General features: G+C 40.1%; 1 protein-coding gene and 1 long non-coding RNA gene across 6 annotated transcripts in view; both read left to right on the plus strand.

Moving 5' to 3' along the window:
• Positions 1–2194, plus strand: part of TSHZ3 (teashirt zinc finger homeobox 3) — a 65211-nt gene extending 63017 nt beyond the window's left edge. For all 5 annotated transcript variants that reach the window (XM_068202555.1, XM_068202556.1, XM_068202554.1 and 2 more), the window contains one exon: positions 1–2194. This exon is cut by the window's left edge and continues 2598 nt beyond it. In XM_068202555.1, the coding sequence (XP_068058656.1) occupies positions 1–602 (602 nt within the window). In that variant the 3' untranslated portion in view covers positions 603–2194.
• Positions 2195–40803: 38609 nt separating this feature from the next.
• LOC137481095 (uncharacterized) lies at positions 40804–87274 on the plus strand. The gene is made up of 3 exons (XR_011003319.1): positions 40804–41574; positions 84124–84234; positions 86131–87274. It is a non-coding gene; the product is annotated as an uncharacterized lncRNA (long non-coding RNA).
• The last annotated feature ends 56905 nt before the right edge of the window (positions 87275–144179 follow it).

Consider the following 144179-nt stretch of genomic DNA (forward strand, 5'->3'; position numbering starts at 1 on the left):
CAGAAGAGAGTACACCAGCTCAGAAAAGGAAGGGACGTCAGTCTAACTGGAACCCTCAGCACTTGCTCATATTGCAGGCCCAGTTTGCAGCCAGCTTACGGCAGACTTCAGAGGGGAAATACATCATGTCAGACTTGAGCCCTCAAGAAAGAATGCACATTTCCAGGTTTACGGGACTCTCAATGACCACAATTAGCCACTGGCTGGCCAATGTGAAATACCAGCTCCGAAGGACGGGGGGAACTAAGTTCCTTAAAAATTTGGACACTGGACACCCAGTGTTCTTTTGTAATGACTGTGCTTCACAGATCAGAACTCCTTCAACTTATATCAGTCATCTTGAATCGCATCTGGGTTTCAGGTTAAGAGACTTGTCCAAACTGTCCAGTGAACAGATTAACAATCAGATAGCACAAGCAAAGTCACCGTCTGAAAAACTGGTGACGTCCTCTCCAGAGGAAGATATCGGAACTTCTTATCAGTGCAAACTTTGTAACAGGACTTTTGCAAGCAAGCATGCTGTTAAACTTCATCTTAGTAAAACACATGGGAAGTCACCAGAGGATCATCTTCTGTATGTTTCAGAGTTAGAGAAGCAGTAGCATTTGCTTTTGATTAAAATAACTGTAATTTGCTTTGAGGAAAACTGTCAAAGACGCCTTAAAGCTACTGTTTAGTTCTTGGCACATGTTCTTATTTTAACTCCAGAGTCGCTCTGGGCTGAACTGTTTTGTATAACTGTACAGTGTTTAAATAGAGGTGCATAATCAGCTGTTGTTACTGGTAAAATATGAAGGTTAAAATGCAGTGGTAAGTGTTTGGAACTTTGTGTAAATTGGATTTAGTTGCTGTGCATCCCTCTGATGCATCAAGCTGCATGCATTAACAGACAGTTTAATTAAGCATTTATAACTAATTCTGGTGCACTTTTTCATGTGACCTAAGTGTGCTGGTATTTCTCACCCTATAATCTTTAGCCCTCTGAGTACTTTGAAGCACTTTTGCATTAATTTGGTAAAAAATGTAAGGATATGATTTTTTTTTAGACCCTTACTAGCTTAGTTCTGATTACTAATATGAACCTCCATTTATGCAGAGGTGTCTCACACCTTGAAATTTAAAATTATAATTTTCACATTGAAACATAGATGTATATATTGTATAGATTTCAAAATCTCTTATGGAAAATGTGATTGTGGTTAATGCCATTTTCTTTTTTTTCAGCATTTTTAGCAGCAGCGGGGTTTGTACCTGATAAGCCCCAGGTATAAACTGTACCTATATATAGTGTATATTTCATTTTTTTTTAGATCTAATGGTATTTCCTTTAACAATCAAACATTGTAAATTATGTGATAAAAGATACCACAGATAACATTTATAAAGTATTCAGAAACATTATTCTTAAAGCAAAGTATGTTTTGCTTTGTTTTGCTATACAGTACATCTATATTAAGAGAGGTTCATGTTTAAATTATACATATTTATTAGTGTTGCAATCATTTGTTTGGTTTTTTTGCTTTTGTTTTTGTTTTTTTCTTTTTATTGTCTGAAGAAACAGAAGCCACGGACTGCATTCCTGGCATACATTCTAACTGTTTTGCACAACATGACTTTTAAAGGTATTTATTAGTAAAAAAAATAAAAATAAAATAAAAAGAGAAAATTCAAAATAAACTCAGTGCTCAAAGGGTTAAATCTATTTGAAAAACTTGTACTGTATTTCCTAAACATTGATAAAGCCTTTAAAATGTTTGTACTGTAATACTTTGCTTAAAAAGTTATGAGGCATTCTGTGATATAACCTCTTTTACTTATTTATAAGCGCTCTTGGTTATTATTTCCTATTGTAGAATGCCTTTTTATTTCAATTGGTAACTTTCTGTTTTGTTCTGCCTAATTATTCTCCCAAGATTCCATACTGCAGCTTTATCTTTAGGCATATGAAAGGTAACCCGTGGTTACCAGCACACTAAGTGATTCTGTTCGTCTCCATTTTTGGCAGTTAATTTGCAGAAGTAACTGACAGCTGACACCATATGAGAATCTATGTATAAAATATTGGCATGTAAACAGCACAGACACTGTAATGCACTCTGTGCCCTGTTTTGTTGTTGACAATGAAGCACCATTATATGACTCTTCATATAACCTTTTTTTCTACAGCAGCATTAAAATTGTCTTTTTGCTATAATTTTGTGTTGCGTTCACAATTATGTCTGAAATGTGCTACGACTAACGAGCACATTAAAATTAAATTGTATGCTATCTGTTTATGACTGAAGCTTGAGTAGGTTTCTTCATCTGCCAGGTGCTGGCAGTCAAAAGCTGCACATAAATCACTGGAGTTTTAGTGAACTTTAGCATTTAAAGAGCAGGGTAGCACTTATTCAAAGGCTGCATTAACAGAGTTTTTTTTCCCCAGAAGAGATAAATGAGCGTTATAACTCCCTTTTAAGCATCAGGTAAGGCTGGCTGTGGAGAGGGGGGTTAGCAGCAGTGCATGGCAAAGCAAATAGGTGTTTTGCTGTGAGTTCAGACCCAGGCAGGCACCGCTGCTCACCCGCCTTCCTCCTGAATGCATTGAGCAGAGTCTGCACCAAGGGTGTTCCACAGCTCAGAGGATCCCTTTCCACCTACCCAGCATTTCCAAACGACAGGAGAAGGAACCTGAGACCAGTGACTCCAACTTTGTTGTTTTGAAGTGATTCCTCTTCTGGCCCTCCCTGCTGCCGGACAGCATTCCCTATTCCCGGCAGGTAGAGAGGGGAGAGGAGGTGAATAAACACAGGCCAAAGAAAAGGAAACAATCTGGAGTATTTATAGGATAATGACAGACTTCTGCTGGTGTTGACATCATCCCATCAAAACCTTTGAAAACAATTTGCATCTCCAAACACGTATATTGCTATGCATGTAAGTGATGTCTTTTGCCAGTCAGGTGAATTCTGAGTCCAGACATGGTTACATGGGAACCAAATCCACCATTACAGCACTTCAGCATCCTGAGTGAGAACTACCATCCCAATGTCAATTGTACAGTTTCCTTTCTTTTTTAAAAAATCCACTGTCTTCCAGTCAGCAAGTAATTGTATCTTTGGTTCTCTTTGCCTTTGTCTCTCTTTCCATCTTTCTCTGTAACGTTGAAGGCCAGTACCATATCTCAAAAATGTGTTGGAAGGTTCTGTTCATTCTACAACAAATGCTGCTAGGTGGACTGAGTGAATGGGACCAGGGCTTTGGTTTTTCCCCTCCTCTTTTGGCTCACACTTGTGTCTGATTTTAAGGTCATTTGTGTGTCAATGTTTATGGCCTCAGCTCAAATTCCAGCAATAAAATCACAGCAGTTTTACTGGTTGACTGTACCATCCCAGGAGTCCCTCACTTAGTGAGGAAAGGGAGACTGGCTGGCTGAAGTCTTCCCTGGAGCCTCCCAGGTGCCTGTCCACATTTTTTACAAATACATGATCTCAGTCTAAACCCAGCCAAACTTTTTACCTCTACAGTAGAGAATTCCTCTTTTTGAAAATTATAACAGCTTAAATATAGTATTTGGTTGCAAACCAGAAATTCACACATAAGGAAACTGGCAGATTATTGCATATATTGTCAATCAATGTATTTTTAAGATGCACCATTGACTTATAATAGTAATGCTCAAAGCTCTGTATGCAATACTGTTATCTGGGACACGGAGGGAGTAAAAGCAAGAGACTGCAGAGTCTGCAGGGTTCTTTCCACTCACTCTTAGAATACAGGCAGGGTATCTGATGATCTGATGCAGCCTCCCTGATCTGGTGAAAATCAGTTCCTGGGCCTGACTTACCTGGGTCTGAAAGTGCAATGAGATGTACCAGGTACAAATTCAGGGAATGTCCAGATCTGCCAGCATGGACCAGAAAGGACTTTTTAATGTGCTTCTTAAAATGTGCATGAAACTTTGCAAATGAATGGCTAGTCAGGATCTGACTATCCCAAATTTATTAAAATAAAGTTCAGCTTGCATTTCAGAACCTCCAGGACTGGCATACCAATGTGATTTCACATTATAAAGAATTTAGAGAATCAATGAACTAGAATAATGTTCTTTTCATCCATACACTGGTATGTATATTGGCATGGTAACTATTAGTGCTAACCAAATCACCAACCTAGTTGTGTTAAGATAATTTTTTTCCTATTAGACAAACATGAAGGTATAAATGCAGAATTTTAAAATAAGCATCTGAGTTCTGACTTTTGCTTTGCATTTAGTATTTTATTTAGAAATATGCAGATCAAGTGCAAGAGAAAACAAAATGTCTCAAGAAAGAGGTTAAAAATGAAATTGTGATGGGTGAGAAGAGCTTTAAATCACAGGTGTATAAAGGTGACCCTGGTCTAACCCCACCCAAGTAGTGGCTTGTTGCAGCATACTGTATATCTTCCAGCCATCACATTTACGCAGTATCTTAAAATAACATTTGTGATAAATGTGCAATTTAACTAATTTATGGTGCTATGATGTGCTCAGGGCTACATGCAAGATGAAAATCTTAAATGGAGCTTGAACAGCTCACTTCACAACAAGAAATCAATATGCCAGATCTTAGAGAGCTGTTCACTGGAGTCAACATTTAGAAAAAAAAAATCAGGGAATGTATCTTTAAGTTTTAGTGAGTAGGAAATCTAAAATTAACAGAAATATGACTTTTAAGATAATGTAAGGGAGTGTTTCTGAAACCAAAATCTTTCTAGAATCTTCATTATATTTTATTTTTGTATTAAAATTGAAAGTATATTATTTTAATTATGCAGGTGCTTTTGTGGTAACCACTATGTGCAATTTTTTATCCAAACCAAGGCAGATTAGTGTTATCAGTATGGGAATTATCTGTTGCATTTAAATATGGCTATGTATTTTGCTATATAAAGCTAAGCATGATATGACTCTGCATGTTATGACAGCAAAAAAAAATCTGGCTATACTTTGAGATTTTAAAAAATACTGGCATGTATTGAACGGAAGAACCTTTTTTAATTTTGCAAGTTCTTATTTCAGCTGCAACAGAAAAAAGAAGAATAGTGGTGCAAGTGGAACAGAGATGACTGGTAATAAAGCTAAATTTAATTAATAAATTTTGTATTTTAAAGTACGCCTCCAGAGAGCCTTATATATTTCCTAAAAAAATATCAAATTATTACCATCACTGCTGCCTGCTTTGTTTGGGTAACTTCTTGTTACAATAATATGCCGGAGCTTTGCTAGGTGGTCTGTTACCCACACTGCTCCACAGAGATGAAATACAGGGAATGCTCATAAAACTAGACTTTATCAAGGAAAGTAAAAAAAAAATAAAAATTCAAGATTACCAACTTTTTAAAAGTTACTGGATTGTCCTGTTAGCCAAGGATGAAAATTTCATCCTTTCAAGGGTGAAATAGGACTTAATACTTGATTGGATAGTTACTGTTAGCATGGAAATACAAATGTGTAACTCCCTTGAGTATTACTAGTAAATACATACAATCTCCAGGAAAAAACCCAGTCAGTTCTCTTCTCCTGGGACTCTGTGCCAAGATGTGCCTTCCAGCCCTTGCTTGACCTGCTGTAGGTAAATGAGAGAACGAGAAATAATTACAGAGCTGCCATCTCGGAACATGAAAGTGGCTATGTTGGTCGGGGTGTGGTAACAGTGAATTTTGTTGAGTTTTCAGTAATTATCCTGTAATAATGAAAGGCTTGTATATGTTTAAAACTAGAATATTACAGCCCTCATTGAAGAGTATTTGCATAAGGAGTCAATCTTTTACCAGCGAAGGAAGAAGGAATCAGGGTCATTTACAGAAGCGAGTGGAATTATGTATTAACGCATCGTTATACATGTCTGAAAGCATTGGGATAATCGGTGAGGTTACAATCTGTTTTCAGGCCTTGGTTTGGGGCAATAATTTTAACTAAATGTTCAGCATGAAAAAGATGACTAAGATTTACTAACACGTAGCTCGAGCTGTGTTCATTATCTAGTATGTACACAAATACAGCAGTGGTGTTCCATAAATTCTTTTTTTTTTACATGTAAAAACAGTCTTCCTTTATGCTTCATATCCAGCTTACGTGAGAGTAGCAGTTTGTTTGTTTGTTTTTCATCACCGTATAACAACATATACGTGGGACACATTAACTTCCTCAGCAGCTGTTCCTTGGTTCACTTTGCCTTATTTATAGCTTGAAATGCACTTCTGGTTAAATAATCTTTTAAGAGAATTAAAATCAGATAGACTTTTTGGGATAGATGGGTATGTCCAGACCACTCATCAAGTTCATATATACAACCTTTATTGAAATGAAAATACCCAACTGCAAATTGTACTTCCATAGGTCTGCGCCTATCTTTCACTGTGGGAGTGCTTAAAAAGGAAAATTAAAAATTACAACCCAAAGCAGCTATGCCAAAAAAAGGAATTTTTGAGTAATAATATAACGAGACATTTTCTGTATATCATGCTCCTAAAATTTTTAGCCTGTTTCAAGCAATAAAAAAAGGTTGTCTTAGAGCAAGAAGAAAGGAGTTAAAAATGGCAAGGCCAGCCCTGGCCCCATTCCCTGGCTGGGGGCTGGGGTGGGTGGTGGAGTTCCCAGCTGATAGTGATGTCCTAAAATGATGCTGTGTCCCCACGACACCCACTGGCCTTTCCTGGAGTCACATTAGGGTGAAGAGATGCACTTCTTCCTCTGTACACTTACATTTTGCAAGCAGCTTAGTGCACTTTATAACCAAATAGTGAGCTAATTTTCTGATGACTTACCTCGTGATGCCTGAGGTAAGGACTCTGGTCGCAAGGGAAATGAATTTCAAATGATTTGGCACTGTGGAAAACCCTATATTAGACCTGTCATCCCCATTCCACTCCCTGTGGAGAAGATAGTGTCCATCTTTTTTTTTTTTTTTTAAACATTAAAAATATAAATGAAGAGAGAGTAACTTTTAAACTTCAGTATGAATTAACAATGAAAAATACTTCTCCATTAAGCTTCAACATATCAAATTCATTCTTGCATGGTAAGAAACTGGGGACATGTTTATAGCCATCAGAGCTGTGAGTTAGTGACCTTTCTAGCCAAATGAAATGAAATTACTTGAAAATGGAATTCTTTTTAATTGGCATGTTTGTAGGTGGTGGGGAAGGGAAGGGGGTTTGCTAGAGCGTGTGTGCAGTGCACAGCCCGGGAAGAGCTGTAAAAAAAGCCTGGAGCCTGTGCTCAGCTGTAAACCTGTGCAGAGAGGGAGAATGAGGTAGGTGTGTCAGGAAGCAGAGTCATATTCTTGGCTTTTTTTCTCTCTCTAAACTGGAGGTACAGTCACTGCAGTTCCGCCTCAGTGACCATGAAACCGAGTCGGCAGAAGCTGAAGGACTCCGCTCCTGAAAGCCTCATCAGGACTTGTCATCGCTCTAATGAATATCATTTAAATTGCTTTGTATATTGGTGGAGTTTGGATGTCGATTTAATTTGTGCATGTGTTTGAGTTCTTCTGCTTGGCTAGGCTAACAGAGAGCAACAGCCTAATGAAAAGTGAGTTGGTGACAGTGTGATGAGCCCCAACCCAATCAAATGTGTTTGAAGGGCTGTTTTGACAGGGATCTTAAAAGTAGATCTAGAAAAGAGGAATAGTGCTTCAGTTCAGTACCATTGTTTCAGGCTAAGATTACTGCTTCTTGTACCTCTGAACGGCTGAACATTTTCTGTGTGCACTCTGGCTTGTACTAAAACATGAATCCATCACAGAAGTGTCTTTAGAGGAGGCCAGAAGAATGAGCTCCCCAATTAAACATCTCTAGAAATTACTGGAGTTCAAAAATCGCATTAAAATGAAGTCATTATTGGGGTACACAGGAAGCAAGAACGGGCTTAACTGGGGTTACAGTGTCCATCTCCATCTCTGTGTTGCAGAGGGCAGGCTGGCAGAGCAGCAGCAGATTAACACTGGAGGGCAGGGGCCGGCCAGGCAGGGCCAGCCGTGGACTTCTCCGCATTAATTCCCATTTTCTGTGCCGGGAAGTTGAGCGTGCAATGCTGCAGAGCTGCAGGGAAGGGCAGAGCAGATGGAGAAACCCTGCAAAATGTATCGCAGTGCTCCCTAGGTACTGGGGAGGGGCTGGGGACAAGACAAACTGGCCCGGTGTGGTTCATTCTGGCTGCAGGGAGGGAGGTGGCAGGCACTTCTCTGCCAGAGGCTGTGGCTGGGAAGAGGAGGCTCCCCGAGGGCACAGCCTGGCTCCTACAAGAAGGGCTTGGCCACAGCTCAGCAGGGAAGCCAAATCCTGCAGGTAGCTGGGACACTGCCCTGACCACACACAAACCTACCTGAGTCACCATACCAGCAGCATAGACACAGTCGCACAGGGGCATTTCTAAAGTGGGTAAAACAGCCACATCAGCTCTATAAATGGTATTAATTCTTCCAGTCTCCAGAAAAATGTTCACTTCTTGCCACTTACATATGTTATTGGAAGGTAAGGGAAAAACAGGGTCTTGATTTTATTTTTTTTTTATTTGTCACCGTGAAGACAAATCAATTTCCAAACCAGAGCTGCTGTCAGGAAGGAAGATTGAGACTGGCACTTCTCCATCCTCTCTGAAGGCAGCAGAGCACCCTGACACAGTTGCCTGCACTTCAGAGTGTTTCAAAACAGACTCTGGGATCCTAAGTGCTAACAAAAAACCATAAAAAATGCAATTTTAAAATTTTACATGAAAACAACAACAAAAGACGGTGGGAGAGAAATTGGTTTAGAAGAAAAATCTACAGTCCAGATACTTTTATCTAAGCGATGATTAATACATCAGATAAATTGTTCAGCAATGGTTCATGCAAACAGACCCTCCATAATTCTGCCAAAGTCAGTGAGATCAATGTGCTCTGCTGAGTGATTGTGGCACTGACCACTCAAAAGAAAGCACCGAAGGGCAGCTGTAACTTATGCTGATTTCATACCCCTCATGATTTCAAAATATATGAGATTCTCCAGCTCCCTCTGAACTAAATCCATGTATAACCCCCAGGAGATGCTTGCTCCTGTTTTGGGAGTGAACATGACCCTTTCCTTCTTCATTGGCCCAGATTCTGTAAATGCCATATGCTTCTTTTTTTATGTAATAAATGTTTTAATACAACTGCCACCCCCAGACAGACAAGTTATCATCAATAATTTGAATGACAAACCTTCAGTATGCTCTTAATTTCAATGTAAGATTTGGGCAGGGAAGGAGAACACCCCAAAACCCAAAAGAAAATAAAGAATTATGTGAGAGAAAATATATGTAAGTCTCCAGCAAGAAACTATTATACTAAAAAAAAAAAAAAAAGCATAAATTCAAAGCATGTGTTTGAATATTTAATGTTAAAAATATAAATTAGGTATTGAAGAAGCACAAAGCACCCACTTGTACTTCCTTAATAGGCCTTTTATTAAAGGCTCTAGAAGAGATTCCAAGGAAGGAGAGATCAAAACAGCAGGCTCATCAGCCACGCTATATTAGCAGCTTCTCAGGAAGCACTAACAGCAGGCAGAGCCACACCAACCCACAGGTGCAGGCACATCAGCCTGTGCACAGCTCTGATCCCACAGAAACACCCGGCACATGGAACATCCCTCTGGAGCTGCTTTAAGCCCCTTCTGCTGGGCTCAGCCAGGCCTGGGCACGCTCCCCTCCTTGCCAGCTCTGCTGTCACCTTGTTCTTGCCCTCCTCCCAAAGCCCTGTGGAGGCCCCTTGCTGTGTTTTCCTGCAGAGCTGCTCAGACCTCTCTCCTGTGAGGCTCTTGGAGGGATGACAAATGCCACAAAGCCATCAGAGACACCCAGCCAGACCACTGAGCTCCTGCCCCCCGCCCCCTCTGCTCCACGGGGCTGTTCCCAGGACAGAAACGCTCTGCTGGGCACCCCAGCTGTCCTGAAAAGAGCAGGGAGGGTCTGGTGGCCAAGCAGGGAGATTTTGGAGCTGGTCAGACATGCAGCAACATAACCAAGTACCCAGAAATGAAATACTCTGGAGAATAGCTGAAGCATCTGTGCTACCACTCTTGGCTAACAGAGCCCAGATAGGTGCTGCTTGCCATCTGCTCAGCATCCCAGCTGCAAGCCCTCTCCTGGAGCTGGAGACCACAGTGCTCCAGCAGCCAGAGCATCCCAACATCTGCAGCCCAGGCTCTCTCTTTCATGCACGCTCTGCTCTGTTCTGGAGAGGGCTTTCCACAGGGCTGAGCTGCTCCCTGGCTCTCAGCATACTTTTTTTGTGAACCTGGGCAGTGGGAGGTTCCCCAGCACGACTTGGGCCAGAGCTCACAACCCCTTGTGCCTGCTGAGGAGCTCCAGAGCTCAGCTCACCATGCCTCACCTGCAGGTCAGCAGTAACCAGGGAGCTTGGCACTGTCAGCTGGCAGAAATTCAGGCGCTTACTGAGTTAATAGGAGTTGGTGTAGAGAATATTAGTGCTTCCTTTGGTGGGTGGGTAATTTTTCTAATGTTACTGCCCTCTGGGTTTACCTGATGGTTGCACATGTGTATCTGTTGGGTTTTATAGTCTTCAATGAGGAAGATGCATCCTGTGATTTGTTATCTGTTTGAGTTGTTGGAAGTTTGACTCACAGATCTGTGAAAAAACTCTTACATTCACTTTAATATTCAGACTGAGCTAAAGGCTACTCTCTCTCTGTTAATCTTAGCCTCCTCTACTCACTCCTGTAACTTTGGCTAGCATCTTTTTAACAGTGGCTGCACAGCTCTGCTTTTCCCCCACAGTTTGCTTTTGGTCAGTTCTGTTTTCTTGAAATTGCTCTGCTTTTTTGAGATGTGGACAGAAAAAAAAAAGAGTTTTTAATATAATTTTAAGATGTCTCTGCTCTTTCTTGTATTTCTAAGCCATACGATAAGATTGTCTATACAACAGCTCACAAAAGAAGAAGCTTTTTTATTTGTTGTTGCTTTATTGCTGTTAAGGCAAAGTAGTGGGTTGATGTGGCAAGCAGGTGGCATGACACTAAGTATACATGACAGTATATATGTAATACCATTTTCTTTAAGGAAGCTTGTACGTTATTTCTCATTGTTGAGCTAAAGGTCAGGGTGTCAGGTGACTTCTGCAGCAAGAAAAAAATCTCCAAGCTGCAAAACTTCTGCTGAAGTTGGTGACATTAAGAAAAATGGAGGCAAATTGGAGAGAATCCAGAAGAGATCAACAAGAATGATTAGAGGTTTTGCTAACATGACCTATGAGGAAAAGTTAAAAGTATTGGATTTGTTTAGTCTGGAAACAAGAAGCCTGAGTAGGAACATGATAATAGTCTTTAGCTATGCTTAAAAAAAGTTGTTATAAAAGGGTTGGTGATCAAATGTTCCCTGTGTCTGCCAAAGGCAGGACAAGAGTTAATCAGTTCAGCTTGGCAAGGGGCACGGAGATGAAGTTATCGAGGGGAACACAATTCTAGCTACCAGTTAAGCACAGAGCATCGTGTGGAGGAGGAGGAGTGCAGGCACCTTCACTGAACCCTGCCACGAGCTGACGTGGGTGTTCCTGACCTACTTGTGCTGCAGGATACCAGGAGCTGAACTTGGAGGGCTCCTGTAACCTACAGCCCTGTCTGAACACCTCAGGTGTGCAGCATGGCTGTTGCAGAGTCCTTTTTTCCTCTGCAAACTTGTGTCTGCTTTCCTGCCGTGCGCTGGTAATGACTATTTTATTTTAACTGAGTTTTCATGCCGCTTCTGTCTTCAGACCATCGGGCTTTTCTTGTGCTGCATAGGAGGACAAGCTTCGAGCAGAGGGAGGCACCTGGGTGGCTTGGTGTCATTGTTGCCTTTGCTAACCAGCTCTGAGAGGCAGTGAGCAGCCCCAGGTTTTGCCGTTTCACACCGTGGCTGCCCTCTGTGCCCAGGTGAGTTACACTCCTTGGAGCACTCGTAGGTAGAGTTACTTTAGACACAGCTCTGGGGTTGTTTTGCCAACAGAGGCGTTTTTCAGCGTCAATCATGTGACTGAGCTGCGTGCAGCTGGAAAAAGGGACCCTTCACTCCTCGCTAAGAGCACAAACCTCTCCAGTGTTCCAGAGCAGACCTCAGGTTCCTCAGGTGAGCTCCCCCATTCTCACTTGGGATGCATACATTGTGCAGATAACAGACAGCACCATTTAACCCTATAATATGTAGTACGACATATTCTGCAGTACAGCTGGAGTCCTAGTTACTCCTCAGGGAAGCCTATTATAGCAGCACAATCCCATGTATCAGTAATAAAGTGTTTCAGAGACTCATAGGAATGTTAATAAGTTTGAGATAAATACAGCATGTTAACGTTTGGGCCCTGTTACTAAATTTTACTTTAATTTAGTCCTCACTGCTCTATTTTCATCCATTGCTCACAGTTTCAGTGGGCTTTTCCAAGAAAAGACATGGAGAGCAGGGTTTAAGTGCCAAAAAAGATACTTAAGGCTGCCCAGGATGTCCTGAGGCCTCCAGAATGTCTGCAGGGAGTGGATATATGTGAAAAAGGACACATGGGAGCTCCCTGCCCTGTCAGGGAGCAGCTGAAGCCCAGGTGACAGAGCACCTGATGCCCCTGTACACAGGGCTCCTCTAACACTGAATTTTGGTCTTGCTCCTTAGTGGACAATGTAATTCAGTTGTTACACTTGACTGTAGGCTTGTTCTGTAAGGAAATACCTCCATCTGCTTCTCATACAATTTTTAGAACATTTAGGGTGTTCTGTTTTTAACAAGCTTTGGCCAGAGAACTTAAGAATAGTTTGTGGTGTGTCTAAAAATTAGGGGGGCTGACTTGGGTTTTTGTTTTTTTTTTTCTTCTTCTTTTCTCTCTCTCTTTTTTATTTTTTTTAAATGTATACAGGGCTTGGGAGTTTTCATTTGTCCATAAATATTCCATCTCTCTCCCTTGTCCCCTTCTCCTTCAGTGAAGTGCCTGCAGAGATGCCCTCTGCAGAGTCCTACATCCCAGAGTGGAGAGTTTAGACTCAAGGATGTCTTCAGCAGCAGCGAGTAGTTACATACAGTTACCTTTTCATCACAAATCAGGCCAGCAGCCAAAAGACCATTTATGTGCCCTGTGAGGAAGGGAAAGGCCAGGGACTGGGGAAGAGAAAGATTTGCCTAAAGTAAGTGCAGGCCATAAAGGAGCCTCTAGGTCTGTGCAGGCTCTGGCAGGGTTAATTGCCAGAAACCATTGCTTGTATCGTGGCTAACAGTGGACCAGTTAATAGGGGGGAAAGAAACAACTGAAAGAATTATTTTTCTGGGTTTTTTTTTTTTTAGCTGAAGAATTAAAATTACAGCTAAAGGCCAAAACTCATTATTTGAGTTACTAAATGTCATTCCAAGATTGGTTATTGCTCAATGACTGATGCCTCTGCATACCATGTTTGATTCTATGCACAATAACTGTGGCTCTTGAGCTGTGCCTACAACCATCCTACCTGGGAAACGATGGATTTGCCAGACTTAAGGTCCTTTGAGAGGCTAGCATGGAAGGGCCAAGATGAGAAAATGTATTTACATTGATTCATTTCAATGAAAAATGAAATGAGATGCTGCCTTCTTGCAGTTCCTAAGCTTCTGCCAAGGCTCTCTGTGGTGTAAATAGGTCTGGTTCTGGGGCAGAGCCTGAGCCCTACAGGCTTCCTGCAGCTGCAGATCTGCTTCTCTGGGGTCCTGCCTGTTTTGCTCACCTTACCCACCTCTGTGTGTCCTAACCTGTACCTTTATACTGATCCATATTACTAGTGATATGTTTTATGAAAACACAAACAGTGAATTGTTTTCCTAAAGATATACAGTGCTCTAACATTAAAAATAACACAAACTAATAGGGGTTACAGGAAATTAAATTTATTTAGTTTTGCTCACTTGGGTGTATTGTATATCATGACCCTCCTGCCACTAGCAAACCTACTGTTAAATCCATCAAAATTGATCTATGCTTAGCTATTCATTTTATGTATATTAATTTGAACAGAACATTTATTTGGCTTAAATTTTATTTTCGGTGGTGAAATGTATGTTCCAAATGCAAGCACAGGCGATTTGCTAGGATTTAGTTAGGAGGAATGTGAAATGTTAGTTTACAAAGATAATAACTGAGCTATTAAAGCCAACAACCCCTTTTAAAGCAAACATACCATTAAAATATAGGAACAGTTTATAGTGTAAATAAAATTGAGGATATGGATTATTTAAAGATAAAAATTTTAGGGGTAGCTGTGAGAAAGTTGAATAAAATGTATTTAATTGCACCACTCTTTTTTCTAAAGTGAACTTCAAAAATGCAAATAAAGGATGATACTTTATGGGAAGGGGAGACAACTACACAGACAGTGATGTTAGAAATCCATTTTACTTATGGAGATGTATAATAGTGATTTGACTTTTATTTTCTAATCTGAATCAGATTTCAGGGGAAAAAAATGTGCTTAAACTCCTAAGTGGCAGAATTTATCTTGCTTGTGAATCCATACAGTGGAAAGAGTAGCAAGGCATTTGCTTCTAGATCATTCTCCTTGTCTGAATGACAGATACAATAATTCCCTCTATTAGCCAGATCCATTGTCTTTATTTTGCACAGAAGTACTGTATTGCTGAGGTAGACTTCCACTGCTATGCATATTTTAAGGGTTATTTGGCAACACAAGTAAAGCTAAAAGTAGCCTCTTAATCTAATTAATTGACATTTCTGAATCTTGCTTTCACAACAACACATGGTTTCATGTTCTGGGTTTTAGCACTTGTCAAGCTTTTTTGGAGAATGTTTTGGTCAGAATGACAAGATAATTTGTGACTGAGGCTCCAAGCTAGAGGAGTGTTTAAGGCTATAATGATTTATTATCATCACAGAATAACAAAATTTACAAAGCGTTTCATCAGAATTTTTGAAATAAGTTTGCCACCGTGGTAGAAGCATGCAGGGAGGGGGGGGTCTTCCTACCCAAATGCCAGTGTGACTTATTTGTAATAATCACAATGCTAAATTTGTTTTGGAGCTTTTCTTGACAGACTTGCAGCACGGTTAGAAAGACAAGAGGTGAGGGAATTGTAACAACCAAGAAGGTAAAACTCTGCCTTTTTTTAAACAAACACTCTGTGACCAAAATAAAAATATGAGCTTCATGCAATAAATAATACATACGTGGCCATATTAAACTATCAGTGCTAACATCCTGGCAGGAGAGACTAGAAATAGTCACACCATAAAAAGTTTAAAACACTGAATGTCTGTGCTTTTGATGTTCAGGTATGCATACAAAACTATTTTCCTGAAGGATAAAATAGGTGATGTTACTGAGTGACGGTGCATTAGTGGGGCTGGCATTTGTGGACTTTCAGGCAACTGCTATAAAAAGAAATAATGCAACCACACTAATTTTGACTTCATCTTGATTCTCTGCTGAGTGAACTAAGGATGCCAGACTTTGAGACAAAATGTCTGACTCTGAACGTGCAGCATTTCCACTTATTCTCTGTGCTTCTATAACTTATTATGTAATTAAATACCTTGAAACCCTAGGCATTGGTTAGTTTAGACAAAGTTGTGACTGTTATTTGACTTCAGAGGCCGGGAATAGAAGCCACTTCTCCAATGCCCTAAAGTGATTTTGAGGTTGTTTTGTTTGACTATCAAACACATACCTTTCCAGAGCAAGCTTTTTTAAAGATGCAGTCATAGCTGAGAGATGAGGTGAGGCGTTAACGTGTTTGGCAGCAAAGTGTGTGTAACATTGTTTAGCAATAACAAAGACAATATCACCCAGCATCAGCAAGCCCTGTGTCTCAAAGGATCACGAGGTTGTTTCTCATAGAAATTAGCTGTAATTATTGTATGTATTTATAAGGCACAGGCACTGCAGTATCCATGTGCCCTTTCCAACAGCCAGTACGTGGTGAGCTAATGGAAGGCGACTTCCAAGCTGGCACAGGGAGTGACCCCTTGGGTTCCAGGCATTCTTTTTTTTTTTTTTTTTTTTTTTTTTTTTCTTCTCTTTTTTCTTTTTTCTTTTCACAGAACTACTCAGGCACTTGCATTTAGTGAGTTGGAATGTAAAAAGATGTGTCTCGCATCTCCTACGAGAGCTTGCCAGATTCAGGCTCTGATGGATTTCTGGCAAGAGTCAGTTCCGGAGCTGAGGACCCACCACAGAGAATATCTATTTATTTAAGCTATTTATAGCATTTCTAAAGAACTCCTCACTGTATTATCTCAGCATGTCACAGAAATTAAAGGTACACCATGAATTAAAGGTGTACCAGTGGCATCCAGCACTGCCTGCCAGAAGGTCCTGCAGGGCTTCAGGGGGATCGTACCTGGGGCTGAATGTGGTGGTGTGGCTGGGGACAGGCAAAGGTGTGTGGTCACACTGTGCCATGTGGGGCTGCAGCAGGAACAAGCTCAGAAGGCAGATGGGTCTGTTCTCCACCAGTCAGAGCTTCTGCAGGGTTCAACAGTCTGTTCAAAATGGAGTTTATTGTCATAGTGGGGCCTATTAATTAAACATATGGTAATCACTGAATTAAATCTGGATAGATGATGAATGGATGCAGTCTTCTAGCAGATGAGTAAGGATGAGAGACCTAAGGTGACAATCCTGCTGCAGGCAGCACAAAGAAAATTATTGTAGGCAGTGCCATACCAAGCTGCCCCATAAATTTTGCCGTGTGCTTCCTGTTGTTTCTGAGTTTCTTGCTTGTGCAGGGAGACCTTGTGCTCACCTGATCTGGAGTTCAATCCCAAACAGAAGAAGCTGTGCCTGCATGCAGGCTCAATGAGAAGCAAATAGGTGGCTGGAAGTTCTCCACCTTGCCGTCTGTAGGCGTTGCAGTCACACTGTGTGCATCTCGAGGAACACTCATAGATCTGTGATTCCTATAGATATGAAAGATACTCTGCTGAACATGGGATTTGCAGCATTTCTCCAGTGGGAAACCTTACACAGCCACGGCAACAGAAGGTTAAGTTATTTGGCCATAGTTACAGAGCTGTCTCCTCCTTTTTTCCTGCTGCCATTAAAGTCAGCTGTGTACTCTGATTAAGATGTGAAAGCAGTTGATTAGTCTGAGGATCAGGAAGCTTGTTTAGCTTCTGTTCATTGTCACAAGAAGGCAATCACACCTCTCCCCTTCCCCTCTGCACCCCAAAGCAGTTCATGCCATGGCCAGCAGCATGGGGGTTTCTCTGTACCTGAGCACTAATTCAATTGCTGGACTTGCCACTGAACTACCTTCCCAGTGATTTTTCCCAGAAAGGAAGTTCAGAGACCAGGTCATAATTGGTAGACTCATTAGTATTAAATTATGTGGGTTTTATTAGGGGCCAGACATTCACTTGTTTAAATGGAGCTGGCATTTTAATGCCTCTCTGAGGGCATATAATAGGTACTGCAGAGACAATACATACAGACTTTTATTGGCACTGACCAAACTCTCAGGTGTCTGGGGCACCTGCTTGTGTTCGCGTTTAAGGCTTGTGCAGTGGGTTGGTTCTGACAGTTTGGAAGCAGAATAGGAGAACTGAGACAACACCCCCTTTTTACCCCCTCTCCTTTCTTGCTTTTGCCTCTGAAAGACTGAGAGCCTCTTTCAGGAAGCAGTGTGACTGTGTGTGGCTTCCCAGGTAAGGAGAACAATGGCTAAAAATAATCACTATTTATAGGGAATGTATTATGATGTTAGAAAAGTCATGTGGCATTTTAGCTTGGTCATATTACTTGGGATACAGCTGCTTCATATCACCATGAAACTGCATTGCAGCATGGTAGAGCTGTGGCTGGCTGGAAACACTGCATGAAGCATCAATAGAAACAAAGAAATATGCATTTAATGGAACTTGGGGTCACTAAAAGCTCTCAATTATTATATGTTTTATTATATGTTTTAGCATAAACTTCCTACATGAAAAACACCTCTTGCACCCCACATCCTTTGAAAACTGTGTTCTCAATGCGTATGAAATATGCCTAAATTATCCAGTGACACCTGTTGTTTTTATTAAAATAAACTGATTATGAATCAATAAAACCTTTGCCAATGACTGATCTGTTCCTTTCCAAGGTTTTATTGATACTTTTTCTCAGAGTTTCTGTATATCCATTTGGCTTAACATTGGATATTTTATGATCAATTTTTTTTTTAGCAATGTATTTATCTGTTCAAAATCTTGGAGCATTTGACAGTGCATATTTAAGTTCAAGGAAAAAAAAGGAAAGGTGGAAATAAACAGATTGCTCCATAGGGGGTTCCCAGGAGCTGAGAGATATGTTGTGCACCTTAGACTGATCCAATCACACTTGGATTAGCTGGAGAATTGCTGTGTGGTTAACTAACATGCTGGGTGATATGGGAAAGCAGTCTCTCAGAGTGTAATTAAATGATAAGTTCACATTCAAGGGACAATGGTAAGTTACTGAGACTGTCATATACAATGCCAAAAATAGGCTGTCTCATGATGAATACCCTTATTAACAGCTACACTGCTCTGTGCTCATAGTATATGGCTGGGGACTTGGTCCTGTTTGTTAAAGATCTCCCAATAGATTTTAAACGAGATTCATATGAAAGATGACTACATCTGAAAAGCAAATACTACATACTTTTAGCCCATACTGGTATGGCTGTTAATCATGTGTAAATAGTAAAATCTGATGTGGGTTCACACCTTTATATAATGTTACCAAAACTATTTATTAACAGAATACAACAAGAACTTTGTTAATACCAGGAGAAGGTATCTGAGAATTTGTGTTTGTAACAAACATCTTTCAAGGAGCATGTTAGTGGCGTTGGAAGATGACAACTCCACCATTTTCAAGTTCTGTCTAGGAAGTGTCAGCAGGGATTGTTCATTTTTTGAATTTGTAATGCATCAGTTTACTGTTATCTTTTCCTCTGCCAATACAAACCCCCTAGTTCAGCAGTCTCCTCAGTCACTGTGAGATGAAATGAGTGTTGCAGCAGGCCCAGGACTGCTCAGTGAATCAGAGGCAGGGAAATGAGTATTCCCCCAGGCTCAAGGGGAGTGAGGTGGTCTCATGAACAGTACAGGCTGCTTGTGTTTAAGGCATGAAGCTCTGACTTTCTCTACAGTCAACCCCAAACCTCTCTGCGTTGTGCTAATGGGAAAGTGTTCCAGGCAATAATCTAACTGCACCGGGGGGGGTGCACCAGCTTCCAGTTTCAGGTAGATTGACATTGACTGTACTACAGCCTTGTTTATTTAAATAACAGAACCCTGTCTGCTCAAATAAATCAATATCAGTCTTTGAGTGTTCTAAATGGTGTTAATTTTGATATTAATGTTGCATTAGGGTTTCACATGAAGTTTACAGAAGCAGCTGAAAAGTTAGATTTGGGTATTTCTGTGGTGTTTGGACAGACAACAGTGTTTTACTACCAAAAGAATAGCTTCTTTACCCTTTCCAGGAACTTTTACTGGATGGTGCAGTGGGCATTTGGGCCCCTATGGAGAGGCCTGAGGGCTGCCAGGGAATTGAAGCCCAGAAGTCTTCACACCTGCCTGCTTTTATTCTTCTTTTCTTTGTCCTCAAACCCTGCTATAGATGATCTGTTGTACATTGTTCTTGTTCCTTAGGTAGGTTCCTTTTCCTGCCACACAACTTCAAATGGGGGCTGTAAGTGGTGGATGAACAGTGAGGGGCTGTGGTGGGCACACCAGGGGCCAGGCTCTGTGCCAAGGTCTGGCAGTGCCTGGAGTCTCCAAGGTCTTGTGGCTGGTTTGAGGCAGGGCCGATGTCCCTGTGCTGCCTCAGAGCTGGGAGTCCTGTTGGAATGTGAGGGGTCTCAAGGAGTCCTTGCTGAGGCACAAGGGTCTCCTTGAAGGTGGATGTGTCCATCAGCTTCAGCATGCTGCTTTGCTTTAGGCATGTGCATCCCACTCCTCGAGGCCAGGGTAACAGGGAGAGCTTTAAATTAGCTTTTCTTTTAATTAAAATGAAGGCATGTATCCACTGCAGCTGGGTGTGCATCTTCTCTGTGGTGTGGAGCTGCTGGAGCATCCTCAGCTTGCCTGCTGCTATTTACACCTAGAAAGGAGCTTGTGAAGCTGAGGCTGAGCAGCTGCCACTACTGCAGGTTTCCTTCCTTCCTTCCTTCCTTCCTTGTAAGTGGAATTTTATTGTGCCCTAGACATAAAAGGGCTTCCAGTGAGTCCTTTGTACTCTGCAGGTCATGGTATCCCTGTCAGACTCCTGAGGGCTTTAGGAGGTGCTGGGGTGGCACTGGTGACTGACAGTGCCACTCTGTGCTGAAGGCCACTTATCTTCTATAAATGAAGCATAGCAAGAGTTGTGTGTGGGAAAAAAGCTCATTAATACAGCTTCCAGCCCCACCTGCCTGGGGCCCAGATCCCGCGTTTCATGGTGTGAAGAGGTGCAGGGTACCAGTGCTGTGCTTCCAGCCATGGAACAGAGCAGATCAGATCAGCTGGGATACAGTTAAAAGGCTGAGATAATATGTGGAACAGGCCATAGGAATGCTAATAGTTCTGTCTGCATGGTTTATTAAAATTTGCATCATTTTCCATCTTATCTGAAGAACAGTTCTCCCAGCTGCACAAATAAGGTGGCATTCCCTCAGTGCTGACTCACTGGGGGAGTAGTGCAGACCCTGCAGAACCAGAAGCATCTTTAGCAGCAATGTAAGGCTTGGGCTCTGTACATGCTGCCCACGTACCCTTCCTGGAGCAGTTTCTGGAATGGCAGTGAGCAAAAGCCTCATATTTGCTTCAGAGCTTTGCTTATGTTCGAATTCTAGCTGTTTGTGAGGTTTTGTCCTTACAAAGTGCTTCTTCTGGGGATTGTGGCATTTACATGCCAATGGCTCATGTTGGTTACAAAGAGGAAAATTATATTTACTTTCTTGTTGAGTGTGGGTCAAGCTGATAAGGTTCCTAGTTTACAAAACCCCATAGTTAGGAGGATTTCTAACTGTAAGGCCTTTCTCTGTGCTTAATCTCTTAATAGATGAATTGCATTGAGTTTGCATTACTGTATCAGGAGTTAAATAATTTCTCACTGACAAAGAGTTGTAAAAAGATAGGAGGGGAAAAATAAAAGTTTAATAGCTGAAAATCTCTAAACTTAGTAGATGTGGGCATCCTAATTACACTGAAATTTGACTGAAATATAGCTGTGTTGCTGTGTGTGAAATGAGCCTGATTTTGCACTTCTCTTAATATATATGAAAAGATGGTAAAAGAAGGTGTTCTTGCAAAAATGCTTTCTGTGTGATTTATGACACAGAGTTTAAGTCCAAGGTGTTAGTCTGTTTTCTTTTTTCATGTTGCATTTTGAGGTCACAAGTGTCTCAACTGATAGATGAAATATTCTAGTTCTACTTTTTGGAAGAACTTGCTGCAATGCCAGGGCTAAGGAATTGCCATACTTGGGGAAGATGAAGAGCTGTTTGGTTTTCAAACCACACACAAAGTAGTTTTTGCTTTTCTACAGGCTTTCTATTTTGAGCATGCTCAGTGGCAATAAATTTGTGTTGCCATCTTTAACATCCATGTAGGTTTTGCAAGCCAGCAGGAAGTTATTAATCCATCTTTCACTATTAAGATGACAGTGATGTTTAGGTCCAGAGCTCAAGTTGAATGTGCATCACAATTGGATGCTGCTGGATAACAGTCCCAGAAGCTTTGTTATGATATGTGATGGATCTATAAGACAATTGTTTCAGGGCACTTTTGTGTATATTGTTAATATGATGCATGATGACATGACCAATTATAGTAAGCTAATGTTCAAACAGCATGTCACAACCTGTGTATCAATGTATTGGATCTCTTCTCTCAACAAACAAATGAAACTGAGCAATATGAGATGAAGAATCATTGACCTCGTAAAAGGTCAAAATCCTTTTGTATTGACCTCTCTACTGCAATATAATTATCAGGGTATTGTTTTAATCTGTGAGAAAGAGAATTAACTTCTGTCATGAAATGTGTGATTTGTTTTGTCAGAAAAAAGCTTGTCATAAATTTCCACGTGGAAAAATTGTGGCACAACCTTTGCCAGGGGTTTAGAGATATTTCCAAATTCCTGTATTCAGGCAGCTGTGCTCCCAAAATGGATGTTTGGGCTCAGGTGAAGAGAAGCCACAGCCTTGCTCCTTTCTGCTCAGGCTAGGCTGGGAAAACTGGCAACAGAAATTTTCCCTTGGGTTGTGGATGTGGAAACTTCCCTTGTTTCTCAAGTAAAAGGGAAAGTTGAGTATGAGCAGTTTCCCTCTTGTCATCTGGAATGTGTCAGAGGGGCACCAGCCCCTGAACATATTTTGACATCTCTCAGCACTGAGCTGTGCATTTTGAGGCCTGTCTGATCTTAATTGGCAGATGTGGTGAGCAGTGACTCCTCTTTGTATAAAGGCTCTCCTTGCCACACTCACCTGGACTTGGAAAAGGATCTTGTTTGTTTGGCTTTTGCATGTGTGGTGTAGATGAAGGAAACTGGGGGCCGCTCTCAAAGAAAATGCTCATATACAGAATCAAAACACTTTGGAGTACTACACATCTGTTCCTGCAAGAGTCCAATGCAGTGTGCAGGGCCAGCAGTTCAGCAGGATGTGACTACAATAAAATGATCTTCCCGCTTTAGAATACTTTTGGGTCAGTGTGGTCATTCTGGATACTTTTATATGGAGGATTTGTGAACCTACAGTTCTGTTGTGTGAGCAGAAACAGTTATGAGGTAACATAAGTTGAGAGGTAACCTTTCAGCAGAATGGTTTGAGTTAAAATAAAAGAATTGAAAAAGAGTACAATGACCAAAAAAATCTATAAAAATGCAATTGCGCTAATATAATTTTATCACTTATTTAAAAATTTAGTCGACCCAAAAGACTACCAAGTGTGAAATTAAGGAACAGCTCCTCTACTTTTATGGAAATCACTCTTCTTCACTTGTCTAATAGCCTGATTTTGTCAGATCATTTATTTCCATGGTTTTAAAATGAGCTTGACAGACAGAATTTTATAACACCACTTTACTGCAAATAAGAACATCATTTTCGCTTATTAAAACTGAAGCTTAGAGAAAGCATTAAAATTAACAGTTCACTCTGCTTTAACCTTTTGAATGCTACTCTGACTTTACACTCCAGACTATGTGTAAGGAAGGACTCAGTGGCTGCTGGGAACGTAGCTGGAGCAGAGCTCCTAAAGGACAGGCAGGCGAGGAGCCGCTCTGGCCATACCTGCAGTCTGCTCACACTTGCCTTGATAGCTCTGTCTATGCAAACATTTAAAACACCACTGACAGAAATTAATACTTGCTCCAGTCAAGGTGACTTTGGGCATCAGAACTGTGCAGTGAGGAGAGGTGGAAAGTGACTACGGCACAGCAAATATGGTCTGAGATTACAGACATGTTGCTGCATACAGCAAACACCATAAAATGCAGCTTATTCTCCTAACAGATGTTTTACTTTTCGTGTGATTTTTCCTTTCTGAGCAATGAAAACTTTGACTGATCTTGGAGGTCACTGACAGATGATGAATTCTCTACTCCATAGTTGGCAGTAACTCAAACATCAAGGCAATGGTGGTGGGACACATCCTCCTCCAGCTTGGCTCATCTCCAGAGAGGAAAGTCATCTTCCCAGCTACAGCTGGGCCTTATCCACATGGGGGGGTATTTGGTAATGACAGTTTGGAACAGGTTTTCCCATGCATGTCTGTGCAGCCTTGTTTTCCTTTCAGTCGCACGCCTGGAGTTACTCATTGCCATCAGTTCTTGCCCCAGTGTTGTGTCCTTTTTAAAGCTGATGCAGTGAAGGAGGGGGAGTCCCAGGCCAGGCAGCGTTGCTGTGGCTCAGGCTGCTCCCCATTAGCCAAGTTATCCTTTTCCTAACTGTGCTTATTCCTCAAAGTTAATGGTGGAGATAAAATTAGATTTTCTTTTTACATTGTCAACTTTTCAGTAGATAACAAGGGCAGATCCCTTCCAGGATCTCCAGTGGAAAAACTGATTCAGAATGTGGCAAGACATTTGCACCCTTTCTTTGCCAGCTCATACAACCTAAAAAATTAAGGCAGTAGTGAAAGAGAGAAGTGTGTTTGCCAGATGAGCTGAACTTGTCTCTCCCTTCAAAGGCTTCTGTATTTGGCCCTCTGACTCCCCTTGGACTCTGTCCCCTGCAGGTTAGCAGGGGACATCCATCTTTTCTCCAGCCCCAGCAAGTTTTCCTAAAGTTTCACAGCACTCAGGACTGAGAGTGAAAGTCTTTGTGTTTAAATAAAAAAGGAGAATGAATGGGAGAGGTTTTTCTTCTTGTTTTGACCCTAGGGTTAATTCATCTTTTATCCAACTCTCATTTTCTTCTTGCCACTATCTTAACATAAGATTTTGGTAGGCTTTAATTCCCACCCTCAAATATTCTGCAATGTGAAGATTGTTTCCATCAGTGCATTGTTGTTGCTTTTCACTGGGTTTCATTTCAATAATTAAAAGATCGCTATACAAGCTAATAATGGTGTGTTTGAGCCCCTCTAGATGTAAGAATAGTGTTGTCAACATTACTATTGTCACAGCCTTTTGGTCTTGTTGTAGCTCGTAACAGTGAGAGAACATGCTATAGATGAAGAACATAGAGCTCACAAATTTCTCCACCACCATTTGTTGCAAGTCCAGATTTAGTTCAAGTTCTAATTGCTGTATCCTTTTGGTGTGATTAAACCATCATTCCTTGCCTTTAAGGATCAATCCTTTGGACTGGAGTTTGAGAATCAAATTGCCTCTGTGCCCTGAAGTCTGAGAATCAAATGAAGAAGTTTACTACATGGAGACTTGAAATTTTAGTTGAACTAAGCTTAAAAAATGACCAGAGAACTTTTTACTGTGATAGGGAATTAATCTCCCATTTCTACAAGAAATGTTGTACAGGAAAGGCTACACATAATGGAACCAAGGTATGGTTGTGTTATTGGAAAAGGAACAGCCTGGTATCATCTTCCTAAATGAAAAAAAGCCCCTCCTCATCCTGCACTGAAATAGAAGTTCTTGGTCCAGGAATGCCCAGCAGTTGAAGTTTACAATTAATCTACAAAATTGAGATAAGGGGAACAAATTTCTGTTAGAAATCCTTTGGCTGTAAGTATGGAAATAAATAAATATTTGAATGACAACCCCCTCTAATCAGGCACCTACAAAGGACCATTAATATAAGGTTAAGCTGTGTTGTGAACCAATGGCCAATTAGCCATCCAGCCAGTCATGCCTGAGAGGTACCAACTTCTGAGCTGGTGTTTTCCAAGGTATCAAAAGAAATACAGCAACTGGAATAACAAGTGAAGCTGAGGTGTTGGAATAGGTTGCAGGGCAGGAAAGTTTTTAATCATATGACATGGTCTTGCAAAAGAAAGCTCAGGAGCAGGAATTGTGAGTGTAAACTCTTAACATTTCTTCTTGGATTTGAAGTAACAACTGGAAAGCTGTATATTTTTCATCTCAAAACAAGTGCTCTCGTGTTTCTGGCCTCCCTAGAAAGCATTAGATCTGAGATTTTAAATTAAGTCATGCAAACTTGAAGGGCACTTAGGAAGCATCAAGACCATCCTCTTGCCCTGGGGTGGTGTAACTGATCACTGCTCTGTCATTCCCAGCAGATGCTTGTCTCATTTTTGTTTAAAAACACAATTTTTGGAAGCAGCACAAATATGTCCAGGAAATCTCTTCCTTTGCTTTGCTGTTTTTGCCACACAACAATTCTCTCTTGATATCCAGTCTGACTCTGCTTGTAATTTAAACCTTTTATTTTTTGTTCTTTTCATTGTACTTAGGGAAGCTTTGAATCCACTCCTCTTTTCTGCCTTTAATATAACTGCAAATTGTTATCAGGCTAACATACCTCATTCTTTTTTTCACTGACTTAATAATGCTGATTAATTAACCTGTTAGGTTATGGCTTCTTGATTTATCATTGCATCTATATTTTTTGCACTTGGATCACAGCCTTGTGGAAGAAAGGTGACTCAAACTGGCGTCACCTGATGTCTTCCAAATGTATAAAGCAGAAGAATTTCCTAATTTCTTCATTCATGTGTTACAGAATATATGTGTTTTTGTGCATCTGAGTGTGGCATTAAACATTCTCTATGGTGCCCAAACATTTTCAGACCTTTTGTCATTTTTCTGGCCATTCCTGTAGGTCAACATACTTGCAGAGCATTCTGGTTTTATCTCTTCAAGGAGTTTTACAAATCTGCCGTTTTATCATTCGGGTCACTGAGAGTGCTAAATAGTACCTGATCTAGACCACCTCTTTGATGCCTTTTTTTTGTTTTCATAGTGAACCATTGATAATTGTTCTCAAGATATGGATTTCAACCAGTTTTGCAACCACTGTATTGTATTTTCATCAGCATCCAGGGGGATATTGCATTGGAAATCAGGAACATGTGATAACTATTTAGATGTGCTTGAGTGTTCAATGAGTATAGATGTATTAATATGCATTTGGATTTTTTGACTGTTCAGTGAATGGATGCACATTTTTACTGGTGCAGCTGGTGCTTTTTAAAAGTGATGCATAGAAATTCACTTACTAATGAAAATTGCTAAGATATCATAAAGTAAAGAGATGGGTTATTTGGTTCAGAAAACCAAAACTGGCACTGAATCTAATTACCAAAGAGGAAGGTATGCTGCCGTGAATTTGATTGAGATTTTATGTAAATCCTGTCCAGCTAGTCCACTCCAGCGTTTAATTTACAAGTCTAATGGACAATAAGGATGTGCACTCTGCAGATTGTGGGTAAGCAGCAAAGCAGCTGCTCTGGTGAGCTACTAACTCAAGTGAATGATAGACATCTTACAATTTCTGCTGTGGGTTTTGTCTAGAGTACCTGGCAGTGGGGATGATCAGAATACAGCGACCCAAAGCTTTGATTCATGGCATTAACTTTTGTGTAGAACAGGGCTCTGAATCCTACAGGCCTGTCCTACTTAACAGCACCTATTGTCAAAAAACCACTATAAAAATAAGAGTAATAGTTGATGGGCACCAATCATTTGTCTTTAGGCACTTAGGAGTTTCCCAGGCTTTAAAGTAGCCTGTGGTCTGTTTCCAAATTCAGTTCATGAATCTAAGGTCTCTGCAGGTTGTAGTTCATTCAGGAGTTGAAGTGACATGAGGGTTTGTGTGCTGGAGCCAGTCCAGCAGACAGCACAATGAACTCCTCTGCTTTCCATGTGGTTATTCTTTCTGTTGCTCCCAAACCAAGGCATGAACAAGATGTTTTTTACTCTTTGGTGACATTTCCTGGGGTAGGGGAAGAATCTCACCTGTAACATGAGGTTATTCTCATATGATCAGAGCTCCAAACAGTCTCAGCTCTGATTTTGCCCTCACAATCTGAGTACCTCACAGCCAACTCCTTGAACTACTCAGCTAAGAAAAGCTGGCTCTTGCAGTAGGAAACGTGTACTTACTAAAGGAAAGGCTTAGTGTAAAGGATGTAACTATAATTTATGCCATAAGCTCTCCACATGTTTTTATGCACAGCTAGAAACCTCTTTGGCTTTTGCAAGCTTTCTTCCATTTCAGAATTAGCAGAATAAATTTCAGCTCCGTGCCCTCTCCCTAACCTGAGTCAGTTTAAACTCAGGGAATTTTATATATAAAATAAGCCTCTGAAGGTGACATTTGACTCTGTATTCTCTGTAACATAGTTTATAATGTTGTATCATATGAGTTTACTTAGAAGTTGTAAGAAAAAAACAGGGAAAAAATATGAGATTTATTAGAGCTTCAGAGAGCGGTCAGGGCACAGTCTCCTGGGTTTTGAACTGTTTAAACTCCACCAGCTTCAGTGGATTCTGCTGATTTGGATCCTGCAAGTGGCTGGGCTTAGATTGCACTAGTGATGTTAAGGCATATTCAGGCAAACCCTTTATTCATCAGTTCTGTGATGAGCACTTCATGCATAGCATCTTCTTTATCATTCCTCCCCATAATTCGATGTTAACATTTTCCCTTTCCTTGGTCTTTAAGATGTAAATAATCATCTGATTAAATATCTCTTGAGAAGATTATGCTATGGATAGAGGACTGTCACTGCACCCCTTACAATCAATGTTTCACTTGTTTATGTGATATATGTACACCTGTGAGTAGTTGCCATTACCCTTGATTGCAGCGTGGGTGACTCCTAGCTTAAAACACAACCATGCAAAAATCTGTCTTTTTTAAACAGTGTCTTTTTGCAAATGTGAAAGCAAGGAAATGCCCTGACTGTAGATAAAGCAGCATTAATGCTGAGAAAAAAAAAATATTGTAACAGGAGCATAGCAGTCACTAAAACAGCTTTGCTCCCTCCATTGCTGCTATCATGAGCACTGTGCCTTATACAGAACATTTCTTAGCAGGAGAAAAAAGCTTGATTTCTTCCTAGAAATAAAATTCCCACAATGTCTAATGCTAGGAACACACTGTGGTTGGGTGAGGTATGAGATACCTTTGCTTATCGTCTTACCTGGAAAATTTATTCACATTTGCTCCTAGAAATGCTGCATGTGGGTTAACACTGAGCCAGGGAGCTGTACAGAGCAGAACAAAAAAGAGGCAATGTATCAAACACAGGGAAGTTTCCTACTAATGTAATGCAGGGAATAGCATTAGGTCCAGTGTTATTTAACATCCTCGTTAATGATCTGAAAGAGGAGAGTAAACAGCTGGTTAATGAAATTCACAGATGATACTAAATTGGAGACATTATAAATATCACTGAGGGCAGCGAAATAATAGAAAGGGAACTGAGATCAGAAACATGCCAAGGAAATAAGGAAAGGAGTGTCAGCTGGGACAAATATAAGGTAATTCCCAGGGGGAAAATAGGAACAGCTCTGCTGCAGGGGACAGGAAGCAGGACAAGCAGGACCAGGCTGATTTCAAATGCATCCCAATTCTGCAGCGTGGCACAAATCCCAGCAATCCACAGCACCCTTGCACTTCAAATACAGCCCAGCCTTAGTGACCAGCTCCTCTGCACCACAGAGTGGGGAAAAGGCTGGAGGATAACCACTGGGACTGCTCTCCTCTGGGAAATCCTCTCCTGGCTGTTACACTGGCTTTTAGACTGCTTTGTGTTGCCACAGAGAGGCAAAACAGCTTTAGCAGGCTGAGAACTGGACCTGAAGGATAAAGGAGGATTATTGAAGATAGCACAAAGAAAGGCAGATCAGGTAGAGAAGACAGTAGGAGTGTTAAAAAAAAAGTTAAAAATTGAAATTTCAGCCTGGATGTCAAGGGAAAATCTCCTAACTAATCTGCAGAATAGTCTTCTGAGGAAAGAAGTGGAAGCTCTGTCATTTAGGAGTTTTAAACACAGAATGAGGGAAACACTGGGAAGCACACCAGAGGAAACAGGCAAGAGTAGGCAGGGTGTGGGCTACCTGTGTGTCCAGCTGATCTTCTTAGTCTTATCAAACCAAGATAAACATCTCTCCAATCTTACACTATCACAGAGTGCTTCACACAAATGTGTTGATTCGGGAGAATGTCTGTACATCTCAGTCACAGAGGCATTTTTACCAAAATACCTTTGCTGCACTATACTGAGATTTATTCAGTGAACTTATAAGTTTTCTTATCTGTGTCTGAATGGATGTCAATCACGCTGAAGACTGAAAAGCAGGAAGAGCATTAAAGCTCTCCTTTGCCCTATGTAGCTCTCTTTTTCAGCATGTGCATGTTCTTAGCTCTGTGCTGAGAACATTAAAACTGGTTAGCATGGATGTAAAAAATTTTACTACTGTAATTACAGCAAAAGGCTACCTGTCAAGAAAATAAATGCAAGTAATCAAACATAGCTGTGAATCTGGCTTTGGACTGGGAGAGCCATTCAACCATGCTGTAAGGAGGTAGAGCTCCCAGTGACGTCAGGGGCTGATGCCAGAGCACAACTGGGCTGTGAACCAAAGCCACCACATCAGAACCAAATATTCTGGAATTTAACTACAGCTGTCAGGCTGTACAGCAAAGGGAATTTAGGCCTCCATGTTGTCATGTTCCTCTCTGAGTATTTCCAAGTGAATTTAGAAAGGTAGGTTTATCTACATATATATATATATAAATATTATAATTATATTTATATATATGTATATATGTATATTTATAGGTATATATCAGAATGTAGGAAGATTTTTGAAATGGTGATGAGGAAATGTGAGTTATCTAACAATACAGAGAACATGGAAAATGCTAAATGCAAATCTGAGCAAGAAAGGTACCTCCCTCTACACAGTCTCACTTTGAGATGGCTTACCTAGACCTTCCAGAATCTGACTGGAGAAACTATAGATATAAAATCACAAATGAAACTTGGGTGGTTTCTTTTGTCACCCCTGCTAGAGCCATTCACTTGATTATAGCTGCAGCAAATATAGTCTATATGTGCATGTAGGCATTATCATTTTTCACCTGCCTGTGAGCTTACTGGAATTTGTAGTAACTAAATGACCTGTACCACCAAGAAGAAGCCTGATGTAGACCTTGATGATGAAAACTAAAGCACTGTCATTCCCCTCTTTGGCTTTGGATTAGATCCTAATTTTATTTGTTAAGTTCTAGGGATTCAATCCTCTGTAACTATTTCTTCTACTCCAAAAATCTGACAGAAAATCATATGCAATAGTTTCAGAAAACTGTCAATTTAATAATAATCTTGTAATAAAATAATATCTTGTTCTTATATTCCATTTTCATCTATAGATTTGAGTGCTTTAAGGATATAGTCTCCATTTTACAAATGGTAAACTGAATTTTTGAACACTGTGAGTAGTGTATTTGTCATTAGGAGAACACAGTACAAACTCTTAGTTTCTCACATGCTATTTTATTAAAAGGAACCATTCAAAATTAACAAAGAGCATCAGTTCATTTGTATAATTTTAACATTCCCTGAAGAAGTACACTTCCCATCTTGGATATTTATCTGGGTAGATGAGAGAGAGCAATGAGAGGTTCAGTATTTACCCCACAGTACCCCAAAATACCAGTTTTTCGAGGTCCCAGCACACTGCTGCTGCGATCAGACCCTTTGTACAGGGGTGGAACCTCCTAGACGAGGCAGGAAGAGGTAATCTAAAGACATTTTTGTGTTTAGAACCTCAGAGTTAAGTAAATACCTTAATTCCTTAGACGTTAGGAACCCAAATGTCTGGAAGGATTTAGGTCTTGGTGATTTGGTGTTAGAAGTGAGGGTGAAATAATAGTCATGATTTCTAACCCTGTGCTCCAGCAAGCATGTATTATGGAATCATTGCAGTTGTGTTAAAGAGAACTTCACCCAGAATCAGTGTTGCTGATAGCCTCTATTAGAGCTACCTGGATAAAGAAAATCCCCTTCAGATCAGTGGGGTTCTCCAGCCTGCTCATAGCTCCTGAAGATTTATGGAGTTGAGCTTTGAGAGGGAACTTCTACGATGGTTGGATGCTGGCACTGTCCCCCACAGTCTGACAGGATACCTGGCTTTTTTCAGGGGATTCCAGATAGTTACTCTGAATGTTGCTTTTTGAATGAAACCTGCTTTTAGTAATTTCTAAAAAAATATTGCCAAAACATTACCAAGATATGTGGCTCTTATTGAAAATGGACTGTTTCATTTCTGTTCTGCTGCATTTTATGTTTATGCCATCTGACAATTCTGTCTGTGCCCAGTATCCCATCTGAGTCCTTGATAGGTATTCATGATCAACTGCTGCCCAAGTTTCTGAAATGTTTAAATGCCCTGCTGGTTCTGTAAGGGCTTTTGGAGCCCAGCAAAGAGTGAGGCATTTGCAGAAGTCTCCTTCACTCTTATACTTTCCTATTTTCCTACTCAGTTTTGAATACTTGAAAGCACCTGGGCTGGAATGGTGCAAATAAATGACATCTGATCCTAAAAGCTGGAAAACATTAAATTCACTTGAGAGGAACAAATTTCCTGCAGTGTTCAGGGGAACTCCTCATGGTATTCAATAGAAGTCCCCATAACTCCTGGAGTTGTTGGCGGCACTCAAACTATTTTCCTGTAGTTGGGGGTTGAGATCAGGGTTACTCGAAGCTTTTTGAACTGAGAAATGATTTTGACAGGGTAGTCAAAATGTTCCATCTCGAAACCTTGGGCTTATTACTGAGAAATAAAGAATTTCTTCGTCCCATTTTTTTTTTTTGTTTCTTTGCCCTGCTGCTAAGTCTGATCAGTTGGTTCCCTATGACCTCTCAGAAATGTCTTGCCTTTCATGTGTGCAGGGAGCTGTTTGCAAAGCAGTCCTGCACCAAACAATTTTACTTTTTGTGGTCTATATTGCAGTAAACCTATTTATAAATCAGAATTTTAACTTAAAGTAGGATTTTATGACTAAATCATTATTGTATAGCTTCAGAATAGTAAATCAGTCACTTGTATCCTAAGTGGAAAGTGAAGATTTATAAATCAAAGCATTTTATTCAGGAATTTCTCAGAGTGATTTGTAAATCTGCTGTAGAATTTGTAAATCCAGATTGGGGTATGTAAATCCATTTCATGACTTATAAAGCAGTTGAATGTTTTAGCTAAATCTAATGTTTAAAATAATGATTTCTGAATCAAAACTTTCTGCTAAAGATTTACTGGTGAGTTTTATAAATCAGAGGCAAGATATATAACTCAAACTGTGAGAAGTTCAGATTTATAAATCCAACTTGTAAATCAACAGAAAAAACATCATGTTTTACACTAAATAATATTTTACAAATGGCACCTCATACATCATGCAATTGCCACAAATCTTCTGCATGGGAGTCAGGGTACGTAATGTGTGACTGAATCAAAAAGAAAAACTGTGGGAGAGGCAGCACAGTGGGTTAAATGCTGGGCTCGAGCCCTCCAAGGTGTGGCTTGTGGTACCTGCCAGCCAGGACCAGTGGTGTCGACCTAGTCAGGAGTGGACATTTGTCCAAATCAATACATGATGGCATAATTCATTACCTTGGCAATTGCAGCAGAGGGGAGGCCCCACACAGGAGTAACAGGGGTGATGTAGATCATGATTGAAAAGCATTGGCAGAGTTGTGTAGGGAACCTCATGCAGCACCTGTCTGCAGTGCACCTGTTATAGCAGGCTGTCCCTTCTAAAGGAGCCAAAATCCACACAGGAAAAAAAAAAAAGCCCTTAAACCCCCTCAAACCCAAAAGACTTAACCCCATAATCTTACAGACTAATGAAATTACTAGATGAGGAAAAAAAAAATAAAAGTGATATTCTAGGTGTATGCAGATATCATTAGAAGGATTTAGGAAAAATCCTCAATTTTCACTTTATAATTTTCAAAGCAATTTTTATTCCCACAGCAGAGCTTAGGTCCAGGGGCAAATATTAGAGAATAAGTTTGGTCTACAGCTTCTGTAGGAGCTTCACATCTGGGTGAAGCTGGAAATTCTAATGCTGATTTGGAGGTGGTGGGTTTGCATTTCACCAGCTGTGGAAAACTGTTTTTTTTTTTTCCCCCTTACCACTTATTTATGCCCAAAAATGTGCCTTGGATGGGCAGCTACCATCCACGTTTCTTCCACCTGCATTGCTCACATGATGAGGGGTTGATGTCCCACATCTGCCTCTTCTGGAGTCTTTTGAGCAGGATAGGCAGGGCTGGGGTGGCCTCCAGGAGCTCAGGCACTCCGGCCAGGGTGCTGCAGCAGGTCTCCATGGACACTGGGCTCTTCTGCCTTCTTTAGAGGGCAAATGCACTTGGAAAGGAAGAGCTGAGGGTTGGTATCCAAGTCAGAAAACTACTTGTTACAGAAAAAATGATAGAGGGAGAAGGTATAGCTGTCCTTGATTCTGACAGTGGTTTTCACCTGGGAACAGGTTCCTGTCACCCACCTGTGAGTGAAAAATATCTTGTGTCTCAAAATATTTTTTTAGAATTCAGCTGTTGGGAGGTTAAAAAATTAACCAGGAATATCATGCTGAGAACTGTAGATGAGTGCTACTAATTTTGATAACAGAATCCTTAATTGGCTATTTTTTCAGAATTCAGTTCAAGAATACAAGGAGCTCTGTATATTCCCTAATGGGAACATTGAGTTAAAATAGATTTGAAATTGAGAGTATATTTTTGGTAACTTGGGGGTAAAAGAAAAAAAGAGGGTGCTGTAATTATCCCTAAAACAACAAAATTCAATAGACACAAAGAAAGTTAAAAGAAAGGCAAACATGTTAAAGTGGGGAAATACCTAATTAAGCCAAGTAAACAACCTTCACTGTGCCCTGTAGTGATGTCATACAGTAATTATATAGTGATACATTTCATTGGCCACTGGAACTGCATTTTGATCCTTTGAATTGTATATTTCTGCCTTGCTGTGCAGCACCAGTACATGTCAGGGAGCTAAGGATGTGCTGGGGGAGGAGGGATGTGGAGGGTGGCTTTGGGGGAAGCAGCAGGCAGGAGCGAGGGCATGAAGGGAGGAGGAAGAGTCATTTAGGGACAAAGGAGTCTAAGGGACAATTGTGCATAACAGAGCAAAACCAGGGCTGGGCAAGCTGGCTTTTTGAGGCTTTTTTGACGTTTTCAGCAGCAGAGAGGAGCTGGGCTTTTGGATTTTTTTAAAGCCAGACTGCAGAGTGAGTGAGCAGCACTGCTAAAGTGACCATGGGCCTGTGACTGGGGTAGGAATGTCTCAAAAAGGTTTTTGTTCACTAGGCAAGATTTCTGCAGAGCTGCATCAAGAGACATCATAGTCACTTTTTCTGATTTGTTTCTTCCTATGTCTTTGCTTCAGAGCCATCATCTGTTCGGCTGCAGCATCCCATGGAGCCAAAGCTGCCTTCCAAGGGGTCATGCAGCTACACAGACTTTGTCTGGTGGCCAAGTCTTCCACAGTCAGAACCCTGCAGCATGAATCAGAGGTTTCCTATGCTTCCACTTGTTACGATTATTAAGACTGTACCATCAAATTGAGGCACTGAGTGGACATTCCCAGAGCCTGTTACACAATTGAATAGGACAACCTTTGCTAGATTCCTCAGTAACTAGAGCCTCAATGCAGTCCACAGCAAACTGTAACTGCCTGGAATATTTTGAGAGTTTTTAATGCTGCTGTTAAAGCCTTTGAACCAGTGGAAGGTAGATAGTGTGTTAAAATGCTAAAATATTTTAAATTGTTGTTGTTGTTAATCAAAGCATTCCTGGACAAATCATTCCAAGTTATAAACTGGGATAGGATATGGTGCAGTTTTCAAACATGACAGAAAGGTGATCCCTCACATTTAAGTGCTTAAGCTTATCTAGAAAGCCTTCAATTGCATTTTTTAGTTTCCTATCTCCCTTTGGATTTACAGTCCAGTGGAGATATAACCTTTTTCCCCCCATTCCAATACTCGCGTTTCTTTAATAACAAAGTTCTCTTGCAATTTTTCTCTTGTAAATGCTAGACAAATGTTTTTGTTTTATCTTCTCATATTCCAAATAGGCGTTGAGTGAGTTGCAGTCAGTCCCTCAGAGAAAAAGCTCTGACTGAATTTCTTCGTTGGGAAACAATGTAAAACTGTGTGGGCCTGCAACTGACCTGGCAGTTGTCTAAATACATTAGGATAAACTGCTTTAAAAGGCAAGGTTGTGTCTGATTCCTCTGAAGTGGTTGCAGTTTCCTCAGCCAACCTTCCCTGTTCTCCAGCAAGGTCTGGAATCCAGGGGCAATGCTCAGAAAAATCTGGGCTTTATTCCAGGAGGAGTAACAAAGAAGCAGGAACTTAAGTGGTTTTGAATGCAGAGAGACCTATTCAAAGACATTTCAAATATTTTTCTACTATTTGTCATGGATTTTTGTCTTATCAAATTTTGGTTCTCAACAGGAGACAAAGTTGAGTGGCAATAAAGTCATATCCCTTAAGCTGTATGGCAATACTTGGGAAGCCTTGTGTTGAAGGTGGAGCTGTCTTATGCCATGATGTGGAATTTCTGATAACACTAACCTCACCAGCTCATTCAGAGAGTGAAATCTGAGCTAGATATGGCAGTAGGGAAGGCGAGGATGGGTCACACTGGTGAATGCAAGCATTATCAGGAAGTCCAACTGATGATCCTAATGCAAAACTAAACACCTCAGCAGGCTGTGCTTCAGTGGCTGCAATCACCAGAAAAACCTAAGAATATTTCCCTTGCACTAAAACTCACATCTCAGGAAGCCCAAGTGCAGTTGTATGGTTGCCTGATTTACAGGAACATTTACCAGAGCTAATTACAGTTTTCATACTCTGGTGATTTGCTTCCAAATCACAGAAACTGGTTTAAGAATTTCATCACCCCCTCTTCTTCTGGAGGTGTATTCTGAAAATTAGAAATAAAAATACTGAGGTAAAAAAGATATAGAAGTAAATTAGATGACAAAGATGCATAAAAGTTTCTTTCCAGTTGTATGGAAATGTAATGTCATATTAATACCCACATCTTCTGGTTATACATGGTGACATTGCTATTCATATAAGGAACTGAAATTTCTCTATGAAAATATATAATGCTACTCCAGCCTTGCACATAGGAGAATGCATCATGTAATTTGCAAGCATCATATCCACTTTAGTCTAATCCATGGTTACTCAGAGGTTGAGTGTTAAGACTGGATATTCAAGCCCAAAACACTGGATTTTAAATAGGACTTTTGGTCACCTTGCAGCTCAGAATTCCCAGCAGTGGCAACACCATGAGAATGAGCTATCACACCATGGTGTCCATGCCAGAAGGAGCAGGAAGCCCTTCCTCTTGGGTCCCCATCACTGACACCTTCAGCATGATGACAGGCCAATATGTTTGTGGTGCAGAGCTCAGCTGTCCCAACATGGAAGTGGCACAGGAGAGGGGACCACCATGCAGGGTATAAAGAAGGGAAAATCTACAGAAACTGCTCTCTGTCTTGCTCCAGAAGAAGTCATGTCATCTTGTAGCACGGCAGCCAAAGCTTATGGCAGGAGACTGTGTCACTTTTCCAGCTCTGCATTGCTGCCCTCATGTCCTGTTGCAGCCCTGGATGCAGCTTTGCTGTTTGCATGATGTCACCAGCACTGGCACAGAGAGGGCTGTGAAGTCTGATTTCTTTCCCAATCTCTAGAATATAATGATACAGAGTCTGCTGAAGTACCAGCTCACATTTCCCAGCTGTGGTTGGTGGTAATACTGATGCTAATGATGAGCAGTAATAAGCAGTACTGATACTTAAACTCTTGCTAACATCTTTAGTCATCTTCCTGACCTTTTCCCCTTTCCTGGCTTGCAATATTCATTTAAAAGGAATATATCATTATATAATCATGGAAGATGACTTTCCTTGTGTTTGCACTTTTTCATGCTATAAGAGAACCAAATTTTTTCCTTCTTTTCTTTTGGCAGTAAATGGATTTGCAAACTTTTTATATCAGAGATTTAATAAAAAATTATTCATCATCTGCTTGAAGCTTTTGAGTGCAAGCACTTCTCATCAAGTCTTTCTTCATTTGTAACAAACATAACTCATAAACTTTGTCTGACAGGGGAAAGTAGTTTTTCTTCTGCTAGTAACTCTTATATTTCAGTTTCAGAAAAAAAGAGAAAAAAAAACCTGGAAAAACAAGGAACTCTAAATGCTTCCATTCATTTTGCAACCATTTCTTCATCCAAATTTTAGGAATGATTTCTACCTTGTAAGCTCTGGCTTTCAAACTAATAATTCAAGAGAAAGACACAGCTCTTCCTCAGAGAGCAATGGCTGGTAAAGTGCTGTATGGGTTTCTAATGCCATTACCCTCAGAGGTAAAGGGGAAAGTCTGGTTATTCTGGGTTGCATTCTCCTAATGTGTGTCTTCTGTCTTTGCTTGACAACTTAAATGTCCCTAGCTCCCATTGCAGGGTGATTTTTAACATAAGTACCTGCCTTGATCCATGTAGTGTGTTCCTTGCTGCTTGAGAGGCAGGAGTTAACCTGGGTGTACAGAGACAGAGGCTTGAGTACAATCCACACATCGAATATAGCCCAGAAAGCAGTGCAGCACAACACCAAAGGGTGTGCTATTCTACCAGGGAGGAAAAAAACACTACTGTTTTGTGAGATTGACATAAGACTGGCCCACAAAGCCATCTGCTTCAGGAAAAAGGTTTTTGTGTTAAAATTTTTGGGTAAGTACATAAGAGTGTATGATGTCATTTTGGCTGAAAAGTCAGCAGAGGAAGCTTTTTTTAGTTTAAGAAACAATCTTGTGTTTTTTAAGGTTTTGGGATGAATGCCCACGGGATATCTTGGTTATTGATGAAAGGTAAAACGATTGCTAAAGCAAACAGAGCAAATGATGCCTCTTGTGTTCTCCACCAGAGAAAAACAGCAGGATGCAAAGGGAGGGTTCTGTTCCTTTCCTGGCATTTTCAACATGTTTTTGTATCCAAGGACCCTGGAAGACCCCAAACTTCTCTCTCAGCTAGTCAGAGCTGTTTCAGGCTGACATAAACTCTGGATGTATTTTACTTGTTAAAATATGCAGGGCAGGGTCCCACACTAAACAAGTTTCTCCATCTTTTTCTTACCCTTTTCCAAGCATTTCCTTCCATGTATCATATGTAAAACTTGCAGCTAATTTGTCCAAGGAAAGGAGTGCTTTAGGAGGCATTGCCTGTGGTTGGACTCATCCCAGGCAAGGCAGGAAGTGTGCAGGTGCTCTCCTGGCATGATTTACACATGCCCTGGGATCACGTACCAGGTTGGAGGGATCTGTAGGGCTGGGAGGCCCAATCCCTTGTTCCACACGGGCCATAGTGAAAACCAGAGCTGGTGGCTGAGGATTTGTTTTTCTGCCTATGCAGACATAAAATAAAATCTCCATGGATGGAGCTTCTGCATCCTTTTTAGGAAAACTGTCCCTGAGTGTAAATAGTCTTGCTGTGACTTTTTTTTTCCTTTTAGCCCAGTTGGATTTCCTCTTCTGCAACTTGTGATTTTCTGTGACCCTTGCTTCTTGTTCTTTTGCTGAGACAAATCCCTCCTATAACCTTGCCCTAGATGGTATAAAACAGCAGTTAAATTACCCCAAAACTCTCCTTCTCCAGGGTAAACCAATTTAGTACCCTCAAATTCTCCTCTCATGTCTCCAGTCTACTGGACTCTCCATTACAACTGAACTACATCTATAGCTATAAAATGAGTAATTTTTTCATTAAGATGACTGGCCTGTGGGATACTTGCAGCTCTGAGTAAATACACAACCATGTTTTTCTCTTTCATAAAATTACCCAAAAGCATTTGTGTAATAAGGATGCTAAAATTATCTTGATTATCCTTGTTTATATCAATTCTCATCAGACACGATAAATATTAATGTAAGAATGAGTGTTAAGTAAATTGAGATGATCACAAAACAGCACTTTAAACCAGCATTATCATCCAGTGGATCACCCTGTCTACAAAGGATGGCAATAAAATGTATCAGTTGACCTCATAATTTGCTTTCATTTGTCTGTATTCCTTATGAAACTTGAAAACTGATATGAAATGTGGAATCAAGGCTTTGATTTATTAAGGTAGAATGGGTTCAACAAGTGCTATAAAGACCACTTGATTCTGATAGTTAAATTTTGTTTGTGTGAGACTCTCCAGGACAGCATGTGGCACTCTGATAACAATGTGTGTTTTTTGATTTTAACAAGACATTCAGGGAAAATTGAGATGAGGGAAACTGACAATTAGAAGGTGTTTAATGTTAAAAAAATCCAACAAACCAACAAACCCAAAAGGAGGTTGTACAGAATTACAGCAGTAGGAGCTGCCTGAGTAACATCAGCTGATCTGGCAAGACCTTTCTTAGGAAAGAAAGGGAGCTTGGGAATTTAAGGGAGGTGGTGAATGAATGTGGATGCGTCTGCCAGCTCCATGAACTGACCCTTAGTGACACAGCTGCTGAGGCTCAAGTAAGGGCTATGTGTGTGCACTGTAGTTGAGTTTTTTTGCTGTTTGTTTTGTTGTTAGGTATTTGGTGTTTTTAAAATTTCCTTCCTTGCACGTGGATTGTATGCAGTGAGGTTAAACCCCGTGTTTTGGTTGTTTAACTGTGCTCTGAGAGGTGCCTCACTGGATCCCTTGGGAGGATGAGTCTAAACTAGAGGCTATTGCAGAGAGTCCCAGGGCTTTGGGGTGCAGAGAGGGACGGGGCAGCTGCAGCCTTGGTGCTGAATTTCAGGGTAACCTCGAGTGCCCACTGAACTGGCTGTTCTGCTAACAAAGGGATCTCCAAACATGGATCTGGAGCTGGTGTGCAAGAAAGGTGCCAGTTGTTAGACAGCACTTTGGCAGGGCCTTTAAGGCTGTGTGTGCTGCAACTCACCATTGCAGTGCTGAGTGCTGCAGCGCTGAGTGCTGTGGATGCACGGCTGGCACCAGCAGCTCGTGGCATCTTTCTGCTTGCACAAACACAAATTCCTGCACAAATGCAACAGACAAGAAGCTTTAGTGTTTCTTTCATGTGCTTTTTTTTTTTTTTTTTTTTTTTTTTTCACTTCCTTGCAATCACTGATAGGTTTTCTGGGCCATGCCCAGATGATTAACTGCAGTTTAGCTCAAGGCTTCATAAAATGTGGCTTTCAAATGAGTTAGTGATAGATGAGTTACACCAGAGTGCTGTATGCAGAGCTAGGAATGACAGCTCTTGCTACTACTTAGGATCGTATTAAAAAGAGAGCTGGAAATTTCTAATTTAGGGCGATTTAATTTAAGAGATTGTGTTTATTGCCCTGGCTGTGGGAAGCATGTTTCTTATTCCATCATCCTCTATCCATCAGGCTGCTTCCCCTTTAAGTTGGTAGCCAAACTGCTGATTGATAATGAGGGAGGGCAGGTGCTATTGTGTGAAACCAGGCAAACAAGTGCTGCTGAGATGAGGGTCCTGGGGATCCTCCAAGAGCAGCCAGAGCTTCCCAGGGGTGCTGTGCTCCTGAGCTTCTTGTGTGTGACACCAGGAGCCTGGACTTGGTGATTCACACTACAGGTAGTGTGGAAAACACTTTTAAAATGAATTATTTTAATGAACATTGAGTATTGCCTGATTTTTTTGTTTGCTTATGTGGTTCTCTTCCTTAATCCCTGCCCTGACTGGTGATAATGTTTCTGTATAGCAATGAGTAGCGTGGACATGTTGGAAAAGTTGATAACTGCCTGTATATGCTGTGGGGTGGATAGGATATGAAACCCTTCTAACTTTGAAAGCAAAAGATGATCATTGTAGTAGGTGAAGGAATGGCAGAACTCTTTATGCATGAAGAAAAACCAGAAGGATTTGAATTTCCCCATGTCAGAAGTTTGATAATAATTGTACTTAAAAAAAAAATCCTCATTGGATGTATTCAGGCTTGTTGGGCTTTGTTATAGTCTTTTTTTTTTGAAATATGCAAATTGTGATAATGTTAGTATCAGCCAAAGTGTTGCTGAAAGTTTGTGGATTTATGATCATGAGGCACTGAACACCTGTTCTATGAATGATAGGAGGACTCCCTATGGTCTGATACTGGATTAACTTGGTCAAAATTTTGTAGAAAAATTGTTCAAGTGAGGATTCAAAATTATTTGTTAGTTAGTGACTTCAAAGCACTTGATGTCTTTTTCTACCTTAGACTGTAAAAACAAGACCAGTTATGCTGTTAACTGGACTTTGAAAATGCAAATAATTATGTAATTAAGAATGTGCTTCAGTCTTATTACACTACCCATAAAATTTCACAATCTTAAAAACAACATGTTTTAAAATATTTTACTAAATATAATTCATGTAACTGAATTTTATAGCCTACCAAGTTGTGCAATTAAATAGTACATGACTATTTCTTACAATTAAAGATTGCAAGGATCTTCCTACATACAATATGATATATTTAACAACTTTTTATGCTAAATAGTTGATATAGTTAATGTTGTAGTCACTTAATTCAATTTTAATTAGCCAAACACTAGTTTGAAAATGTGAGCTTTTCATTAACTGACATTGCTCATATTTTTGCTGCTTGTTTTCCCTGTAGTTCTTTCAAATTATGTATGTATAATATGTTAACGTTCATGAAATGCATTTATCATTGAAGGCAATGCCAAAATTGGTTCAGAGTGAAGAGAAATATACTTGTGTGGTTTTGACAAGTGTAGCTTGAGCCTGAGATGATTTAAAAAAAATAAAAAACAATCTCTAAGCATTAACTGAGTACCTCTCCTGCAGAAAACTCATCTGTTTTGGTTTTATCTTTCATAAAGATAAAACCAAAGATGGCCTTTTGACAATCACAGGTGTCCAGGCTGAGATTCTGTCACTGAGTAACCTTGAAATACATAGAAACCAGGAAAACTCTGTGGAAAGGGATTTACACCCTGGGCATGGATTCAGGAGAAGTATTTCAAGAGGGACGGTTTCTAAAGGACTTCTATAATTTATTGTTTGATTCTGAATTATGAAACTGGGAAAAGGTGATATTAATTTGACTTTGTTATAATACTTGCTTTGCACTGTTAATCCTACTATCTATATAGCTGGGGAAAAGATACCAGCTGGTTATAGGCTAGAAATTACCATATTAATGTTTTATTTGTGTGGGAATATAGTTGTGTTAATTAATGTTTTGATGTGGTTACCAGCACTTAGTGGTCTCTGAACGTCCCCTGCTGACTTAGGGAAATTAGAAATATTCAGGTATGAACGTGGTGGGGCCAGTTATACCATCTCTGCCCCAGTACTCAGGGGGAAATCCCACTTTATGAAGGGTGGTGGTGGTGGTGTGGACTTGTGCCATCAGGGAGAAACCTTCTGGTGAATGGTAGCTGGGGAAAAGGAAAAGTGGGAGGTGTTTAGCAGAAAGAGGGGATTTCAGCTGATGTGCAGCTTGGCTCCAGCCAGGGCTGGCCGTCTCTCAGCACTGATGAGAATTACCTCACTTAAGGAGAAGACTTCTAAGTGCCTGTCTTGCTGCAGAAGTGGGTTTACAACTCACTGTCTAAAAGATACTTCTTTTTGTTAAGTCCCAATTGGTTCAAATTTTTGTTTCTTAAAACTGCTGGAGCTTTTGTTTGGTTTTTTTTTGTTTTTTTGTTTTTTTTTTTTTTTTTTTTAATGCCAAGATTGGAGTAGGGACAGAAGCCCCCAAAATACAATGAAGGGATATGTATGAAGAATGTGGAATGTTAGTTTTGATGCTGCAACTTATACTTTTTGCTTTACTTTATCTTCCTTCCTTCCTATATAATATTTTAATCCAATGGACAGACATTGTGTTTTTGCCATTGATATGGCAAAACTCCAGTTCTCAGTCTGCAGATCTGAAAGAGTTAAATGTACCAGCACTCTGTAACCTAGATAAAAAATATGCATTTTAATTTCTAATAAAAAAATCAAACAGGTATGAATAGCAATAAAATTACTCAAAATGTTTAAATTGAAGGAAAACAATTGAAAATGGATTTAGAAATATAATGTTTAGTTAAGCAAGCTATAATGTTCTGTTATTTTAATCAGTATTGTGAAGCAATTTAAACTATGCTGGAAGAGAATTCTTATGTTTTAACATATAATTCTCTCCTTCCCCCAAACAGTCACCAAAAATTCCTTAATGTTTCAGTCATATTCTATGGTCCTTGGCAATAGCAGCCTCTTTGTGCAGAGGTTTTCAGTTTTTTGTTCTGTTTGCTGGCTGGCCCTAGCACAGCCAGCCCTCGACAGAGCAGCCAGATGGACCTCCAGGCTATCACATGAACAAACAAGATGCTTTACATAAGACCTGGAACAACAAATAAACTAAAAATCCACTACCAGAATTAGCATCTAGAGAGAGATGTGGCGTGTTTAGCTGTACAGGAGGAGTCTTGATTCAGCATTTCCTTCGTCCCTGCCTGCCTTGGCAGGGTAATTGGGGTGCACTGCTGTGCAGGGAGCAAAGGCTGAAGCCTTGGCTCTGCTGCTGTGCAGATACCTGGAGAAAGATCAAGACGTGAGGCAGGAAGAAGAGGATTGGCAATTTCTTGAGTCCCCTCCAGCCCTGGTTCTCTGATAACAGCTGACAGCTCAGTGCTGACACTCTCTTCTGCATAACCAAAACTTTGGGATGTTTAAGCATTTGTGAATTGGTTCAGAGGGACACTTTGCTTTAGATGCTTATCTGGAAAATATGTAGGCATGTTTCCAGCCATAATTCTGATTTTTTGTGATTTTTTTTGATTCTTTCACCTGCAGTGAGTGAAGTAGGTCTTGCCAGTTGTCTGTGCAGCTTCTTCATGGGAGACTTTAACAAAACTTGTCTCTTTGTCCTCCACCTTTTTCCACATCAGCTTGTAGGCTTGACACTACTGGCTCTACCTCTCTGAGGACAGTGCAAAACGCCTGATTTTTTAGCACAAATGTTTGCACTCTTCCCTCGACAGCAGAGAAGAAGTATTTGCTCATGTGGATTTAGAGGTTTATCTCTCGCTCTCTCTCAGAGAGCCTCAGGTCTTGGAGGAGCCGGGGTGTCTGTGCTCAGCCAGTCTGGGGACAAAGCTCTGGCGTGGGCACTGGGTCTGTCTTGCCCACGGGCCCTTCTGGAGGAGCTGCTGTGTGTGCCAGGTTGTGTCCAGCAGCTGAGTGCGTGCTGAGGGCCAGGACGCCGCGCTGGCCCGGAGGGACCGCTGTGCACAGCGCTCTCCCCTCCATGGCCTCCTCCTCCTCCTCCCTCCATATGGGACTGTGGGCAAAGGAGTCTCCCATGCTGACCCCAGCTTTACCTCACAATTGTTTCTGTCTGTTCATTTAAATTCCTAAAGAAGTGCAGAGAAAAGAGAAGATGCTGCTCTGTGTCTGTGGAGCACCAGCCTAGCAGCCCTTGGCTTTGCTCGGATCCTGTGGTACAGCTCCAAAGGGATTCCTCAGGAGAGAAGCCACATTGGTGATAAATCACCCTGCCTGAGGCTGCTGAAGAAGGAAAGAGGGGGAGAAAGGAAACACTTTGCCCTGCCTTTTCTTTTCAGGGTGGCTGCTTATGTGGGATGAGAGCATGAGAGCTGTGGGTTGCACAGGGACGTTTGTCCCCTTAATCATCCAATTCTCCTAAGAGGGAACTTGGCACCGCGGACACTTCCAGGCACACCAGCGCAAACAGCGCGCACGGGGACACCTTGGTGTTCTGTGTGCAGGCCCTGCCACTTCTAAGCAAGCTTTTTTGCTATTTAGAATGTGTTTATTAAAAAGATTTGGGCTTTAGAATAGGTACTAAATCTCTGCAATGTGCTGAATTCCCATTCTGTGAGACTCCAGTGCAAGTGCTGAACTGAGGGGAGGCGGGTGAACTTAAATTAACCCAGGAGAGGAGGGTGAATGCTGCTTTCAAGCAGCAGATGCTGCAGCACCAAATAAGCATATTGCACAATAAATAGCAGTCATGGCTTTAATTAGGAATTCAATTGAAGTTGGAAACCACTTGCCTACAGTAAAATTGTCCTATTTAACATTTCTATCAACATATTTTTTTATCATTGGCATTGTTGCTTTTAATTTAACTTTCAATTTTAACTTTCAGTGTAATACATAAAATCTTTTTTAAACACTGCATTAATAGTTCTTTCCCATGCATCTATCTTGATCTTGTATTTAAATCACAGACACTGAACAAATCAGGGCAAAAAAATAGACACATCTTTCAACTAACTGTCCAAAACCTGGAATACCTGTGCTTTTGGATCACTAGATCTATTTGGAGCTCCAGAAATGTGTGCTTAGCACACACACTCATACAAAATGCTCTCTCTGAAAGTTCTGATCTGGTGAATTGGAAAGCAGTTGAAAGGTGACAACCTGTCAATATGTGACTCAGAATTAGAAGAATACAGGCTTCACTTCCAAACAGCAAACACAGGCTAACTTTAGGTATTGAGCTTCCTAAAATGTAAGAGTTCAAGGAGTAAAAACTGTGCTTGCTTTGTTACACCAGTGTGCTTGTAGTTCATCTACTGCAACTGTAATTGCTGGTTAGCTTAGAGGATTAGCTGTTAATTGTGCTGGCAGGCTGGAGAATCTTTCTGCATTTTTAGTTGGGGATCTGTGCATGATAGGTGATTCCTGGTGCCCTTAGAGGTGCTTTGTAACGATGGTGTTGTGTGTGAGATGGGGTAGATGATCTGCTAGTGGGACTCTCTGGATCTGTCCATGGAAATGTTGAAGTGGGAAGGACTAAGCAAAGTCCCCTCCATGCACCTCCCACTCCCAAAACTGCAATGTACTTGCTGACAAATAAATACATATCAATTATGTAAATATACCTCTAAAAAAATCATAAAGCCTTTACGATCAGAATAGTGCCACAGTTTTGAAATGTGGAAATATTACAAGGAAGAACTTCTGAAGCACTTGCAGACAAAAAAGGCAAACAATCTTATGAAATCAGTCAATCTTCCCCGTACAGAAGAGACTAACTTCTGCTAGCCCCAAGTTCCATGTTATTTCACTCAGGGGAATTCTTTCCTGGTACAAGACCTGATTTGTAGTAATCCTGGGAATGTAAGCAAGAGACACCAATCCAACTTTTGTGATAATTTAATACCTACAATAATGCCTTTATCCTCCCATCAGATGTGGGCAGTCTGTATCGTAACAGAGGGAAGAGGAAAAACAAACCAAACCCACTAAACTCTGCAAAGCAGAGTTTTGCTCTACCCCAAATCTCTGGGGGTGGTCAAGCAGAAACTGTGCAGAGTAGGGGCTGTAGCTGGGCCTTGCTAGCTGGGTGGAGGTTTCAGACTGATAAAAGTATGCTAAGTTGTAGACATTCATTTATTCTTACTCAGGTTAGGAAATATCTTTTTAAAGCCTAGATTACACAAGCAATGTTTGTGCTAAGCTGAAATTCAACCAACATGGAGCTGGATGTAAACTGTTCAAAACTGCCCTGGGAAAAAGGATATATTAGAAAATATATTAATATATATATATATATATATATATGTAGTAATGCTGAAGAACCTACCTGATAGTGTAACTTCAAATATTGTTGAAAATATAGATTAAGATAAAAAGAAGCAGCAAATAGTTCTTTCTGGTCTAATGAACTCTGAATTTTTTTACTAACTTATGGGGAGTTAGACTTCAGGAGGCAGCTTCTCTGTCCATTGACATACAATGTTCCTCAAGCTTTCTTAAACTCTAATACAGCTTGAATTCACTTGTCAGAAGTGGAGAAAGTGGTGGCTTTCCAAATCTGTGTAGTATCAAGCAATGAGTCATAATCAATAAACTATTCCCAGAACTATAGTTAGGAAGGGAATAAAAACAAAGGGAAATCACACAGGAATTAAGGAAATAACTTTAAAAAGAACTTTAGCTGACAGGATATTGGCTACTGATACTGTATCCACTAATTTGAGTAAATAATGTGTGGAGTTTGGTTTGGTTTAAGTAAGTATAAATGAATTTGCAGTGGATGGAAGCTTTGAATTTAGTGTTTTTTTTGTTTTTTTTTTTTTTTTCCATTTGAGATTTACCTTTTGGGGTGATTAATTTTTTTTTCAATTTTTTTTGAAAACACAAAATTCTGATTTCATGTTCTGTCAAAGGAATGTTTTCCAGAGAAACTGTTCTCTTTCTCTTTCTGTTCTCTTTCTGTAGAAAAAAAAAATGATGACATTTATGAAGAAGTAGTTTCTGGAGGGGTTTCTGAGCCTCATTTTTTGAATTTTTTGCAAGGTACTTTGAGATTTAGGTACTGCAATGTATTTGTTTTTTTAGTGACTGCGGTTTTTTTGCATAACTGGAAGTGATTTCTCTGCAGTGCATATGCACAGACAGAGAGGTAGCTGTGGTCAGATTGTGAACGGTGAGAAACCTGTCCAGAGTATGGGACAAATCCTGTTAAAATATAAATGATATATGTAATCTTGCAAACAAAACCAAATCAAATTCAATTCTTGAATGACATCTGTCATACAGGTTAGAATCAGTGGATATCACCTTTTCCAGTTCCTTTCTGTGGGTGATTTTGAATTTTGTCATTTTAAAAATCTCAAGGAGAGTGCCTTGGATGTGATCACTTTATACCCTCCATATTCCATTCTAAGTATGACCAGGATTAATATAACATATGCAAACTAAATCCAGGCTATTGCATTTACCAACACTGAATTTTTATGAAGATAGGGCAGGTCTTTGATAATCCTCCCTGGCTTTTATTTGCTTTCCTTTTTAATATTTCAATGAAAAAAAAATTGTTACCATTTGTTATTTTGCAATTTATTTTTGTAAAAGTCTATTTGTGTTGTGTTTGGCCAGAGAGTTACTGTAACTTGCTCCAAATTGCTGTCCTTCTGGAGCAATCCATGGAAATGTGTTGCTATTGTGTTAGTACCAAACTATTTCATATCTAGAAGACTGAAATCACAGGGACAAATGTAATATTTTTCTTTGCTCGACTTCTGTCTAATGAGCTCTGTTGTTGGGCAATTGGAGATCTTCATTCTAGCCCTCTTTCTTGCTAGTTCCTGTGTGACTGAGTGCATGAATTCTTAATATTCCCATTTCCCCATCTGTAAAATAGGAATTTTTATACTTTCCAGCTCTATAAAATTTATAATGCAATTAATAGGATATTGACAGAGCAGTCTGAGACCTCAGGTGGTAGGCACTATATGTAAACATTTTGACAGTTTTATTATTTCTTCCAGCTTAAAAATAGAAAGGTTTAGGAATTACGTTTGGAAGAGGCCAAGAGTTTTGTGGCTGTTGCCAATAGAGGTATTTGGACCATCTCTCTTCCTATTTCAAAAAAGTTGCCTTGACTTGCAACTACTTAAAATATAGTCCTCTTTCACATAATCTTTTCAGCATGCTTTTTTTTTGTTTTTGTAATAGAAAAGTCATTATTTCTTGGAGAAACAAAATAAAAGTGAAAATAATTCTGTGGGCTTTAGACTTAATATTTCTGTAATTTTGACCTATTAAAGTTCAGTGCAATGCCTTGTATTTGTTAGGAATAACAGTGGCTAGCCCAAAGGATCAGAACTAAGAATAATATTTCTCACTATTCTTTTCAGCTGACCTTTTCTTTAGCTGTGAGCTAAGGTCATTTTCACTCTTGGCTGGGCTTCCTTGACAGCTAAGATGGCTTCTTCATGAAGATACTGAGATAAACTGGGGCCATGCATTCATTCACATTGCTAAAACCACTTCATCAAATACTGTTTCTATATAAAATACTCCCCATCTAATCAAGAAAACATCAAAATCCTGCAAAGTGCCCTTGTTAATCCTGTCACTTACCACCTAGACCATTTTTCAAGATGATTTAATTAGCAAAGTAAAAGAACGTGCTATTCTTCCAGCATTATTCACACAAGTTAAAATGTACGCTTTGCTTTAAGATATAAATAACTTGCATAAACTAGTAGAAAATACATGCAAATGTAACACTGACATTTAAAAGCAAAGATATATCGTACAGTCAGACGTGTTCTGATTTTCTGCCAATATCACCAGAGCCCCAAAGCCACAGTGAGAGGTCTACCTTTGCTAATTTTCAACCAGATTTGGAGTGAAAAAGATCTGCTAGTGGAAAGAGCCACACACAGCAAAAATGCAGTTAGGTCTTTATTTTTACCAGCTCCAAAATGGCTTTCTGATACCAAGAACTCTAAATGTTCCAGAGAAAAGGAAAAAGCTAGAGGAGATAAATACATGCCAAAAATAAGAAGTGCAGGTGTTGTGTGCTCTATGCATATATGCTAACCCATAAAAATTGGCTTAGCAAAGGCAAACCAAAAATAGCAGCAAGAACCCATGATGCTACTCTAGATTAACCCTAGAAGCAATTCCCCCTCTTCAATAAAGTGTAGACTTACTGGAGGTAATTGTCAGCATATTCTTTATTACTGCTTCATAGTTATAATATCAGAGTGCTCCTAAGGTATAATTAAAGATTTACCTAGATTTATGGGACTTTATCATCACCAACAGGGTTAAAGAATGCCAGGGAGACCCATTGTGTGAGGGTTTTGCTCAGCAGTTTCCACAGCAGTGAGGGTATTGTGGAATTACTTCAGTGCTTTAGAAAAGCTTGACTGCTTGGCACTAATGTAAGGGGCATTATTAGAGAGGGGACGGTATCTGTGTGTTAGGCCAACTGTGCACCTTTCCTTTTCTGGAAAGGAGAAAAGTGGGAAAAAAAAAAAAGGAATCAGAAGCCAATAGAGGGGGATGGATGTACTCTGAAGAGTGGAAATTAAGTAGGAAGTAACAGTTGTCATTTATAACGATGACAATAATGATATGCTGGAAAGTTGTCAGTGTCCACACAGCCCTCTCCATTTCCTTAATACTGATATCCTTGGTGATGGATCTGTGCTCTCCCACCTGAATTCTACACAGCCCACACTTTTAAATGTTAACTAAACAGTGCTGAATGTTGGAGGCTTCCAGATGTTACAATATTTATTACATAACTGTTCACTGAATGTATTTAGCAAGCATAGATGATAGGATGAGCCTGGAAATCCTGGAAGGGATAGAAACAATCTGTGGTGGTATTTTAAGACAATATGATACCTTACCTTCCAGTTTACTATGTACAGGATCAAGTTGCAAAGCCAAACCTGACTTTGATTAGTACTTTATTCTTCAGAGGGTATCTGAGGAGGAGAGATCAGAAATCACTGTTAAGGGCTCACAGTTTGACTTTCTCTTAGCTGCATTTAAGCATATTAAAAAGTGATAAGACATTGGAATAGAAACATGGTTCCTATACTAATGGCAAATTCTTTGATGATGAATTGTATCTGAATTTGCCTATGGTTCCATAGATAGATCTTGTTAGAAATTGCTCACTTCTCCCATATTCACAGTCTGTGTTGCAGTGGGAGTTTATAGAGGGCAAAGGATGAAATTTGTAGCTGAGTTAAATATAATACTCAGTTCTGCACCTGGTCTGGAAACACTAATTGGTTATCTTGCCCTCTAATATTAGTCTTTTGCAGTGTGAATCTTTGATCCTTTGGGCAAACATTTCAGTTTCTGTTTGCTAAGGAAAGGTTTCATTCTGTGCATACAGTATATGGGTGCCTACTTCTTATCACACTCACTGCAAGAGTGTGGAAAAGCTAATATTCGTGGCACATAAATTGCTTCTCTTATTGCAACTTTCACATCCTGTTCCTTCCTTCTTTGCAAATTCAGAGTTGAAGCTGTAATGGAAATTTCAGTAATGTGAAAAGGATCTAAGGTAGAAAAATAATATCTTCTATGGGATGGATTGCCATTTTGAAAAAATGAGATAAAGGGAGTCTAAAGAAAATATAAAACAATACGATTGTTATTTTGTGCTGCTTTCCTAGAAACAACTTACCTTTAAAACTGCTTGAACTAAAGAACCTGTAGGACTTTGACAGGAGTCTGCTGACTCTTGTAAGACCATTGCAGTCTCACATGTAAACACTCGACTTTTAGAAAATGCTGGAAGTTTAAGCTACTCATTCAAACTGTACTTTGTTGGTGTTGCCTGGCACATATGTGTTTTTTCTAGCTCCTTGATCATGTAATATTTTTTTTCCTGTGGGATTTTGCCCCACCCCACTTCTAGACAGCAGCATGAACTGTTTTCTGGACATAAACTCAGGCACAATATCAGGTAATTGTCTACAAGGCAGCTATTCTTGCCTTAGTGGCTCTAACTGTTGAAAGTTATCAATATCACTTGTTACTGCAAGGAGAGAAAAGACATGGCTAAAGCATGTGAATAAATAATATGCCAGAAAACTCAATCACAAATCCTTCTGCTCAGCATGGAACATACAAGGCCTGAATAGCAGAATTCCTAAGCTCTTCCAGTAGTGGATCAAGTTGATCAGGCAGTGATTACATATGCAGATCTGGAAGCTGGAGCATGTGGCCAGGAGACAAGAGGCTTTGACTTATGCCCCAGACTTATTCAAGGGCTTTGCTGCTTTGCAAAGTGGGATAAGTAGCATTGTCCATCTCCCTGTGGAGAAACACCATTAGTAATTTTGAGGCACGCAGATACTAGATGTCAAAGCAATTCAGCATTCCTTGGAGCAAATGCATCAGAGGCAGAATGTGAAATGGAGAGCTGAAAAGGTATTCTGGGAATAGCTCCTCTTTCCCTGAGTTGTGGTGCCCCCCATATACTGCATGAGGCAGGGCTTGTGTGGAGAACAGTAATAATATAATTAAAGACAGTTTGTTACACTTAAAAAGAAAGCAGATTTGAAGTCATATGGACCACCTAATTTTAGTATTTCCTGTCTTGTAAGTGCTTAACTTTCATAAAATAAATCACAATCTCTCAATGGTCTTAGTGTAATTTCCTGGGATTTTTTTTTTTGTTGTTGTTATTGTTCGAGAAGGAGGGAATGAAAAGAAATTCTATTTTGTGCAGCCTTAACAGCTCCCATCAGGCATATGATTTGACTCTGATTTCTCAGGACAGATTTAAACTATTTGAATGACATGACTTTTTAAGTTACTGGCAGCAGGAAAAGGTTCTTGTCTTGGAAAGGGTGGGCTGTGGCAGCTCTGCACTGAGCCAGGGAACCCAGGCCAGATTGTGTATGCAAGCTCATGCTCTCTTGGCTCTGTGTACCTCCCAGTGCTAGAGGAAACTCCTCTGCTGGTGGGGACACAGAGGTGGAGGATGTGTGAGAAAATCCTATTAAATACAGGCTTTGTTCCCCTGCAGGACATGTGTGTATTACTGCTCTATTGGCTGAGGGGTGATTTGGCCTCTTAAAATGTTCATTTTCCAGCAGAACTGGGAATTCTGTGAAAATCCTGTAGAGAGTCAAGAGCAGGAAGGAAACTATTTGTAGGAGGGAGGGAATTAAGTGCAAGCTGCAACCAGTTTTTTCCCCCTGCACTAAAGAAATAGTGGAAAAACTTCCTTAGTTTCAGCAATTGCTCCATGTCATACTTTGAAAACTGAATGGAAATAAAGGGTTTGTAAGAATGTTTCTAAAGTCAAAGGAAAAAAAAGAGTATTTTAAAATGCAAGGTGGAAACTGAAGGGGCGTTCCTAACTGCCTTTGATAGAAAAATTCACAATTGTGTCTAAGGTAGAAGTCTGCATTTTTAGAGTTTAAACTCAAACCAACAGCTTGTTCTTTTATTTCTAATTTCATGTGGATTTTTTCAAGATTTTCAAAGTGTGTTAAGAAGATTTCTCAGTCCTAAATGTGTTCATTCTTATACAAAAATGATTTTGACCTGTGTTACTAAGGAAGCAGAAGGCAGAAAGGCTTAGACTCTTAAATGTATCCTGGTCCATAATTTTCACTGATTTAACAGATGGTAAGATTTCAGTAGAGGTTATAAACCTGTAGACTTTGACTCCTACAGACTTTCTGCATGCTGTGGTTCCTGCACTATAAAACCTTGGCTGCAAGGTACTATTTAGTATGCCCAGTGATGGGAAGTCCTTTTAGAGGAAAATCTGGAAGAATAAGGCCTGAGAAGCTTATTTCATAATTTTTTTCCTTGTTTGTTTTTTAATAGCATTGTATTAGGTAACTTGATGTCTTTGGGCTTGCAACAGTCCCTGGCTTTGTTTCTTGTGTCCTGTGTTGTTATATTAATCTTTTCATGTTAATATGGCTTACTATTATGAGATATGTTGGTGTGGCCTACCAAATGCTGTCAGAAGGTCTGTTCTGTGCTCAGCAATAAATGGTTCATATGATATAATGACTTGAAATCCACATGAGAAGTACCTTCTAACACTTACAGGTATTCTCTTAGCAATAAAATGCCTTAAAAATCAAGTATACATCAAAACTTAAGCCATGTCATTTCCCTGAGCAAACAGAACTCAACAGCTCTCCAGAAGGGAACAGTGACTTCCATCAAGTAATACATTTGTATATTAAGACTTTTTTTTTGGTAGTATAATCAAGCTAAACTAAAACTGGACACCTCTTAGCCTAATTTCTTCTGGAAACAAAACATGTACAGTCACACAGCCTGTTTGGTTCTGTGGGGTCTTCCATGCTTAAATATCTGGGACACTGGGGTTCAAAAGCCAACAGATGGATACTGACTTTAGGGTATTCATTTCCCATGAGCTCCAGGTAATCAGACAGGAAGAGTCTCATAGTCCTCACCAGAGGGAAAAATTTTAGATGGTATTCATAACTTATTATAGAGCAGAGCATCTACGTGGGAAGTCCTGCTAAATATCCCAGCAAAGGAAGGGCCTGGGATGGGCCTTGTGTCTTCACAGATTTCATAGTTAAGACTCCAAGACACAGTTCTACTGGAAACAGTGTTCTGGAGCTATTTGCTCACTTTGAATTGTGAAATTACCGTTTTCTGTGACCTGTCCAGTGAATGCTACTGGACATATGGTTGACATTGCACATTTCTCTGTGTCTGTGTGTTTCATAATGATATGATGTTCTTGTCTCTCTGATGTCTAAATCATCATTTTCCCAAGTTGAAAAGTTGTTTTTTTTCTTTTTTTCAGGAGTTACCTGCTACAGCAGTGTTTCCATGAAGGGATCCTAAGAAAGGTGTTTCTGAAGCAGAATACTGGGTTGCTAACAAAGTGACTTTTCAACCACCTGCTAACTGTTACGAACTAGCTCCCAGGGATCCTGGATTCAGAGATGCCATGTGCTTCCCTGTGGTCTGTTTGCACACCAATGGGAATTCATGTTTGAAGAGGAAACCTTTTTTCTGACAGCTCATGACTGAGAGTGGCTGATGGGGAAGGACAGCTGAAGGCAGTTTAGGTTCTTCAAAAATGACCTTGTAATGAGGATGTGGTGTAGGAGGCAGAAGTGGCCTCCAGAACCTGGAATGGAAGGATGAGGGTGAGATGAGATCAGCAAGAAGATTTAGGGACATCATGGCCTGGACAGAGCTGGGGCACAGGAAACAATTTTAGCGACTGTATAAAAAAATGTTTGTGATAATTAAAACTCTACTGTCATCCACAGGAGGAACAGTAAAACATGAGGGCTTGGGCAAGCAGGACTAGGCTACTGCTGAAATATTCCATTCCTTAAATGCTGATAAGTGTTTTTAATTCTGTTCCAGCCAGGTTAGTTATAAGCTCAGTGATATCCAGCTGTATAGGAACACGTGGCCAGTCCTGTCATCTCTCACCTTAATGAGCACTGAAAGCCAATAACTAGAAATTCTACCCAGTGCTCAGCATAGCAGTTCATTATATGAGTTCTACATATAGTTAAATTAACAGCTTAGTTGACAAGAAGGTGACATAGCTCAACTTATTTTTTAAATTGCTTAGCTTTATCACTCTATTGAACAGATTGTTCAAGTATTTATAGAATACTGTGCTATAGCCAATGTGATCTGCAATTAAGGCAAAAATGGTCAAGTAAAATGACATGATCAAGCAGCTCAAAATGAATTGACCTCTGATTGCCATCAAACAACCAGGGGTTGAGCCTTGAACCACAAAATTGCCGTCTTTAATTCTTTAAGGAAATTGGGTGCTGAGACTGAAATATGTTTTGACTGAAACTTTAGGAAAGGGAAAAAAAGTGATGTTATCAGACCAGGAACTTTGTTACTTTCCATTGTGGTTTAACATGTTGCTCAGTTTCAGTGAGATGACCTTTTGGAGAAAGCTGTAAACCTTACAGAAATTACAGTTGTTGAAGTACTAAAGCCACAGACCTTGCCACCTTGAAGAGGTCACATTCCTGAAATGTACAGAGTTTAAATTTTGGTTTAAAGGGAGAAAGTATTTAATGGAAAAATAATGGAAATTCATGGAAAACTGTCTGATTGAATGGTCTAAGACTTTGCTTCTAGGACTTTTGGTCTTCCAATACTTTCATTTCAGCCCTGAAGGAATGTGGAAGTTGTCTCCTTCTGTCCAGACCTGACTCAGAGAACATGATTTCAAAAAAAAAAAAAAAAAAACACCCAAAAACAAAACTAAAAACCCCCACATTAACCAAACAAAAAGCAAACAAATTTATTTAGCAGAACGATAGAACAATTTTTGTATATTTTCATTTTATGTGGAGCTAAACAATCTCTTGCTTTTGGAACCACAGGTGAAAAGAAAAGTATGAAATAAATGAATATGAAAGAATAAGGCCCAGGATCAGCAAACTCAAATACTTCAGGTTCTACTAAACCTCTATGAAAACACTTTTAGAACTATGATCAAAACATCTAAAGTGGCTTGTTTTTCCTTTCCTCTCAGGAAACTTGCTTAAATCTACAGTGTGATTTTCGTTTGTTTGGCTTTTTTCTTCCAACTTCCCTTTCACACAGGTGCTTTATTTGGAAAAGGAACTCTTCATTAACAGTTATTTAATTGACTCTGGTACGCAATTGTGTAGGGGAGAGTCTTGTCCATCATCACCTTTGGCAAACTTGTTGGTTCTTGGAAGGAGAGCTGGAAAAGTAGTATAGAGCTAGAGGAAAAAAGTAGAGATTAAAGAATGCACGTTCAGAGGAACCTTTGAACAGCAGAAAAAGGAAAATTTTCCCAGAGAAATCCTCAACCAAGTGACTTAGCTGCCACTGATACCACTTGTAACACTTAGGCTAGAGAGCTCCTGGCAGAGGAGGTTTTGTATCACTGGAATTAGCTGGACATTGTGGTTGGAATGCTCTCACCCTCTAGAACAGCTTTCACAACACAGTCATGTCTATATTCTGTTCTCAGGTATGTTGATGCAGAAAATTCCTGTAATTTAGAAAACAGCTTTAAATGTTTCTGTTGCTAAGATGGTCAAATATTCCCTCAGTTTGAAAAACACCTGGGCATTATTGTCCAAGACTTGATTTAAAGAATTAACAATACATCATGTTTCAGATTGAAAGCTCAGCTGTTTCAAGCAAACTACTCCACAAGCTGCATTGTTTTAATTCATTTGGAGGTTCATCAGGCTTTTTTTTATTCTTAGTTTAGTTTAATAGTTCTTGAAAAAGAGGTCTAGTACTGCTAGCACTTCCCTCTAACACAGCAGACTATGTCTTGTTTCCCAATAACTACAGATTCTGATGTTGCCAGGAAATATTTCCAGCAGATTTTGTAAGAGAGGGTGTCCACTGGAGATGGGAAACAAAGATACAGGAATATCTGACATCAGTCTTGGCCAGAGCATCTGGTTCTGTTTGTAACTGGCTGCTGCTGGATAGAGCAGAATTCATCAGCACAAGATGAAATGCTGCAGAGCAGGATTTGGACAGCGTGTGGTCCTTGCTGCTGTACTCCAAATCATCTTCAGCTCACGTCCCCATGCTTGTCTCAATGCCCTTCTTTCCAGTGCTCTTCTTTGCAGTGGTATTTTGAGGTGGAATGTGAGGAAGAAGAGTTGTTACACACATTCTTCTACTGTTCACAGCAGAATAGCAGAATTTCCCATTGGGTCTCTTGGTTTGCAGCTCAAGCTAATAGCACTGCATGAATCCCCGCAGCTCTCCTCACTGATTACCCCTGCCTGGCATCCAGGAGCCTTTGAAAGGCTTTTTTGTGTTGCTTTTTGACAGGGGAAATTTGTGAGAGGGAGAATTTTTTGCTGCCAGGGGTGGCAGGGCAAATTTAGCTTAGCAGTTCACCTTAATTGAGTCGGCTGGTGCCTGCCATGCACTAAAACTTCAAATTTGATCTGGTCAGCATGGTTGCATAGGTGGTTTGAAGTTGGATTTATCCAGCAATGGAAACTGTCTCCACCAATGAAAGGAACAGTCTGTGAGCCTAGTGGTCTGTGACAGCCTGGAACTCCAAATTGAAATGGGTGTGTTGGCAAGGGATGAGCAGCTGTTCCTTACAGCAGTTAATTCTACTCCTGCTGTCCCCCTCTTTCTCCACACAGTGATAGACAAGTCTACAGAAGGAGCAGAAAGCAATACAGGTCTTCCCCACTGCTCATCCCCTCCCTTTTTTTTTTTTTTTTTTTTTTTTTTTTTTTTTTTTTTTTTTGACCTGGTAAGCCATCCTCCCCCTTTTTTATTTTTGTGGCCAGTCAAGTTTGCAAAGCCAGCCATCCCGACTCACTGTAAAAGCAAGATAAAAATTTTAGAAGTGCAAGTTCAATGCTGCAATGTGATTTAACTGTACCTGTCTAAACCTCCTAAGCTTGACATGTCAGTATCAGAATGTGACATGACCTCATCAGAATGATGTGTGAAGCCTGGGGCGCTTCAGGAGAGCTGTTTAACCACACTAGAACATTTACTCTTAAAAAATGCTCTTTAATATTTTTAGGTTCTGATATCCCTGATCTAGTTCAAGGCCTGTGTGTTGCTGTTTACTAAACAGGTAATCAAGAAGAATCCAGCCAGAGAAACAGTGGGATTGGTGTAGGGGTGTTTTAAATGAGGCAGGAAGGAGACTCAGGAAAGGTAGGCTTTGCACGTGTTCATCCATGCTCTGGATGCTCAGGGCTGCTGGGAAAGAGTTAGTGTGCATTCACACTCAGTTTGCTTGTCAGTCCCATCTGGGAAGGCCTGGAAATCTGAGCCTCACCACCAATCACTCTTATTTTTCCTCTTTACCACTTCTTTTCAAGCAGGGGAACAGAGCTTTCCCCCCTCCCATTTTCCCTTGTTTTCATCTGTGTGACAGAAATCCTGAGCAATCAAGCCCCCCAAAGGGGGCATTATGTGCCAGGCCCCACAGCCTGGGGATGGCCCTCTCCTTGGATGTCCAGCCTTGCTGGGAATGGTGTCACACAAGAAATTCAGAAGTGAGCTCTGTCATCAGGAGATTGTCGCAGCTAAATTTTATTGCCTAAAGACAAGATGTTTCATTTCTGAGACAATTTGTCTTTGCTTAACCCTAAATGTTTTTTAAGACCTTTCCACAAGATTTGATGGCCAATATCATGTCAAAGAGGGGATTTTTTTCATTTGCTTCTCTTCTCCCCTAAGGTCTCCTTCATTAACTTCAGCTGCCACAGCAGAGGGTGGGAGAAATGCTTTTGTGTTTGGGCTAGAAAATGATAATTTTTCAAGACTGTTTTAAAACATCAGATGGGAACAGAAGTTCACAAAAGTATTTCTGCTTTTTTCTTTTTTTTTTTTTTTTTAACAAACTGTTTCATAGCATATGTACCACTTAATATGGCATATGTTAACTTCAGTGTTTTAATTGATTAGCAAAGTAAATAGACGGATATAATGGGAATAATCTGTCAGCAGCATCATGAGGCTCCAGCAAGGTGAATTCTTTCTTAAGAATGTAGTTTGGGGGTTTTTGTTGCCTGTGATTTAAAAGAATTTTGGTACATTGTCTACTGTATATTTCGCTTTCACCCCTGCAAGCTGTACTGTCTGACAGCATGCAAATGAGAGATGGCTGTACATACAGAGGGAGGGAAAGAAAGGGATTAAGTGGACTGCTAAATACACAGTGTGGAATATTGTCAATGTTCCCTGGTGACCTTGGGATCAGACCTTGGCCGAGAAGAAAATGGACTGTAATTAATAACTCAAAGTTCCAGGCAGCAGGGCCTTTGTTTCTCCAGGTAGGAGAAGGAAACCATTTAATGCTGTTAACAAAAAATCTGAAGAGAACTCTGTTAAGGGGCATGTTGGAAAAGCTGACTCCCATGAGCTTTTCTGCAGGCTTTTCCTGGCTGCTTTGTCTTAGCAGAGGTTTTGCTCCTGGATAGACTCGTGGAAAGTGAAGGTACCAAAGCACTAAGACTATAGCAAGGATTGAGAACTATTACTTACCCACTTGCATAAGCTGAATTTCAGTTTATTAAATGTCGTTGTCCTGTGAACTATTGGGTAATAAAATGCAGCCTGTGGCATGAGTGTCTTTCTCAGTACTTAAGTTGGTCCTATGAACCTACCTACAATCTCTAACTTCATATTAGATTTTCAGCCTTGTTTTACTGTATTCTGATTTTTATTGGAAAAATTCAGCTCGGACAGCACTGGCAAATGCTCCATTCCAGCTCTAAGCAATCCCGTTTCTGTAGGCAAGCTTGCAGACTTCTAGCTGCTCTGCAGGTGGGCCTCTCAAACCTGGGCATAACTCTTAAAACACAACTGTTATTCTTAGTTACTGCTCTATGGACAGCTTTCCTGAGAGACGCAGTCCAAACAACTTGTCTAAAATCAATCATTCTATCTAGAGTATTGAAAAACATCTATGACAGATTATTTTAGATGCAGTAGGTAAGCACAGTTGTTTTTTAACTTGTACATGGGATGTAATTTTTTCCACAGTTTTGATAACCTCCATGCACATGGCAGTTAAAAGCTGAAAAACATTTCTTTGGTTAAAGCATATCAGCAAAATACAAAAGCATACATTGAGTGGGACAAAGGCTTTGGGGACCAGGACTTCTTGCTGCTGTTCTCTGCATGCAGCTGACCTTGTCTGTACTCTATAATGGAAGTTACTTCATCATCCAGCCTTGGGCCTCTCCTGAGCAAATGCTGCCAATCACACTGAATTGTGCCCAAAGCCTCACCAGCCATGTCGTGCTGTTCACTGCTCACTGTGGATCAAATGAGACCACCAACCCTTAACCCCAACAGAACGGAGAATTTGTTTAGTTTCAGAGAAGCAAAAAGCACACAGGTCTGCAGTGTGCTTTTGTTTTTACATTAGCTGTTGGTGGTTTTCTAGGGATTATATACAGTACTGAGAAAAAAGAAAAAAATGGAGTTTTATTGGTTCTCTATGTACTGTGTAAAACCCAGTCACATTTAGTACTTGATATTTAAATTGGTGTGGAATATAAGCTTCAATGGATTTGTCTGCTAATTTTGCTTGGTTATTTTTGCTTTGTCTCTAACTTCATTGTGCATATTTGTTTTAAAAATATGAGGTATGTTTGTTACAACAGTATGATACCCCCAAGACTTTTTAACACACAAAGCTCTTCAAAGTTCAAGTTGCAGTGTAGGTAATGGCCCCAGTTTAATGTGGGAAGTTTTCAAAGATCCTCTTGCATAATATTTTAGTGTTTTGTTAATTTTTGCAGCAATTGTTCAGACACAAATTGCCACTTTAACGTTTTCCCCTAACTACCTTCATCAGCCACAGATCATAGGACACTGAGAATCCTGGCTAACAAAGCTGGGAAAAAAAGCATTTAGCTGACAATGACTGTAAGAAAATTTTGAAGACCCAGGCCAATTACAAACCATATTCTCCTGTTATTCAAAATCAAGGCAGTATTTTACCTCTTCCAGAGCCTTTCTAAGTAAGCCCTTATTAGCATTCCAGAATTACTGCAGCAAAATTCTCATTTGTCCACACAGGAAAAATACAAATTGATTTCTTAAGGTATGTTCCATTATCTTCCTTGTGCCCTCAAAGCCACATTTGTCCTCCAATCAGTGAAGTTTGCTGAGCATCAGTCCTGGTGGTCATCTGACCATTAATGCTTTGGTTGTTGTATGGGATAATATCTCAGTTTGCTCATCACCAGGAACTACCTGGTGCCTCACCTGTACCTTCCCTGCCCTGTCCTGCTGAGGATTTCATGTCCTTCACCTTTTTCTCTTGGCACCGTTGCCCAATGAAAGGCTGAGCCAGGACCTTCAGTTTTAAGAGTTTCTACAAAAAATCTCAGAGAAGATGTAAGCACAGATCTTTTTAGGGCCAAATTGTATTCCTGGAGTTCCAGAGAAAGCTGTCCCTTATATTGAGGTAGAATTTTTGCATGATGATTTTTCTGGTCAAAACTGAGCTCACCCTACTGCAGTGAAATGTGGAATGGAAAGAACTATTTTTAAAAAGTCCCTACAGAAATGGTGAATAAGCTTCCTATATCATGCTCCTCAGGACTGGTTAGGAGTGTTTCTCATCAGAATTCTCTGGCTCCTTTCAAAAGACAAGTTGCATAAAACTCTCCTTTTTTAATGTGCCCATTATGAGAATGGAAGAGCAGTTACGTGGCAAAAAGGCCAAATGCAATTTTAGAATGTTGTCAGCATCTTCACACTGGTGAAGCTGTTAGTTTATTGCAGAACTAATAGATCCTGTCCATTTTGATACCTTCTCAGCTCATGAATGTTTTTCAGTTTTCATGTGACTCAGTCACTTCTCTAAAGGGCTTTTCCTGTGCACAACTACTAAATTTCTCTATTGACATATTTCAATGTAATTTAACTGATTGTTGAAAAAGACATAATTCTTCTTTTAATATGGCAATTTACATACTGGGTAACTTTAGAGTTGCTTTCTGAAAAACTGTTTGAAAGTTTATTTATAAATTCTTTCTCTTTAGTGTTTTGAGAGTCACTCATCTTGGTTCTATTGTTATGCCAATGAATTAGTTCAAAATATAAGACAGTTTCTGTATTTCTCTTATTTAACAGATTATAGTGAAGACCTTGATTTGAACTCCAGTAGCTTAAAGGTATTTGATTATTTATTTAAAGGTCCTAAGAAAGTATCATGTGATCCCCACATCCCTAAAGCCTCCCCAGTCCAAATAGAAAGATTACAAGAGTAAATTAAACAACATCCCAGGCAACACTAAATTTTAACAATGACCAAAAATCTGTTTTGGACTCATACTTCAAGTTTGATTTTAAAACATAAACTTCAACTTGATTTCTTGTGAATATTTTTGTTAAATGCCAACAGGTTCATTTCCTGTCACTAATAAACCCTGAATTCTAGTTGTAGGTAAAGATATGCAGTAGTCCCATAATGGGATATCCTTTTATCTTTTTATGCCAGTTCTGCAGATCTTCTGATCATTTTTGTGCTTATTATGCACAATTTAGTTCTTCCTTGGTTTGCAAATGAGCCACAAAAAGAGATTGATTTTTACAGATGTTTGCTATTCAATACTAGTTGATAAATGTTTCAGATGTGGTGTAGAGCTCATAATTAAGGGTTTACATTCAATAGACCAAAACTTCTTGATATAAAACATTCATTAGCTAATATGTACCACAGATACTGGTAGGTGCAGTGCTGTTGGAAACTTCCTATATATGTGTTGATCACTGAGATCAAGTTACTGTTTCTGCTTCCCTGGTTCCCTGAGTAACTTACATGCAGGAGGAAGGTCTGTGTAAGCTATTTGCTTGTTACAGGAGATTGAACCTTACTACAAATACATTTTCTCATGCATATGGATGGTTTGCAGGAGAACTGACATGGGTATGGCTTTTGATTTTCATTTTGAGCCTTCCTGCCAGTTCCATCTCTTTGAATAGGAGTTGCAGAAGACTCAGGCTTCAGCTCATGGAACTAAAACACATTTAAGTGGGGTAAAGGCTTCTTCATAGCCTTTGGCTAAGTGACCACCCAGAAATGTTTCCTAAAATCCAAGATGAAATCACATGAATTCAGTCATGTGAAATCTTTCAGTGAAAATGTACTTGGTTGAAAGTCAGGGACTAATAAATTTTAACAAAATATGAAGATTATATCTGAGGAACTGAATGAATGCTATCAAGAAGTCATTTGCCATTTTGAAAGTTCTTGCAATGAAATGAGAGGACAAAAATGCAGAATTTTATTTTCCTGCCTCTTTTACTTGCCTGACCCCTAGTTAGCTATGTCTTCATTAAAAGAACAAAACTGAGAATTTCACACCCATTTAACACCAAGTTAAGTAGCACTTAACCCCTTGGTACTGACCAAATGTATCCCCATTAAGCAGAGTTTTTGTTAGTACCATCCCAATTAAACAGCAGTCACAGCTATTCACTAACATTATACCAAATTAGTTTCCTGGGAGGTATCTTAATAAAGCAACCATCCCAATTAAGCCTGTCCTCATTAGATGGAGGATACAGTATTACTATTTTATTGTAATTGAAGAAAGGCTCGTGGTCTCATTTCATATAGTTTAGCTACAGAATTATTAATAAACAACAGTCCCAACTAATATATTAGTGCTGACTCAGAATATAATAACATTGACCTATTAAATATGGCATTTGCATGTAATCAGTGGCTTCTAGCTGGAGTTTTCAGAGCCACTGGAAAACAGAAGGATTTTTTCTTCTTGTGATGTCCTTGCTCTTCTTTGTTGACATCATCACATTTAGTCTGTACAAAAGAAGTGTTGAAAAACATAGAAATTGCTGACTTAGGCTCCTTGGAGCTTTTGGAGGTGATGACTGTGATAAGCTGGAAATCTTTTGAGCTTATGGTGTTTGCAGTTTCCCAAATGTAATTCAGATACTTTGCTAGCTCTAATTTTTAGCTTTAGCTCCAGTTGTTTTCTAATACAATCCTGAAAGGGTGAATTTGGACAATCTCATCTTGGCCATTTTGAGCACATATGCTAGAACTAAGTCTTTTTGGCTCAGCTGTAGCTTGAATCTAATGAAAATGACAGATAATGCAGAGCGCTGTGTGCCTGCCAAAAAAGAGGATATTTCCCATGAGATAGCACCTGGTGATGCAGAAATAGACACTATAGATTTGTGATTGGCTGGTACTTACCAGTATTCATATCTAGTCAGTATTATCAACCACACAAGATCACATCTTGGATAATAACAGCAACAATGGCATGCATAAAAAATTACTGCAGCAAAAAAGGGAAAAAAATAGATCAATTATGTCAATTATATGGTAGCACTTTTTTCTCCTCACAGTTTCAACACTGAGAAAAGGTGGCATCTATCTCTGATCTAATTATTCACATGCTTATCCATTTTTTTCTTTCACTTTTCTCTTTTTCACACACATAAAGCATTTTCCCTTTAAAAAACAGTGTAGAATCAAGCATGCATACATTCTGTATGTGACTTACATTTTAGCAGCTGAGTAGTTGGCTACTTGAAAACAAAAAAGCATAAAAAGATTCTTGTGTTGGCTTTCTCTAAACGGATATATATTGGGATGACCTTACCTGAGAGCAAAAATGCCATCAGCCAGAAAACTGCCATAAATTAAAGTGCTATTTAAGCCCCGATTCTAGTAAAAGGGTCCAAATTTCCAAGGTGCCCCTAATGGGTCTCTGTTTGATGATAATGGAGCTTTTCTCTGAGGGAGTGTATTCACAAAAAAAAAAAAAAAAAATCACAAACACAATGTCAAAGGAAAAAAAAAATCATCCTCCCTTTATTTGGAATTGTTATATGTAAACTCCAGCCTGGAAGGGGAACTGCAGCTCTGCTGAATTCAGCTTACCTAAGGTGAGATAATGAACAAGGTGATTCTGAAAAAGAAATACAAAATCATTAAGCAGATCTGTAAATTTTATAATGAATCATTTCAATTAGATTCAGGCAGCAGCAGATGTTAACTCATTTTGGCACGCCCAAGCTTTGAGGTTCTTAGGCTGAATTACTTTTTTTTTTTTTTTTTTTTAGGTGGAAACTTGATGAATCTCACATTTAGAACTGTGCATGAAAAAAACGTGTTATGTAAAAACAGAGCAAATGGGCCCTTCATTTGCTGATTAATGGGTCAGGCCTCTTCCTCTACCACGAGGGGGTTTTAATGTGAGAAAGTGATAATAGGTTCACAGAGGCAAAAGCTAGGGCTTAATGCTGCTGGTGAACCCAACAGTATTTCTGTGGTTTTTCTTGAGATTTCCCTGCAGTAGTCCAGCTGTGCCATGGAGGGACAGGCATTCCCATCCATGGCACAGGATGTGTTTGCAAGCAGAGTAAATCATTTGCTCTTTTCAATGGATTTGTTGGGCAGTCTCTGGGCAGTTGAATTCATGGGGTATGCTGAGAGTTGTTTTCTTTTTTAATATAAAAGAAAGATGCCATGAAATTCCCACCTGTGTTTGCACAGAGATTTTAATGTTCACATTTTGAAAGTCCTTGTGTTAACCTAAACAGAGATTGCGTCGCTACACAGGATTTAATAGTCTTCCCTCTTACCACTTTGCTTTCTGCCTAGACTACCTGACTGGTCTAAGCCATCTGATTTTTGTCTTGCTCGCTCTTAACCTTGTCTGCTATGATGAGAAGGGTGGTGTTTGGTTTACACTGAGCAGCTGAGCAGATGTCTCCGTGATGGCACTGTCTGCCTTTGTACTGGGAGGGAATTTCTGCTGGCTCATAGCGCTTCCTGAAAGAGCTGTCTCTTTAAGGACTTATCTCATATTTTCAGAAATTGACTGTGAAAATTCTAAGTAATGGTGTGACATGATCACACTCACTTTCCGTAGTTAATCCTTCACTAGGGGTCAGGCGCTTTCCCTGCTCAATGAGTCATTTGATTGTCATCTACCTTGCACAAAAAAACTACGAAGCCCCAAGCACTGTCTGGTAAGGATGACAGGCAGTCACAGTGCTGAGCTCTGTGCAGGAATAACTGAGTTAGAAAAAAGCTGCTGGCACTGTAATAAAGCGTTTAATGGACAGACAGCCTCTTTTACCTTCCTTGGGGTAACACTAAATCCCTTTTTATTGTAGTTTGCACAGATGTTAGTGAGTTATCCATTTCTCTAATCATACTAGAAGTTGGCACATCCATCTTGAGTAAGAAGACCAGCCCACTCTGTTTTTGAGAGTCCTTTTTCTAATAAACTTGTGTCACTTTCAGGTCAGTTTCACCAATACAAATAAAATTCAAACAAATAAAAAGTATATTGTCTCATGATGAGATGTATGTAATTATGTCCCTTAGGTCAGTTTAAATTTACAGTGGGAGTTACACTGTGTATAACCCTTCCTGCAATCTAGATTTTCCTGCTGCTTTAAAAAATAAAACAAACCCACCACAATATTTAGCCAATACATTGTAGCTGTGTGGTAGTCTCAGTTTTGGAGCTGAATGCTCTATATTATTCATTTTACTTTGCAATTATTTGTATATAAATGCATCTTTGTGTCCTGCGAACAATATCTCCCCTCCTCCCTCCAATAAATCTTTGTGAATGGAATCCACTCGTTTTGTTTATCTCCTCTGCAAAGTGATGCTAACTGGCTCCCTAAATGCTGGGTATCTATATTTGTTTCTGTTCTTTTGCATGGTGCTGCACAATTGCATCCTCTTGTTGAAGAGTTTATTTCCCTTCACGTGGTAATTCCTGATTGCAACGCATTTATTGATGAAATAAAATAAAAGCTTGGGTTTTGGGCTGAGTGGGGAGAGAGAAAAACCCACAGCCTTGATCATCCCCGCCAAGGTGCTGCATGCTTCAACTGCTAGCGTGCTTACAAAGGTCAGCTAAAGTTCAGGAAGGGATAAATGATTGCTACTTTGAGGGGGTCCGTGGTAAGCCTTGTTCTTTTTTGCACTGAGTTGATGGGTTCACAGCGGTAGCTGAATTTTGATAGATTGGCAGACACTGAAAGGAAATGCTAAATCTGCCACAGGGACTCTAACTAACTTCATTTTCTAGGGGCAAAGGGTAAAAAGACAAGGGGTACTGTTCAAGGGCTGGACATCATATGACCTGGTCAACAAAGCTACCACTGTTGTTTGTTTGGATCCTTGCCTTGTTGTACCTGGCTTCTTAACAAAAGGCCTTACCAGCAGGGTGGGCTATCAAAATAAACATTAAAGGTTCAGGGGTTGATGCTAGTCCTTTGTGTATGTAAATTTACTGCTCTCTAGGGTCTCACTGTAAATGAGAAGGCCTGTCTCTGTTGTGCTTCCTGGTAAAATACTTTTAATAAATAAATCAAAGACTATGGAACATTAACTATTTCTCACCAAAATGGAAAAAGACTACAGGTTTGTTATTGTTGTGGGTTTTTTTAAACTGTTTCCATACTTTGCTATAAAAAAGGAAACCTCTCTCAGCTTCCAAACACCTAGAGCAAGTTACACTGACAGTCTTGCAAAACAAAAACCCAATCTCCCAGGCTGGCTGTTGAGTTTTACACCGAGCTGATGTGCTGAATATATCTGACTTTTTATACACGCCTTGAAATAGATAAAACAATTGATTAGGCTGAAGGCCACGATTTGCTAAGGTCAGTTTTACCATAGGCTGTGTACAGTCTAGGCACATCTGACATCCGGTTAGTACATGCAATTGTAAAGACTTTATTCACAAACTGGGTAATTGTGCACATAAATGCTTAATTAAGTGCATTTGTCCGGGTCATTAAGCTGGTTGTATACACACTTGTGAAAACTGTACGTTTCTACCTTTTTCTTCTTTTTAATCTTAAGTTTCCTTTGTGATCTCCTAACACATTCTGGAATGAATGAAAGAATTTATGCTCTGAGAGAATGGGGAGTTTGAAATGTTTGCAAGGGAATCTGAAACCATGTGAAACCAGCTAATGTTTCAGATTTCATCAGAAACTCAGCTCAGTGATTCTCCAGGTTTACAAACCATATGGTGAACCTGAGTCTAACTTTCAATGACCAGAGTCTGATTTATAGTTTTCCATGGCAATTGGTCAAAAACTGTGATTTTTCCCAGGCTTCAAAGAAAAACTAGACAAGCTTAAGTGATTTGACTGAGAGCTGGGTTTAGTCTGAAATCACCCCTCACAAGTTGACTGGAGGTTGGTAAACATGGCTTCTAAACTGCCCAACCACATTATCAGTATGCAAAAATTAAAATTGGCTGCTTTGCTGGCCAAATATTTTTAGAACCATTGGCTTCATCTCTTTGTTTATCTTTTAAGACCACTTGGGGAAGAATAGAAAAATCTCATTTTGATTTTTTCTCTTTCTTTTTTTGGTCAGTGTTTAACAAGAACAGAGCTCACAAAGCCTCCAGGAACCAACCTCTTGACCAGCACAGGTTAATTTAGCTTTGTTCCCACTTCTGGGAACTGGACAGCACATATTGCAGGGTTTTGGGTTTTTTTTTTATTGCCTAACAAGGAGCAGGTCTCAAAGCACTTTACCTCACCCAAAACAGCTCTGTGAGAACTTTCTTCAAATACCACACACATTTTGAGCTCAGCAACCCAATTCAGGACACAGAAGAGTCAGTGTCTGTTTACTGGGATAAATGAGAGCTGGGGAGGATTAGAAGGTGAGTCAGATTGAGTTCTACGAGGACAGAATGACCACACAAGATTTGAAAGTAGGTTGATTTTTTTCTGCGTTTTTTCTAGGTTTTTTTTTCTTTTTTTTTAACAAGACAGCAAGTGTGGTTTTTTCTTTTTTTCTTTTTTCTTTTCTTTTTTCTTTTTTTTTCTTTTTTTCTTTTTTTTCTTTTTTTCTTTTTTTCTTTTTTCTTTTCTTTTTTTCTTTTTTTCTTCTTTTTCTTTTTTTTCTTTTTTTCTTTTTTCTTTTTTTCTTTTTCTTTTCACTTTAGTGAGATGTTCTGTATAATGCTGGAGCTAAACACCATACCTAAATGAAACAGGAAAAAATAATTTATTCAGTTGTACATCCTTCTATGCTGAAGGTTGCAATTCTGCTCAAGCTAGTGATTTTAATGAATTTTAGATGGAAATCCTAAATAAATTATATAGGAGGAATTTCAGAGGTTATTCTAATTTGGCATATTTTGGTTTAGTTTAACTTAAAATTCAGAAGCTGGAATGGAATTGAAATTAATGAACATTTTGTACAGCCCATTCAGCTGCTGTATTTACTGAAGTTGTTGATGTTGTTGCTTGATTTCTGTACTATTTGGATGAACTGTGATCTCCTAGATCAGTTTGTTGTTTTAATTTTTTTTTTTTTTTTTGATCAAGAGGGCACATCAAGGTTGCCATATTTAATTGAAACATTTTGTGGATAGGATATAAGCCCTGTCATGTGCAATGTAATCAGGTGTTATAATATTCCATCATTACAAAATGAGGCTTCTTTAGTGAAGAGTGCAATAAACAAATGATATGTAGCATTCTGGATTCATCAAAGGCAGTGGGTAATTTTGTCCAGCTAAATTCTCCACAATGTTGCAGCTCAAGGTGTGGTCTTGGGAGATCACTGGCTTACAGTATCCTGGAATGTGCTTTCACGTCTGTTTCTTACAAAAATGAAAGCATGTTTCTCTTGATGAAAACATCAGTGGTTAATGGCATGTCTTTGGGGAGGTGAGCCTTGCCTGTGTGCAGGCAGATGTGAGGAAGGGCTGCCTGAAGCCTGAGCTGCAGGCACTGTGATTGTGAGGAGCCCTGAGCTCAGATAAGGGATCTTGTTCAGGGTTGCTGCTCTGCCTGCCTCCTCCTTAGAGCCCCTGGGCAAGGAGGGGAAGGCATGGGAGCTGACCAGGGCTTGCAAAACACCCTGCAGAGCTGTCTCCAAAGAGTGATCCAGCCCCTAAATCACCTGCAGGTCAGTTATTGTGTAAGGGAAAACATCACCATCCCCAGTGTGGGCATGGTTGTGACCTTCAAAACCTGCTGGAGAAAATATGTCTGCAAGAGATCAAGAACAGATATTTCTTTATCTTAAGATGAACCAGAGTCATACTAGAAGAACATGCAGGTTGTAGGCACCCCAGGATATACACAAAACACTGCTGGTGTCTTCTCCTCAAGATGTTTTCAGTGGCACTGAATCTCTTTTCCTTCATGTCCTCCACTTCTACTCATCCTGAGATTTTCCTTCACATTTCTTTCTTCTGAGGGCCAGAGAGGAAAGGAACTGCTGCTTGATAGCATGGTAATCTTTGAGATTATTTAGTTAATCTTTTAAACTATCGTTATGGTTTTAGCAGCTCCCAATAAGCATCATTTGCAAGACAGTGAATTTTGTCTTATCCTCTGAACTTTATAAACAGTCATGGGGCACCGAGCTTGCTATTGCTAAAAGCAGCAGAGTTTTAGAATATAGTAACAGATGTTTGGCTCCAGAACATGGACACCACCTTCTAACAAAGGTACTTCCCTACACACAGATCCAAAGGTCAGGCAGTCTCTCCTTGTTTCCGGTGCACTGATGGACGAGCATATCCTGAGGTAGTTGCATTTTCTGGCTCTATTATACACAGAATATTTGTTCATTCCAACAAGATTCAATATTGAATTGTGTGACTCTGATAAGCTTGACAAAAAGAAGGCTCTTGTGTTTGCTGGAAGAACAAATGCGCTGGCTTTCATGGTAATGTGAATCCAGCAGGAGAAAAAGGTGTAATTAATTGCACTTGAGCCAGTTCAGAGCAGGAACAGAATGTCTCCCACATTTCCATCGTTACTCTGCAACCACTCAAAACTTGAGGGGGCCTCCCAAGAGCACCCTCGGGGATGTGTGAGTACAAAATGTGGGTGCCAATTATGCATGCTTAAGTCAAATGAATAGCTTGGCCTGACCTCACTTTTAGCTGGCCTTGCTTAGAAACAAAACTCCTACAAAGCAAGAAAGTTCTTGCAAAAGGTAGTATTCTTCATAATCTTAACCTTTCCACCAGCTCAGCTGCTATTTTATGGGTGTAAGAGGGTGCATCTACAGTGGCTTTTTTTCCTCAGTGTTTCTGTCTTGAGGGGAGACACCTTTCTTTGAAATTAGAGACCATCGTAGCTCTTTATGGTGTCGGACACCATGAAATCTTTAATTGGTCTTAAATCTGTCTTTTAAAACTTGTCTTTTAAAATGTGATCTTGGCAGAGAGAAAGACTGACCAGATTGGGCCAATGGATCAGGCTACCAGCATATTATCCCTGCAGGTTTTCAGGCACAGCTTTGGAGAAAACAGTAAATCAAAGAGTTGGCTGAAAATAGATACTGCATACTATTACTGAGTTCTAATTCTCTGTGTGACAGACATACTTAAGAGGTTTTATTGAGTGATAACTGAGGACCATCTCCACATTCCCAATCAGGAAATCTAGTCTGAAATTGCTGGCTATTTGGGTGCCTAGGCTTGTCCATTGCCAGGAGAACAAAATGTACAAAATACAGCATTGAAACAGAAGAATTGGTTGAACAGAATGAATCATTAGTGCTTACTCAATAGGTGGTTCTTTGGAATAATTTTATATTTAAATGCATTACAATTATAATTTTCTTGGATACTTATAGTCTTTGAGTCAAAGTCATATCCCCTTTGATTTTCTGTTAGAACACTAGAAACAGAGCTCTCCTTACAAAGCCCTCTTCACTACATTTAATCTAGATTTAGTTTTGGATATTGGTGATCTCAAGACACTCAAATGTATTCAGAAGTTGGTGTTCAGTAGGTTTTGAGCACCATTTTCCAGCTTATCACAGGCTGTAATTTTGTTTTCTGCCCACAGTATTTCCTGTAATTCAACAAAGCCTTGGTGGAAGGTTTGGAAATAGCTTAGGCAATATTGAGGCCCATTGTTTGAGGACTCTGACTCAGTTTTTGACCAAGTGGCCCCACTGCTATCTATTGCTAGTAAAGTCAGTTCTCCTCCCAAACAACGGCCAAGAAAAAAAATCTGTAGCAAATTGATTTGTATCCACAGAAATGGTGTGGCAAGACACCATATGTGGTAATTGTATGCACTGCTCAAAATATTTTAAATGAACTTGTTCTTACAAAGAAGTTATGAAGTTAACTTTTATATGTGTGTGAATAATTAAACTATTGTCACTACTCTAAATTATCATCTATTGTTAACTTACATCATTAAATCTTGCTTCTTTGCTAAAGAATGATGAAAAATACACTTAATTAACAGTTATTGCAAGCTTGAGGCCATTGATAACACAGTTCTCAGACTGAATTTTGCAAGTGTGTTTTGTACTTGACTTGAAATTGCTGCTTTATTCTAAAGCCCTGCACAGTGATGTGGGCATAACAAATTTCGTATCACAAGAACGAACTCCCTTAGTAAATTATGTCACTGTTGGTTAAGATTAGGTTGCTGCAAGCAAACAACTCGAGTGTTACTTTTTTTCCAGTGCAGAGGGAGGAGTTAAGGCTTGAGCCTGCTGCTTTAGTTGCTTTTAGCAAATTTATGAAAGGCTTTTGCTCTGTGCCAAATCTGAGAAAATCCCACCCCTTTTGCCTCGCAGCTTCACTGTGCCAATCCATCAGGAGATTTTGGGGGTTCTGTAACAGTTCCCTGAGGAAAGGGACTCTGGTTAATTTCCTTGTTGTTTCGATTACAGAGGTGATAGGGCTTTTTTTCCTTGGATATTGTTAAAGAGGCTTGCCAGCACTGTAAAGAATGTGCTGCATTCTTCAGATGAAATAAGGCCAATCAGTGGAATAATGAGGAAAGTAATATCTCCCTAGAGAGTCTGATTGGGTTTTCATCAAATCAGCCAACCTTTTCCAGTCATTTACACCAACGTTCACTCCATGCAGGGTGTTATGCTGTCTCAGATTCTTTCCTCCTTTTAAATCCCTTGTGATTATTACTGATAACTAAATAATTGGGATGAGGCAAATTTATGTATATTGTATATGTTCTTCTTTTTAAAATTAATTATTTTGCTCTTATTTTCTCAGATATATTTTAAACTACCTTGTGCTACCCTGGAAGCTATTCCAAAGAAAAGAGGGATATGCAAGAGCTGAAAGGTTTATTCCTTTGTGACACTGAATGCCCTTTTATTTTTAATATGTGGCGTAGTCTCCTATGAATGGAAGGTTACCTACTGCTAAGAGTACAATCCCATGACAAGATGCCCAATTCTTTTTGTTAATTATAGCTTGACACATTTATTTTTATTTATTCATCAATTTTCCTTTCCAAGATAAACCTCTAAAATGAGCCTTTTAATTTATTGGGGAGTGAGGAGAACAATAGTTACCATGATCTTGCCTTATTTCCTGTTCTTTTCTCTGTCAAGAGCACAGCGTTGAATGCACAAGGAACATCCAGCTACTGAGACAGAAATACTTCTCATTCACTCACACAGAATTCAAACCAAGAAAAGGTTTGCACACAGCTTCTTCAGGTGGTTTCTTGCTGTACCTACAGATATCAATAATCTGTTCCAAAAAATATAAAGATTATAGTGTTGGGCCAGATCCTCCCATGGTGTAAATCAGCTTGGTTCTACTGACACCGGTAGCTGTCACCCAGCATGAGTCCCTTCAGACACACATGGCAAGTTATTGGCTCACCAGGGCTACTGCTCATACATCATTAAGTAGCCCTTTCCTATGAAACCAGTACCTTTTTGCCATCGAATGAGAAATAGGCAGGAGCACAAAAGATGCAGGGTACTGCGGAGCTGTGCTGCTCCAGTGTGTTTGCAGACTAAATGTAGCAGTCAGCCTGTGCTGGCAGCTGCATACATGACTATACGGTACCTAAAATAAGATGGGGTTGTGATTCCCTTCTGTGCTGTGCACTGCTCTGTTCTAGAGCACAGACAAAAAGAAATCTGGTCTCCTGTGCAAGTTATCTTCCTCCAGTGGCTGGGAGATTCAGGAGCAGTGCAGCTTCGTTATACACGAACACATTTATGGCATCTTTGACAAGCTCCTGGACCACATCAGCCATGATCTGATTACATCACTAAAATTAATGTGGTCTTTGGATGTTTTACACAACAATCTGGGAGGCATTTATTTCCTGCATTTGGTGGGGGGGACATGTTTAGCATGTGAAAGTTTTCAAAATTAACTGAGTTCCATTCACACCAGTCCTCCCACACCGCTCAGCAAATGATTCAAAGCCTTCAGCGTGATTTCATCTGTGCAGACTCTAATCCACTTACTTAATGAAATACATAATTAACATATTATAATTGCAGTAAAGATGGTTTTGACAGAAATCATTTCCCGTATCTAATACCGTGGTAATTTAATCTGTTCCCCACTCCCTAACACGACCCTTCGTGATTAAGTTTCATAAGAATTTTTTTGATTGATTGATTCATCTGACGTGCCTGGGCCCTGCTAAAGGAGTGTCTGTCAGTTTACAGAGCTACGTGATGTTGTGGCAGATGGTTGTGGAGAGGCTCTTTGCGCTGTCTCCCTGTGTGGTCTTTCTTTTTTTTTTCCCCTAAATGCCCTGATAATCCAAATACAGCAACCCTGATCCACTAAATCGCTACATGTTTTTATATGCTGTCTTTTAGTTGTGTGTATAGTTATTAAACTAGGGAAGGCAGGATGTGTTAAACTAGGAGGTCTAAATCCTAATGCTGTCATTCACTTCCACAATAAAACAACCCACACAGATACTTTTTATTTGATTTCTCTTTCTGTTTGTTTTCAACACAATCTCTCTAGTCTGTCATTCACTCTCAGGCAGTTACTTGAGTTAAAAGGACCAGCAAGCCAAGTTATGCAGACCCTCTCAGTTAAATATCACTTGTTACCTGCAGGAATATATGGGCAACATTACCAGCCACTCGCTCTTCAAGTCAGACTCAAATGGCTGCTCTCTTGATATGGGTCATGACTCATGAGATAATATCCAGTAAAAGGTCTGTGGCAAATGATTACTTCCTTTTCATAGACTGAAACCCTATAATTTTTTTAATGCTGTCAGTCTCCGGGAAACTGTGTCCTAGTGACATTGTGAAAAGAAACAAAATCCCAAAGGAAGCAATGCTGGATGCCTTCCTCTGAGACAAACCAAACCCTTTGGCAATAAAAATCATCCTCCTCTCACCTTAATTCCTGTCCCTTATACCATCCTATGCTCCAATATAACATTTTTGATTTCTGGTTTGCTTCTATGGTAGGAGTTAACCAGTACCTCAGTCCTTTACTTTGTCCATGGTTTTCATGCAGCTGGCCAGGTCTCCAGCAGTTCCAGGGAAAATTAAGTAACTGTCTGTGTTTGGGCAGATGATAGACAAAGACATGGCACTGTCAATTCATCCAGTCATTGTCAGAGCTTGCTCAGCTTGGTAAAACCAACCATCCTATTGCAGGTTTGGACACTGGTACCTGCAGACTTTGTTATCCACAGCTGGGAGGTTCCCTGGCACCCTGAGCAGCACCACTGGCAACATTTCCTCTTTATGGCTTGACTTTGCTCACAAAATGGGCTGCACAATGAAGCCATAGGTATGTGGGAGGGCACAGGGCTGTGGTGTCTGGGTGTCTGGGCCTTCTCCTGGGGCCAGGCAGGAGGGGGACAAGCAGCTCGTCATGTGTGAGATGGTTTACCCCAGGGACAGGTTAGGCATGGATTTTCCAGGATTTTTATTCTGGAAGAGAGCAGGTTATATGTGTTTTAACCCTTTTAAGTCCCTTGGTTGTCCAGACTTTTAAAAGCCTGTCTCACGATGTGAGACAGCACCACAGTGAGACAATGGTTGCGGAAGCTTAACCTCTCTTTGGAGCCAGGATGCAGCAGCACAGCCATCCAAGCAGCAGGACAATCCCTCAGGGGCCAATTTTGCTCTGCAAATGTGTCAGTTTGTGACACTGGTTGGTGCCAGGCAGTGTGGCACTGGGAGGAATATGGCCCTAGGAGCAGCGTGGCACTAGGAGCAGCGTTCCCAGCCTGGTGGTGTGAGGGATGCTGACATTAGTGGTTTATGGCTTGTAAGAGCTGAGGTGTGCTGCAGGCTCAGAGACCACAGTGAGCTTCTGTGTGCTGTCATGCCCCAGCTGCTGGAAATGTTTTGAGTAGCAGTCCCTAGGCTCTGTTGGTCAAAAGGTGGATGAAGGTGGTGAAGTTGTGAACAGTGAGCAAATCTTTGCTTCCTGTCAGCCTGAGACTTAATTTTTTCCTTTCCCATAACTGCAAATAGTCTCAAAGTGTCCAATGGACAATGCTGCTTATATGTCACAGGGCAGAGACCTAGGTCTTAAAAAAATTGCTGGACAGAGTTGCAAATTGCAACATTCATTCTGTTTTACACTGGAATGTCCAGGTGGGTGTATTCACTGACAAGGAGGGCAAAGACAGTAGAAAATAACAGAAAATAATTTACAGCCTGTCTTTGCTCTGCTTTGTTGTTTCACTTGATAGAAAGTCAAAGGTGACTCAGGCTCCAGCCTCTGTGATGGTTGTAATGCACAAAAGGGACTGGAGGCAGAGCTGCCTCACCTGTCCTGCTGCCTCACATCCTTCTGAACATTAGATCTTGGACAAGTGCTTCTGACAGAAGCCTCTGTTCATGAAAGGCTCAGTCTTTGTCCTCATAGGAGGATCCGTGAATCATTTCTGATGATGTGAAGCTGCATTTAATTGTGTCATCTTTCATAAACTGAGTGTGTACCAGTGCTTGACAACATCCTGGGTTTGTGGGGCTTTGTTAGTGATGTGAAATACAGCACATTCATCCATTTCAGCAGTATTTTAAAGACTAGTAAAGGTTTAGGTGCCTAATTTCTGTTGATGAGCTGGTGCACTAGTTAGGGTTTATTTGCCGACCAGTTCTCACTGATCTGTGTACTACTGGTGTTTTTGCATTAAAAGTTATGCCAAGATTATCCTAGCAAAGACTTTCCATGGTGCCTCTAAATCTGCCACTCCTCCCAGTGACAGATTGTAAATGCTCTGATCAACAAAAGCTCTGCTTTTCCCATTGAGTTGTGAAACACTTACCTGGGAACAGCTTGAGCACAGAATGTGAGACGAATTAAGAGGCATTTATGCAAAGGGAGGGCAGAGATTTTGAAAAAAAAATAATTCAGATGGGCAGCTTTTTAAGACATTGGCACAAAATCAGAAGCATGGAGAATATAGGCTCCCACCCCAGCCCCACAGCCAAACCCACAGTGAGTTCAAGGAGGCCACTCAGAATGATGCACCCCAGCTCCTACATCCGAGTCAGTGAACTCATTGAACTTGACTGAAATTCCTGTCGGAGCATTTTCTTTTTCCTGTGAGTGTGGAGGGAGGGGGAGGCTCCTTTGTGAGTGGCAAGTGTACATGAACACCACCACATCAACTGCCAATATGTTATGAGGCCTTGGTAACAATCTGGAGTCTCTGGGGAGCTCTGCTGCAGTTCAAGTGAGTATCAGACAGAGAGAAAACAATTTCTGGTGCCAATAATGCAGCACAGATGAAAAATGTTTTAATATTTGAAGCTGCTTTATGGCAGAAGCAATGACAGTGATGGAGTCAATGTCAGCTTTTTTCCTTTAAATGTCATCTTTCGTCTATGAGTTTTTTCTGCTCTGGAGGCATGCAAGCCTGATGCTGACTGTTTGCAACCATTGATCATTGATTTTATTCTAAATGGAAAGCTTGCCAGAAGACTAGAAATTCTGGAATTTATTAGGATTTCTTTAAGAGGCACTTTAGCTCAACAGTTCTCATTACTGTCTTTACAATGTTACTTATTTTTCTTTTTATGTCATATGATTTGTAAAGGGTTAGTACTCAGAGAACAATATACGATTAAACCACTGTGCATGCTGGAGTTGCAAGCTTAGAGGGGAAAAAAGGATTCTTAGGAAGGCTAAGCACATATCTGAGTGTTAAACAACTAATGTCTCTTCAGAACCAAAAGCTCTATTTTGAAATCTGTGAACATGATTTTTATTAAACAGCAGTTTTGATTAAACAAGGTCACTCTTACATTAATAACTCTTAAATACATAAATAAAAGGGCTAAACCATCTTTATATTCTGACATTTAGTGCATAAACAACGTACTGTATGTACCAAATGTCAGAATATAATGAAAGTTTGTCCTGTTAAATGAATACTACTGATGGGCAAAAATGTCTTGTACTCTAAAACCTCTTCAATACATTTATTTACAGTGACATTATTCTGAACATGCCAACTAGGAGTGGTTTAAGGCTTTATTATATATTAAGATTTAACATATTTGTGTGCTTATGCATAAGTGATTATTCTTCATTTGGTTAAAAAGAATCCATTTACAATTATACAGTGGGCTAAATGTTTTCAGTTTGTGATATGTTTCTATTGGCAAAGGACTAGTTCAAACAGGTATGTTAGCTCTTGGCTGACACGCCTGACATTCAAGCTTTATTATGGAGCAGTGTACCCAGGGAATGTGAATTATAGAGAGTATCAGCCCTGGCCTGCTGAAAGCATCATTCAGCCTGGTTGATTATGGAATTTACTCCGGAATTTGGGTCTAGAGATCCATCTACTGAGCTGATGCTGTTTATTTGTTTAGTCACAAATATGTTTCAGACCAGACAAAGGGAAGATGGTAGTGGGAAACAGCAGGGTTGGATAGCACTGACCAGTGAAAAGACAAAATCTTTCAGGTTAAGGGGCCAGTGGTGAAGTTTATTGCCACAGTTTAGATAAAGCTAATTATGGCAAACCCTTTAATATACCCCAAGTGCAGCACATGAAGTGTAAAAGAAAACTTTCCAGCAAATAAAATGTCCATCTGCAATGTCACCTTGGATGCTGTAAACAGAGTTCCTGGTGTAGTGGGTCTGTTGTACCCCATTGATCAAATTGCTTTTAGTATTTACAGTAATGGACTATCCTGATTTGCAATGCCACATGTGATACAATGGTTGTATTGTAACTGGGGTGGAGGAACAGCAAAATATTTTCTGTTTGCCTCAACTCCCATATATTCTGCACTGGCCATGTCCCCACATATTCATTGTGGGGGGACCACTTGTTAGCAGGCAGGCTTCTCTGTCTGCAGCACTGAAAGTCACCTGATGAAAATAGCATCTTTTCCCTTTATTGTTGGATAACCTCTGCTTCCTTCTGCATAGATTGCCACCAAAAGGGCTAGTTTAGATTTGTTCTATACCCAGTGATCTGTTATTTCTGTCAAGGTTTTAATGATTATCTAATTAGACCAGGCTTTTTGGCTAAATGCAAGAGTTGGGCAGTACTGAATGCTATTCAACAGTTTTTTTCTTGTGAGTACCATTTAAAAGTCACTGGTTCTAGGAATATTTGCATCCACAGAGTGCAGCACTATTTGCATGAATCATTTGTGCACTTTTGGAAGGTGAATCTTCAGAGATGCCCACTTACAGCTTAAAATCCTAATGAACATTTGCAAAATAGCCATGAATTTGCCCTAGTAGGAATAGCTGGAAGCCTATCTGACAGTTCTGGTATATGCTTGTGAACCAGGGAATCCTAAAAAAATATTTAAATATGAAGTGGTGACAGTGTATTATGCTCCCATGGTGTAGAGATCCTCCTTATCATTACTAATTTGTGTTGTAGCAGAATCTAGAGGCTGCAGGGGATTTAAGGGTCCCATTGGATTGGTACTGCACATAAACCTCACAGACACTTCTTGCACTTAGGAACTTGGTTTCAGAAGAATGAAGTAGCACAGGCAGGAACAGGAAGTCACAGATTGGCCTGGGTTGGAAAGGATCTTAGAGATCATCCAGTTCCCGTTGTAATGGAACAAGGATGGAACCTTCAAACATGGAACCTTCCACCAGACCAGGTTGCTCAGATATCCATCCATCCTGGTCTTGGAAACTTCCAGGGATGGAGCAGCCATAGCTTCTCTGAGCAACCTGTGCTAGGGCCTCCCCACCCTCACAGTAAAGAATTTTTTCCAATATCCAGTCTAAACCTCCTCCCTGCCAGTGTGAAGCCATTCCCCTGTGTCCTGTCCCTCCATCCCTTGTATATTGTCTCTCTCCATGATTCTCTCTAGGCTCCTTTCATGCACTGCAAGGCCACCCTGAGCTCAGCCCAAAGCTTCTCCCGTCCAGGCTGAACAACCCCAGCTCTGGCAGCCTTTCCTGCCAGCAGAGCTGCTCCGTCCCTCTGCTCCTCTTGGTGCCTCCTCTGGCCTGGCTCCAGCAGCTCCAGGTCCCTGCTGTGCTGGGCCCGGGGCTGGGGCAGCTCTGCAGGTGAGGGTCTCACCTGAGCAGGGCAGAGGGGCACAATCACTGCCCTTAATCTGCTGCCCAAGCTGCTTTTGACTATGAGATGTGTTATTGATACTCAAGATCATAATTTGGGGGTGGAATTATCATTTGGGGGTGGAATTGAGATTTAGTACATTGCTTCAGAACCTCCAGGAGCAGCATGTGTTTCTGCATTACATTTACTGTACAGGCTTCTGCTTGGACAAAATATGGGTTGTGTTCAGGTCTCTTGTCCCATCAGGAAGTGACTGCCAAGGGAAAGCACCTGGAAATGTGCTCTTAAAAAATTAAATCAAGGTAATCCACAAAGAAAAATTTACATTTCTGTTTCTTGTTTGGGAAAATGTTTTTATGGAAAAGCAAACCTAACTTTTCCATTCCTAAGTGGATGCTGCTAAGTTGCAGCAGAGGACTGCAGAGGTAGTAGCAAGTGTGTAGAGAAGAGTGATATTAAAAATAATATAATTTTGGGGAAGAATCTAAAATTTTCCAGAGAAAATAATTTCAGCTGAAAATCCTTGAGTATCTCTAGTAAGGATGTTGCTCCTTTTCACTGGGAATCAGTGACTTTAGCATTCCTGTGCTCAGCAATTCACGGCTTTGTGCATTTATCCATCTTTCTTTACAAATAACAAGCTAACATCAGTGAAAGGACTCAGTTCCTTCACTGTGAGGAGCTTAGCCTTGCAAGAAACCTCCTGCTAATCCATATTCAGAGAAGCCCTGAGGGAGCTATCAAGACTATTCTGAGAGTAAATTATCCACCCGGGAAAGGATTACAAGATCCTGGCTCTGCTCGAGATCCCCAGCTAGACCATGCCAGTATTTGACAAAGGTTTGTGACATTTTTGTGTTCAATGTGCTGATGCCCCCTCCACCACTTCTTAGAGACCTCTGAGTTGAGAGAATGAAAAGCAAAGGCTTTATCTTGGAGTTGAGGAAAGCAGCAGTCAGTGGTGACTTCCAGCAGGGAAGCATCAAGCTCCCAGTACCCTTTTGAGCAGGAACAGAGGGCAGTACTTAAGGATGTCCTGTGGTGTGTGCATTGGAATGATTTCTGCAAGTCCTCTTCTGACAAGGGAGGGATAGGTGCCCCAAGGCAGCTTCCTCCCTCCTCTGTGGGCAAGATGTGATCTGCAATAGCTCACATCAGCTCAGCTGGGCTGCCTCAGGGTGTGGGCACACGTTTACTCTGTGGGCTCAGTCAGGATCCTGGTGCTGTGCCCCACATCATCATTCTCCTCTTCCAGATCATGAAAAGATGAAGGAGCCACCTGGCTTGTCACTCCTACTGACATCAGGTTGGAACACCAGCTGGGATCACCCTGTCACAGTCTACACCTCTGTAACTAAGGAGAAAAGTTCAGCTGCCAAGATATTAAATCTGGAATTCCTCATCAAAAAAAAAAAAAATCCATTAGAAGTTATATCTTTTATAAATGGCCTATATATTATGACATAATTTAATTTAGTGCTCTGAATGTATTATGGCCACCATAACAGTTTTACATTTATAGATTTCATAGTTTTGCTTCTATAAAACAACTACAATCTGTACCCCTTCCAGCTAATTACAATAAAATGCTTCAATTCACATTTACAATGTAAACTAAGGGCAGAGGCGTGTGAGTTCTGACTCACAGTTATGCTTCACAGGCTGCTGAGAATGCCTGGACTTAGCCTCCCCTGACTGAGGTGTTTTCTGGGGTCAGGTCTTGGTGGAGACCTGCCAGGAGGAAGCTGTGTCCATTGATAGGAGATCCTGGAGGTACTGCTGAGGGACCATGTTTTTGGGGCTGGGTGAATACTGAAAAAATGAAAGAAGCTGAGAGTAGATAGCCATGCAGGCAGAGCTGGAGAAAAGAGAGTACCAAATCTGAGTATGATAGGACTCACTGGGAAAAAGAGAGGAAATCAGCTGTCAGGGATGCAGATTGAGTGATCAGGATGCAGGGGAATGAAGATTTGGAATTTAAACGACAGATTCAAAAATGGCACATATATTTGAGAAAGTCCTGGAATCACGGAATCACAGAATGGTGTAGACTGGAAAGGACCTCAAAGATCATCTGTTCCACCTCCTGCCAGGGACAGGGACACCTTCCACTAGACCAGGCGGGTCAGGGAGGGCCCCATTCAGCCCCATTCCAGTGCCATGGATGGGGCACCCACAATTTCTCTGAGCAAAGTGCTCAGCATTTCACCACCCTCACAGTAAATAATTTCTTCCTAATATCTAATGTAAATTTCCTTGAGTTTGAACCCATTACTTCTTGTGCTGTCACTGCAGTTTCCAATGAAGAACCTCTCCGGGGCTTCCCTGTAGCTCCTTCAGATACTGTAAGTTCTCTTCTCCAGGCTGAACAGCCCCAACTTTCTCATGTGTTTTCATAGGGCAGGTGCTCCAGTCCTCTTTTCAACTTCATGACCTCCTCTGGACTTGCTCAGCAGTTCTATGTCCTTCTTATCTAGGGGGCACAAGAACTGCACACAGTGAGGATACAAATGAAAAATAAGACATGTTATAATGAGCTTCACTTTCCTATTGTGGTGTAATGTATTTACTCAAGAGCTGCTTGTGTACAGAAGACCTGCTAAAAGCAATGCATATTTTATTTTTCTTAAATTAAAACATACAATCACAGGTCCCCAGTGACTAAAGAAAAAGAAAGCAAAATCCTTTCTCATTTCAAAATCCCCAAACTTAAAATAGGCTTGTGTCAAGAAAGGCAATAATTTCTGAGTTAACAATAATAGAACACAATACTTAATGGACTTTCTCTGCTTATTAATTAACAGATAGATTTCTCATATCTGCACAAATCAGCAAAAAATGAGACACCATCTGCCTTTGATACCCTATTTGTTTAGCCTTTCACCAACCTGTATGTACTCAGCACGTAAGAGTCTCTGGGCGTAGCCAACAATAAGGACTTTTGTTCCTGTGAAAATACTTACTCTGGAACTCATATTCTTACTAAGTTCACTGGAGATGAGTAATTTCTGATTTTCAGTCATGGCCAAGGTTTTTGAGCTTATAGTACGTCCTTCTTAGTAATCAAAAGGCTCTCAAACTGTTTCTAGGATGCAGCTTGGTCAAATAATTTTATGATGCCTTCCCATATGTTCTGATTTTGTGAGGATCTCTTTTCTGAGAGACAAAATACTACAGTTACATGTTTCAGAGGTGGCCACTATTTGTATCAGCGACGGCCACTGCAATTCCAGTGAGACAAATGCACATATGAGTTTCCATTTGTACATGTGATAAAAATATATCTGATTCCATATCCACACAGCAGCCCACGTATCTCTGGCAACCCAATTTTTGATGCTTTACAATGTGGCCCCAGGTCTAATAACCTTCTTTTGCAGATGCTGTTTTTGTATGTTTTTAATCACGAATCATTCCTTATCTATTAACCAATCATATTTGCTAACTGGATTGCTTGTGAAGACCTCTTATTGTAATTAGCATGCTTCAGCTGAAGAGTAAACAAATATTCTAACAAACTACTATCACATAAGTTGATTTTCTGTTCTCAATCACTACCATTGTGGATACAGCAAGTTTTGAATTAAACACCTCTCCAAGATGTAATGATCTAAGTCAAGAACATTTTAATTAAATTAAGGAATTGAAACTTTTGTTTTTGACAGGGCATGAATAAATCAGTGAGAGGTGAATCTGGTTCAGTGAAAAGCTTGATCCAGAGAAATAGTCTTGGAAATAATTAAAATGGTTTTGACCAACAATGTGCAAATGGAATAGTAAATATTTTGTCAATGGATACTAAAATAAAATGTACTACACATAGTTCAAAGTATTATATAAGGAGGTGGGCATTTGCCTGTGTAACAAGAGGCTCTGATGAGGAGGTCATGTCTTCTTCTGGCACCAGACCTCGGTTCTGTCACCCTGAGTTTGAGCTGACAGGTGTGAATGTTGGGGTATTTCATGAGCTATATTAGTGACATTTTGGGAAGGCTGCATACCCCGGGGGTCTGTCTGATAGCACTGGTACAGGGTTTGTTGTCTGCAGCTTGGCTCCTCATCCACCATCCCTGGAGCTGCAATATACCACGTTTACCATCACCTTTTGTTTTAGTGGCAGAAAAAACAGAACTGGACATCAATCCACAGCAACAGATTTATGTCTATAAAAACTGTATGATTATCATATTCAAATCAACCGAAAAGCATCTGCCTGGCTCCCTGATTTTAAGTTTGTACCTTGTTTTGGAACACACGTGCACAAACACAAGCCTGTGTCTGGATAGTTAATCAGTCAAATTAGCTAGGAAGTAGATTTTGAGTATTGAATATATTATGAGCTTCCAAGAAATATATTTACCCAAAATACCTATCTGGCATCAGTATAAAATTCTCAAGGTTAAAGTGACTTAAGAATCCAGACTGCAGAAGCTCACTCATGCACTAGACAATATCCCTTTTCATATTCTTTAAACCACTGCACACCACTCTCCTAATCTTAATAGTGCTCTGGAGAGTGTGGAATGGCCAAAACATGAAACAGAATAAACCAAATATACAGAAAAAAGTTACATTTGCATTGCAAAAGCTTGGCTTGGTTTTGAAAAAAATGGAATGACCGTTTGTCCTTTAAACAGTGTCCAACCTTCCTAACCTTTAAGTGTCATCTGCCTAGGCAGCCCTTAATGCTTGTTTTTACAGATGAAAATGGGGCCCATAGGACTTGAGACAGATCAGATAACTGGGTAATAACCACTGGGCTTGCTCTTAAAATAGAAGATCAAAAAAGGCAAACCAAAATAAAATAGGTCTGATTCAGAAATGGGTTTATTTGGCCACACTGAAACCTACAGGACATAGGAAGGGATGGAAAAAAAAGCGTGACCTGGTGGAAGGAAAAAAAGGCTAATAAAGAAGGGCACTACCCTAAACCATGCTGTGGAAATCTTTCCTTGGTTGTGTTCTGGAGGCAATAAAGCAAATGTAAAATGGGAGAATGTTCTTCCAAACTCCATTCATGTTCAGCTCTGTGTAGATCTGTCAGATTTCGTGCAGAATATATGAAAACTTATATATCTCCTTGTTTTCTCCTGGCTTGCCTCCTCTTCCTCCAGGAAAGAAGGCAGCTATGTAATATTTCCTTGTGGATGTCCACCTTTCAATTTGAATGCAGCGTGAGAAGAGCAGAATTTTTAATTTTTCCTCAATTAAGTAAGAAGAATTATTTTTTCTGGTTGCCCTTGCTACAACTCCACTTACAGACCATATCTAATTTCTCATGCTTATTGTCTCAACCTTTTTCCATTCCAAGATATTCTTTCCAATTCTTGCAGCTAAATCTCTTTGCCAAGCCATCATAGTTTCATGTCACAAGTACTACAGGCTTCTTCACAGCCTTTTTAACCCCCATTGCCCTCTGAGAAATCAAATGACACCAAAAGAAAGGTCTAAACAGGGGTTTCAATATGTTGTGTCAGAAAAAGTGGCAATTTTAGTCTGTAATATGACACTATAGAGAAAGGAGGGCGGTTTTTTAGGATATTTGTCCAGTTTTGTTGAAATAGTCAGCATTGCCTGTGGAAATATTTTTGCATCTTCATGGTGGGAAGGTGTCTTTGTTCTCTCAATAAGATTTGTGAACACTAATGAAAAATTTTGTCTTTCTTTTCCAGAACTGGTTTCACTAGCTTTGCCTTCCCTCCTCATAGGATGAAGGGCAAAACACAGCAGGAAACCGAGACAATATTATTAAGTGTGCAAAGGAAAAAATGCTATAAATATTTTGGTTGAAACAGCAGAGACATTAAAGATAAAAGTTAAATGGAAATAAAGGCAGTCAGATGGTTATTATATGTTGCTATAAAATCCAAGAGCTGTTAGAAAAGGTAGATCAGGATTTGCTTTTAAAAAAATGACAGGCCTGTAAGAAAGCAATATTTTTGATTGATAGAGATTTTAATTGCTCTGATATTTATTGGAATGACAGCTATTAGGAATTGAAGCAGTGATAAGGGATTCTCTGAAGCTTGAGGGTATTTGGATAAACACCTCAAATTTGAATGCCTATCAGAAGGTTATTAAACTTATTAAAACCTTGAATTTTTCATTTGGGCTAAAAGTCTTTGAAAAGAGGTTTGCTCAGTGAATTTCTTATGAAATAGTATAGATTCTGTTAGTGATGACTTTTTCTTTCTCTCCTCTTGAGAAGCATGTGCAAGCTAGGTTAGGCAGGAATTGCTGACATGCATATCTGCAGAGATTATAGTGTTAAGGACAAAAATTCATGTGGGTAAAACATGTTCCAGAAAAATATATAGCCTTAGAATTAACAAATGGTGTTACTTCCCCTAGCAATTCAGGTTTTATTTTTAAGAGACCTAATCTGCACATGTGCTGCTTTCCATCTATGGCAACTTGTGTTTTTAGAAAGTTAATTACTTGCTTTGGATATATAATTGGAAAATTTAGTCCTGAATTATTAACAGTTGTCTTCTGAATGCCTGATTTTCCTGTGGTCCAAAATGATTTTCAGAACTGTTGAGCATCCAAAGACTGAATCAAAGAGAGGAGGAGGCTCTCAGTGTGTCAGAGACCAGGGGCTGTGAGAACTCCAAGTGTGGTCATCACATCACAGCTTTGCTGATCTATGTGTCCTTTATTATCCTACAGAGATGAAAAATGAATAGCAAAGTTAATAAAATGGCCATTCATTATCTTTCATGAATATTTTCTCTTTTTAAAAAATGTTTTATTTAGTCTTTTCCACATTAAAAAGCAAGAGGGTAGAGCTCTAGTACTATTTAACCTCGTGACACTGGTCATATGAGGGTAGGATTTTTCTTTCTTTCTTTCCCCCTTCAAATGCCATTCCAGTAACATGACAGTCATGACCATTCGTTATCATTAGCTAAACCAGTTCCCTGGGAGATATGATAATAAAATGTTGAAATTATAAATTGATTAAATGCATATGGTATATACTGACGGTTGGATATAAAGCCTAAGTACAGGTATGCTTTGCAAGAAACATTTACATGGGTACTTTGAAAGACTGGGATGGCCTGTAACTCTAAAAACTTGAATTGCTGTCTCCAGGAATATTGGAAAAGGATGATGTGAGGAAACTGTCACTATTTTTGGTACAGACTAGGGTGATCATATCATATCAGATCACAGGTGAAATATAACTGTACAACTGTAGCACTGTGCTGCTTTGTGGAACAGTTCACATGGCAAAGGTTTTTTGAGTGGGTGTGGTGAAAGGTGAGGAAGTGGATCCTTCCAATGTGTCTGCATGTTGTGAGTCAACAGAGCCATAAACTGCTACAGAAAAGAAAAAAAAATGCAAAAATCAAGGCAGAAGCACAGGCTGCTGTTGCATGAGTTTGGGAAGAAAATGGAATTCAAGGGGAGATCTGAGAGAAAGTAATGCCCTATATTGTAGAGGTGGATGGAAATGGAACAGAGTTAGCTGAGAGATACTGAGAACAGTTAGGCTGAAAAAGTCAGCATTGACAAAAAGGAAGGCTCAGCCCAGAGTTTCAAATACACGTCTACTTTGGAGATGTTATTTGCAACACGCTTCAATTCTTTCACATGTGGTTTTCTCTTTATCAGTTTTTTATCCAGTCAGCTTTCTCCTCTGCTGTACCCCTTTATAATTTCCTGTATCTTGTCCTCCTTCCCAATCTTTTCCTCTTCCTGTCCTCTCCCATTTGGCCCCTCACTGTGGGACTCAATTAATTAATGCTTGCAGTGAAATGATTCTGAAATGCTGCACTAGAAGGGCAGAGTCTGTCTGCTAAATACATACAAAAGCTTTCCAATGGCTTTGGTACAAATCAGGTCTCACACAATATACTGCATAAATATTATACTATTTCAGGTTCCTGAATATTTGGGAAATTTTCCTATTTTGATTTTAATGCTAAACTCAGAACTGTAGCTTTGACTTGATTTTATTCTTTCATGCATGGTGAGGATATCCGAGCCAATAATTAAGAATGTGAAAAACAAGCTACAGTGAAGAGTCAATAATCTAAACACTTCTATGTATCAAACCTCCAGATCATTAGCAAATTTCTTTTTTATAACAGTCTGTTTTCTTTCGCACTGACAAAATGACATGGCATAACCCTTGGCATTTGCGAAGAATACAGTTGGTTTTTTTCAGATGGATTAGTTCAGGTAAGCAGATCTGATTCAAATATTTAACAGATTGTCCATAAATCTGACATTCATGGGAAACTGCTAATTCTGAAGTGATCATAAACACTTCACAAATGCAGAGACTTCAGTTAGCACATAACTCACTGAAGACTAGAAACTGAGATGGCTGCTTCTGACAAATCTTTCATTGATGTGTGTGTCTAACTATCAAGAATGAACAAAGAGTCAGCATGTTTCATAAAATACTCTCCTTATTGTAATTTTTCTGTAAAAGTATTTGACATCTTTTTAGATTTTTTTTTCTTGGATTTACTTTTTGTTGCAATCAATCTTGATTCAACAAAATGCTTTTACCAAAATATTTTTAATAATGAAACAATGTCAGCAGTAAATTTGCATAACCAATGAGTTCTTTCATTGTTTCTTTTTGTTATAGCATTATTCTTTCCTTTGTTTCAGAGTAGTGTCTGATAGTCAGTGTGGACCAAAGAAAATAGTGTGGTTGAAATGGATTGAAATTCTTCATTAAGGCTTAAAGTTAAAACAGTTTATTGGGTAATTCATAATAGCAAAGACTCTGTAATTCTGGGTTAAAGCCAGGGGCAGCAGTAGTAGTAGTGTGCAGTAGTTAGGCACTTTGGAGGAGTAAAAGGTAGGTTGTCTACAAAAATTCCACACTTTGGAGAAGTAAAAGGTAGGTTGTCTGCCCAATAATAATACTTCCTGCCACTTACAGTGCACTCCTTAACCTTTCCTGCTCATGTCTCCATGCCATTGAAGAGACTGTGGGCACTTGGGGCCAAATGTCTCTGCAAGGACCTCCACAGTAATTCTTAACACATCCACTGGAATTTTTCTCCTCGCTAGTGGAGTAAATCAAGGACCAATCCAAAGATGAGCTATATTTTGTTCTGGGGTTGAACTGCAGGGACAGGGGTGGTCTGACTGAGGCCCATCTCTGTGGCCTCACACTCTGCTGCACAAATCACGTTTTTCACCTCAGCCCAAGCCAGCAGGGCTCATTTGGAGGTCTCCAGAGCACTGCACTGGGCCACGTGCATGTGGCCTCCACTGAAGGCTTAAACAGGGCTGCTGTGGTGGGGTGAATGTGCCTTTGAGCTCCCTCCAGATGGCTGAATTCAATCACTTTGCTTGGTTTTTCTGCGCTGTTTGGGGTCTTAATACCCTCCAAAGTCATTCTATCCCCTTCCAAAAGGAGTGGCACTCACAATGCCAACCACATCTTGTGTTTAAACAAATCTTGTAGCTAAGTGTGTGTGGTGTCCAGCAGCTTTCCCAACTTCTGTCAAAATGCTCAAAATAGATTTTCCCCAAATTTTCCCACCTGTATGTGGACAAGGGGATGTGAAAAAATGCTGGTCATGGCTTTCCCATGTATTTTGCAGAAGGCATGAGGACAAATTTCTGCTCCTTTTTTAAAAGAGTTTTAACTCTGATTCTTCTACTGATATGACTAGGAGCTTCCTTCATGTTGTCCAAAACAGTGACATTTTGAAATAATACAGATGTGTGGGTACAACTAATGAGGAGAGTAAAACAGAAGATGCAAACTTCAGAAAAAGATTAAAAATATACTATGGAAATAGCCTCTCTAGGTTTTGACACATGAAATTTGAAGACAAATGATTTGTCTTTCAGGCAAAGGCATTTTTAAAAGAAAATTTAAATGTAATGCATGAAGAAGAGTTGTGCTGATCTGAAAGGAGGATTAACTGACATGATCTTGATCATAGGGTCATTATACTGCTACCTTGGAAAAAAATAACAAAAAATGTTAACAGGAGGTCAGGGCAGCGGCTTTTAGCAGCTTAGTCCATGAGGGAAAAAATGTGATGTACAGAACTGCAGAATGTAGGAATCGCCTGATTGTGGGAGATTTATGGGCTTTGTGGGGAACAGAGGGCCATGTTGGATTTCTAACACGGTCCTGCCGTCCACAGACCTGGGGAAGGGAGAGCAGCCAGAAACAGCCTTCCCTAGAAGTGTTTCCTGAAATGGGGCCTGCAGTAAAAACTCTCCAGATCTCTGGTTTGACTTAGCAATCAGGTCATGCTGGAACTGTGACATTCCAGTCACTTCTGCAGCAAAAAATCCTTGTGTGGTGGGGGAAAAAAAAAAAAAAAGTGTTGCTGGATTGATAAAATGTGCTCATCACATAATCTTGTAGTGCTGCTCTGACAGAAAAATGTATAACAATATGTGCAATTTATTGATAAATGTCAGCCTAAATAGTCTGCGAGAGAAGGGGGGAGCAGAAAGCTATACATTTCCCACAAGCACCCCCTCAGGCAGCAGCTTGAGCAAATACAATACATGCAATGCAATAAACTAAGATTATGGGACTTCACTGCAGACAAGTGTGGCCTTCACCGTAGGCTAAGTAGGCAGTCACCTCAGCACTATATTTAAAGGGGCACTGGAATAACAGAGATAACATGGTCATTCTCCAGTACTCCTGCTCCGACCAACTCTTCTACGACTGTTTCAATAACACTTGTCTTTCTGTCTGATAGGATCCTTCTGTCATTTTTATGTAGAACCTCAGGACTCGCGCATCCCGGCGGCGTTCACGTGCAGGATTTCCAGCCCTGCTGAGCAGGAGGCTGAGCTGGATCTACGGCAGAGCTGCTCCAGCTCCCAGCCCCTCCAGCCTGGGGTTGCCTCTCTGGACTCTCTCTCCACATGGGGTTTGACCCTGTGCAGCTCAGAGCTGGTGCGATCTCAGGTACCTAAACCTGAGAATGTGGGCACCCCACAGTCAGGGGGAGCATTTTGGCACAAGGCTTCAGACCAAAGGTATGCACTGCAGGGAATGGGGCATTAAGGACTGTTTCAGTCTTCCAGCAGCACATGACAGGCTGAGGGAGTTTTCAGACAAAGAAATCAGCGGCACTCTGAGGGTGCAAATGCCACTTTCACTGTGGGGATGATGGGGCTTATGCCATTATCTTGGTCCAGTTCAATTCCTTCTTGTTGCAAGGCTGCATTTCAGTAAGTAACACAAAATGACTGCAATCAAACTCTACCTTCCTGCAGGAAAACGAAATTTTCAGGTGACAAAATGACAACATCTGGCTTAAATAACAATTTGAAGAGGATATTCTAAGCTTACATTGTCAGACCCCTCTGGAAACAAGGACTTTCTCACTGGTAAGCATATGTAAGCAGCAAAGTACTATAAAATACTTTTTTTTTCATTTTACCTGAGGACTCTTGTAAGTGAAAGACCCTTCCAAAAACTGCATGAAAGTAAAGCACCCCAAGCAGTTAAAAAATATCCAGTTATTGCTACTTATAAGGCAGTTCTGATTTGGAAAGGATAACACTTGTGCATGTGAGATTTGGGGTGCTTTATAATGACACCTGCAATAAATCCCTAAAATAAATAATTACAATATAAATAGGTTGTTCTCCTGTTTTTTTAGAGCCTAAGGAGTCTTTGTTCATGTGGGCCTGCTAAAGTACGTATGAGCAGAGGTTCTTGTTTTTGATACTAAGCTGAGTACACAGAGAAGCATAAATCAGATTTTTCCCCTTTACTGCTGTTTTCCTCAGTCAGCTTTCCCATAATGCCTCTGCTGGAGCTGACAGTTGGATGCAGCACAAGACCCTGCTGGACAACTGTCAGGTTTGTTGAAGGATATTAAAGAGAACTTGATCATGTGTCAGCTCTCTTCAAAATACACTCACATTGGAAAAGTGATATATCTGTCAAAGCAAGGACTTCAGCATTTGGCAGAACAGGCCATTTTCACAAACAAAACTGTCCAATTACATTAGGGGGCATGAACTTCAGGTGTGTATGCCAGGGACAGAAAGATCTGCAGCCACACATCACAGACACTGTCTCCTTAAGCCATATGGTTGGATGTGGGCTGCATCTCAAGCATAGTTTCTTTATGCTTCATAGATTAGGAATTAATTTAAAATTATCAGAAACATAAATTGCTGCTTTGAACTTCTACATGAACTTTTTTTTTTTTTTTAATTTCACTGAAGGCTGCCAAGAATTCATTTTAGGAGCGAGAGAGAGAGAGTGGAAAATTTATCAAGTTTGATTAGATGATTAAGAACTAAGCTATGGAACAGAAATGCTTCTTTCTTGTTTTGTTTTTTAAATGCTTTTAGGAAGACTAGTGTGAGTTTTGATTAAATAGCATCATTGGTTAGGAAACAAATTGTGCCTGAGAGAATAACAGCAAAGACTTTTTCTTGGAAATATGTTATAGTTGAGTTTAGGTCTTTCTTGGCTCACACAGAAATGCAGACATTTGGTGGGAGTAGGCTTTCAAGTTGAAACCACTTGTATCACACACAATATCCTGTGTGTGGGGAACTGTTACATCTAAGTTCAAGAAAACCATCAAGATTCAGTGATGAGGATGGAAACTGTCTTGATCACATTGTTTATGCCAAAATGCTCATTTTTTGTGTATAAGAAATTTCAGGCTTCATCTGTGTGTGGAGGTAAAGCACTGCAGTGTAGTACAGAGTCATACAGTCTTTGACAGGCAGAATTTACAAAGGATGAGCTCAGTTTGGGGAGAACCTAAGGTTTTTAGCTTGCTTGAAACTCTACTAAAGAACTGTCAACATTTGTGCAACCTATTAAATATAAATTATTATAAGATTTCACAATGGAAATGTGAAAAACATGACATTAAGTTTCTTATTTCAACTAAACATCTGGGCTAAATTTTAGGACTTTTACCTTGTGCAATCCCATCAAAGGCTGTTCATTAAAATGACAGCTCTCAATATTATTTTTTCCCTTTTCTTTCTGAATTTGCTGGAGCAAAATGCCACTTTCATTAGGAAAATGACTTATTTCTAATTAAAATAGCAATTCTTCTTTCTTCTCCTCTGGGACAGGGAATTCCACATGAAGTCAGTTCCAGGAAAACAAACACCTATTCTTTGCATCCTGGTTACTGTGTGCTTCCTTAGCCAAGCTTAGGAGCAAGAAAACTAACAAATAGTTTTAGGGTTTTTCTTTGGTCAAATAAAGAAATAAATCTGTACATATATAGGCACACACACACACACACATACATTCACTTATCCATACTCTCCATTAGCAAAATTATCCTTTTCCTTTACTTTGTCATCACATGCTCTGTGAAAAATGATCCTTTTACAATAAAAATAACACACAGCTGCAGAAATATCTGGTTTTAAACATTTTTTGTGGGAACAAATCTCAGAGTGGTTTGCTGTGAAGTTTTTGTGCAAGATTGACAGTGGGCCTGTAACAGTGTGAGTTCACCAGCTGCTTTGTAGTAACTACTAGAGGTTGTGAATTAGCCTTGTGTGCTTGCAGGGTAAGAAAAGAAGCCATAATGGATGTTTGGTTTCTTGGTCCATGAAAGCCAATGTAGGTGAATAGCTCTATACCTTCTTTTTGAGACTCCCTTCAAATTTAGAAAAGACATTTCTGCAGTTGCATTACTAATTGTATGTTTTCAAGATTGCTTTCATTCACAGCTAGATTTGTCTTTTTTTTCTTGTGAGATCTCTGGAAAACAATAGAAAGAACCCTCCCTTGTCTCCACCTAGTCTTTTGTGTCATTGCCCTGATGGATGTAACCCACATTTTGAGAAATAGGCACTATTCTGTGTTATTACATTTGTTTCAAAATCCTCCTCTAAAAGTAGCTTAATTTCTGTACAGCTGACATTATGATTGATAGGAATTTCTACATCACAGTCAGTAATCCTTAAGAAACTAAATACCTAAGTGGAAGCAGTTGTAGTAAGAGCTTTTAACTGTATGTCCATGATAGCTGCACAGTAATGTGGTGACATGTCACCATGACAATGATGTGACATGTCACCTCACACAATGACATGTGACAGCCACAGAGTAACTCTGGCACTCCAGGAAAAATCAGTTTGTGTGTAACTGCTCTCTGGCTGCTGATCCACTTCTGGGACAGACACAGCACTTCTGATTTCTAGTCAGCCCCAGAACCTCACTGTTTCAAATCCACTGGACAGCTCACAGTGGGGTGGATGATGAGGTAAAGAGAGATTTGAGGAAGGTGAACTTATTTATATAGAAACCTTCAGCATAGGCCTGGCACAGGGCTTTTCTGCTTGTCTGCAGCAGGGCCTAGGGAAACTCCAGGTGGGGACCCACATTTGCACATCTGTCAACTCCTACCCCTGTGCAGGCTGGCTAAAGGGCTCAGGAGTGGGCCTTTCCTGATCCCTTCTTTCCCAGTTCTCCAGATGAGTTAGAGTGGATGCAGGGATGAAGGGCCGTGGGCAGCTCTGCTGTGGGCTGAGGAGCAGCTGTAGGAGCAGGAGTTGGTCCTTGCCCTGCAGGAAGCACAGCTGCTCTGAGCTTTGGTGGGACTGGGGAGCTGGGCTGCTCCCCAGCCTCACCTCTGCTCCTCAGCAGTCAGTCTGGTCTGCTGGCACTATCCAAATGAAGCTGCCTTTCCTGCTTGCTTGAAAGCATCCAAATGTTGTTATGAGGTCTGGGTGACAGTCACACCTGGAGCAGCAGGTCTGAGCTTTCACAAATTACTGCATTTCTTAATTCTTCTTTTGAAAGAGAAATCCCATCTCTCATCTCTCCCAATCCACACGGTGTCCTTCCCATCCCTGTGGTGCCTGTAGTCTTGGAAGATGATCTCTATGTGAGACCTTCAAAACTTTTAGTCTAATGGATGTGATGACTGAGTTAAGATTTTTTGGTTTTATTCTTATAATATTCCAGTCCCATTCATGGACTATATACCTGGAGTCACATTTGAAGATCAGTGTTTAAATGAAAAGTAAGCTCTATTATGGATGCTAAGAGCTGAAGGAGATGCTGAGATGCTGACCTCTGCAAATCTGGCACCTGAGGGGTCCCTCTCTGTGGACCCAGCACCTCATGCAGCTCAGAGCTGTGAGGAGCTGGGAATAATCTGGATGGACTGACACAAACAGTCGTGTTCAACTGTAAGCCAGAATTACAGCAGAGTTTATTACAGTGCATTCAGTGTCCAAGCTAACACACTGTGAGTCTCAGCTGCAAGTGGCGGCACAGCAAAGGGTAAATTCAGCTTTATAAATTTCAGAGAGGCACTGAATTTTGCCAGTCTGGCTTGCAGGGTGGGTGCAGCCATTCTGTGAATATCAGCACTCATGACTGCAGTGACCTAGGGTTTGAAAAAATGGATTAAAAGGCTGCCATAAGGCTGTTGTAGCTAGTTCACTACAGAAAATGGATTTCATTCAACCCCAGAAAGCCAGCCTGAGTATGGCACTGTAGCCCACATATGAGATGGGAAAAGAGGAACACTTTGTTCTGGTGTAAAAAATCCCAATTGTATATTTTTCTGTGTAGTGAAGCTTCTTCAGTGTAATTCTTCAATGTTGGGTAAGGTTGTCTACAGGGGAAAATATGGATTGGGTTTGTTGCCGTGGGTGTGTCTGTGTGTTATAAAATCACAGAATGGTTAGAGTTGGAAGGGACCTTAAAGATCACCTTGTTCCAAGCCCCTGCCAAGGGCAGGGATGCCACTCACTGGATTATGTTGCTCAGGGCCCAATCCAGCCCAGTCTTAAACACTTCCAGGGCTGGGGCATCCACAACTTCCCTGGGCAACCTGTGCCAGGACTCCACCACCCTCTGAGTGCTTTTGGAAGCAGAGCATCCCCATGGTCCTCACAGCAGTGTTTTGGTAGCTAATGTGCTCTGAGAGAAACTTTGCAAAAGCAGGTGAACACTGCCTCCAACCTGCGCAGGCTGGCACGTGGGGGAGATGCTGGGCTCTGCACTGCTGCCAGGACACACACAGTTCTGCCTGTGTACACACATCCACACACAGTTTTTTGGCATCCAAACCTCTTGGAAGTCCAAAAGTAAAACCCAGCTGAACCCGAATTCAGCAATTTGTTTAAACTACATCTGAACCACTTTTTTCCTCCAAATTTTCAACTATAACATTTTAAAATACTTTCTTTAATTGTCAATATAAAACATACTGCATATATAAATAGCCCCTGAAGTCCTTGTAAGTTTATTTCATTGGCATATATGATACATATGTGGTAGTATTTACTATTCACAGACAGCAGAACACATCTAAACTTTGCTGGGAAACTTTTATACCTCTTTTTCTCTTTCCCACCTCATTTTTCTATCTGTATAGGAATCATGACAATAGAGAACTCCACTGCCAGTACAATTTCAGCTTCACAGTAACCTCAGCTGACGTGATGATTTGAGATATTCACGGTTGTGGCCATGTCAGGCTCTTCACAAGCTTCAGTTAGTGGAAGAGCTCCTCCAGTTGACAGATGACTTGCCAGAAAATACAAGGGAATCTTAAATTTTAGTTCTCCCTCTGCTTTGTTCCATAATTTAATCTCTTAATTGGCATGCAGAGTATATCCCTTTATTTAATGAGCTGTGTGGTGACCTACACTGGGTTTTAGTACAGATCTTGATGCATGTGATGCTCAGCTCCCAGCCAGAGCTAAAGGCTCACCATGTGAGAGCTCAACAAGTGCTGGGAGAAGGTGAGTGAAGAACAAAAAATAAAAATCAAGGTTAAAAGCAGTAAGACTTTTTACTAAACTTGAGTTATAAGACTTGCTCTTTTAGTAATGTGAAGAGGCTTACAGATTTACCTGGGCATCCCTGTGTTGAAGCGCTGTGAGGAGAAAAGTTGGTCTGTCATCTGCAAGAGTTGAAAGCTCAAATCCTTCTTTCACCACATTCTGGGTTTGTTTCCCATTATAGTGTGTACCTGCTGAATCTTTGCTTCAGACCAGTATCTCCACCAGAAGTGGACTTTTACCTTTAAAGCAATAAGCAGCAATGTCAGAACATTGGGGTCCTTTTGGTCTCCTGGTTCGGCTGGTGGGTTCCAAGCTGAAGGGAGGGGAAGTTTGCAAACAGACAGGTTGTGGTAGCCCCACCTTGTGCTGCAGAGCTCTGGAGAAGCAGAAAATCCCTGATGGACTTGTAACAGCCCTCACAGAGCACTCTGCAGGTCCTTGAGATGCTGCAGAGCAGAGAGGCTCTGGGCACCATGTTCTGGCCCAAGCAGCACTGGCAGCTGGAGAGTTGAGGGGGAAGTTCTCCCCGTTTGGGCACAAATCTCAGCAAGGGAGCCTGGCAGGGATTTTAAGACCTTTTTTTTTATTGCTCCAGTTCTCTCCAGACACAAGGAGTCCCAACGAGGGTGTGAAGACTGTTGACCTCCACATTATATGTACAAACTCTATGCTTGAAAGCAAAGGGATAACCCAAAGTTTTAGGTGTGAGCCTATAAAGCTGGGAAATAGTAACCTCCTGAAATGATCATTGCTGTGGAAGCTGAGCAAAATCTGCTTGGTAAGCAAGCACTCTAAAAAAGTCAAAGCATTAGGATGGTTTAATTGGCTTAATTTACTTCCTGTTACTTTAAAATATGCCTGTTTGAGCCTTGACATTACTGCACTTTGTGATGCTCCCTCTCTGATGCTGCATCAAAGCAGTGGTGAAGCAAGACGGGCTGTAGTTTAAAGTGGCAGCTCTAAAAATTATGGTTCTCCTCTTGCCCTCCTTAACTCCCAGCAGCAAAATCCCAGCCTGATTAGCAGACTGATTTATTTTACATAAAAATAGTAATCTCCCTTTTTGCTCGTCTCCTCCCAGTTGGTGAATTCCATTCCTGACATCTGCAATTTCATCTGGATACTGTTTTATTTTTTCTCCACACCCTACCTTCAATGCATATTGAATTGCTGGGTGCTGTTAAGTATCTGCTATATTTCACTGCAGAAGTGGGTGCGTTTGGATGATGAATTGAAAATTTCCTATATATGAATAATCTTCAATATCCTGCTTATATCCTTTGGGCTGAAACACATTATGGGTCACATTTTAAAACTGTTTAGGTGCTTTGTTCAAATCAGGCATTTAAATAGCTTTGAAAATCTTTCCTTCTGATACTGACTTATTTATTATTACCTCGTCACAGTTTCTAATTCAATTAATTAATTTTATGCCACAGTAAAGGAGAAAGATTAAGACACATTTAGTATGAAGTCTTCTACCCCTCAGTACCCCCAAGATGAAGGCCATCTCAGAGGTGTGTTGGCATGGCCATGGCAGCGTAGAGCCAGGCACCAGAAGAACAGCACGCTGTGGGATAGCAGGGAAATGCTAGCAGGGCAATATTTTCCTATTTGCTTTCCTATGGTTCTCATGAGTGAAGGAAATTGCTTTGCCACGCTTCCTATCAAACAAGGCTCGCTCACTCAGGTTTCAAGGCTGGTGAAAAATCTTAGAAGTACCAAAATGATTTTGTAAAGCCTCCAATTTTTGATGTTTCGGTGGAGTGAGGAGATTTGCTTGCTCCTGTCTTCCTGAGCTCTGGATCATCAGTGCATCCTGGTGTCTGTAGCCAGGCCCCCTGTGCCTCCAGTCTTGGATGCCAGAAGTGGCTCTGAGGGGCAGGAGTTTGCCACCCCGTGGGGTTGGCAGGGGGCTTAGGCAAAAGAGCAGCCCTGGTGCTGTGCTAATTGTTTGCTGCTGCCTGAGGGTGCCCTTTGAAGAGACCATACTTTGGCAGGATGATATTTTCTTCCTTTTCTCCCATAAAGTTCAAGTAATTTTCCAACGTTGTTTCTGTTAAAGCATTGCTGGACCTTAGGCTAAAGCAAGGATGAGCATTTTTCTCATCCTGGTTTCTAATAAGCTCAGGTGAACATGTGGAAAGTGCCTTGAAGACTCTATTTCCTGGAAGAGAATCACATTTCATGTTTGCTGAAATACTCTGTCACTCCCTCACGATCAAAATGACATTGGAGATACGAACGAGGTCATCCAACTTGCCAAACATTTTTGAAAAGAGAGTGAAAAATGCTTTCCTTTTCAGAGGATACTTAGAGGTGAAAAGGTGGAGAGCAGCAGCTCCTGGAATCGCTTCAATGTGGAGGTGGTGTTTCAGGAACATGGGGTGAGGGATCTAGACCTGGGGTAGGTCTGGTTGAAATGCTTTGTGCATCCCCAGAGGAAGAGGGAGAGAGGGAATGAGAGAAAAAGGGAAAGAGGCATTATATCAAAACCAGGTGATCTTTGTTGAGTATTGAGCTGAAAGTTTTGCTCAGCATTAATCATACTAGAAACCAATTTTCATCCTACTGTATTACAGATTTCAGGAAAAAGGGCATTTGGAAAGAAGAAAAATGCAACGAAACTCAACTGAGGTATTTAATGCTGGGAGTATGTAGTGAAAACCAATCAGTTCTTCCTTTCCGTGTTAAGTCCTAATATAGCAACAACCTGTCAGTCACTAAAATTAATGGGAGGTACATTTAGAACAAATGAGGGGATATCTTTCTTCACCCAGCATGTCCCCAGCCTCTGAAATTCACTACCACAGAAGATCATGAGGACCACTAGTGTAGCTGGAAAAGCTACAGAGGTTTATGTCTAAATACCATCAGTTATACTTGCTAAAACAGGAGTGATCTAACCACATCTTATGTTCGGACTCTGCAGTGATCTTTGAACTGATTGCAAAAAAAATTGGTCCTGTGGGTGCTCCAAGATAGCAGGCAGATCTACTGTTCTCAGTTATTTCCATGGCTTTGTTGTTTTTGTGGCTTCTACAGTTGAGTTTCATTTTAATGTATGTTTTCCCTTTATAAGCCATTGGGGTTTTTACAAGATGGCTGATATTTGCTGTTAAATTTTCATTTCCCAGGAAGTTTTTTTTGCTTCATGCTGTAAACACCTGCATGAAAATTGAATATAGATGCTAAAGATTGATAGGCACAACTGATTGCTGTACCAAATGAGAATACCAAGCCCTTAGACACTGAGAGATCAAATTGATGACCTGTAAGAAATAAGTTCTGATTAAGAAATACCAGGTTGAGAGAAATTCCTGAAAGCAAGGAGACAAGGGAAGATGAAATACTTTTGAGAGCGAATGATGAAGTTGCTGGTTATGAGTAATTTTGAATTCCCTTTACAGTCTGTTACAGTACATCAGATATATGGCTGATCAGGAAAAAATCCTGTATTGTGGCCAGGGATGTGTCAGTGCTTGGGTGATTAGTAAAAATTTGTGTTTGTATTATGGCTTTTCTGCATAAGCAGGTACTGAATATTTACCCCTTCTCTTTTCCTGACTGCCCCCTTAGTAAAGGAGCATCTTTGGACATTCCACATGTTCTTATAGAAAACATTACATTATTGTCTTCCTCAATAGTAGCTCAGGTTATCCAGGACATCTGACTGGGATATGGTGTAATTTAGAGTATTGCTTCAGAAACACTCCCTGAGGGGAGCTTACAGATGTGTTTTGGGGCCTGATTTCGAGAACCTGACCCTGCAGACACCTATTGGCCTAAATTGTGAATATCTGACTGGAGCCACGAAGGCCAGTAGGACTTGTTGCATGACTAAGGCTCAAGTAAGAAATTATTTGCAGGGCTGGGCCCTCACTCTTTGGTAAAAAGGATTCATCTCTATCTAGGAGGGCTGTGGGCCCTCTAAAAGCCAGACCATGGTTCACATTTCCAAAAACAAAGGCTCTGTCAGTGCACACTCAGGACTCTGTGTCTTTGTGTGTTATAACTGCCAGAGCAAAAACCCCAAGGGCTGTAGGGGTAGGTGACCAAAACTGATTTTCTTGGATGCCTCTTTGTAACTTCACTTGCCTTTGCTACTGGTGCACTGCCTGTCCCTCCAGCTGTACCACTACAGCAGGAAAACAAGTGGTAAATCAGGCTTTGATGACTTCTGGAGAAGGTGCCTGCATCTGAATTTTGGTCTCAAAAATGGCTTAAGAGGATTACAAATTGAAGATAAGTTCCTTTACTCTGATATGGATTTTAGTTTGATTTTTACTTTATGTTTTCAAAAAGAACTGTCAGTGTGTTTGTTCAACTGAGTATATATGATGTTATAATTGTTTTGTTTAGTACTGTAAATATTACGTGTGATTAATCTTGTTCATGCTGGAAAGGTATTTGAGTTTCTTACCAGCCAGTATATGTTTAAGGTTTGCTTTATTTATGTGGAGAAAATGACAAATACTGTAGCTGAGGAAACAGGAAAAAAATGAGAGTGGTGCACTAAAAAAACCTGAGGTTGAAAACTGGGGGAACAGTGCTGCTCTGCTGTGCTCTGGATTGGGGTGACAGTGTGTTGTGGGTCAGAGCTAAAGATTGCTGGCAATTGTCACATCCAACCTACAATAACAGAGAAACTAACAGGAGCCCGAGGAGCAGGATATGACCCTAAAGGCTAAGGAGAATAAGCCAGAGAGCCTGCAGGAGACGTCTTCCCCAGAGTTTAAATCTTTTGTAAATAGCTTGTTCCATCACAAGTACTGATATCATGACCCTGAGCTATTGAAGTTGCTGCTTTCAATAGATCCTGGAGGCTCCATTAATACTGCTAGATCATTCACACAAGATGACATGATATTCCTTTCCTTCCCTTTTTTTTTTTTTTTTTTTTTTTTTGCACTTCCTGAGCAGTCCGCACTTAGGGAAAAAAAAAAAAAACCAAAAAAACGAACAAAAAAAACCCCAAGCCAACCAGCCTTCTCCAAGAGAGCATCTACTTAAAATGTAATAATAAATTGTACCCCATTAGGGTTAAAATAAACACAGCTACAGCCCTGCCATACTTTTGGGAAACACCGCTGTTCTATTTTATTTTAATACTGCAGGACTGTTTTGCTCTCACTCCACACCAGCCTCACAAATCACTAGTGCAGTGCTCTCACTAACTTGTCTGTATTATGTTCATTTTCTGGGTGGCAATAAATATTAGAATAAAATAAACTAAAGACTGCTGGCTGGGGCTCTGTTAGCTATCTTTATGGTTTCCACGGCAGCTGAATGACAGCTCAGGCTGGAAGCAAGCGGCCCCTTTTCACCAAGTAAATTTAGCCTTGGGAAGGATGAACATCTTCTAACTCTTGAGCTGTGATGGTTGATGCCAGTCAGTAAATCAGTCAGATTTTAATTATCGGACACATGACAGGGAGCAGTGACAGGCGACAGTCCGCTGGAGAGCATTCCTTCAAAGCAGCTTTAAAAACAGAACAGCACTTGAAGAGGAAAACCAAGTGAACAGAACACAGTCACAGCTGAATTGCAGGACATTAATAGCATGATGGAATTCCCTTCCTAATAATTTTAACTGCTTCTTGGCCACAGCCTTCCAGACTTAACACAGCTTTATTGGGAATTTATTTTTTTCTAACCTGCCTTTATACAGACCTGTGGTTTTTAATAGAGTTTCACACAGTTGCTTGCATAAGCAGCTGTTTGGTGCAAAGAAAGAAGTGACAGATTTATAATGCAGCAAAACCTGCTAATTGGATAGATGAAATTGTATTTCTGACAGTGGCCCCTCTATGAAAATTGGTAACATACCTCACAATGATTTGCATATGTAAGAACTTGATTATTTATGATATTTTGCCTTTTATGTTGATCCTATGATTAATTCTTGGGTAATTACCTACAAACACATCCCTGGAAGCCTCTTAAGATAATACGGGCTTGGTGGTTAGTGAAAAGTTATGGGAATTTTACAAAATCTATTTAGAAAATTCTCAGGATATTTAGAAACACTTTATAGTTTCAATGTGTATTTGGTGGAAACTGGGGAATTACTATATATTAGCTAGATTTTTTTTTTTAAGAGCCATTAAGGGAATCAAAGTAATCTTTGGAAAATATCACTGAGCTAATAAAAAGCTTGAGAGAAAACAAAATAATAATAATAATAATAATAATAATAATAATAATAATATCAACAACAACAAAGCTCTTAGCTATTCAAAATGTATTGAAGAGCTACCTTTGCAAGTGGGCAGCTTGCCATTATTTGTTAATTGCAATATGTGAAAAGGAAACTGAAGTGTGGCCTTAAATTGTCCTGCTGTTTCTCTTTCCCTGGTTTAAGTTCATTTGGCTCTTGACAGTAAGCCTCTGCTCAGGCTGGGTCCCGTGGGGCACTAGACAACTTTTCCCACTCTCCAGCTGCCGTGGCACACTTGGGATAGCCTGTCCCCACACACACAGACTCATCCAGGGCACCAACAATATAGCCCAACTCAGAGCACAGCCTAGACCCTGCTAAGAGTATGTGGGGATGTGAAAACAAAACCAGTGTTTGACTTACTCTCAGTGAAGATCAAAAATTTTTCAACAAGTAACCCACAGCCAGATACTAATAGTCCATGCTTTAGGATTGGACCTCTTGTCTTCTATGAAAATAAATGTCTGTTCTACTGAACCAAAAATCACTCAGCATCTGTTAATGAATCCTTCTTCCCTGTGGGCATCATTTTGTGCACTGGAACTCTTGAGTTGTTTTTGATGTTCTAGGTTAGGCTTCAAAAATAATCTTAATTTCATTGCTTCTATGGGAAGAGCTTCATAATAGGAATGCAAGTTTCCAACAAGTACATGACTGCTCAGCATTGTTGGAGTTTGGTAATCACCTTCACAAAGCTAAAAAGCTTCATTTTTATTATTTGATTTATAAAAAGAAATCTGTAGGTTGTCAAATGTTCAATTTTCCTTGTTTTGTTTTGTTTCTAAAAGAAACAAAGAAAAGGAAAAGTAGTTTGTTTTTGGTTTTTTTCCAATGCCTTTATTTTCCAGTCAGGTAATTCAAACATTCTCCCCAGGTGGCAAGAACAGAGTCCCAACCAGTACTGACCCAAAACAGGTTTCTCAAGTACTTGTCAGCTTCCAGTTGTCCATGGTTCTTAGAGTGTGGAACATGCAATTAGTCCTGTTTAAATAAATCATGAGCCAAGGACAAGGATCAGGCCTGTTGTGCAGGACACTGCCCTGCATATTCTGATAACTCAGCATTCATGGGTCTGCTGCTTTCCCACCCTTCACTCCAGCTCTGTACCTGTACTCCAGCTGCTCAGCTGTGCTGGAAGACAGTCAGAAATACATGAATCACTTCCCAAATGCTCCTTTCCCAGGAAAGCTATTGCTGCAATTGCTGTAGTGACATTTTTCTGCCTGAGATGGGAGGGGATGAGGGTGCATGTTGGGAAAGGCATCATCCTGCTGATGAGGAATGGAGAGGCACAAGACCAGGGAAGTGTGTCAGGGTGTCTTTAGGAGAATGGACCATGCCTCATTTGATTCCATTAGTAAATAAGTATGTATTTGAGACTGGAATTGGTGAAACCTAGAGCAGAATCTGGACCTCGTGTCAAGATCAAGGATATTCATCTAATCTGGACAAGTTGCTTTATTATGTTGTTGAGATGTATGAAGCAGGTTATTCAGGTGACATAAATAGTAAGCTGTAATTTCTACAGAAAACAGATTTGTAAGTAGACAGCAATATATGCCAGTGTTTTACTGTGATTACTAAATTCTGCAGGAAATGCATCGCATAATCCATACCCTTTGTGGTTTTTTATTTCTGTGTGAAGAAGGGGATGTTATGGCTGCAGACAAAGAAAGAAATCATCCAGCACTGAGTTTGATGTTAAAAAAACCCACCCCCTTTATAAGGCAGCACCTCCTGGCTAGGGGACAAATAACCCAGATAAAGAAACAGCCCTTTCAGGAAGGTGGAAAGGTAATGAAACCACAGAAAGCAGATGAACTGAGATATTTTGCTAGCATCAGTCAGCATAGCTTCACTAGGGTGGATTCAAGTAGAGATATTTTTCTGAGAATTTTGCAGATTTAAGAAAAGAAAAGCCAGTGGAACTCAGAGGAGATTCCCATATATTATTGGAAGCATATGACATCCAGAAAATATACCTTTCTTTAAGTAGAATTTAATATTAAGGAAAGTTTGTGTGGATTTCTAAGGTAAACACACTACAGTGAATGGCAAAGTGATATTATTCACTAATACCAGATAAAAGATAAATTATATCATACCAAATGTGACAACCAAGTCCTCTCATTACAGGCAGTATTTTCACAGTTGTATTTTCCTATTCCTGGGGTTTTAGTTGACAGTGAAATATATAATCGTATACTTGAGTATTCAAAGAACCTGCTTATGATTTGCTGTTCCTCATCTGTGAAAAGGGAAGGTTTTCTGGGAGTTTTTCTTCTCTCATTGCAGTATTTTGCAATAGATAAGAAGAGAGAAACATGGGAAATCTAAGATTAAGCCTCTAATTTAAACAATAGTGTGCCTAACTGCCAAAATTAGAATAGAATTTGAGCTACCCAGACAAGGTTTGGTTTAGAAATAGGGTCCAGAAGCAATATCTGCATACAGATTTAGGTCTAAGTCTCTCTCAGATACCAGTCTCCTCAAATGTGTGCTGGAGAGGGAAGAGGAAGGGGTCACAGTTGCATTGGACTGGAGTGTTCCCTGCTGCAAAGGGCAGGGTGACAGTCACTGCCCCTGACAGGAGGCTGATGCCAGTTATCCTGACCTTGATCCTTTTTATTGGCCAAACTGGGCACACATGTTGCCATTTTATTAAGGATTTGCAGCCACTTTCTATCATGAATGCAAATGCTCAAGGCACCCAGTAAAGGAGGTCAGAGCCCATGTCTGGTTAACAAAATGTTTCCAGTGGCTCTCACTCAGGTTGTTCACTTCATCATTTTCCCTTGCATCTCTGCCTCTTCAAAGATGTTCTTGGGCTAAATGTGTATTTACAAATTTTAACTAGCTAAGTCTAATAACAGCCTTTGAGAGGTAGAAGCTCTCTTTGCCCACCACTACCATGCAGCTGCTCTTTTAATAGTGAACAAGAAAGCTACTGAGCTGATCTGAGCAGGAAATAAACACTATCTCAGGCACTTGGAAGCGTAGGTAGACAGAGAAGAGCTGGAGAGTATCCAGAAGGCTGCTGCACAGAGAAAACCACCAGGAACTCTGGTTTACATCTTATCTGAAGGCTTATTCCATTAGCAATAAAGCTCCTCCCTTCATACCATGCTTGGTCATATTGGCCCATAAAAGAAACATGAGACCTCTTGAATCACTCTCCCCATTTCCTGCAGCACCCAAGTGTGTTTTGGAGAGACTCTTTGCAGATATAGGCTGGGCTCCACACCACTTCAAGCTGAATTATTAAAAAGTCTTAAGACATTAAAAATCACCTTGGCAAATCCAAAACCAATCAGGGACTGAAACTAGGAATTTCAAGTTTTATTGCCAACCTCCAGTACAACAGTTCAAAATGTGCCTCCTAAGTCTGCCTTTATCAAATCAGTGACTTACTCTTTCCAGGATAATCTGCTAGACAGCACTGGGTAGGATGAATTATCTGTGAGACTGCATTTAGCTGGGGCAATTTAGCATTTAGCTCAGCCAATGTGAGCTCAGCATTAGTACTTTTGAGAAATGGAGCTGTGCTTTTCTGGTTCTTAACAGGACAAAGACCACCCCTGTTAATCCAGGCAGCAGAGAACTTTTGGGAGGCTTAAATTTAGAATGTGAACATAATTGTGCAGTGGTAACTCCACTTGCCTTTGGTTAGTCTCATGACAACATCAGATGGTGGAATGCCAGGGAAAATGGCTGGAATTGCAGGAGTCTTCTGCCCTCTGCAACCTGCACAGAGTCACATTGCAGTGCATGGGGATGAGGTGGTGGTACACCTACAGCAGGAAAATATCCACTCTATTCTGTCCAAAAGAGAAGGATTTAAACTTGTCTATTGCTATCATTAAAGCAAAAACTTTGCAGAAGCAGGAGCAATTGTAAGCTGCAGAACTTTCTGTATACCTGAGCATTTAGAATGCTTCCAAGACAGAAATAGGTGCCAGAAGCTGTCTGATATATTTTGGGTGGCATTAAATTAGTTTCACTAGCAAAAAAATGATTTGGTAGAGTAAACTATATCCATCAATGGAAAAGAAGTGGTCAGATGGGAGAGTATAAAATGACTGGCTTAGGCAAAAGGCCCTTTTTCCCAATTACAATTAATTTCAGTGGACTTGGGCCTACAAGCCCCTGGCCTTGGGCACTTTTCACATCATAACAGTTGTGGGGAGGGAAAATGCAGAGATGAAATGCAGCCATTCAAAACTAGCCCAAAGCTGTTCTAGCAAATAGACAGACTTTTCTCATTTTCATGAAACCATTGAATATATGAATTTCACTGGATTCACTTTCTTGTGCCAAAGAAGTCAACATAGTTCATCCTGGCATGTTCAAAATTGGAAGGATCTGATTGACAGAAGAGGGAGATGGCAGATTCAGAATATTCAAATCTTGCTGTTACACAGTTCACTGCAATACAAAAGATACACACACAAAGAAATACTGCTGACAGTCCATCCATTGCAGTGTGCCATATACACTTTACATTCCCTTTAAAATATTTTTTATGGCTTTCTGTTTTATTGCCTCATAATTATCTTTTAAACTTCATATTATATTTTCATATTTTAAACTAGATTTCTCATGGGTCATTCTTTAAAATTAGAGCCATACAGTGCTTTTCTTCTTTTAGGGAAGATATCTAACTATATTTTCTCTTCCAGAAAAAGTCTCTCTCAATAAGTTTTAATTTTTTGGACTGTGTCCAATAATACAACTTACCTCAAATCAGGAGTGTTTCTTGAGAAAATGTGGTATTTAAACTTGGAACCAACAGGAAGCAAACATACGAAACCTCAATAAATAGTTTTTGACTAATCCCAGACTTAAATATTGTGCTGAAGCATCGTATACAGATATCCAAATTATCCTTAAACCAACTGGGTCATTTTAAGGGAGGAGTCATCCCCTGCACATGGTGATGTGATTCTTTATACATGTGCTTTACCCTATTTTCTAAAGAATAAATGCCTTAAGATTTGCCAAAATCCAGAGAATGGGCTAAACCCTGAAAAAACAGCCAAGTTTTTTGTGAGGCTAAACAAAGCAGTGCTATTTGAGGTGAAAGAGGTTCTCAACGTGCCCCTGTGACAGTGTGGGGCTGGAAAACCCCACCGCCCCTCCTGTCTCTGTAGGGACTCTTCTCCCATGCAGCTCAGTCTGCAGCTCATGGAGGAGCAGGGTAAACCTCTGGCTCCTGTTTGTTCTCTTCTCCTCCTCCCCAGTGCATCTGCTGAGGGAGTGTTTTGCTTTGAAAGTTTTTAATAATAAATGGGTACAATGCTACGTCTTTGTGTCAGAGAGGGCCAAGTCGAAGGCAATGCCTTGCACTTATTGCAGAGATTGGTGCTGACCCCCAGCTGCTGTGGGGTTTCAGTCAGGGCCCCTTCCTGTGGAAAGCTGGTAGGAATAGCCCTTTTTCTCTTTGTGCAGGAGACATGGAGAACTTCCCTGGGTGCTCCCCTGAGGAGGAAGCCCTGACCCACTCATAGAGGCCAGCCCTAAGAGGAGAACAGCTGGGAGATGAACAGATCTCCTCCACACTCCTGTCAATGTCTGGGAAAACTTCAGGTAGGATTCTGGCAGAGAGCTGAATGTGAATTGCTTCATCCAGGACATGCAGGGAAATAAACAGCTGGGAAATTCCTAGATTTCTGTTAAATCACAAGATCTGTTTGTTGGGGACAAGAAAAAAAAAATATATATATATATATATATTTTTTTTTTACTCCAGGGGATTGAGAAACAAATTTCATCCCAATGTAGGCAGTGCAGGCAATCTAAGCATTAGGAGAACATGTGCATGTATTCCTTTGATGCTGCCCTCAGCTGACCACACACATTTCCCTAAAAGGGGAAGCCATGGTTGGTAAAGGTTTCAGGTAAGTTATGAAATTAGATTCTCCATTCTTGCATTTCTTAGCTCTGAGGCACTCCCCAAGTAACTTGAGTCACAGCAGTGTGAGGCCTCAAAACCCAGTCCAGCAGTCAAAGCTCAGCAGATGATGAATGAATCCTGCCTGGACGCCGGCTTGGTAAGGAAAGCAGGTGAGCCCTGTCTGGTCCCGAGTTCAGCCAGAACACTTCAAACAGTGCCAGCTAATACATCTTCTCATCTCCTGCTTTATTTGCCATCAGGCAATCCTTCCTCAGGCTTTCTTGTGTTCTGCATAGTTGTTCATTTGAGCTGCCATTCTCTTTGGCAAGCTGCAGGATTTTCAAATGCAGGTTACAGCAGGTATTTCCCAAAGCACATAGTGCACTTACTTCTGGGAACCCTTTGTAACATGTACTCTACTGAGGTCTAGCAGCTCTGGTTTGCTATTTCAAGCTTATGATTAAACATTTTATCTTAAGCCATCAAAAAAGCCCTCCTTATAAGACTAAATAGAACACTTCACATGAAACCTTTCCTATGAAAAGGAGGTTTCTGGATATGAGATATACAGTAATTAATGCTGCTTGATAGAATCTATAAATGTACACTGCAGCAATGCTATTTGCTTTAAGTACTACTTTAAGCAGAAAAAGGCGATGAATCCCCCTTCCAGTGTCTGATTTTATGTTTAAGAGCTAATGAACTGAATTCTTCGTAAACATTGGCAAAAGATGCAAATGAACAGACAGATTCTCCAAATGCAAAGGGACACATGAGAAAGAGCTAATTTCACACAATTGACACTCTAACCTTTTTGGATCAGTGGAATTAGAGGCTGATTAATCTACCATGATTAGCATTTATTGAAGCTTTTGACACTGCTGCATTGTTTTTCTTTTCCTTTTCTTTTGTGTCTCTGAGAGTTAACAGTTTATAATACATTTAACTACCAGTCCATCACCCTGACAGGGTCATAGCTTTCCTTTATGGACTTTTAAAATTAATAACAGACAGTTCTATTTTGACATGCCCTTGCTTCTGCTGCAGAACTCAGCTGTTTAATTGTAGAGCTGGCCTCTTGTGGCCAAATGCTCCCAATGTTTAGCAAGGGTTGAAAATATGGATGTTAGGAGAAAAACTGGCAGATGGCTGACAAGGCATTTTTACTCATAACACACCAGTAAAACTTTAACTCAGAAGATTTAGTGCTAGAGCTTTGCAGTCAGCAAGCTGCAGCCATATGCAGATTTTTTTTTCGAACTTCTAAACTGATGGTTTTGCAAAGTGTGCATAAGCAGCCTTTATTGATTATGATGTTAAAAATTGAAAGCGTCAGTATCATTTAGCTTGAGACACTTTTAAAGAAAAAATGAACATTCGTTTTCATTATGAATTCCTGATAGGCCAGACACTAGTAAGGTCTATGATCTTTATTTTTTAGAACTAAGGCATGGAATACACTTGTTATGCTTTTTTTTTTTTTTTTTTTGCTTTTTTTTCCCTAAAAGAAATGCTGTATATATGAATCAAACAACACCTAACATATATACAGTAACTGTTGGTTCTTACACATTCATAGACTCCAGATGATGTCCCGACCCATGAAAGTGACTTGTTAGCTGGATATAAAATCACAGACACCATAAGCCTGGGTGATAGCTTCACAGCCCAACTTTCAGACACAAGTTAGTATTTATAACACTCTCAGTACCTATCTATCACTGCAAAAAGCGTGTTAAATAACTTTAAAGGCCTGACAAACCCACAAAACTAGGAAATGAAGATTTATGGGTGCACAGTCCATGAATCCATTCTATTGTGCCCAGGTGTTACGGCACACACTGCAATGACATACGTTTGCTTTAGTTAAACTGTGAAGTGATGCAAGTATGTTATCACAGGTATCCTGCAGTGGCCAGGCAACACTCCCCACCATTTTTTCCACTAAATGCAGCCAAATGTTGTGCTTGGTCATGAAACATGGCATAAAGTAGCTGGTTACTTACATCCTTTCTCTGTTTCTGTGCTACAAGACATTAATTCATATATATCAGCTAATTTTAAGCATACCTTATAATAAAAAGCTAGAAATACATTTTCCTTAGAAGGTCAGGAAAAAAAAATAATTTAACTTAGTATAATCTCAGAAAGAACTTAACCAGATAATTTTTTATTGAGGCAAACAAAAAGAAAAACAAAAGAAAAATACCTGTTTTTCATAGTCCTGTGAAATGGCTCTTTCCTAAACACAACCTTGGTACAAAAAAACCCAAATGTGCATTTTCTAGTGCAGCTGAGCCTCAAATTTGTCTGTGTAAAACAACGTTTGTAGGTATAAGAGGAACAATTATGCATCTAAATATCTGTGCTCAAATGGATGAGCCTGCAATGGATGAGTGGCATGCAGGATGGTGCATTCTTTGCACTGGCCAGGGCAGCACTGCCTCCCCTGACAAAGTTTTACCTGAAATCCCTTTTAGGAAGATGCATTAGAACTGGAATTCCCTTAAACCCTCAAGCACAGTGGTGCAATTATATCATAAATCAAATTAATTAAACAGTGTTTGCATCTATCAGGGCCTCCAAGAGCTCTGACAAATTCTGCTCTGTCTGCAAGTCGAAAGGGAAGCTGAATGGTGGGGACAGCAGCCCCCTCACAGCCACTGCTGGTCAGGGCAGGCCATTGCTGGGGGATCTGCTCTTGAAATAATGAGGCTGGAGGCCACCTCTAAGAACTCCCTTAGGGCAAGCCTTCCTTATTTTCCAGCTTTTCCCTCCTGGTGCAGGGCTGCTTCTCCTTGCTCCCTGTGCCTCCACCCTCACACAGCCAGAGAGGGTGTGAGGATGCTCCAGGGATGGAGCATCCCAACCCACCCCTCGCTGGACTTGAGGCACTCATTTTCCCAGTTGCACTCCCAGTTTCACTTCTGCTGATGCCCTTTGGACATCTGGCACAGCCATCCCAAACATCTGCTCCACCTCTGGGCTGGACAGGAATGATGTCTGCCGATGTCCTCCCATAGTGACGTGAGGAGCCTGATGCAGGCCTCCCTCTGCTTCTGCAAGAGAGCAGTGGGCACCTGACCTTCCCCAGAGCCCAGGGTCAGCCTTCTGGATGGTTTTGAGAAGGGTATGGTGTTCTCCTGTCAGGTTTCTGGGAGCCAGTGGAACTATTTGGAGCCCTCCTGGTCTCCACACACCTCCAATGCCCCATGGAGAGGAAAGGGGCCCTGTGTGCCAAGGAGGGCTGAGGTTCAACTTTGTAGCTGGAGGCTGTTGTGAGAAGGGTGGGAGAAAGTAGGGTTATGTGGGAGGAAGAGATTCATTGTGTAAAACAACCAGGAAAACCAAAGGAAAATCTTTGTGAGATACTGAGACAAAATGGGGGCAGTGTTTTGAAAACCCTTTGGGTTGCAGCAGCAGCACTGATAGCATCGGCAGGTCACCTGACTCTGTAATTTCATGTTACCAATTACTGCAGTCGAATTGATTACATGATCTAAATCCACGTGTATTACCTGAGCGTGTGGCCCCTGGTGTTTTGAACACTTATGCATAAAGATTGCTATAATTCTTGTTAATAGTCATTGCAGTTCATCTATCGCTCATCTATAATCTCTTGAAGATATAATAGGAATAATTACCATGAGGCACAATGGGGAAACAGAGTCTAACACCCTGACTGAGGCTGAATCACACCAGAGCCTGCATTAGTCAAGCTTTGACTGAGGAATGCCTGAAAATTTTCCAGTGAGTCAAACCTGCTGAAAACCTGGCTGAGTTCCCTTCCTTGTGAAAACTTTCCAAAGATTTGCCCTGCTTTTTGCCACGGAGTTATTTCCTCTAAGGAAGATACTGCAAGGGCAGGAGTTCATTTTGCCAAATAAGTATTATCCAATACTGGGGAACTATTGGCATTTTTGAACCTAGAAGAAAAAAAAAATCTGTTTAATACTAGGAGTCAGGATTTCTTGCTCCCTCAGTAGCTTGCCAGCTCCAGGCTGTGCCAAAGCCACAATTGCCAAGGGGATAATGAGGTAATGTGCCTGGGTGATAAAATTCTGCCTTTCTGGCTTGTGGCCTGAGATAGAAGATGGCACATACCTAGGTTCATATGAAAAGGCAGTGTGGGACCTTTCAGGAGGCTTTCCCTATTAAAAATACTGTATCAGATTAAGAAAAAAAAGACCCAGGAATTAAAGTGTCCTTTAGCTGCTTATAAACTGAAAAGAAACTCCAGTTGTGGAACACTGGGCCATGCCTAATCCAAAGTCTGCATTAACTAATGCTTGTTGGATGTTGAATTACAACAGAAAGCCTATGTTAATGCATGTGAGAGCCACATGAATATCAAACAAATTCATTACGATCAGTGCTATTACAGTGAATACCAAATGAGTTTGTAATGATGGAACAATGAAACTGTTACTGATAGATTTTATTTCTGCAACAAATCCTCCATATAAGGGTCCACTCCTGGAGTATTAATTCTAATATTAGACTGCATCTGAATATTAGCATCATCAGATAAATTATACCTTTCAATATTCTGAGCTATATGGTTCAACCTTTTTTTCCCATCAGTACATAATTTTTTTTTAAAATCTCGATTTGTCCTTAAAGTTTGATGACTATTGTAAAGGGGTAACACTTTATTTTAAGTATCCAATCATTAGGAATTCATTTAGTATTCATTGCAATAACACTAATACAATAGAATCGAATGAATAAGGAATTCATTTAGAGTTCATATAGATGTGATACCTACTTTTCTAGAAGAGTTCCACTCTAATTCAGCATTAGTTTAGCATTATTTAATGGACACTTTATTTTAAGTGCACTGGTAAGGATGACTTAATTGCTACACTAAGATATTTAGAATTTAAATTTTTTTTTAACTTAAGGCTTAAGGTATATGGAAAATTCATCAGAATACAATGCAAGCATTTCAGACTCATGCATCAGCTTTCTGAAAATGTTTGAAAGAAAATCGGAGCATCCTTTTTTCCCTGATTAGTATTGATATATTTACAGCACATGGTAGTTACAGAGATTGCAATAATTCTTGGATAATACAGTGCATACCTGCTGTTTGAAGAACTGATTTCTGTATTGAAACCTAAAGCACAATTTTTTTTTTTTTCATTATCATGAAGGACTCTCAACGTATAAATTGCAACTGTAGGAACAAAGGCAAGTCAAGCCTTCCTCCAGATTCTGCTCTTCAAAGTCAGAAAAGAGCTGCATCAGTGTTCAACTCTCCCATATGGTGTAAGTAAATCGAAGAACTGCCCCTATTCAGCAAGGGCAAAGCTTGGAGATAACCTCTCCTTCCTCTTTAAATTCCTGCCTTCCAGCCATTAGTGATGGGCACCAGCAAACTGCAGCCACATCGCTGAATCTGACAAAGTTACTCTCAACCCAGAGGGATTATGATGATTTGCCTATAATTTCTGGACTTCAACAAACACACAAATGCATTTATGAAGTACCAACTATCCTTTCAGCTAACTCTTCATTAAAATGTATTTAGATGTCCTTCAAAAGGAAAAAAATATCATCTTACAGTGAAACTCAAACTGGCTGATTCCCAGGCTTATAGTTACTTTCCTATCAAGAATTAATGCAATATCATGCACACACCATTACTGAAAAATTCTACGCTGTTTTTTGCCAAGTGTTCCTATATAACAGTTTTATCACAAGTCTGACAGCCGCCATAAAAATTCCAGGCATTCTATATCAACAGCCCTCTTTGTACTAAGTTATTAAACATTAAATTTTTATTCGTCATTTGTATTCTGTTATGCAAAATAAGCTCCTTGATAAGATGTGTCTTCTTAATTGGGCCCTTGATGCTTCTTGGATCGGAGTTGTCAGATTAGCTGGAAGAAGAGGCTCTGCATTGAGCCAGCTCGCTACCAGGAGACCAATAGCTTTGTAACAACGATATTAAGTTAGAGGGGCCAAATGGAGGGCAGCACTAGGCTCAGGTGAGACTCTACATCTGTGCATGTCTTATGCTCAGGCACTTTTCTCATAGCATCAGCAGGGCTGATGGAAATAGATTTGTTTGTTGTTTACAGCATGCAGCTGTGGATGCTGCTGCATGGGAGTTGTATAAGATTGAAGCAAATTTGTACTGAGACTAAAATATTGAGCTTTTCTCCAGTCAGCAGTCTCTGGAATCTTATTGTTGAAAACTTTATCTAGTTGTAACCCTCCCCAGGGTGATTTTGGTTTGCAGCTGCCCTGCTCTCTCTCACTGTCTGTCCCACACTGCCTTCTCATCAGCCAGCACAGGAGTGGGCTCCTGGTACAGGAGGGAGTGACTGGGCCAGGCAGAATTAATGACAACTGGGTCAAGCATTTTGTACACTGGGTTTTCCAGAAAGCTTTTTTGATTCCCACAAATCCCTTCGACAGCTGTCATTAGGAGACATCATTATTTTCTTCCCCTTTAGCTACAACCTGAGGAAAGGGCTCAACATTTAGTGTGGTGCTCTGTGGCAAAGCATAAGAAATCTATAAGCACGTGATGAAAAAAAAAGAGAGTCCTCATCAAAATGTAGGATTTATTATTTTTATAAGGTAGACCATTTTCTGACAGAAGTGTAGTGTGTTTCCAGGCTGGTGCTAGAAATTTAATTGATTAAGGCTTCTGATATTTTTTTGACTGAATACTCCTGTAATTGTCCTGAAAAAAAATGACTCCCTCATTTCATCAGTTATTGCCTGTGTTACAGGCAGGCATGGAGACCTCACCAACATCTGAGCTTTGAGCAGAAGGTGCAGAGGTGCTGCCTCATTAGAGCAGCTTGGCCAGGAGAGTAGGGAGTCATGTTTCCAGTTTGGAGATGGGAAGCAGGGGGTCAGTGGTATGACTGAAGTCACACTCAGAGGCCGCAGCAGAGTGACACAGGGACCTGAAACTTCTCCCATTTCAACCATCAGACCTTCTTCTTGTCATAATTAAAGAAGGTTTATTCAGTATTTACCAAAAGACTACATTTCAGGATGTTGGCTGACCTGCCAGAACACATTGCTTTGTTTTCCTAAACATTGTAGATACTTTTGTAATTTTCATCTTGGACACTGTGGGGTTTTTTTCAGATTTTTGGCACAAAAAACCTTAGAAATATTGGCGTGCAATATTATGGGGATTTAATAACCTATTGCTGTGAGATTCTTTTGGATTATTATCTAGGAGAGGTTTAGAGATTTTAATATGGGCTTTTTTGTAAGAAGTCTTTTAAATGAGTAGAAACCCTTATCCAATGTACTAATGTACATTTTCATTTCAGTACACCTGCTGCAGTTTAGCTTATGGGTAATGCAGAAGAATAGAGAGCAGTTTCAGCTCTTTTACTAATTTCTCTTTAGCCACAGAGATTTCTTTTCAAGCATTCACCTTTACAGGGCATTTGACTGAAGTTTTGGTATCCACCTGGAGAAACAATTTCTTTAGAAGCAAGGCATAACACTGAGTGCTGTATTGACCCTACACAGAGCTGTCTAGCTTTGAGAGAAGGCCTTCTGCTAATCTCTGTGTGTTTGCTCACACACGTCCCCACGCAGGCTGCATGACTACAAGGCTGTTGTGGATCATTGGTTATTGCAGCAGCAGGACTGAGAATATTAGTTTGCACCTAACATGTTCTGTGTTTTTAGCTGGGACAAGGGTCAAACAGCAGAAGTGTGGTAGGGGAAAAAGGCAGCTGTAACATCCAAAGATTACAAAGATGTGCCAAAACATCCTTTCTGTTATGAATGCAAACACCTACTTGCTTTCTTTCAGGCTAAGGCCAAGCTGTTCCTCCTAAGAAAACTCAGTGCCTGCTTCCTATCCTAAGGCCACGTATGCCAGACCTGTGCTCAAAGACCTGTGTTCAGAAGTCATTCCAAGGCAATAAAAACACTGAGTGACAATGGGGAAGATGTACCTAGTTAAGGCACATGTTCCAGCATCAGCATCTCACACAAGTCAAGGGTGAGGGAGCAGTCAGTGTTGGCAGTGCCCTCTGCACCTCTACAGACAGCTGCAAAGAGAGGGAGGACAGCAGCACAGAAAGTGTGCATTTCCAGCATGGCTCTGCTATGCATTCAGAGCATTCTCCCTGAGGCAGGCTGCAGCAGCTTGCTTACTCAGTGCCCCATGCTCTGCTCGGCACAGCTGGAGCAGCCCTGTTGATGCTGGTAGCACTGTTTTCCTAGATGTGACCTCCACACCTTCTAGGAACAGCATGTGGAAGGAGTTTCTATGCCTTATTTCCAGATTTCAAGTGTTGTTCTGCTCCTTGCTGTGTTCAGGAACTGTAGACACATCCTGCAGTTCATGGGCCTGTCGCTTGTACCTGGTTAATCTGTTTGCCTGCCCTCCCCTTCCAGCTCCTCCTCCGGGTGAAGGACTTGTGGCTTGGGGGCTGGCAGCTGACTAGGTGATGTGCAGGGGAGCATTGCTGTGGCCAAGTCACATGCCAAAGGCCACACTCCAGTAGGATGGTGGCAGAGTTAGCCCTGAGCCATTGGTGCAGGACCATCTCAGCTGTCAGAGACTGCACGTTATCTGCCTTCCCTTGGAGTGAGTTGTTTTACCTGACATTTAGCTCAGAAATATAAGACTCCTTCCTTGACTCAGGACAGTCTTTCTCATAGTACTTGAGACAGCTTTTGAGCCTTGTTTATAGAAAATTACAAAGATTTCTAACAGAGGAAGGGGAGAGAGTCTTTAAATTCTGAGGGGAGCCTACTTTTATCTGCAGAATTCAAACCCACTATTTAGCTGACTAGCTAAATAGATACCTTACATTTATAATAATTCTTTCAAGATATACCAGCTAACCCATGTGATTTCAGCAGCCATGGCTCCAGCATCTGGCTGTGTTTTGACGTTTCGAAGATGTAGAGGTATTGTGTGGAATTGCAATGTTTTTGCTCAAACGTCAGTGATAATATTCCTGGCATGCTTAAGCAGTGGATATTCCTGTGCCTAGGTACCTCATTATCTGCAGATGCCATAATGAGAATATGAATGCTGTCAATCACTTTGAGACACTTGTGAAAGTAATAATGTAGGAAAGCTGTCCTTGATTTTCTCTTACTGTTCTGTGTTGGTAGGCTGGGAAAATAATTTGGATGTGAGGAACTTGGACTTTGTTTGGCCTGTTCTTAACAAACTTTGATCTCTCTCAAGCCACTCTCCTTGAATACATCCAATTCATCTCTCCTTGAGAGGGAAGGACAGGACCCACAAAGAACTCTCCTGTAGTCTTTCAGAAAACTTCTACCTGTAAGACAGATTGTGGGAGACTTAAAATGGTTCATTGAATGTGCCCATCAATGCTAGATAATTCTTAATTATAGAATTAAAGTTTATGGGCTCTCCCTCTCTCTTTACTTCAAGACTGTGTAGGCAGCTCAGCTTCAAAGCAGAAAAATCATAACTTTCCAACCAAGAAGTAGTTGAAAATCTTGAGGAAAATAGGCTATCCCTGGAAACCACCTTTCCATCCAGAAGGGCTTTTCCCAAGCTAGATGTGTGAAGATTTTTAATAAGTGTTATGAAATCCCTATAGATGTAGATACAAAACATCTGCAATAGTTGACAGCTTCACAGATTTATTGAAGTTATTTCTGAAAGGCATATTCTGTAAGCAAACATCTTGCGGTTCCTAATTATCAAAAGGGGAAATAGTTTGACTAGTCTCTCCTTATTTTTTGCTCATTTTAGTTTGACATCCATAGAATATTGGGTAGATAATATTAATCTTCCTTGACTCTGATGTCTAAAAGTTAGACAATTAAGTCTGAGCTAGTTACCCTTTAAAGTCAGCGGAGTGAAACAGGGCAGTTTGTGCTAAGACAGAGTCTTAGAATTGGTCAAATGAATTGGATTTATAGTCTCCACTGGTGATAAAAAAAGATGTAGCTTAACTACTAGTGCAGGCTGCATACCTGACTTTACATTCTTAGTGCTGGGGTACATTGATTCCACCCATCACTGGCCAAAATATTGCACCATGCCCTTGCATTTCCCACATCTGGCAGTGTCCCTCCAGAAGCTGAGGTGGCTCTCTGGGGGCACTGGTCAGGGGATTTGTCTCACCCAGTCATGCTGCAAGACAGTCCAGCAAAATCTCCTTTGGCCTCAGCAGTGCCCAGCTGCCCCTGGTAATGAACTGTGTGCTGGGGGTGCAATGATAACTGGGTTAGGCTAGATAAAAATCTAGATTAGACCTAAGGAAGATTCTGTTTCCCTGAAGAAAGATCACTGCATCCTTGCCCAAAGTCACGGAATGGGCTCCCAGTCTTTGGATCTTCCTGCCCTCACAGGATGAGATGAGTGCTGCAGAGTTTTATGGAGAGTGTACTTCTGCACGACCATTTCCAGAGGTTGCTCATGTGTTCCTCTCCTATCTTTTAATTAGTAAATTAATGAATTCAGTGCTGATTTTGCATTGCCCTTTTGAGTGTTGGAAGGCGTAATAAAGTAATCATGAATGTGTTGGTGGAAGGCTTAAAGTGGCTTAGGATTCACAGATGCCGAGGACGGTGCCCACAGGCAGGAGGTGACACAGCAGGGTAGCAGAGCAGAGGTGGCAGGCTCCACTGCTGAATGAGTACCTGGGCAGCTGCTGGTGTTAGCAGAGCTACCATTGCACCCTCCCCCCACCCCGCCCCTAGACTGACCCCACATGAACAATTCTGTTAGGCTTTTTTCTGAAGATTAGTTGGAGTCTTGTTCTGGAGCTACTTGAACTCCTTTGTGTTTTACATCACTCTTGCTGCAAGATTTTTGGGCATAGGTCCTCCCATCCTATCTTTGCATTTAACATAAACATAATTTAGCATAAAGGTGAACTTGGTTCTGTCATTTCATTGGGGCTCTACACTGAAATTCAAATACAGTGTGTGTTTTCACTGAATTCATTTTACCTGTATAATCTCACATAAGAGTGGTATTGCCTTCCAGAGGATCACTGCAGACTTGCACTGAGATAATTTTTTCATTGCAGGCTAGTGTGATAATAGGATTACCATAGGCATGTTTTGAAATTGTTCTGTGAGGATGTCAGGTCTCTATGCAAGGGTTTGCCGCACTAAGAGTAGCAAAATCCAAGGCAGAAATCTTGTAGAATGTAAATGTGTTACAAAAAGAGACACACTTGACGCATCTTGCTCACAAAAGGAAACCATTTGTGTTTCTAGAAGTTTTGCAACAGGCACACAAGTAAATCAGGAATGCTTGAAAGAAATGAAATATTTATCGCAGGTCAGATTTACATATACAGATCAAAGTACATACACAAAAATGCAAAAGGAGTAACTATCAGTGTCTATAGAAACAAATGCTGGTATAAATACCTAATTAAACAGCTGCATGTGGCACTGTGGTTTATCAGAGCAATAATGGGTTCTGTGTGCTGGGGATGGCCAGTCAGAATCACAGAATCATTTGGGCTGGAAAAGACCTCCAAGATCAATGAGTCAAACTTTTGACCATCATCATCTTGTCACCCAGCCCAGAGTGCCGTGTTCAGTGGTTTAGCGAACACCTCCAGGGATCGGGACTCCACCACTTCCCTGGGCAGCCCCTTCCCATGTTTAACCACCCTTTCCATGAAGAAATTCCTTCTCATGTCCAGGGGAGCCTGGACCTCCCCTGGTGCAGTGTGAGTCCTCTTGTCCTGTCGCTATTTCAAAAATTGTGTCGGCTTTTTCTATTCTTAATAAAAATGTCCCATTACCAGCATTACCACTACAATAGTGACTATCCTGGTATATATACAGTCATCTATGATTCCTTGTTTGAAATGCTGGTAACTATTATATGCAGAAGTTCTGATCAAATAGAAAGTGAATGAGCCCATAAAATTAATGTCATGGAAATAAAGAATTATTACAGCATACTCAAATTTTAAACAAGTAGTGGGAAGCATTTAATTTCTGCTTATCATTTTTGATGCTGTTCGTAAGGCCTATTTAATTAAAGAAGAGCTTGTGGCTCCTTTTGGGAAAATAAAGTAACTCCACCCAGAGAGGTGTATTGTATTGTATTGTATTCTATTCTAGTTCTGTCAGCTCCTTGCTTTTTTCCCCCTTTTGATTACAGGGCACATTTTCAATGTGATGTAGTGTAGCAGTATTATTTAAAATATGGCTGTTAAGCTTACCTACCATTCTGAAAGCTAGGCAAAGCTCAGATCATCCTGCATGTGTCCCCGTCCAAACCTTAGCAATGACAGATTAGCTTAGCAAAGGGCCTTGCCTGGCCGTCCCAGCTGGCTTCTGTACTCATTTCAAAAATATGTTTTCATCAAAAGCTCTTCAGCTGACAGCTGAGTTGGGGGGCAAATAAAACAGTAGAACTCCTGGCAATTTAATTTTTCAGTGAAAGCTTTGAGAAAAAAAAGTTCATTGTTAAATCTGCTCATCTTCAGCATTATTTTCTGAGTAACTCTTAAGGGTACCTCTATCTTTTACTACCAATTCCAGCTCAGAAACTACCAATATTTCAGAGAGCTCAAAGGAATTTCAGTTGGCCCTGAGGAGACTCCAGTCTATACATGGTGGGTTAAAGTGGTTCACCACAGCATGAGAGACACCTGGGCTGTCCTCACACGTGGATGGTGAGTCAGTGGCTGGAACTGGGGGACAAGAGCTCAGACCTGCAGGTAATTTAACCCAGTGATGACAAGGGCTGCAGTCAGTGAATTATGGAATAATTTGGATTGGCTGGGACCTCTGGATATCACCTGCTCCAACCCCTTGCACAAAGCTGTGTTAAACTTGTAAAATAGCTTCATCACTTTATGAATTATCTGATCTAATTTCAAAATTATCTTGCCTGTCAAGGGTATAAATGCACCTTTGAAAATGAAGTCTTGTATTCATTTTGCAGTGGGGTAAGTTGAGGTAACCCCCTGCAGAGCTGCTGAGACAGATCCACGATTTGCCCCTTCTTGTAGCTGTGTGCTTTCCTGCTAGGCTCACTGCCTGTCTGCAGGACAATTGGCCATTATTTACATGGAGGCACAAGATCCTTGTAATAAAATGCCCATCCAAGCATCAAAGCAGTCATCAGTGTGGTCTCTTTTCTTCTCTTGGTATCATTCGGAGTTGTACACGTTTCCCATGGGCAGAATTTGACCCTTACTGCAGAAATTAGAAGAGGTTAGTTATTAAAGCAACGTGGTTTGAAATTGTCTTGGTAGTTGCTAAGCACATCTGTGATTATGTCAATTTAGGTTTGCCTAAAAATATAAAGCTTTCAGTGAAATGTTTGAAGCAAGGAAAAACAATGCTTTTATGTGTTAATGATATATTATGGACAACCAAAATTAAAAAAAAAAAAAAAAGAAAAATAAACCAAGCTTGTGTTCTGGTTTCCCTTTTATTTTGCAGCTCTGCATATACTGGATTGAGGTCTACAGTTGCTGACCACTCCTTTGATTATCTCACTGTAGCACATAACGCTTTGTACCCAGAGAATGTATTCCAGCAAGCTCCTAAATTGTATTTGGACAAAGAATAATTGAACACTGGACAGAATAACAAATGCTATGGTCAAGTTTGCTTCATGGGTTTATCGTGTTGTATTAACATGATAGAAATATGAATACTTAAATCTTATCTCAGGTATAGTTTATAACTGCATTAATCATTTACCGTATTATATATTTTTCATGTCACTAAGATTGTGAGGAAAAGATTCAATTTTCCCAGTGCAGTCAGTTGAATGTGGTTTAGATAAGTTAAAGGTATTGCATTAAACTGTTTCAACATGGCTTTCTCTTATAGATCCTATAAATGGATGGGGAACATATATCAAACAGTAATAACTTATATTTTACTTTTTTTCTTAAAGTCATATAGCAGTGCATTTTCCATTTTCATTAAAATCAGATAAATGAAGTTACTAAGTTTGCCACTTACAGGTAAATGCATTCAAATTGATACAGGAATTTTTGCCTACTATATTTGCTTCAAATTGTTAGGGGGAAATGCTCTCCTATCAATTAAAGTAGCAGTTTGATGGACACTGAAATTATCCAGAGATATCATAAAGAGCAACAACAAATGCCCTCAATATACCCAAGAGTGAGTGTTTCACTTTCCTTATATTTACTGGTGATGGGGAGTATGAACCTTCCAAATAAGAGAGTGGCTCACCAGCACACATCTCTGAGATTTCAGCATACCACAAAGCACTGCCATTTTACCCCACATAAAATAGGAATATGTACCAGCATATGCATCATGCACTGCTAGCTGCCTTTCTAGATCATTATGTGAACATTGCACATTCATTGTCCTTGAATTCTGCGTAGATTCTGATGTGCAGGAGAGGCAGTGATTCATTGCCTCGAAATCAAGGGGTGGCCAAAGGAGAAAGAGGGGATTGAGAGGTGAGGGATGCTGGGGAGACCATGTTATGGCCATGACACTGAAACACTGGGACTGGAGATGAATTCATTGTAGCGAAATTTCACAATTGCTCATGGCCATGTTTTGGAAAGTCCCATTTAACACCAAAAAAAAAAAAAAAAAAAAAAAAAAGAGGACAATTACACTGCTCTAGCTGTCATGCTTTGCCATCATTCATTATTATTGCTTTTCAAAAGTTTTGTGCCTGGAAAACCAGTTGAAATAGAAGGATCCTTATGCTGTGGGAGTTCTTTTCCTCCAAAACTCCCTGCAAACCTTTGTAACTATCTGATGCATTTCAGCATCACAATCTGTTTGCTTTATGACTGTATAAATAAAAAGGATATTTTAAATATACTGTAAAATAATAACAACTTATTTTCTGGTCAGATTTTTCCTACTTGAGATCAACTTCAAAATCTTCAAGAAGTTATCCAATATGGAAGGTTTCCTGCTATGGAGGATTTATGTGCCTGGACTGTAAGTGGTGAGTGAAGTGTTTGCCAGCTCTCAATTAGTATTTTCTATGTCATTACTGGATTTTTAGAGGGTTTTCCTTAAACTGCTTTGAATTACAGTGTCACAGAATGCTAAATCAATTGCATATGTGTCCTTGTAGCTACCCCATAAGGATACCTGCCATGATTTTTTAATGGTGCTTTTAGACTTCTTGTTTACTTCCATGAAGTGAAGTAAAGGTCATAACACAGTGCAACTTATTTCTTAAAGTTTAGAAAAAAATCAAAACAGCAGGCCATAGAATAGAAAGGTGAGATTCAAAGACACAAATCACTTCACAGTCACAAAAATTGCCAAAAAATAGCAGCTTGCAGCTGTGCACAGCAGGGACAAAAAACATTAAACACATGTTAAATAACAAATAGGAGACTTAAATATAGCTAAAAGTGGACCTTATTCTGAATAAATCATGTAAACTGCATCTTAATGGTTCTAAGGAATGTAATGGATCATGTGAAATATGCTAAATTTATATTGTTAAAAAATCAATAGCAAACCCCCTCCCTTTTAAAAAGGGGACTATTGAGTCCATGAGTAAATATTTTGTCTTTCATTTTCTTTCCCTATGTACAGCTGGATTTGTGAAATTTCATTTCAGTTAAGGGCAAAGTAGGACTTGCATTCAAAGCAGTGTGGGTTTTGGGTATGAAACTATTTAACATTCTCTTGACAAAGGCTGGACTTTTAATGAAATTGTCCTTTTTCCCTTTCTTCTGTTACAAATGCAAAGAACGTGGATTATGCCATTTTTTTATATACTCCTGGTAAAGTGTTTGAATTGGTCTCTCCACCATCCTGCATTCATTTGTGGTGTCTGGGAAAGGGCAGCCATTGCTCACTGGGCACAGCGAGCCTCATCCCATCCTTCCTCCCACCGGGGAGGGAGCGAGGGAGCGAGGGGGAGAGCAGGGCAAAGAAAGGATCTCTTCTTTTTATGAGAAGCATGAAAAATAAATCACCACTTCGAGTATTCAAATCAATCCTGCTGGCAACTATCTTTCCCTTGAAATGTTTGTCGCCTCCTATTTCTGCCTCCTGAATATTTCCAAGCCTTTTTGTTTGCCTTCCGCACCGAGGGTCACGTTTTAGTTTCCCTGTATACATCTTCCTTGAGATTAATGCACCTTAATGACATCATTGTGTGCGATGATGGGAAGGTCCCCAAGTTTGCTTTTCTTCCCATCTCAGTTGCACTTCTGAACAAATCAGCTCTCGGGCTTTGATGCTTTTTCCTTTAGGGCTATCCTTCTTATAGGCAATACAGCTTACCTATACATTTAGTAACTCTGCAGTCTCTCATTAGCTGCATTTTTGTCATCAATAATAAGTTCCCAAGGAGCCTTAATGCAAGGGGTAACAGATACAGTGTGGAATGGAGCCATTGTTTGATAATGCAATATCTCTCATAACAATGTAAATAAGAGGCTGAATACATTTCAGGGTTCCTTTGTGCTCTACATTATTAGATGGTGCTCTATTTCCAATCTGAATATTCATAATATGCTCCTAGAGTGCAGCGTCAAAGTAAGCGGCTTTGAGAAAACATTTTTTTTTTTTAAGTGGAAGAGAAAAAAAAAGAAATGAGGAGTGTTCTAATGAGGAACAGTTGAGTACTATGATTTAACATACTTCTGAGGTTTCTATCAGCCTGGAGCTGTTCTTTCTTGGCTTGTACACAGTGCATTTACATGGAGCTCTGTTTGGATGAGTGCCTTCCAAAGTACTAAATGCTCTAATGTACTGAAAAGCGATAAATATGGAAAATGCACACATGCATACACACAGACACACAGTGCAGATATACATATACACACATACCTCCTGGCAGGCACACTCACCTGCCCCCACACAGATATTTACATCCCCTGTATGGACAGATGGACGACATTTTAAAAACAAAAATAATAAAACTGTGCATAGTTTATTTATTTATTACCTGGCATTGCATAACACTGAAGCACCATTTAATGCTATGTGCTGCCACTCCTTCAGAATGGAGAATGGGGAAGAAAGATTAAGAGAGGGGAAAAAAAAAACCAAACAAACATGGAATCAGACACATGTGAGTGTTGTCACTTCCTCCTTGACCTGTCTGAACTCACTAAACTGGAAAGCAAAGGAGGGTTTAGGTTTAGCCAGCACAGACTGTGTTGTTGGGTATTGGGCACTGAAAATGCAGACAATAAGCTCTGGAAATGTGTCACTGTTTACCAAAGGGCTCTCTGCAGTGACCCCATGAGCTAACGACAGTGTTGGGAACAGAAATGGTAATTGTGATTTTTATAGCACAGCCTTGCTAATTCCTCTCAGTTGATTCCAAAAAAAACTTAGACCACCAAAAAAAAAAAAAAAAACAAAAAAAAAAAAAAAAAAAAAAAAAAAAAAAAAAAAAAAAAAGAGAAAATTGTGAAAACAAAGCTGAATAGGTTAATGAAATGACAATATAAAAGTGTCCTTAATGGGGATACAATTGCTGCCTGAAATATTTATTACTTACATTTATTTAGATCCTTCACAAAAAAATGTGTCTGTTTTCCTATACTTTGATTTTTGCTCTGAAGTTTCGAGGAGTTTTTGTGCTTTTTCATCTAATATTCCTCCTCTAACTCTCCCAACGTGATTCATTTCTTTAAGATCTTGTTTTATTTTTAAGTCATCAATTACTCAAACTTTGTTGGCCTATCTATTCTCTGCCATCTGGACCCCATACCTTATTTTAAAGCATGTTCAAATAATGACAACCTTCTTTTCTCAATTAATTTATGGGCTGTGGGGACCATTTTTCATTTGTTATCATGCACTTCCATTTGATCTCTCATATCTTTCTTCTGCATCTGCAACCATAGTGTATAAATCTTCCTCTCAAGCATTGTCATGGTGCCCAAGATATATAGGTGTAACTCCCTATTAGTTCCACAAAACTGACCTTAATTTCTAAAAATGGTATCAGATGCGAATAAAGTTTGGTAAGATGATTTGTTTTGATTTACTTTGTACCACTTATCTTGGAGTTTTCTTCCTACTTTTCTTTTATCTAATTTAGACAGTATAGTCTTGCAAGCACAGTTGCATGTTTATCCATTACCTCCCTGCCAATGCTGCTCCTTAGAGAGATGGTGCTGTAAGATTTTGGATTCTAAGAATAATAACATGGCATTTTTCAGTAACCTGTAGTAAGTACGCAATTTCTTTTTGCATTTAAAAATGGTAATTTAGTTTCCAATAAAATACCAGGATTTTGTAGGGCTGATTGAGGTGACATTAGTCTGGTAAAATGAACAGAAACAGACAAATCCAAATAGCTTTCATTTTATTCTGCTGTGTTGACAAATGGTAAGACTTAAAAATCCAATTCTCCCACCGAGCACTTACAAGAAGCTGGTTTGGACTGCTGAAGGGCTGTGGCTCATGAAACAAAAACCTCTTTTTTTGTTATTGTTATGAGGAGGTGGGGGGGTGAGAGAGAGAGAGTGGAGAGTGTGTGTGTGTGTGTGTGTGCGTGTGCATACGTGTGTTTTGTTTTACATAAACAGACTTCAGTCCAAACTAGGGATTGCTAATTAAGCAAAAACCATGACCAGATGTTTATTAACACCTCTCAGGTTCATGGGATTTGGATAGTGTGCAGTTTTCATGGACTAATTTGAGAAGGGAACCACCTTTATTGGAATAATGGCCAATTATAATTGCCTGCTTTGCCTATTTTTCTTTTATCTCGTGTACAGTGGAAAAAAATAAGCCTAACCTATCATCCTCGTGCCGTTGATAATAATTCTGCACATTATTGGATATATATTATTAATAATAAATACATAATCATGTACAGATGAAAAATTCCTCAGTCATTTACTTTACAGCAACTTTTGTGTGTGTGTGTGTGTGTGTGTGTGTTGTTATTAGTTTATCACACGCCAACGTTGTTAACCTATTTATATGTAGCCTGCCATGAGGTTTGCCTCTGCCAAAGCAACGATGCGTCACTTTGATGCCAAAAAGCACTGAAACAGGAAGAGTTGCTGTTGGGTCCCAGCATGGTGACTTCATCACAGGCCTCAGCTTCAAACTGTGGAGTAATAAAACTGAATAGCACAATATAAAACTCCATGTTTCATAAGACAAATATTGCTTTACGCATTCATGTCCCTTGTACTATGTTAACTGTAGGAAGAAATGGAATACAGTTTTAGTGACCCCCTGGGACCTATAAAGGCTATTTCTGAGTCTGAATCTTGCTGTTTAATTTAATCATTTATTATATTAATATTCAAATGGGCTGCATCTTATTAGCTACTGCAAAGATGTTAGTATGTCTGAAATAAATACCTAATTATGCTTTTGAAGAGAGAGGTTCTAAAGACTTTTGTACATTTGTGCTAATAGAACAGTTCATTTGCAGATTTTTTTCTGCAGAAATCAGCAGTCTGAGCGTTTGTTTTTTCCCCTTCTTAGTTTGAATAAAATAAGAACACAGATCAAATATACCATTGTGATGCCTAAATAGCACATACGAGTTTTCCCCTTTGTACTGCAAGACTTCATTCTCCAAGCGAGTGAGTTATACAGTAGCAAACTGACCAGTGCCCTCAGCCTCTAGCTCAATAACACATTAATAAAAATAACTGCTTTAACCAAATGACCATGAAATTAAGTATGTTCTTATTCAAATTAAATAAATGGATATGCTTTTGAAAAACATTTTTGAGCCTGACATGGTCATGTTTAAAATACATTGATGTTTTATTGTTTTAAAAGCCCATTATTATTTTTCTCCCTTGAGTACGAACCAGAAAAGACGAGGACTTTGAATTTCACATCTTCGAACAATGGACAGCAGCTTCTTTCAGAAACATATATTGTGATTCTGCATCAAAAGGGTGGCAGGATGCAGAGATGTGGAGAAAAAGCATCCCTGCCTCTCTATGCCAGCTCACCTTCAGGATCTCCAGGAGAAACCTTTAACCAACTCTGCATAAGAATGACTTGAACTGCAAATGCTGTGTACGTAAATGGTACTAATGTGTTTTAAACTCAACGTGCGCACTGCATTTAGACCAGTGCAGAAAATTAGTAATAAATGCAAAAGTTACTGTCTACAAAACTAGGAATGACAAGTTACTGTCTTTCAAAGTATCACCATAACCAAACTTGGATCTTTTTTTTTTCAAGTTTCTAAGTTCAAGGTTCCTACTGTTACAAAATTATTTATTTCAAAACTGTTTTCTGAATAAATAATGGTGTTAATAAAAGATTACAGGACAGAGATTGCTGGAATCCCAAGCCCTCATTTTATCCTCCAACAGCCAAGGTAGAGATGTGTAGGATGAGGTCCTCTGGGCTGACCTGCAAACGGGCTTTCCTCCCTCAGCTGTGGTGGTGTGAGAGCCTGGCCAAAGCTTCTCCTGCAGGTAGGGACAACAGTGGTCACAATTACTACTGCTGAGTACATTATCAGCCTTCTTGGACCCAGTGGAAAGGTAAGTCTGCTCCCTTGTTTATTCAGTTTTGTCTACTGCTCATGTCTACTGCCCTGCATTCCCTGATCCTCCCAGAGCTGCTGGGACTGCACCTCATCCCCTTCACCCCCATGATCTCCTCACCCTATCCACATCATCCTTTAAAACGTGAGTGTTTTGCAGTGGAGAGCTGGGCTCAGTGACACCCCCATTGCAGAGGAGTTTGATGACAATTCTTTGGTTCCGTGAGCCCACTGGCAGCATTGTGGGGAGGATCGATGGACATCAGGGCATGCAATGCATAACAGTTTATAACCACTATTACCTTAGTGACCAATTGAAATTATAAACAATGGTCATCTGAACTACCCTGTATATAAAACAATAGCTTTGCTAGTGTTCTAATTAATCACAGTAATGTTTCTCTCAATGAGTAGCTAATGCATTCCTCTGTTGAAAAATATTTTTTAAATATATGTTGTTATCCACTTATCCCTTCTTCTTTTTCCCCCGCAGAGTATGTAAAGATTAGATTTTCCACGTTGGTTTAACATGTGGAAGTAAAGCTAGGGCATCAATAGTTAACCTTATATTACCCTCTGCTGAACAGACACAGTATCAATGTAGGGGTTTAACTACCACACCACTGAAAACACATATTCCTGCAGTTTTAGACTCGGCATAAGAATGCTGTGTATATGTTTTCCTCATTATTTGGATGTGCTGTTTGAATGTTGTGATCAGTGATTCAGAGCACATGATTCATCAGGAAGACATTTGCTAGGCAGACATGTGAGGAGCTGTCTGCCTCTTCAATCTCACTGACAGGGCAAAAATGCTGATTTATAGTAAATCATTAAAATCTGCTTATTATTGCACTGCTTGTTCCTCTTCTCCACTTCAAGCCAGCATCTTGATCTGCATCATGTCTCTTACAATTTTATACTACAGCAAGCAGTTATTTAAACAAGAGAGAAATGATCCTTAGTCTTTATTAGTGCATATGAAAGGATATTTTGTTTAAAGAAGACTAATTAAGAAAGCAGCCTCTATTTTCTTGCTCAGTTTAGGGAAAAATAAAGATTTAAAACATGTAAGTGCATAGAATTATTGCAATAAAACATTATTTTAAAATAATTATTGAATAGCTTGGTTTTTAAAAAAAATCGTAAAGCAGCAGCTCAAACACCACCAAAAATATTTGGAAGAAAGGAGATGTTGGATGATTATTCAGCTTGTGAGACATATCAGGGAAGACACAGCTAAATGTTATGTGATTATTGGTAGAAAGGAAAAAACCCTCAAAACTAGAACAAGGTTCCAGTTGGGTACAATGACAATGGGAACATTAAAATAATTTTCAAGAAGGGGGGGAAGTTTGTTTACTTTGAAAGAGGTGATTTTGTGAAATAATACCATATGTAAATATGTTGTCTGATAGAAAAACAAAGAAACAATACAAAAAGGTCTATATTGTGTATGTGTTACTTACAGTAAAAATTTTAATTTGATGCCTGGGGACAGAAATTCTTGCCACTGAATTACAAAGAAGTGAATAAACTGACTCAAAATTAATCCATACAGATCTGTCCCCTTAATAATACTAATTCCAGAGAACAAAGCAGTGCATAATGCATTTTAAATTAACTTGGAAAATGCATAATTTATATTTGTTTTATTTCTTAATATTTGAACACAGGTACATTTTAGAATGCTAAGGACAGGAAAGAAGTGGATAGATTTTGTCCATACATGCTCAATTTAAAAAAAAATATATAACCAGATAATATTTTTCAAGCTCTCTTAGAAAAGGACTTCAGCTGTGAAATATTACAGAGAAAGGATAAACACAGTTAGGAGAGAGAAAATGATTTTTAACATGCTGTGAAATGAATATGTTTGGTTAAAATATAAAAAGCGTTCTAATTCCTAATAAAACATTCTGAAATAGATAATTACATATTAGTTTGGATCAAAAATAATGTCCTTACTCATGAGAAGCAATTGAGAGATACACGGCGGGGTGCCCTGTCGGGCATGGCAGGCAGCTGGAATAGGGATGGGAGAGGGCAGGGAAAGGCACGCCGTGGAACTGCACAGCCTGCACAGAAACAGCACTGCAGCCTGCTCCCGCATCAGGGCTCCTCACCTGCACTTCTGACAGGGTCACCTGCCCTTACAGACCATTTCCATCATTGGCCATGAGGGTGTGCAGGTGGGAATCCACACACCCCGTGTCTAACCCGGGAGAGCCATGCCCAGAGCGAGACATGCCCTGGGCCTTCCTCTGCTGGGGCTGCTCAAAGCTGGCTTCACCCCCTCCAGGCCAAAAGGTGAACCTGGGCACCGCATCACCCTGGGGAAGGGGAAACAATTTCATTTATTGGTATATCTGTATCCTTCAGGCACTACCTTTTGGACAACCTCATCGGCACTTCAGTGCCCCACCAAACCTTGGATATGCTGCTGGGTTTGGAAGTTTGTTCTTCAGTTTGAGTTGAAGAGAAAGGAAGAAAACCTAAAGGTTTTCTGCTACAAACATAGGTGTAGATGGTAATGCAATACAAGGAGAGAGCATCTGGATTTAAAAATCCTTAGTCTGGAAAAATAGCCCTAACTGTTTTCCTCTCTCCTCTTCCAGAGTACTTTTGGATCGAATAAACTGAAAGGGTGCTTGGAGAATGCCAAAAGGCAATGGGGTGTCTGTGTACCTTTTGCCTGTGTATGTGCAGAGTTGGGGCATGTCTCCCTGGGGGGCTGTGGTGTCTGCTGGATGCCAGTCTGGGCTGCTCCTGAAAAGAAAGACCAGCTGTAATACAGACCAGAAATTTTGCAAACATTTCTATTCCTGTATCAAAGTTATGATGCTGAGTGAGAATGGAAACCTGAGTGAGAATTGAAAGAATTGGACCTGCTTGGCTATATTTACCTGGGGGAATGTTGGCTGACCCAGATTAAAAAAAAAGTGGTGATACATGTGCAGCTGGTTATCAGTAAGTATTTTGAATAATTTTGTTGGCATAGATTTCAGTTGTTAATACTGCTGATTGTTAACTCACCCTAAGTGGATATTGTAGGAGTGCACTAAGGGTAAAGAGCATCTTTTATGGAGATTTTTCTAAATAAACTTTATGATGTTCAAAAGAGGTGAAATTTCCCTGAGAGTAGACTTGCTTACAACACAGAAATTTAGCCCCCAGTTGCTGAGTCGTAAATCTTTCTGCCAGATTGGGTAGAACATCACATTACCTTGAACTAAATTTGTAAAGAATGACCATTGTCCTCACAGCTGTAAGAGAAAAATGTAGAGCTTGTCCGAAACCATGGGTTTTAATAGGCTGTTCACATGAAACTAAAAAGTGAGGAGATAAAACACAGCCAACGCAAATTTATCCAAACCGATTACTTCCATAGTGACAATTTGTTAAAGGATGACCTTACTAGAAAACTAAATTGATGACATTTTGCACACTTTTAGTATTTTAACTACATGGAAAAAAATTCCACTTATGTTTATAGAACAACATTCCCAGTTAATTCCTTCCTTGGTGCTATGGTTGCGAGTTATTTTCAATAACTCAATTTACAGACTAGCCTTATCGTGGACTAATGCAAATTAATGCTTTGAGTCATAAGTGTTTCCCTTGGAAACAGTAATTTCAAGTTAATGTCTCTTGATGTGAAATGGAGTGCAGTGTCACAAGCTCTCTCTCACCAACCTACAAATTAACTTCTGTTCCCTCTGTACCAGAAATATGGGTGGAATCCTGCTCTGCTTGCCATAAAAAGTCATTATCAGTACACATGTGTGTGCATGTGTCTGTGTGTGTTTGTGCCAGGTCACTCTCATGCAGTGGCTGTCCTGGATTATCACTGCTGCACCAAAACTCTGTGAAAAGGCCATACACAGGCATTGGAAATAAAACAAAAACAAAGTTCTAAAATCTACAGCTTGCTATTAAAATAATGACTCATGAAAGATAAAGGTTGATCCCCAAACCAGCCCTGTTTGGGTAGATGGGTTTGTACACGGGGACTGGTAAGAAAAGAATTGCAACTAGCAACCATGAAAAGAGAATAAAGAAATTAAAGTAAGAAAGAAAGCAAAGAAAGAAAACAGTAAGCAGAGGGGAAAAAACCTGTTTCTTCATTGCATTAATGACCTTTTTTGTGACATATTTCAAATGAATCTACAGTTGAAAAATTCTCTAATCCAGCATGACTATGTCTCCTGCATATATATTTGATTTTTTACTTTCAGTCCAATCTTTTTAACAGCGTACAGCACTTTAGCCTTACTGTATTGCACAGAGAGAAATTCCAGCACTTCTCTCTGTCCTTCCAGCCCTCTGCACATGTTGGACTATGGCTGCTTTACTTCATAGTTGAGGAAGACTCAGATCAGGGTGAAGTCTGAACTATTAATGGTGAATTCAGTCACCACAGAGTCAAAGTAGACTAATCCTCTTGGCTGGGCTATTGCTGCAGCCTGACTCTTATATTAGTGAAGGCAAATGTGGCCTGGACTGTTGGTTGCTTCTTCTTCTTGCAAAAACCACATTTTTTTTCTTTGTCTTCTTATTAGTCCTGATGATTGTACTTGCAAACATCTGATTTTATTGGCATATATCTTCTGGAATTTATTAAAAAAAAAAATTTAAACCCAAAACGCCTGAATGATGATCCTTTTCCTTTGCAGAAGACAACCAAGTTACACAAAGCAAGCTTTGTAAGCAGAGAAATTACAAAAGTCTGATCCTAAATACAGAACATTTTATATCTTTGCATGGTCCTGACCCTTTGTTAGGAGATACCCAGAGTGATGGGGAATTATGTGGTGCTGCCTCACAACACAAAACCTTGCCCAGGCTGTGGTTCTTTAATGCACAGAGAAAGGAATGCTGAAATTCACAGGTAGGATGTGTTCAGTGATATGGGAAAAAAATCTAAATTGCATGCAGCTCTTGCTCCTCAGAGGAGCAGCTCTGCATCTTTGGAAACACCTTCCCTCATCTTGAGTGCCAGCAGAAGAATGGAAGTAGAAGTGCCCATCACTAGCCAAAGGCAGATGTGGCACTTCAGAGGAAGGGGAATCCAGGGCAATAATCAGCTCTGAGATAGAGAACAAAGCAGAATCCTGGGAAATTAAAGGGAAGCAAGAGGATGTTAGACTGCAATAAAAAGAATGAAGAATGGAGGGCAGAGCATTCATAAACTGAGATGAGCAAATAAGATGGTAAAAACTAGGGAGGAAAAGAAGCAGCTTGACTGATTTTTAGAAGCTAAGGTTGTGATGGCTGTAGGAGGAGGAAAGGAATCAAGACATTGTTGGGGGGGGGAAGGAAATAAAGACAATCTGGGCTAATGTAAGTAGCAGAAATAAAGAAAACAAAGCATGTCTGAAGAAACAGCAGGAATGGAGAGTACAAATTCCTTTGGGAGGAGGCAAAGTGAGAATAGCTTTATGCTCTGGACAGAAAGGGATTGCTTGGGAAACCACTAGCAAAACCCAACAATGTTCTTATTTATGAATGCAGATTGCTTATTTTTTCCCTAAGATTTGAAGCAAATGATGAGATTTAGAACACTGAACAAAGATGCAGAAAAGAAAAAATGTTTGGTTTTGTGGGTGAGCTTTAGTTTTCAGAGTGCCTTGAAATAGCACTTACCAAATAAAATAGCAGAAAGTATAATAGCCTGTTTAGATCAAGGCCCAGAAGCAAATCAAATGAAAGGTTAATAAGATCAGGGTTCATAAATTAAGTTTTAAATACTCTTTTTCTTAAAGAGAAAGATTTAGATGGAAGATCATGCAATCTATTTTAATTGTAGAAAGAGCTAGACATATGGAAGACGAGAAGGGATGATATGTAATCAGTGAAAGGACCTGGTCCCCTTGACCAAGGAAACACCCTTCCAAAGTCAAAGGCATTGCATAGTCATTTTTCTTTAGCTGAGGAAGACTCCTGTTGTCCATGCTTATTCAAGTCATCAAACCTTAAATGGTTTTACCTCATGAAAAAAAGAAAATATATATATATTAAAAAATATATATTTTTCCAGTTGTCATATTCTGGCCTTAATGTAAAGATTTAGGTATGAGCAAAATGACCAGAAAGGCTACTGGGGAAGACTCCATTCAGTACTTTGATTTAGAGATGTGAAAACAACTGAAAATATTTTTTTTTTTATTTCCAACATAAATAGTGTCATGCTTAGAAATATATTTGCAATCAAATTTATGAAGTGCACAGGTATTGCTTTAATCAGAAACATCACTTCTGTTTTTTGGAGGCTTTTTTTTCCTGTGTTTGGTTTCTTAAGAGTGTGCAAAAAAGATTCTGCAAATTCAGCACTTAGGAGAATTGATAATAATTCAGTATTGCATTTAAATCATAATGTTGCATTACATTGCAACAACTAGCTTTTCTTAAAACTCATGGCAATTCCCTAAGGACAGTCCATCCTTAGAGAACATAAGAGATTTCATCACCAAGAATCCCAAAAGAATTCTTGCACTTTGGAATGCTGATTTTTTATTAAAAAAAAAAAAAAGAGAGAAAAAAAAGATATTTTACACACAAGAATATAGATGCTGATGTGATAATTGAGACTCAGCTGGCAAAAATGTTTCTCTTTTCACAATTATACTCCTGGATTTCATTCTGCAGGAGGCTGAAACAGAAGTCTTGGCAAAATTTCTCTGTTTGAATGGGAGAAGCAAAGTGGCTGCTGTTGGAGGGGCTGTGCTGGACCAGGCACAGGCCAACAGGCCCCTGGAGACAAAGACCGGTTGTTTTCCCTGGGAAAGAAAAGTGGCCGGCCCAGGTTCCTGATGTCAGTTTGTAGGGTTCCCTTGGGTCTGTCAGAGCAGCACAGGTTTGAGGTGGGGGCAGGTTGGGTCTGGGACACATGCGTGATTATTTGGATTTTTTGGAGGCAGCCGGTCACTCAGGGCCACAGGACCATGGAGACAAAGACCGGTTGTTTTCCCTGGGAAAGAAAAGTGGCCAGCCCAGGTTCCTGATGTCAGTTTGTAGGGTTCCCTTGGGACTCGGGGATCTGCCCTCTGGTCACCACCAGGAGAGGATGCCATGGCAATTCCAGAAGCAGTCTGGAGGGGAATATTGATGGGGAAAGTCAGGTCCTTCCTCCTCAGCCGATGGACCAGCTCATCCCAGGGATTTTGTTTTCGAAGAGCTCGTGGTAAACTGATGGGGAAATGTTATTGTGCAGGTGTGAATATCACAGGATTGCTCCAGCTCATGAAATGTGATATCATACATCAGAGGCAAGTGGGATTAACAGCTCTTTCAAATGTCATCATTGGAAACTCTTCATGTACAGTCAGCTCCTGTGGAAACACTTCTGAGCAGGTGAAATTTAATTCAAAGAATTTTCAAAAACATCTCCAATTGTAGTAAATAGGAGGTTCCCCAGAGAAGCAGATGGTAGTTCTACCAAGAGCAGTAAAGTATCTTGAGGAAAAAAATAATGAATACAGGCAAACTTTACTCATAGATGATTTACTGGAGAAAGATCAAAAAATTTACAGTGGATGTCATTTGCTGTTCAAAAATACTATTATGTGTGTCATTAAAAAAAAACCAAAAACATTCTCTTAAATGTCTGTTATTTAGTTTTGAAATGAAAAATATCAAATAGTTAAACTTTATTATGTGTAAAATTGTTTCTAGATCACGATGTAAATGTTACATACAAGAAACTTGAAAAAGTAAGGAAAAGCAGCTTGCTGCAGAAGGATCCAAGCCACCAAAGCCAAACAGATGTTTTTAAGCTAATCTGATGGCAAGGGCCACGTGCCATCATCTGTAACTGAGCCCTTATGGAGGGAGGCCAAGATTACTTGGGGTTGTATGTTCTGGTTCAGCCTTTGAGAACCACGTGGAAATCCTTGAAATGCTGTGTGAAAAATGCAGATTCAGTTTCCATCTGAGGAGTCCTGGTTTGAGCTGCTCAGGATCAGGATTTGCTGAAGGGGATGAGGTGGCTGAGGTGGTGAGCCTCCTGCCCAGCCCTCCGGCCCTTGGCTTTTCCTCCCCACCTTACACAGGAGCAGGACACAGACCAGGAAACATTTGGGCTCAGCCACAGAGGAGCCCTGATGTTCTCTGGCTGGGGAAGGCTCCGTGCTGCTCCCCCAGAGCTGCCACATCCCTGACCATGGGAAAGTCTGCAGCTTTTCCAGGCAAACTTCAGCTCCCTGCAGATTTCCAGAAAAGGTTTAAAACCCACCCTGCACCCAATATACACCAGGTCATGACCTTGGAAAGGGAAAGGGTTTTCTTTAAAATAATGGTCATGTCTCAATGTCAAGCACTGTGCTTATCTTAGTGAAAGTTGTGTAAAAATAGCATATTTGCTTACTAAATTTCTTCATTCAAAATAAACCAAGTTTTTGAGTTACAGCATTAAAAAACAAACCAACCCGTGACCAGTTCTGTATTCTTCTGGTCTGTTTTTCCACCTATAATTGAAGTGACTGGGCTGGGTAACACTCATGTAGTATGCACTCATGTTATGTGCATATTGATACTCTAGTTAGAGCATCATTAAATCTAAGGAACATCTCACCATCTAAACAGGTGTCTCTGTAAATGGGGCTTTGAGTAACCTGGTGTAGCAGAAGGTGGAGTTGGAACCACGTGATCTTTAAAATCCCTTCCAACCCAAACCTGTCTGTGATTCTGGAGTTAAGCTCACTGAGATTTATCAGGACCTCAGCTATAAAGGGAAAATGTATTCCCTAATTGGGAATAAACTTTTAATAATAGATCTGTTGCTGTTCAGCTGTGTGAGAGGTGCCCCAAACTGCAAGGAACTTGGGCCACCTGCTCAGGCCCTAAGGTTGGCCAACACTGAACCAAAATATTAAGTAATGTCTATTAAAGTCCATAATTGACTCATCTGCAAGGGCTTTTTTCTAATATCCTGTACTTCATTGGAGTTTAAAAAGTCAAGCTCTGTGTTCTTATTAGGTTCAAAGAGCTTAATTACTGTATAAGGAATTAAAATGGTATTGAAGTTTTAGCTTTCTGAAGATTAATTAATACAATACATAATTAAACTTTAGGTGTATTTTTAAGGGAAGACATGCTTAGGTTACATGAATTCAACCTTCAGCACTGACCTTGTGGCCCCATGAACAGAGGACAGCAAAGCTCTGTTGGCAAAATTGGGAAAGCAGTGGCTGGAGGACAGCAGTGACACTGCACAGGGGAGAGACACAGGGCTCAGCTCCTAGTCATATAAAACTAAATTATGGTAAAACTTTTCTTTGGATTTTAGTTCATTTATTGGCACTTAATAGGTTGAAAAATCATCAGAGGCACCATGTGCAGTCTTACCTGTGCTCCTGAGCCCTTCAGCACTTCCTGTGCCAGGTCCTGCCACTGCTGCTGGTGGGAGCTTTGGGCTCCACTCACTGAGTGGTCTCACTGTAAAACCCACACAGGAGCTGGGTGCTGCAGGCTCTGCAATTCACATTGGGCTGTCTGGGGGTCTAAGCAGGCAAAATGCCCCTCTTGCACCCTGGTCTTCACACACCGGGGCCTGGGACATGTGAATACTACTCTGGGAGCTGGGCACAAATATGTTTTCTGTAGGAGACAGGTGCCATGGTCAGAATGGTGCTAAAAAGTGTTTTGTTCAGCCAGGCAAGACAGCCTCTTCAAATTGTCTTTGTTTCACAGCATAATGTATTATTTCAACTTTTTATGAAAACACGTGTTAATGTTATTTAAAGTGCATTTAGGATAAAGGCTGCATATGAAACATTGTCAAAAGAAACAAAAAATAAAAATCATCAAAAACTCCAGCTTTCTCTCAGAAATATTGCACTGGATGTATTTAAGAAAGACCCAATATTTTCTGTTTGGAGGATTTTAATGAATAAATGTTATTCCTATTTATTATTTACTACTTTCAAAATTTAATGAATAGTCTTGCTGATAATTTCTTTATTTCTATATTTATAGAATTACAAAATTTCATACATACTGAACTGTGTTATTATCTACACATGTTTTGCCTTTCTGTAAATACAGAAATTTGGTGTTTGCTAGTAGAACTATTCATTACAATTTGAAAGTGGATAAATAATGAATAGTAATGTCATTTCTTCATTAAAATTCTACAAAAGGGAAACACATACTCGTTATTCCTTTCATGAATTCGGCCCATTGAAGGTTCATAAATAATTGTGCTTCACAATTGTGTCTAATTAGCAGTGAACTTAATCCAGTGCATCCGAAAGCCTGAAGCAAAGGGAAGGATTTTTTTTTTGTTGTTGTTTTATTTCTCACTCTTACTGGGGACTGCCTGATTTTTGAATGCACCTTTGCTGATAAGGCAAAATGATGCATCTTCAAAGATCAGTGTTACATATACTTTTAGTTTTGCCCCAGATTTCCTCTTTTAAGTACTGGGTTCATAATCATTGTCTCCGTCGAACTTGAGGTTAGCTCAACAGGAGATCAGCAATTAGCAATACAGCGGCTAATAAATGAATCTCAAAAAATACTTTTCTACATCTAAGTTCTCCTAGAGTGCTTTTGTTCCCTAACATGAGCTTCCCTGCAGAGCTGTGCTTCTGCAGGAATGTCTCGCTATGAAAGAGTTACTCCTGGAGCGAGCTGGAGCAGCTGCCTGTGCTGTGGAAACACCCTCAAGGAAGGGCTGGTTGTGCAGAAGGGTCTTCACAAGGTTGGGTCTTCCCTGTCAGGGATGACTGGGAGCATTTCAGCACATGGGCAGAGTCACAGCTTTGCCTTTCCCTGCACTGGCTTCAAAGTCAATATACAAAATAAACTGATGGCTTTGCTAGCCGGTATTTCCCAACAATGTGCCCCGAAGAACTGCTAAAGAATGATTTATATTGAGCCGTCTCTTTCCTCTGTATAAACTATTTTACTGTGGAGCTAGACATGCTAAGTGTCCCATACTCTTCAGCTTTCACTATCTCCAGTTTCTGTGATGTTTATCACATGCCTATAGAGCGGCTCACATCAAGATTCTTCAACAGGCTTGATAAAAATCCTAAATATATTCGTTGTTTTCTTCTCCCCCAACCAGTCAGTCATCAGTAGTGCTGTTGGCTTTGTTCTTTGTACATTTTCAAAGGAGCTGAATCTCATACTCCAACTGATTTGATGTTATCTGAATCTTAAACCATCACCAGCAATGAAACATCTAAGTCTGTTATGAATAGTCGTTTAAACAACCAGTACTTCTTTATGAGACACCAGCAGGTTATTTGATTATATTACAATCACATGTCTTGCAGTTGAACTTTACTGTTGCCAATGAAAAGCAGAGGAGAAGAAGAAGGAAAGGGAAATTAATCTTTGCTTTTCTTAGTTTCCTTTGTATCTCATATGAGTCATAGAGTGAGGATACCAGACAATATCTATATTGAATTTATGCCATCAAACCATTTAACACAAAACCTGATACATTTTTAACTGACTTTGTCTTAGAAAACAAAGACAGACTCCAACAGATTTCTTAAGTGAAAGCCCATGATATCACAGTGTCAATAAAAGAAACATCTCTTTTTTTTCCTCCCTATTCTTTACAAAAACCAAAGGAAGATCTAACAACAAATTCCTTGAGAGAACAAATTTAACTAAAATAACACCATAGTCTGGTCTTCGAATTATCTCAGCTCCTTCCAAATACAGAAAATTGAAAAACAAATGCTGTTCAGTGATCATATTTCACCCCTGAGTAATTTATATCCTCCAACAAACAAAACTATGAATTAAAATGATCTTTCAATACAACTGCTGGAGAAAGTTACCTAGGGAAGAGTCAGAGATTAGATATATGGACTGGTTTTTGTTCCTAGTTCTGCTACCAGACACAGAATGACACCGGACAAGTCAGGGATTTTTTAGGTACCTGCTCTACCATAACAAAATCCATAGCCATGAGTTAAATCCTGATGACTTATAAAATGCATCCAGAGAGTTAGGCACAGAGAATAATAAGTGAAAAGCTTTCTAATATAACATAAATCTAAAAAATGTACTCACCCTTGGGCATAATAAAATGGGCATAATAGTATTCTCCTACCTCACTGAGTGCTCTCAGCATACATTTCCTAATGCATAGATTCCTAAAGACTACAGAAATAGTTTTGGAGAGTCTCTTATCCCATCACCCTGAACAGACCCAGACATTGCCTGTCCCTGGCACAAGGTGTGTGGCTGGGGGCACAGGCCATGGAAAGCACTGATAGTTTATTGTTCTTAGTGTTTGAACAGGTTTTTACCTGGGATTTTTCATCTGTCCATAATATTGCAGGAATCCAATCTTATGAACTAGTTGGGAGAAGCTTTTTGTGTTTTCCCATGCTTTTCCCTTGTTTCTAACACTGCTGTTTTTTATAAGTCTGGGAATTATCTCGAGGGCCTCAGAAATCAGAATTCAGCAATCCTGATTCAGTGTTTGTCTGTCAGGCCCCTAAGCAAAAAATGCTGACTAAATGCTTGTCCATATCTAAATTCTCAGAGCAAGAATGTGTAAGTATTCCCTTACACATCCTTTGTGCCCACAGGCTCACAGGGCAACATGGCGAGAGACCTGCTGAAGTGATTTCCCATCTGAGCATGCAGTGACCTGGATGCTCAGGTAGGAATATTGTTACAATTTCTGCAACCTAGGTGCAGAGGTTTGGAAATATGCCCCCAGTGACCAGTCATTAGTGAAACTGAAATGAGGACAGCATCATGTGAGAGGCTTTCTGAATGCCTTGAAATATACTCAGCATATTCTAAATGGCTTTAATTCTACAGTACTTTTAATATAACCCTTTAAACATGAGGGAACACAAAGGGAAGGTTAATTGGAATGGCTAATTAAACATAGTGAAGTTAAAGAACTGGAACACTGGGATTTTGTTTTGATATTTAGCAACATCTCATAACCCTAAGGACATTGATTTAGCCTAAGGTCTGGTATCTTTATAAATTGCAACATAGCCTGGAGACCCAAAGGAGAGACAAAGGGGTTGAGTGCTTGTAACAACAGATTCCCAAAGGAGCCCTAATAACAATTATAACCAACATGATTATTTGCATTAGTTTAAAAGTAAATCCATCTCTCAGGTTTTAGTCATTTTGTAGTGATCAGCTAGGAGATGAAAACAATGAGTGAAAATCTGCAACAAAAGCACACCCAATCCCAGGACCTGGAGGACAGGAATTCATATCTCATGACTCTCTCTTGTGGATCTGCAGCCACAATATACATTTTCCCTGGATAGTCCTGGAGCCATTTAACTGTTTCCCAAATCTGTCAATGAATGATAACAAAATAGTACTTTTCTATACTTGTCTAGTCTTCTCCACCAGTCTTAGAAAAACTTATAGCTAAGAAAACAAATAAAAATATCCAAGTTATAGCTGGCAGAAGGAAATACAGAAGAGGTGATATGATGTCCAAACCTGCTCCTCACCACTGAAAAGCACCTGTTCCTTGTGCTCTGCTGTGCTGATCTGCCAGAGACAAATCTCGTAGAGCAGAAACTGCCAATCAGCACTGAAATGAGAAAGCATGGAGCAACACCAGTAAGATCCTAAACCTTATGGTTTTTCTGGTTTTGGGATCTCCTCTGCACACTGCATGGTAGAGGAACATGTACAAGGGTTACCGAAACCTGCATGGCTGATATCAGAGACTCACAGAACATTGAGGCATGGAAGGGACCTCAAGGATAATTGAGTCCTAACTCTGCCCTGCCATGGGCAGGGACACCTCCCACCAGACCAGGCTGTCAAGGCCTCGTCCAACCTGGCCATGAGCACTACCAGGTTTGGAGCACCCCCAGCCTCCCTGGGCAACCTGACAATATGGCTCACATTATTAAACTGGAAGTGCAAACAAAAGACGCTGGACCTCTGATGCTCCGTGAGTTCCATTCCATGAGAGCTGACCTCACTACACAAAATAAACCTTTACCTTAATAAAGGTGTCCAGATGGCCTTGGAGACACAGCTACAGACTGCTAAATACTGAGAGCAAATCAATGGAGTTGTTTGGGTGTTTGGTAGTGGTTTTTTTTTTGTTTTTTTTTTTTTTTTTTTTTTGGTTTGGGATTTTTTGGCTTAGGGCTGTCTTCCACAGAATTTTCACAGGGACATGAAAAGCTAGATGTTTTCTTCAAGCATTTTCCTCTCTTAGCTCATGGAGAAGTTCTCACAGCAGTGCATGGTTGGCTTAGAATTGTTTACCTTCCCCATTTCTGACATCACCATTCAGCTGCTGTGGCCTCATAACAGTGCAGGGATTACAATGTCTTCTGGAAAACATGATGTCTCAGCCTTAGCAATGGTGCCAGGGGAACTGAGAGCACTCTTAAGGATTAAAGTGAGATCCCAGCCATGCTTACATCACCTGAGCACTCGGCATGAGAAAGAGTCACTGTCTCTGTTTCTA

Source organism: Anomalospiza imberbis, chromosome 12 (genome assembly GCF_031753505.1).
Source record: "Anomalospiza imberbis isolate Cuckoo-Finch-1a 21T00152 chromosome 12, ASM3175350v1, whole genome shotgun sequence".
Classification (NCBI taxonomy): Eukaryota; Metazoa; Chordata; class Aves; order Passeriformes; family Viduidae; genus Anomalospiza; species Anomalospiza imberbis.